Source organism: Muscardinus avellanarius (genome assembly GCF_963383645.1).
Source record: "Muscardinus avellanarius genome assembly, chromosome: 10".
Taxonomy (NCBI): Eukaryota; Metazoa; Chordata; class Mammalia; order Rodentia; family Gliridae; genus Muscardinus; species Muscardinus avellanarius.
The window spans coordinates 82,733,461-82,836,808 of NC_137796.1; the positions used below are offsets into that span (position 1 = coordinate 82,733,461).

General features: G+C 42.3%; 1 protein-coding gene across 6 annotated transcripts; it reads left to right on the forward strand.

Annotated features, from left to right (window-relative positions):
- Window positions 1-5,321: 5,321 nt before the first annotated feature.
- Window positions 5,322-92,832, forward strand: GTF2I (general transcription factor IIi; the record flags this gene model as incomplete). Of its 6 annotated transcripts, none has more annotated exons than XM_080702251.1 (33): window positions 5,322-5,420; window positions 12,829-12,967; window positions 18,673-18,807; window positions 24,970-25,153; window positions 25,310-25,338; window positions 31,547-31,601; window positions 32,026-32,069; window positions 39,752-39,829; window positions 46,990-47,049; window positions 48,972-49,028; window positions 51,594-51,656; window positions 58,844-58,954; window positions 60,520-60,585; window positions 64,135-64,318; window positions 66,152-66,210; window positions 67,198-67,269; window positions 69,603-69,786; window positions 71,234-71,292; window positions 74,845-74,916; window positions 75,984-76,167; window positions 78,119-78,177; window positions 78,573-78,647; window positions 81,506-81,607; window positions 82,763-82,828; window positions 83,292-83,475; window positions 84,853-84,908; window positions 85,476-85,556; window positions 86,700-86,783; window positions 87,467-87,650; window positions 89,330-89,358; window positions 91,263-91,304; window positions 92,230-92,271; window positions 92,774-92,832. In XM_080702251.1, 33 exons carry the CDS (start codon window positions 5,322-5,324, stop codon window positions 92,830-92,832), a joined length of 2,997 nt encoding a protein of 998 aa, XP_080558377.1. The 6 variants fall into 6 exon arrangements, with proteins under 6 accessions (XP_080558377.1, XP_080558378.1, XP_080558380.1 ...); XM_080702252.1 differs by having other exon boundaries at window positions 46,993-47,049; XM_080702254.1 differs by lacking the exon at window positions 51,594-51,656.
- Between the last annotated feature and the right edge of the window lie 10,516 nt (window positions 92,833-103,348).

Here is a 103,348-nt window from a genome sequence, read left to right on the forward strand (position 1 = left end):
TACTGGAATTACAGGCATATGCTATCACACCCGGCAAACTCACTTTTACTGTAGCTACCATGGTGGCTTTTGGGATAAAGAGGACCTAAATATATTTACTCAACATAATTTAATTTCTAGCAGTCTTTCCTGTAGAATTTGTGATGATGAAAATTGTCCATCTATCTAGGTACATATAGCTAAACAACACTTAAAATGTGGCTGGTGCTACTGTGGAACTGAACTTTTATTTAGTCTTAATTTGAATTTGACTACATGTAGCTGTTGTCTTGTATATTAGGTACACATCTCTAGACAGAAACTTTCTGTTTTTTTCCTGGATTATTATTATTATTATTATTATTAATAATTATTATTTTTTGGTGGTACTGGAGATTGAACTCAGGGGCATTCTACCTCTGATTCTACCAGGTACTTTTTTTTTTTATATTTTTGGTGGTACTGGGAGTGGAACCCAGAGGCTTTCTAGCTTTGGGCTATACTCCCAGACCTATTATTTTTATATTTTATTTGGAGACAGGGTCTCACTAAGTCGCTGAGAGCCTCACTAAGTAGCTGAGGCTGGCTTTGAACCTGTGAGATCCTCCTGTCTTAGCCTCCCAAGTGCAGGGATTACAAGCGTGCGCCACCACGCCCGGCTTTTATTTTTATTTTTTTATATTTTATTTTTTTTGGCGGGTCTGGGACATTTGACCCAGGGACATTTGACCTCTGAGCTACACCCCCTACCCAATTTTTTATTCTTTATTTTGAAACAGGGTCTCACTGAGTTGCGGAGGGCCTCACTAAGTAGCTGAGGCTGTCCGTGCGCCACCATGTCCGGCTCTAAGATCCATTTTTTAAAAGGTGGAGTCTCCCCTATTGACCAGGCTGGCCTTGAACTTGAAGCCTCGCTCTCCTGAGTAGTTGGGATTATAGACTGCAGTGTTGTACCACTCCACCTGCCTAGAATTCATCCTGTTAGTACTTAATATTTCATGAGGTACACAAACGGATTTTACTTTTTATTCCATAGAATTATTATTATTATTATTATTATTATTATTATTATTATTTTGGTGGTACTGGGTTCCTGGAAACCCTTCTACTTCCAGGCTACACTCCCAGACCTATTTTATACTTTTTTAAAATTTGGAAACAGGGTCTCTTAAGCCAGCACTGCTGGCTTCGAACCTGCGCCATCCTCCTGTCCCCGCCTCCCAAGCGCAGGGATTACAAGCGTGCGCCACCACGCCCGGCCCATAGAATTATTTTCAATGAAATTCAGAAGTAGAAATGCCTACATGTATTTCTTGTGAGTGAAAACCAGCATGTCTCATTTTTGTTGCTGTACATTTCTTGGCCTCTTGGGGGAGGGGATACTGGGGATTGAACCCAGGAGCACTTTACCACTGAGCTATATCCCTAGCCCTTTTATTCTAAAAAATTTGAGACATGGTTTTTCAACATTGTCCACTCTGGCCTAGAATTTGCCATCCTCCTTCCTCAGCCTCCAGATTTATAAGTGCACCACCATCCCTGGCTGGCTTCATTCTATCTTTGAGCTACATCCCCAGCCCTTTTTTAATTTTATTTTGAGACAGGTTCCTGCTAACTTGCCCAGGCTGGCCTTGAATTTGCTATCCTCCTGCCTCAGCCTCCTAAGGAGCTGGAATTAGAGGTTTGTGCCACCTAGGTTGGTAACCTAGAGGGTCAGAGGTGAAAATCTCCTTTATAAAATGATTGATTTAGCCGGGCGTGGTGGCGCTTGTAATCCCAGCATTCGGGAGGCTGAGACGGGAGGATCGTGGTTCGCAGACAGCCTCAGCTACTTAGTGAGGCCCTCCGCAACTCAGTGAGATCCCGTTTCAATATAAAGAATAAAAATCAGGCGGGGGTGTAGCTCGGAGGTCGAATGCCCTTGGGTTCCATCTCCAGACCCACAAAAAAAAAAAAAAAATTGATTTAGTATCTGTTTATAGAAGAGGTGGTTGAGTGCAGTCCCCGGGCGTGGGCAGCAGCTGTTGCGTAGCATTTGGGCTCTCTTGGCTTTGGCTCTGGGAGGAGCAGAGCACCATGTCTGGTGGTTTCTTTTTGGGGAAGGGAGAAAGAGAACAGTCACCAGGTGAAGGGTGTGGAGGATTCAGGAATAGAATCCTGAATCCTTCTCCACACTGGAGAATAGAAGGATCTCCAGCTGAAGACTGGCCAGGGAAGTACGTTGAGGACGGGCTAAGAACAGCCCAGTGAGATGCTCTGTTGTCTTCGCTTTGAGAAATCCCAATAATGAAATTGGACCGCTCATCATCTGTGGTACCCGTGGGCTCTGGCATGGCATTTCTCTCCCATTTCTTAACATACACCGATAAAATCAGGACAGGTTTACGGCAATTGAAGGTGGGACGTGGAAACGGCAGTTGGCAGAAAATTGCTGTTTTTGTGTTCACTTATAGTGGCTATATGACCTTGACAAATAAATGAATTTGTAAAATGAGAACATATCTCCTTTTACTTTTGCTGGGAAATTAAAAGGAAAAAAGTGAGGTTGGGAGGCTGAGACAGGAGGACTGCGCAGGTTCAAAGCCAGCCTCAGGTACGCTGTGGGGCCCTTTGCAACACAGTGAGACCCTGTTAACTATTAGCTTGTGTGATACTGCATTTTCTCTCTTTTTGGTTGGTACTGAGGATTGAGCCCAGGGACATTCTGCCTCCGAGCTACACCCCTCAGCCTTTTCAAAACATTTCTTCAAACAGGGTCTGACTAAGTTGCTGAGGCTGGCCTTGAACTTGAGATACTTCTGTCTCAGCCTCCTAAACGCCGGGATTACAAGTGTATACTACCACATCTAGCTTTATTACTTGTTAATGTCTAACTCTAGCTTGGCAGTTAATTTATTTGGTAATGGATGTTAAAATTAGATCAGTCTTTAGGGAAATACTGGGGTTTGGGTAAGGGCATTTAGATGTTTTTAGTAAGTTAATGTACATAAATAAGTATGTTTTTAGAATTCCCATTCTTGTTTCTTGTCTTTAATTTTTTAGCCATCCTTGCTTTTGTGTGTGTGTGGTCCTGGGGAAAGAACCCAGTGGCATTCGATCTCTGAGTTACACCCCCAGCCCTATTTTATTTTTATTTCCAAATAGTGGCTTCCTAGGTTGATGAGAATATCATTACTTATTAAGACTATCCTTAAACTTGAGATCCTCCTGTCTCAGCATCCTAAGTATTGAGATTATGGGCATGCACCACCATGCCTATTTGGTGGTACTGGGAATTGAACTCAGGGGTGTCTACCTTTGAGCTACACCTTCAACCCCATATTTATTTATTTTTATGGTACTGAGGATGGAATCCAGGGGCATTCTACCTCCGAGCAGCACCCCTAGCCCTATTTTTTATTTTTTATTTTGAAACAGGGTCTCACTAAGTTGCAGAGTACCTCACTAAGTAGTTGAGGCTGTCTGTGAACTGCAGTCCTCCTATCTCAGCCTCCCATATCCTGGAATTACAAGCATGCACCACCACGCCCAGTTTATTTTTTATTTTGAAACAGGGTCTCATTAAGTTGCAGAGGGCCTCACTAAGTAGCTGAGGTTGGCTGTGAACCCGGATCCTTCTGTTTCAGCCTCCCAAATACTGGGATTACAAGTATGCGCCACTACACCTGGCATTTCTTTTATTTTTTAATTTTTATTTATTTATATATATATTTTTTTGGTGGTACTGGGGTTCCTGGAAACCCTTCTACCTCCGGGCTACACTCTCAGACCTGTTTTTTTTATATTTTTTTATTTGGATACTGGGTCTCTTAAGCCAGCGAGGCTGGCTTCGAACCAGTGCGATCCTCCTGTCTCTGCCTCCCAAGCGCGGGGATTTCAAGTGTGCGCCACCACGCCCGGCCTTTCTTTTATTTTTTTGACATTGGGGATTGAACCCTGGGCATTCTACCACTGCACCTGGCTACTTTGTATATTATTTATAGGAAGTTAATTAAAAATTTTGCTTTAGATTTTGCTGTAGAGTGTGTTTATTATATTTTTGGTTTTTAACTTTACTTTGGTATAATCTACATATTGAAAAAATTAAATGGTCAGTTATTTTAAGTGTGCAGTTCACTGGCATTTTGTATATTCACAGGGTTGTGCTACTTTCACCACTGTCTTTCTCCAAAACTTTCTTCATCGTTCCTAACTGGAACCACCTGTTAACTAATAAACTCCCTTTGCTCCCTCTTCCAGCCCCTGGCTACCACCATTCTGTTTTCTGTCTCTGAACTTGAGTCTTCTGGGTGCTCTACGCGGATGGAATCGTACACTGTCCTTTAGTTTCTGGTTTATTTAACTTGGTATGATGCTGTCAGTAGCCATCTGTGTTGTGGCGTGCGGCAGAACCTTTGAAGGCTGTATTATAATAGCTCATTTCGTTCATCTCTCATGGGTGTCGGGATTGTCTGTACCTTTTGGCCATTGTGAATGGTGCTGCTGTGAACATAGGTGTACAAATATTTTTAAGAATCTGTGCTTTCAATTCTTTTGGGTGTATAGCCTGTTGTGAAGTTGCTCAATTTTATGATAAAAATTCTGTTTAATTTTTTAGGAACTGCTAATTTGTTTTCCACAGCAGCTGTGCACCATTTTACACTCAGCACAATGCATGAAGTTCTAATTCCTCTGCCAACAGTTAATATTTTCTCTTTGTTTTTATGGTGCCTGAAATTCAATTGGGGCTCTTTGCTGATACCAGAGTATTAGAAAATGGTCTCTAAAGAGAACGACGTGCTTTATTCTAGAGGAATCTTGGAGCTACTTGCTGTCCTGTAATGTGTCTACTTCTTAGGAGGAGAAGAACCCGTCACCTCGGCTCAGTACCTTCACCCATTCTCTTCTATGTCCAAATGTGCAGGAGAGAAGTAGGACTTGGTGCCTTTTCCTTTGTTAACTACAGTAGATGAGCCCACGGGCATTCTACCTCCAAGCTACACTCCCAAGCCCTACTTTTATTTTTTGAAACAGGGTCTCACTAAGTAGCTGAGGCTAGCCTTGAACCTGTGATCCACCTCAGCCTCCCAAGTACTGGGATTACAAGCGAGTGCCACCACCCCTGGCTCACTGGAAGAAGTTTAAGTGGTACTGAGCACCCTCTGGTTTAGTTTGGCTGTGATGCTGAGCTAATTTTAAGGAAATAACCCTAGATGGAAAGATAAGGGTTGGGCAAATTGAATATTGAAGGCAAGAAAAATTCAAATTAGGTAGTCTATGAGCCTATCCTCACAGCTCTAAACACGAGACGTGGACCCGGGTTTCTTCACTCACTTGCTCCTTGCTTCTCTTGCACAGGGAACATGGCTCAAGTTGCAATGTCCACCCTACCCGCGGAAGACGAGGAGTCCTCGGAGAGCAGGATGGTAGTGACCTTCCTCATGTCTGCTCTGGAGTCTATGGTGAGACGGTCTGTGGTTCTGCCACACATTCCTACTTGAACTGGATAGGATTAGGCCTGTGGAGAAGGTTGACTGGTTTTTATAAACCAATAAATGTATGACTTTTTTTTTTTTTTTTTTTTTTGCGGTACTGGGATGTAACCCAGGGGCATTCTACCTCCGAGCTACACCCCAGCCCTATTTTTAATTCTTTATTTTGAAACAGGGTCTCAATTGAGTTGCAAAGGGCCTCACTAAGTAGTAGCTGAGGCTGCCCTCAAACCACGATCCTCCTGTCTCAGCCTCCCAAATGCTGAGATTACAAGCATGCGCCACCACTCCCGGTATAGTCTTTCTTATTTTTGAAACAGGCAGGGTCTCACTGAGTTGCAAAGGGCCTTGCTAAGTAGCTGAGGCTGTCAGCAAACCGCTATCCTCAAGTCTCAGCTTCCTGAATGCTGGTAATACATGCATGCTCCACCACGCTCGGCTCTTTTATTCTTTGTTTTGAAACAGGGTCTTACTAAGTTTCAGAGGACCTCACTAAATAGCTGAGGCTGGCGACAAACTTGGATCCCCCTGTCTCAGCCTCCCAAGTACTGGGATTACAAGTGTGCACCTAAAGTGGGCATGGTGGCACATGCTTGTAATCCCAGTATTTGGGAGGCTGAGACAGGAGGGTTGTAGGTTTGGGGCAGCCTCAGCTACTTAGTGAGGTCCTACACAACCTACTGAGACAGTTTCAAAATAAAGAATAAAAAATAGGTATGGAAGCCGGGCGTGGTGGCGCATGCTTGTAATCCCAGCATTCGGGAGGCTGAGACCAGAGGATCGTGGTTCGTGGACAGCCTCAGCTACTTACTGAGGCCCTCTGCAACTCAGTGAGACCCAGTTTCGAAATAAAGAATAAGCCGGGCGTGGTGGCGCACGCTTGTAATCCCCGCGCTTGGGAGGCGGAGACAGGAGGATCGCGCAGGTTCGAAGCCAGCCGCGCGCGCTGGCTTAGGAGACCCTGTTTCCAAATAAAAATGTAAAAAATAGGTCTTGGAGTGTAGCCCGGAGGTAGAAGGGTTTCCAGAAACCCCAGTACCACCAAAAAAAAAAAAAAAAAAAAAAAAAAAAAAAAAAATAGGGCTGGGGGTGCAGCTTGGAGGTCGAATGCCTCTGAATTCAATCTTCAGTATTGGAAAAAAAAAGTATTTCCTCATGTTCTTTTTTTTTTGTGTGTGTGTGGTATTGGGGATGGAACCCAGGGGCATTCTACCTTAGAGCTACACATCCGGCCCTATTTTTTATTCTTTATTTTTTGAAACAGAATCTCACTGAGTTGAAAAGGGCCTCAGCTGAGGCTGTCTGTGAACCTGCGATCCTCCTGTCTCAGGCTCCCAAATGCTGAGATTACAGGCATGTGCCACCATGTCTGGCTCCTCATGTTCTTAATTTAATATTAATTACAGAGTTATTTATAGGTGTATAATGGGGGCTGACTGAGTAGCTGTGGTTTAGAGGTCTACCATGGCAGAGGCCCTGGGTTTAGTCCCTAGTCTGGGAGGGCAGGGAAAATGGAATAAAAATACCTGTTTGGAGCTGGGTATGGTGCACACCTATAATCCTAATACTTAGGAAGCTGAGACCAAGAAGATTACAGATTTGAGACCAACCTCAGCAATATAGTGAGATTCCTGGCAACCCAGCAAGAGCCTCTTTATTAAAAAAAAAAAAAAAAAAAAAAATGCCCCTGGGTTCAATCCCCAGGACCAAAAAAGAAAAGAAAAAAAAGTTTGGGCTTGGGGTATAGCTTAGTACAGAGTGCTTATTCAGCACATGTGAGGCCCATTTTAATTTCTTAAAATTTAGAAGCTGTAAGATTATTTATTCAAGATTTTAAGTGAGCCAGTGTGGTGACACCTGCCTGTAATCCCAGTTCTTGGGAGGCTGAGACATGAGGATCACAGATTCAAGGCCAACCTTGTAATTTAGTGAGACTCTGTTTCAAGGTTAAAAAAAAAAAATAGGGCTGTGGCATAGCTCACAGGTAGAATGCCTCTGGGTTTAATCCCGAGTACCACACACATACACAAGAAGGGAAAAAAGATTTAAATTACTGTTAGGTAGAAATAACTTCCACTTAGGAAATTAAAGAATGTTATTGTATAATTAAAAAATAAGATGTGGGCAGCCTCAGCTACTTAGTGAGGTTCTTTGAAACTCAGTGAGACCCCGTTTTAAAGTAAAGAATAAAAAGTGAGTCTGGGAATGTAGCTCGGAACCCTTGGGTTCCATCCCCAGTACCGCAGAAAAAAGGTGGGGGGGGCTATTTGGGAAAAAGAAAGTCTATGTGCCAGGCTAATTTCTAGTTGAATAAAATTAGGTAAGACAAATGAGAGCAGAGCATGGTGTACATGGCTCTAATCCCAGTATTTGGGACGGTCTCAGCAACATAGATTCAGCAATTTAGTGAGACCCTGTTTCAAAATAAGAAATAAAATGGGCTGGGGGTGTAGTTTGGAGGGAAAATACCCCAAGATTCAATTCCCAATACCCCTCCCTCCCAACAAAGACAAACCAGTTGTGGTCGCACACAGCTGTAATCCCAGTACTTGAGAGACTTAGATAGGAGGATCGCAGGTTTGAGGCCAGCCTCAGACATTTAGGAGGCCCTTAGCAACTTAGACTTTATTTTTTTTGGGTGTTTATTTATTTATTTTTTTTGGTGGTACTGGGGATGGACCCCAGGGGCCTTCTAGTAGACCTCCTCCGGGTACACTCCCAGACCTATTTTTATATTTTTTTATTTGGAAACAGGGTCTCTTAAGCCAGCTGAGGCTGGCTTCGAACCTGCGTGATCCTCCTGTCTCAGCCTCAAGCATGGCGAACGCCCAGCTAGACCTTGTTTTAAAAGTAAAATAGAGCTGGGCATGATAGCGCACGCTTGTAATCCCAGCATTTGGGAGGCCGAGATAGGAGGATCGGGGTTCATGGACAGCCTTAGCTACTTAGTGAGGCCCTTTGCAACTCAGGGAGACTATTTCAAAATAAAGAATAAAGCTGCCTGTGGGTGGCACATGCTTGTAATCCCAGCATTCGGGAGGCTGAGACCGGAGGATTGTGATTCGTGGACGGCCTCAGCTACTTAGTGAGGCCCTCCGCAACTTAGTGAGACCCTGTTTCAAAATAAAGAATAAAATTAGGGAAGGGGGTATAGCTCGGAGGTAAAAAATGCTCCTGGGTTCCATCCCAAGACCTGCAAAAAGAAAAGAAAAAAAAAAAAGGCATAAAGCTGGGCATGGTGGCACATGCTGGTAAACCCAGCATTCTGGAGGCTGAGACCAGAGATCATGGTTCACAGACAGCCTCAGCTACTTAGTGAGTCCCTCCGCAACTTAGTGAGACCCTGTTTCAAAATAAAGAATTAAAAAATAGGGCAGGCGGTGTAGCTCAGAAGTCAAATGCCCCTGGGTTCCATTCCCAGACCTGCAAAAAAAAAAAAAAAATTGGGCTTGGAAGCCGGGCGTGGTGGCGCACACTTGTATTCCCAGCATTTGGGAGGCTGAGACCTGAGGATTGCAGTTCAAGGACAGCCTTAGCTACTTAGTAAGGCCCTCCGCAAGTCAGTGAGACCCTGTTTCAAAATAAAGAATAAAAAATTGGGCAGGGGGTGTAGCTTGGAGGTCAAATGCCCTTGGGTTCCATCCCCAGACCTGCAAAACAAAAACAACAACAACCAAAAAATAGGGCTGGGAGCCAGGTGTGGTGGTGCACGCTTGTAATCCCAGCGCATGGGAGACTGAGAGGAGGACTGCACAGGTTTGAAGCTGGACTCAGCAATTTAGTGAGGCTTTCAGGAACTTGGTGAGGCTCTCAGCAATTTAGTGAGACCCTGTTTCCAAATAAAATAGAAAATAGGTCTGGGAGTATAGCCTGGAGGTAGAAAAGCTCCTGGTTCCACCCCCAGTACCACACACAAAAATATTAGGGTTGAGGGTATAGCTCAGAGGCAGAGTGCGCCTGGGTTCCATCCCCAATACCGCAAAAAAAAAAAAAAAAAGTAAAATAGGGCTGAGTATGAAGCTCAGAAGTAGAATGCCCCTTGGTCCAATCCCCAGTAAACACACACACACACACACACACACACACACACACACACACACACACAAAAAAAGTATGGTGGCACACACTTGTAATCCCAGTATTGGAGAGGGTGAGACAGGAGGATTGCAGGTTTACAGCCAGTTTCAGTTACTTAGTAAGGCCTTTCACAACTTAGTGAGACCCTGTTTCAAAATAAAGAATAAAAAAATCGGGGTTGGGGCCCTTGGAATTTGGTCCCCAGTACTGGAAAAAGGCTAAAAAAAATATAGAGTGCTGGGTATGGTGGTGCATTCTTGTAATTCCGGCATTCTGGGAGGCTGAGAAAAGAGGGTCACAGTTCTTGTACACCCTAACTACTTAGTGAGGCCCTCCACAATTTAGTAAGACCCTGTTTCAAAATAAAGAATAAAAAATAGGGCAGGGGTGTAGCTCGGAGGTCGAATGCCCCTGAGTTCTATCCCCAGACCTGCCCCCCCAAGTGTGTGTGTGTGTGTGTGTGTGTGTGTGTGTGTAATTATTTTTTAAATTCCCTGAACAGGCTAGGCATGGTGGTGTACGCTTGTAATCCCAGTACCTAGGAGGTTTAGACAGGAGGATCACAGGTTTGCAGCCAGCCAGCTTCTTGGGCCCTTTGCAACTTAGTGAGATCCTGTTTCAAAATAAAGAATAAAAAATAGGGCTAGGTGTTGTAGCTTGGAGGTAGAATAATGTCCCTGGGCTCAGTCCCCCATACCACAAAAACAAAAGACAAAATTCTCTGAACAGCTTTCTTTTTTCTCTGTTTAAGATTATTTAAGCGAGGCCGGGCGTGGTGGCACACGCTTGTAATCCCCGTGCTTGGGAGGCAGAGGATTGCGCAGGTTCAGAGCCAGCCGTGCGCGCTGGTTTAGGAGACCCTGTTTCCAAATAAAAAAGTATAAAAAATAGGTCTGGGAGTGTAGCCCGGAGGTAGAAGGGCTTCCTGAACCCCAGTACCACCAAAAAAAAAAAAAAAAAAAAAGATTATTTAGGCGATTCCATGGAACAGGAAGAAGATTCAGTAATGTTAAGCGGGCAAAGGAAGCCAGTCGTGGTGCCACACTTCTGTAAACCCAGTACTTGGGAGACTGAGACAAGAGAACCACAAGTTTGAAGCCAGCCTCAGCAACTTAGGGGGACTCCCAGCAACCTAGTGAGACTATTTAAAAATAAAAATAGCCAGGCATGGTGGTGCATGCTTTGAGTCCCAGTATTTGGGAGGCTGAGATAGGAGAATTGCAGGTTCCCAGCTGCTATCAGCAACTTGGTGAGGCCCTCTGCAACTTAGATCGACCCTGTTTCAAAATATGAGTAAAATAGGGCTAGGGTTGTATGTTGGAAGTGGAATAACTGGGGGTTCCACCTCCAGTAACATGGAAAATAAAAGGGCTGAAGTGTAGTTCAGAGACAGAATGCCCTCGGGTTCAATTCCTGGTACCCCTCCCAAGAAAAGAAAGAATTTATGATAATTTATAGAAAATTACACACACCTTTTTTTTTTTTTTTTTTTTTTTTTGGTGGTACTGGGGATGGAACCTTTTCTACCTCTGGGCTACACTCCCAGACTTATTTTATATTTTATTTGGAAACAGGGTCTCTTAGGCCGGCAAGGCTGGCTTCGAACTAGCACCATCCTCCTGTCTCAGCCTCCCAAACGCGGGGATTACAAGCGTGCGCCACCACACCCGGCACTACTCATTATTTCCAACACTTGGTCAGTGGAGTGTTGGTTATGGTACCAGAATAGGTTTTTTTTTTTTTTTTTTTTTTAAGGTTTCTGGGAAACATGCATGTTAATTTTCTAGGATATTGTGAACTCTATTAAAAAGCAAATTTCAGTAGGTTTTGAGAATCCTTACAGTATTTGCTTCCATTAGTTTTTATTCTTATTTCATGGCATTCTTTGAGAAAGTAATTTAATTTGTACATGAATATTTTGTTTTAGATTATTACTACAGTATTATTTAGGAGAAAGAATTGTAACAGTCCATTTATTTATTTATTTAGTTATTAAAATTTTTTTTTTGTTGGTACTGGGGTTCCTGGAAGCCCTTCTACCTCGGGGCTACACTCCCAGACCTATTTTTACATTTTCATTTTGGAAACAGGGTCTCCTAAGCCAGCGCGCGGCTGGCTTCGAACCTGCGCGATCCTCCTGTCTCTGCCTCCCAAGCGCGGGGATTACAAGCGTGCGCCACCACGCCCGGCTCGTAACAGTCCATTTAAAAAAAAAGGTTAATTAGCACTAAATACAATCATGTTGTGTCCATACCGTGGAGGATCATATGCTATATGAAGTTGTTTTGTTTGTTTTGTGATGGTTTGATGTCTCTGGTGGCCCTTAGTATCTGGGCTTAAGTGATCTTCCTGCCTTAGCTTTCCAAATAGCTGGGACCCTTGGTGCACCCTACTAGGACCTACATGTAAAGTTGTTTTTTTTTTTTTTTTTTTTTTTTTGCGGTACTGGGGATGGAACCCAGGGGTATTCTATCTCCAAGCTACAGCCCCACACCTATTTTTTAATTCTTTATTTTGAAGCAGGGTTTCACTTGAGTTGCAAAGGTCCTTACTAAGTAGTAGTTGAGGCTGTCCGCGAACCGCAATCCTCCTATTTCAGCCTCCCAAATGCTGGGATTACAAGGGTGTGCCACCAGGGCTGGCTATATGTAAAGTTTTAAAGAGTACCTAATCTTACAGGAGTCAACTTAGTAAACATCTGTAAATTATGTGCTCACCTAGATGTGATTTCAGTTGTGTGTACATGGCCAATACTTCTGGAGGTGAATTGTGTAGTGGGTGACTTGAGGTGGGCTTCAGACCTCCCTTTCAGGACTGATGGCACGAATTCCCCAGTTACTATTAGTCTTAGAGTCACCTGGCCAGGATCATCCCTACCCTTGGCTAGGGCACCCCAGCTCCTGAGCTGCTCCTGGGCAGTCTTGTCACTGCCCACTCCTGTGACCCTTGTGCCTCCCAGGGATTGGGATTGAGAGGGTTCCCCAGCAAGCCTGTGTATAAAACAGACTCTGTTTCTTGAGGAATTTGGCCTATAACATCACAAAATATTTCTGCTTTTCTTTCCTTAAAGTTATGTTTTCTTTTGTGTGAACCCAGTATAAAAACTACTTAAAATATAGACACATTAAAAATATAGACACATTAAAATGAGTCTTTTGTATATGATATTTAAAGACAGAAACTTTACCCGATTCTAGATTATATATTAAGAGTTTTAAGTGTTAGAATTTTATATCCATCTAGCAGAAACGGTGCTTTTACACAGCTATTTATAGTATAACATTTGCTATTTGTATTGTAGTGTAAAGAACTGGCCAAGTCCAAGGCAGAAGTGGCCTGCATCGCAGTGTATGAAACAGATGTGTTTGTCGTCGGAACCGAAAGAGGGCGTGCTTTTGTCAATACCAGAAAGGATTTTCAAAAAGATTTTGTAAAATATTGTAAGCAATGTCTTTTTATCTTTTGTATTTTGTAAATTTTAAACATAAACATTTATAGGTAAGAAGTTAATATTTTCTTTTAGAAGCAGAGTGAGGTTTATACTGAAAAAAAGACTTCAGTTATGTTTATGGAAACATTTCACAGTGTTCAAAACAAATGAAATAGTAATATGTAAAGGCAAATACTGAAGAGGTTAAGAAAAATGGTAACTACTTATTAGTCTCTGTTTCAGCTTGGCATTACTCTGGATTGGTGGAACACGTTGCAAAGAAGGTAGAGAGCTGGGTTTGGTGGCGCACGCTTGTAATCCCAGCATTTGGGAGGCTGAGACCAGAGGATCATGGTTCGTGGCCAACCTCAGCTACTTAGGCCCTTTGGAACTCAGTGAGACCCTGTTTCAAAATAAAGAATAAAAACTAGGAGTGGGGGTGTAGCTCGGAGGTAGAATGCTCCTGGGTTCCATCCCCAGTAACACACAAAAAAGGTGGAGAAATTTTGAATTGGTTAGTAATCTGGTTCAGATAAACAGTTTTTTCTATTCTGTTTTTTTCCCTCCCTCCTTCCCTTTCTTTCTTTCCTTCCTTCTTTCTTTGCTGGTGATCAAATCCAGGTCGTTACCACATGCATGACAAGCTCTACCACTGAGCCAAATTGCCATCCTAAAAGGGCTTATTTAGCTCTTTTCTGAAGGTCCATCTGCAGACAGCCTTCTTTACTAATTCTTGATAAATACTTTTGTTGAAAACAAGTCTTCTAAAGCTGGGAGTGTTGGCGCACGCTTTAATTTCAGCATTTGGGAGGCTGAGACCAGAGGATCACGGTTCGCGGACAGTCTCAGCTTCTAAGTGAGGTGATCTGCAACTTAGTGAGACCCTATTTCAAAATAAAGAATAGCCGGGAGTGGTGGCGCACGCTTGTAATCCCCGCGCTTGGGAGGCGGAGATAGGAGGATTGTGCAGGTTCGAAGCCAGCCGCACACGCTGGCTTAGGAGACCCTGTTTCCAAAATGAAAATGTAAAAATAGGTCTGGGAGTGTAGCCCCGAGGTAGAAGGGCTTCCAGGAACCCCAGTACCACCAAAAAAAAAAAAAAAAAAAAAAAAAAGAATAAAGCCAGCTGTGGTGGCACAGGCTTATAATCCCAGTACTTGGGAGGCTGAGACAGGAGGCTTGTGCAGGTTCTAAGCCAGCCTGAGCTACTTAGTGAGGCTCTCAGCAACTTAGTGAGACCCTGTTTCCAAATAAAATATAAAACAGGTCTGGGAATGTAGCCTGGAGGTAGAAGGCCCCTGGATTCCATTTCCACTACCCCACCACCACACAATTAAAAATAAAAACAAAATAAAGAAAAAATAGGGCAAGGGGTGTAACTCAGAGGTTGAATGCCCCTGGGTTCCATCCCCAGACCTGCCCCCCCCACAAAAAAAATAGGGCTGAGGATGTTGCCCAGGGGTAGCCCCCCCCCCCCGAGTTCCATCCCCAATTCCAAAAAAAAGAAAGAAGACAAGTCTTCTGTGCAGCTGAGTTGGAGTGTGGTGCAATTGAATAGGTCTCCCCAGGCGCTCTCAATGGAATTGCCTCGTCAGAGTCTTGAGTGAGTTTTGCAGTTTTCTGTTTAGGAGCATGAGTGAGCTTATTTGACATTAAAATAAGCACAGTAGTGAAATCTACTGATTTTTTTTAATGCTATAGCCTTTCACAGCATGGCGGGTTTTGTTTGTATTTGACCTAATACTATCTGTAGGTTTTGTGTTCATTCAGTGATACAGCATTTTATTAAGCATGGAAGGCAAAAAGCTGGGAGTCTTGCTAGGTACACAATACTTCTCTGAAATCGAACATTAAATTCTATTAAGTTAGATACAATTCATGATAAATAAAGCAGATGGTAAGTAGCAGACCATGATTGAATAAAAATACTTTTAACACTTTTGAATTCCCAATTATTAGTTCTTTTTAAAAGATATATCTAAGCCAAGTGTGGTAGTGCTCACTTGTAATCCTAGTACTTAAGAGGCTGAGACAGGAGGATCGAGGTTCGTGGCCAGCCTTAGCTACTTAGTGAGGCCCTCTGCAACTTAGTGAGACCCTGTCTCAAAGAATAAAAAGTAGGGCTGGGGGTGTAACCCAGAGGTAGAATGCCTCTGGGTTCAAATCCTAGAATTGGGAGAAAAAAGAGTTTAAAAGATATATCTAAGGCTGGAGGTGAAGTGCAGTGGTAGAGCATTTGCCTATGTATGGAGGCAAATAAGAGACCCTGAATCTGACTCCTAGCACTGAAAAAAGTCAGATGTATATCACACTATTGTGTTCTTTTTCTCTCCCAGCTATAATCCTTTAGGCTCTATGGTAGTAATTTATTTTTAATATTTTGTCAATATTTTTTACTTTTTTTTTTGTGGTACCAGGGATGGAACCCAGGAGGCATTCTACCTCCGGGCTGTACCCTAGTCCTATTTTTTAATTTTTATTTTGAAACAGGGTCTCACTGAGTTGCACAGGGCCTCACTAAGTAGCTGAGGCTGTCTGCGAACCCTCAATCCTCCTGTCTCAGCCTCCCAAATGCTGGGATTACAAGCGTGCCCCACCACACCTGGCTTTTTTAAATTTTTGGTGCTGGGGGTGGGATCCAGGAGCTTTTCTACCTCTGGGCCATATTCCCAGACCTATTTTATATTTTATTTGGATACATGGTCTCACTAAGTTGCTGAGAGCCTCACTAAGCAGCTGAGGCTGGCTTCGAACCTGTGTGATCCTCCCATCTCAGCCTCCCAAATGCTGGGATTACAAGCATGTGCCACCACGCCCGGCTTAGTTTTTACTTTTTGAGAAATCTTAAGGCCTTGTGTTAATGTATTTAAGTTTATAGTAATAAAGCTCTTCTGAATATGCATTATCTGCTGCTGTTAGTCTCATGAATACTGTAGTCCTACTGGCAGCTGTGCTTACATTCCCTTCCTTGTACTGCCTCGCTCCTGCAGTGTTCCAGATTTAGAACTAAGTGTTACAGAATTGTCCTTAGTTGCAAATTGCAGTCCCTACCTTTAGTATTCCTACTTTGTTCTTATTTGCAACAATTTAATGTCAAGGAGAATGGTCTTTGGATGTAGTTCTTACATACCTAATAAAGATGCTCCTCAATTTATGATGGAGTTGTGTGCTGATAAACTCCTTGAAAGTAACCATGACATGGAGCCTGTTACTCACCATCGCTTACAGTAGCCTTCCAGTAGCCTTCCGTAAAGGTACAGATCCTTACCTCAGTGCACGGTTGGCAGAGGCATCTAACACAAGGCCTGTTTTACACCAAGAGTGGACTATTCCATGTTACGTACTGAATACTGTACTGAAAATGAAAGTGTAGAGTGGCTTGGATAACTTTATGTCATTGTAAAAGCTGTAAATTTGTATATCAAACCATCCTAAGTCAGGGACCACCTTTTTTCCCATAGTTTTACATATAAGGAGCAAGAGTGGTCTTCTGAAACTTAATAGGACTATGAGTCAGTTTTAGACATTTTTCAGGATACCAGGTGTGTTGGCGCATGCTTGTAATCAGGACTTGGGAGGTTGAGATAGAACCACAGGTTTGCTGCTAGCCTCAGCTTTCCGCAACTTAGTGAGACCCTGTTTCAAAATAAAGAATAAAAATAGGGCTGGGGATATAGCGCAGAGGTAGAATGCCCTCGTATTTTATCTCCAGTACTGCAAAACAAAAACAAAACAGGAAAATTCTAAGCAATTTCCCAAGGTTTAGAAAAGCACTATAAAAAAGTCACACATAATTTAAAATTTTCTAGTTACAACACTAAGAGTAAAGAGAAGTAATTCATTCTGGTGCTTTTTAAATTTTTTTGCAGCGCTGGGCATCAGTGGGTCTTGCATATGCTAGGCAAGTGCTCTACCACTGAGCTACATCCCAGCCCTTTAGTGATAGATAATGTTTTAATGTGAGCTAGATAGGTAATATAAATGGTTTTTGTGTGGTATTGGGGATTGAACCCAGGGATGGTTGTACCTTCGAGCTGCACCCCAGCCATTTTTATTTTATTTTATTTTTTACAGTATTGGAAATGGAACCCGGGGGCATTCTACCTCTGAGCTACATCCCTAGCCCTATGTTTTTATTATTTATTTTGAAACAGGGTCTTACTGAGTTGTAAAGTTCCTCACTAAGTAGCTGAGGCTGTCCTCAGCTGGAATTGCAAGTGTGTGTCACCACTCCCAGCTTTTATTTTTGATGTGAAAACAGGATCTTACTAAATTGTGGTGAGTCTCATCAATTTGCTGAGGCTGGTTTTGAACCTGGGTTCCTCCTATCTCAGCCTCCCAAGTACTGGGATTACAGGCATGTGTCGCCATGCCTAGCGGTGAATTACATCTTAATTTTAACTGATCAGATTTTAAGTGCCAAATGTGTGTAGTGCTTATTGTGTCTGTACTTAGCAAATTTTGATTTTTTGTGTGTGATGATATTCTCATATTTAAATTCATAGCTAACAAATTGATCTTTTTGAAATTGCTAATAACTAATTTGTAGTATTTCTAGTTATAGCTAGAAATATATTTCAATACTGAAATATATTTTGGAATTGGTAGCCATTTCATGTTAGTTTCATTCAAGTTATTTGTGACTTTTAGGTATTTTTACTTTTTAACTTTTTTTGTGGTATTGCAGACTGAGTCAAGGGGTACTCCACTGCCTACCTACATCCCCAGACCTTTTTATTTTTTTTATTTTTACATGGGACATCACTAAGTTGTTCAGGTTGGCCGCAAACTTGTGGTCCTTTTATTTTCAGCCTCCTAAACTGCTGGGATTACAGGCATGCACCATCACACCACCATGCCTAATTTATCAGATTTTTTTAAGTCAGATTTTTATTTTTTATTTATTTACTTTTGATATGGGGATTGAACCCAGGGGCATTCTTCCTCCAAGCTGAAACCCTCCCCCCAGCCTATTTTATTTTTATTTGGAAACAGGGTCTTGCTAGGTTGATGAGATTCTTACTACTTGCTCAGGTTGTCCTCAAACCTGCTATCCAAGTACTGGGATTACAAGCATGGGCCATCATTCCTGGTTTAGATTTTTATTTTTTTTGTGGCACTACAGATTAAACCCAGGGTCATTCTACGTCTGAGCTACACCCCCAGCTCTATTTTTTATTCTTTATTTTGAAACAGGATCTCACTAAGTTGTGGAGGGCCTCATTTTAGAAGCTGAGGCTGGCGGAGAACCTGAGATCCTTTGGTCTCAGCCTCCCAAGTACCGGGAATACAAGCATGAACCATCACGTCCAGTTTAGATATAAAATTTTTTACTTTTTAAAATTTCCCTTTATCCTTTATTTTCTTCTCTTTCTTTCTTTGCTTTCTTTCTTCTTCTTTTTTTTTTTTTTGTGGTACTGGAGATTGAACGTAGGAGCATTCTATGAGCTACATCCCTATCCCTTTTTATTTTTTGTTTTGAAACAGGGTCTTTGCTTTGTTGTTGAGAGTTGCTGTGTTGCTGAGATTGTCCTCAAACCTATGATCCTTCTGTCTTAGCTGCTCAGGTACTGGGATTACAGAGTACCCCTCCATTCTTGGCCTTTTTATTAAAATAACAGATCATAAATGTTAGACTGCTGCAAAAATATTTTTACCTAAAGCCTAATTGTAAAACAATAGTTATGGACTTTGACATCATTAATTATTTTACAGGTGTTGAAGAAGAAGAAAAGGCGGCAGAGATGCATAAAATGAAATCTACAGCCCAGGCGAATCGGATGAGTGTGGACGCTGTGGAAATTGAAACACTCAGAAAAACAGTTGAGGATTATTTCTGCTTTTGCTATGGTAAAAGCAAGATACTTTAATTTTTGAAAAGCTACACTATATAGCTTTCTAAGTAGTTGATTATATAGTTAATAGTCATGTAACACATTTTTATAATTGAATAGATTAATTCTCAACAATGGCATTAAATTAGGAACATTCTTTACGTGTGTGTGTGTGTGTGTGTGTGTGTGTGTGTGTGTGTGTTGGGAATGGAACTCAGGACTTTGTGTATTCAAGGCAAATATTCTGTACCACTGCATTACATCTCCAGCCCTTCTTTCCTTTTTTTTTTTTTTTTTTTTTTGTGGTGCTGGGGATTGAACCTGAGCTGCATCTCTACCCCTATTTTTATTATTATTTACTTTTTTGTTACTGGGATTGAACCCAGGTCATTCTAACTCTGAGTCACACCCCATCCCTTTCATTTTTACTTTGAGTGAGTAAGGGTCTTGCTAAGTTGCTGAGGCTAGTCTTGAACCTATGATCCTCCAGTCTCAGCCTCCTAAGTATTGGAATTATAGGTGTATACCACCATGCCCAGCTAGAATGAACCATTTTAAAGATGAAGAAAGCCAGGTATGGTGGCACATGCTTATACTCTCTGTATTTGGGAGACTGAAAGAGGAAGATGGTGGGTTTGAGTCCTGCCACCACTGTGCCCAGCTTTTAGTTTTTATTTTTAAATAGTGTCTCACTAAATTGGGGAGGGCTTCACTAAGTTGCTGAGGCTGGTGGAGAACCTGAACCTGTGATCCTTCTATTGCAGCCTTCCAAGTACTGGGATGATAGGTGTGTGCCACCATCCCTGGCTTCTTTTTTTTTTCTCTTTCTTTTTCCTTTTCTTTTTTGGTATGTGTATGTGTTACTAGGGGTGGAACCAGGGGTTTCTACCTCGAGGCTACACTCCGAGACCTATTTTATACTTTATTTGGAAACAGGGTCTCACTAAATTGCTGAGAGCCTCACTAAGTAGCTGAGGCTGGCTTCGAACCTGTGTGATCCTCCTGTTTCAGCCTCCCAAGCGCGGGGATTACAAGTGTATGTCACCATGCCCGGCTTCTTTTTCATTTCATTCATTCATTCATTCATTCATTCATTCATTCATTCATTCGGTAGTACTGCGGATGGAACCCTTCTACCTCCGGGCTACACTCCCAGACCTATTTTTTAATATTTTATTTGGAGACAGGGTCTCTTAAGCCAGCAAGACTGGCTTCGAAACTGCACGATCCTCCTGTTTCTGCCTCCTAAGCGTAGGGTACACCACCACGCCCAGCCTATTCGTTTTCATTTTAAAGGAACCTAGAAACATGTAGCTATTAAGAGTTGTGAATTTAGCCAGGTGTGGTGGCGCACACTTTGAATTCCCGCACTTGGGAGGCAGAGACAGGAGGAGTGCGCAGGTTCGAAGTCAGCCGCACTAGCTTAAGAGACCCTCTTTCCAAATAAAAAGTATAAAATAGGTCTGGGAGTGTAGCCCAGAGGTAGAAGGGCTTCCAGGAACCCCAGTACCACCCCCCACCCCCCCAAAAAAAAAGTTGTGAATTTTTGGTACTAATGCTGATTTTCCCAATTCCTGCAAAACCCACTTTTTATTAATTCAGTCACATACAACAAACCTTTCTCTTTTTTTGGTACTGAGGATTGTACCCAGGGGCATCCTCTATAGACTTTTTATTTTGTAGTTTGAAACTGGATCTTGCTAAGTTGCACAGGGTTTCACTATGTTGCTAAGATGAGCCTTGAACCTGGGATCCTCCTGATTTAGCCTCCAACCATCTTCGATTTTAAGTGTGTGCCACTACTCCTGGTTTACAACAATTCTTTAATGAAAATAGTAAAAGGGGAAGGATATAGGTAAAATTAAATGGTGGGTTGGGGTTTCTGGCATCTATGGGACTTACAAGAGTATAACTACTTGTGGTTGAACATGTAATTAATAGGTTTACAATGAGAATATTAGCTTTTTAAAAGTTTATGATATTTCATTGTAATAGTTGGGTTTATAGTTGGGTTTGTCAGGTTTTCGTAGCCTGAGGCTTAATTCTATCACTTGAATATGTTAAAGCAAGACAGACCGTCTTTTTCTTTCCAGTACTGGTGATTGAACTCAGGGGCATTCTACCTCTGAGCTATATCCCCAGCCCTATTATTATTATTATTATTATTATTATTATTATTATTATCATCATATTTATTTATTTATTTATTTATTTATTTATTTTTACACTACTGGGGATGGAACCCAGGGGCATTCTACCTTTGAGCTACATCCCCTGCCCTATTTTTTATTCTTTATTTTGAAACAGGGTCTCACTGAGTTGCAGAGGGCCTCACTAAGTAGCTGAGGCTGTCTGTGAACTAGGATTCTCCTGTCTCAGCCTTCCTAATGCAGGTATTACAAGCATGTGCCACCATAGCCAGCTCCCTAGCCTTATTTTTATTCTTTATTTTGAAACAGGGCCTCAGTAAGTGGCTGAGAACCTGTGATCTTCCTTTCAGGCTCTCAAGTACTGGAATTACAAGTGTCTGCCCCCATGCCTGGCTTTTACTTTTTATTTTGAAACCGAGTCTCTTACTAAGTTGCGGAGAGCCTCACTAAGTAGCTAAGGCTGGCTTTGAACCTATGATCCTCCTGTCTCAGCCTCTCAAGTACTGGGATTATAGGAGAGCATACCATGCCCAGCTAGGACGAACCATCTAAAGGACATAGAAATCCAGGCTTGGCACATGCCTATTATCCCAGTTCTTAGGATACTGAAAGAGGAGCATCACAGGTTTGAGGTCTGCCATAGCAACTCTCTGAAGTTCTCAGCATCTTAGTGACCCTGTTTCAAAATAAAAATATAAAGTAGGGTTGCGGGTATAGTTTAGATGTAAAATGTCCTGGGATTCAATCTCCAGTGTCATATAAACACAAAAGACACAGAGTAGTGCAAGAAATTAGGACTAGTTTTAGAAAACTAGGACTAGTCCTGTGGTAATTAGGATTGAATCCAAGGGCATCCACAGCCCCATCCTCCCTTTGTGGTCCTGGGGATGGAACCCAGCGGCATTTTACCCCCAAACTACACCCCCAGCCCTATTTTTTTTTTGTGTGTGTGTATGGGTCTAGAGATGGAACCCAGGGGCATTCGACCCTCTGAGCTACACCCCCTGCCCTATTTTTTATTCTTTATTTTGAAACCGGGTCTCACTGAGTTGCAGAGGGCCTCACTAAGTAGCTGAGGCTATCCGTGCACCATGATCTTCCGGTCTCAGCCTCCCAAATGCTGGGATTATAAGCGTGTGCCACCACGCCTGGCTTCCCAGCCCTATTTTTATTTTTTACTTTACTTATTTATTTATTTATTTTGTGGTACTGGGGGTGGAACCCAGGGTTTTTCCACCTCCGGGCTATACTCCCAGACCTGTTTTATACTTTATTTGGAAACAGGGTCTCACTAAGTTGCTGAGAGCCTCACTAAGTAGCTGAGGCTGGCTTCGAACCTGTGTGATCCTCCTGTCTCAGCCTCCCAAGCGCAGGGATTATAAGCGTGCGCCACCATACTTGCTTTTTATTCTTTAATTTGAAACAGGGTTTCACTGAGTTGCAAAGGGCCTCACTAAGTAGCTGAGGCTGGTAACGAACTGTGATCCTATTGTCTCAGCCTCCCAAATGTTTAGGATTATAAGTGTGTGCCACCATGCCAAGCTAGCCCTTTTATTTTAATTAATTTAAAAATTTTTTTGTGGTACTGGGGATTGAACCCAGGGGCATTCTACCTCTAAGTATACTCCTAGCCCTATTTTATTTTTCTTTTGATACAGGATCTCACTAGTTTGATGAGAAGTCCTCGTACTTGCTGAGGCTGCTTCAAATTTGTGATTCTCATGTCTTAGCCTCCTAAATACTGGGATTACAGGCATGTGCCACCTTACCCGGCACTTTTAATTTTGAGACAAGGTCTCATTAAGTTTCTGAGGCTGGCCTTGAACTTGTGATCCTGGTGTCTCAGCCTTCCAAGTGCTGAGATTACAGATGTGTGCCACTATACCTAGCTCACTCTTTTTTATATAGTTTTTATTGTTATTATTATTTTTGTGGTATTAGCGATTTAACTCAGGGGCGTTGTACCTCCATGCTATACTCTCAACCCCTTTTTTGTGTATCGTACTGGGGATTGAATCCAGGGACAGTCTACCTCTTACCTCTATCCACAATTTTTTTAAAAATTTTTTATTGGTGCATAATATTCATACATCATATTGGGGTAAACAACTTGTGTGTACATACATGTACACATCACTGATTTAACCCCTACTCAATTCCCTCCCCATCCCTCCCTCCCTTGCTTGGCTTAGTGGTTAACTTCGATATGTTTAAGTAAATTGTGTGTTTTATAGATTTTCCTTCTTCCCCCCCCTCCTTTAGGTTGTCATGTTTGCTTCTCTATAGGATTTCCTTTTTCATCTAGAGTTCTTCCTATGACCTATTTCTCCTTAGCTTTCACATATTAGGGAAAGCATCTGTTTTCTTATTTTTTTGTGTGTGACTGACTAATCTCACTTAGCATAATGTCCTCCATTTCCCTGAAAATGATGTAATTGACTTTTTTTAATGGCTGAGTCAATGTGATTTTTTTTTTAATCTTTATTTTGAAACCGAGTCTCGCTAAGTTGTAGAGGCTCTCACAAGTTACTGAGGCTGGCTGCGAACCTGTGATCCTCCTGTCTCAGATTCCAAAATATTGGTATTAGAAGTGTACGCCACCTTGACCAGCTAGCTTTCAAGTCCTTTTTTGTTTTTTATTTTATTTACTTATTCATTTATTTTGAAGTACTGGGGATGGAACCAGGGACATTCTACCTCCAGCTACACCCCAGCCCTATATTTTATTCTTTATTTTGAAACAAGGTCTCACTGAGTTATGCCTCACTAGTAGCTGAGGCTGTCCTTGAACCACGATCCTCCTGTCTCATCCTCCCAAATGCTGGGATTACAAGTATGCACCACCATTTCTGGCTTATTCTTTATTTTGAATCAGGCTTTTGCTGAGTTGTAAAAGGCCTCACTAAGTAGCTGAGTCTGTCCTCCAACTTCGATCCTCCTGTCTCAGCTTCCCAAATGCAGGGATTACAAACAGTGCACCACCACACCAGCTTTAACTTTCTGTTTTGAAACAGTATATTATTAGGCTGCTGAGTGTCTCCCTGAATTGCTGAGGCTGTCCTTGGACCTGCGATCCTTCTATCTCAGCCTCCCAAGTATTGGGATTACAGGCACACGCTACTATGCCCCATGCTTTGTGTAGTTTTTTTTTTTTTTTTTTTTTTTTTTTTTTTGTGGTACTGGGGTTCCTGGAAGCCCTTCTCCCTCTGGGATACACTCCCAGACATATTTTATATTTTTTTAAATTTGGAAACAGGGTCTCTTAAGCCACTGGCTCTGAACCAGCGTGATCCTCCTGTCTCCGCCTCCCAAGTGCGGGGATTACAAGTGTGCGCCACCACGCCCGGCCTTTTTGTAGGTTTTAAAGTAAAATATTTCATGTAAGTACTTTACATTTGGACCTGTTTAAAGTCTTAAACTTGCTGGGGTTGGTAGTGTGTGCCTGTAATCCTGACACTTGAAAGGCTGAAACAGGAGGATTGAAGGTTCATGGCCAGCCTCAGCTACTTCGTGTGGTCCTCCACAGCTTAGTGAGACCTTGTTTCAAAAATTAAAAAAAAAATACGGGTGTGGTGGTGCACACTTGTAATCCCAGCGCTTGGGAGGCTGAGACAGGAGGATCGCACAGTTCGAAGCCAGCCTCAGCTACTTAGTGAGGCTCTCAGCAACTCTGAGACCCTGTTTCCAAATAAAATATAAAATAGGTCTGGGAGTATAGTCCGGAGGTAGGAACGCCCCTGGACTCCACCCCCAGTACCACACACACACACACAAAAACAACGGTTAGGTTTAAGGGTATAGTTTGGAGATAGAATGTTAACTGAGTTCAGCCCTGAGTACTGAAAAAAAAAAAGTTTTAAACTTTAGCCAACATTGGAATAGGACCCTATAGTATTCCAAAGTAGTTTTGAAATTAGATACTACAAAAGAGCTTGTGTGCTATTTATTATACTATGATAAGCTGATAATGGTTCAGTGTCTTAATTTTAACCATTTAACGAAATTTGTCCTCTTTCCAACTTCCTCAGGGAAAGCGTTAGGTAAATCCACAGTGGTACCTGTACCATATGAGAAGATGCTACGAGACCAGTCAGCTGTGGTAGTGCAAGGGCTTCCCGAGGGAGTTGCCTTTAAACACCCTGAAAATTATGATCTTGCAACCCTGAAATGGATTTTGGAGAACAAGGCTGGGATTTCATTTATCATTAAGAGGTGAAGTGCCTTCTCCTTTCTTGCCCATCAACAGTTTATTCATATTAAATTCGATATTCAGCTTGTTTCAATAAAATTTTTAAATTATTTAAAGAATACTTTATATTTGTGCTTAATAATTTATTCATACATAGTTTTTGTTTTGTTTTAATGCAGACCCTTCCTAGAGCCAAAGAAACATCTAGGTAAGTGATTGCTTTGTTTACATATTAGCTGACTTCATAAGCCATTTTTGCCAGATTTTAATTCATTTTGATGCTATTTATTTATTTATTTGGTGGTGCTGGGGATGCAACCTATGGGCATTCTACACCTCCGCCTTATTTTTAATTTTTTTATTTATTTTTGTGGTACTAGGGATAGAGCTCAGGGGGCATTCTACCTTGGAGCTACACCCCTAGCCCTATTTTTTATTTATTATTATTATTAATTATTATTATTATTATTATTATTATTATTAATTTATTTTTTTAGTGGTACTGGAGTTCGTGGAAGTCCTTCTACCTCCGGGCTACACTCCCAGACCTATTTTATACTTTTTATTTGGAAACAGGGTCTCTTAAGCTAGTGCGGCTGGCTTCAAACCTGTGCCATCCTCCTGTCTCTGCCTCCCAAGTGCGGGGATTACAAGCGTGTGCCACCATGCCCGGCTTTTCTTTATTTCTGAAACATGGTTTCACTAAGTTGCAAAGGGCTCACTCAGTAGCTGAGGCTGTCCATGAATCGTGATTCTCCTTTTTCAGCTTCCTGAATGCTGGGATTACAAGTGTGTGTACCACGTCTGGCTATTCTTTATTTTTGAAAGAGTCGCACTAAATGCAGAGGGCCTCACTATGTAGTTGAGGCTGGCAGCAAACCTGAAATACTCCTGTTTCAGCCTCCTGAATACAGTCTCCCTGTACAGGGATTACAAGTGTGTTCCACCATGCCTGGCTTCTTTTTTTATTTTTATTTTTTGAGACTGATGTAAGACATTTTGGAGTGGGGTGTTATGATGAATTCATGAAAGGTCCATGAGCTGAAAAAGTGGAGGCTTGTTTTTTTTTTTTTTTTTCCAGCTCAGCTTCTTTATGATGGACCCATGGTTTTATGTTGACAACGTATAAGATCATATACTAGGTCTGTTCTCCTTGCCCAGAATTGTGAGTAGGATTTAATATCTAATGTTCATTGAAAAGGCAAGGCATTTGCATAGGACGGGAGAGGAAGGGAACACAGTTGTCTGTAGTATTAAAGCTTTCTTGTGCTTCTCATCTACTGGAAAATAAATGACCATAAAATGATCATGAAAAGAACATGGCCTTCATAGGTCATACTGGTTCAGAGAATGCGTTATTGGAGTGTATTAGAAGCAGGATTCCTTTATAGTTCAGGAAAGACTTCACAAGGAAGAGGACATTAAGATCGGCCCTGGCTGGGCCTGATGGCACAGATCCCAGTACTTGGGAGGCTGAGACAGGAGGATTACAGGTTTTTTTTTTTTTTTTTTTTTTTTTTTTTTGGTGGTACTGGGGATGGAACCCAGGAGCATTGTACCTCTGAACAACACCCCCAGCCCTATATTTTTTAGTCTTTTTATTTTTGAAACAGGGTCTTACTGAGTTGCAAAGGGCTTTACTAAGTAGCTGAGGCTGTTCATGAACCACTATCCTTGGGTCTCAGCCTCCCAAATGCTGGGATTGCAAGCATGCGCCACCACACCCGGCTAAGATTGCAGTTTTAAGGCTAGCCTCAGCAACTTAGTGAGAACCTGTTTCAAAATAAAAAATAAATAGGACTTAGAGTTAGAACATCACTGTGTTGAATCACTAATACCATACACACAAAACATATGGGCCATGGAAGAAATGAGGAATTCAATAGGACTTCTTTTAGAGAAGGCTGAAAAGAAGAAAAAATATTAAAAAGAGTGCTATCTTTTGGAGCTAGGTTTATTTGAGACTTTTTGGCTCTAGGGATGGAACCCAAAGGCATTCTACCCATAGCTAATTTTATTTATTTGGAAACAGATTCAGTAGGTTGCTGAGAGCCTTACTAAGGGCCTCACTAAGTAGCTGAGGTGGTCTGTCCGCAAACTGCAATCTTCCTGTCTCAGTGTTCCAAATGCTGGGATTACAAGCAGGAGCCGCCACGCCCGGCTCTCTATTTGAGTCTTTTGAAAGTAAATAACCAAGCCTGTAATCCCAGTACTTGGGAGGCTGAGACAGGAGGCTCTCGCTGGTTCAAGGACAACCTCAACAATCTAGGAAGACTCTGAGCAACCTTGGGAGACCTTGTTTCAAGTCAAAAACATAAGAATTGGTACGGGTATAGCTTGGAGGTAGAATGTTCCTGGGTTTAATTCTCAGTACCACACAGAAAAATAAATAAATAACCAGTCTTTAGTATCAGTGGAAATCTCTTCATACTGTGAGAATGAAAGAAAAGAATTTTACACATGTTTTGTTTTCTTGTTTAATAGCCTTTAAAAAGTTTTTCATCATGTTGAAAAAATTATTTTTTTTTATGGTACTGGGGATTGAACCTAAGTATCAGGTAAACCTGGTTTTACCATTAGGCCATTCCCCCAGCCCTTTTAATTTTTTAGTTTGCAGCAGGGTCTTACTAAGTTACCAATACCAAGGCCAGCCTCAAACTTTCAATCCTCCTTCCTCAACCTGTGAATATCTGGAATTCCAGGTATGCTCTACCACATTTAGTTTAAAAAAATTAAGATTTTTTTCCAGCTTTATTGAGGTGTAATTGACATACTTTAAAATTCAACTTTGTATGTGCCTGTGGTGCTGGGGATTAAACCCAGGGGCATTCTATCTCTGAGCTATACCCCCAGCCCTATTTTATTTTTATTTGTAACAGGGTTTTACTAAGTTGCAGATGGCCTTGCTAAGTTGTTGAGGATGGCGGGGAACCTATGATCCTCATGTTGCAGGTCTCCACCCCCTCCCTACTAGGATTAGAAGAGTTCACCACCACACCCAGCTTTATTTCTGGTTTTGAAACAGGGTCCCACTAGGTTAGTAGTTACTAAGGCTTATCTGGGACCTGTAATCTTTCTGCCTTAGTCTCCCAAGTTCTTGGATTATAAACCTATACCACCACACCTAGCCTTTATATTTAACTTTTTGTGCCTGTGGTACTAAGGATTGAAGTTAGGGGTGCTCTATCTGTGATTTGTTTTTTATTCTGAAACAAGGTTTCACTAAGTTGCTGAGCGCTTCATTCTGATTTACAGCCTCAGTCCTATTTTATTTTTTATTTTGAAACAAAGTCTCAAAAAGATGCTGAGGGCCTCACTAACTTGCTGAGGCTGGCTACAAACTTGTTCCTCCTTTCTCACCCTCCTAAGTACTGGGATTAGAGGCATGTACCACCGTACCCAGCTGTTTACACTTAACCTTTAAGAACTTGCTGAGTTGTGGTGCCGGGATGGCAGCAGAGTCTCTAACTGCCCGTGCTGGCCTTGACCTTCTCATCCCGTCTTTCCCCCCCAGCTTCCCCAGTAGTAGGAGTGAGCCACTGGTTGGGCTTGATTGCATTTCCTTCACAACCATTGATGTTGAATTTTTTTTTATGTTCTTTTGGCCATTCATTTGTCTTCCTTGGATAACTGCTTTATTAGGTCTTTTCCCCACCTTTTAGTTAGTTTGTCTTTTTATTATCTAGTTGTATTATTTTTATTTTTTATTTCTTTATTTTTATTTTTTGGTGGTACTGGGGTTCCTGGAAGCCCTTCTACCTCCGGGCTACACTCCCAGACCTATTTTATATTTTTGAAACAGGGTCTCTTACGTCAGTGTGGCTGGCTTCGAACTTGCGCGATCTTCCTGTCTCCGCCTCCCAAGCGCGGAGGTTACAAGCGTGCGCCACCATGCCCGGCGTATTATTTTTATTGGCAGAGGGGCATTCTCTCTCCGAGCTATACCCCAGCCTTATTTTTTATTTTATTTTATTTTATTTTTATTTATTTATTTTTTTGGTGGTACTGGGTGTGGAACCCAGGGTTTTCTTTCTTTCTTTTTTTTTTTCTTTTTTTTTTTTTACCTCTGGGCTATACTCCCAGACCTTTATGATATTTTATTTGGAAACAGGGTCTCACTGAGTTGCTGAGAGCCTCACTAAGTAGCTGAGGCTGACTTCGAACCTGTGCAATCCTCCTGTGTCAGCCTCCCAAGCGCGGGGATTACAAGCGTGCGCCACCACGCCAGGTTTATTCTTTATTTTAAAACACGGTCTCACTGAGTTCCAAAGGACCTCACTAAGTAGCTGAGGCTGTCTTCGAACAGGGATCCTCCTGTCTCAGCCTCCCAAATGCTGGGAGTACAAGTGTGCGCCACCACGCCTGGCTCTGTATGTCCTTTTTTTTTCTTTTCTTTCTTTTTTTTTTTTTTTTTGTGGTACTGGGGTTCCTGGAAGCCCTTCTTCCTCCGGGCTACACTCCCAGACCTATTTTATATTTTTGAAACAGGGTCTCTTACGCCAGCACGGCTGGCTTCGAACCTGCGCGATCCTCCTGTCTCCGCCTCCCAAGCGCGGGGATTACAAGCATGCGCCACCACGCCCGGCTGTATGTCCTTTTTAATATTGAGAAAGAAAAGATTCATTTGTCATACTTAAGTATAAATGTGTTTATTTATTTCTATGATATGGGGGATTTAACCCAGGACCTTCCAGGTGTATACTAGGCAAGAATTCTAACGCTTGGAGCAACATCCTTGTCACTTAGTAGCTGAGGCTGGCTTCAAGCCTGTGTGATCCTCCTGTTTCAGCCTCCCTAGTACAGGGATTACAAGCGTGTGCCACCATGTCCAGATAAAATTCATTCTTTTTTGTAATCAGTATTATTTACTTGGAAATGTTTTAGCTTGGCTCAGTCTGTCATATCAACAGTTAATTTCCCTTTTTTTTAAATTTTTGGTGGTACTGGGGTTCCTGGAAACCCTTCTACATCCGGGCTACACTCCCAGACCTATTTTTATACTTTTTTATTTGGAAACAGGGTCTCTTAAACCAGTGCGGCTGGCTTCGAACCTGCGCGATCCTCCTGTCTCCGCCTCCCAAGTGCAGGGATTACAAGCATGCGCCACCACACCCGGCCGTGATTGACCTTTTTAAATTTTTTTTTTTTTTTAAATATTGAGACAGGGACTTGCTAAGTTGCCAGGGCTGGATGAAACTTGCAGTCCTCCTGCCTCAGCCTCCCAAGTGTTGGGATTACAGGGATGTGCCACTGCACATCCCTATACATCCATAACCTTGTTTATTTTTTATTTTTATTTATTTATTTATTTTGCAGGTCTGGGGGTGGAACCCAGGGGCATTTGACCTCCAAGCTATAACACTCTGCCCTATTTTTTATTCTTTATTTTGAAATAGGGTCTCACTAAGTTGTGGAGGGCCTCACTGAGTAGCTGAGGCTGCCCGCGAACCATGATCCTCCGGTCTCTGCCTCCCGAATGCTGGGATTACAAGCGTGTGCCACCACACCTGGCTATTATTTTTTTGTTTTAAGATAGGGTCTGGATGAGGTGCCCACCTGTCTGCCTTTTAATTTGCCAGTCTTGTTTGAGCCTCCCTGGGAGATGGGATTACAGGCATGTGCCACTGTGCCTGTCCAGATCTATTCCTTTTTTAAATTTCTTCAGATCTATTTTTTTTTTTTTTTTTTTTTTTTTTGGTGGTACTGGGGATGGAACCCTTCTCCCTTCTACATCCGGGCTACACTCCCAGACCTATTTTTAATATTTTATTTGGAAACAGGCTCTCTTAAGCCTGGCTTCGAACCTGCGAGATCCTCCTGTCTCTGTCTCCCAAGCATGGGGATTACAAGTGTGCGCCACCAAGCCCAGCCTGCCTGATCTACTCTTAATTACAATGTTTATCTACTTTTTGTTTATTTTTGTGGTACCAGGGATTGAGCCCAGGGGTCTTCTACCTCCAAGTTACATCCTCAGCCTTATTTTTTATTCTTTATTTGGAAACAGGGTCTTACTAAGTGAGGCTGGTCAAGAACTTGCGATCCTCCTGTCCCAGCCTCCCAAGTACTGCAATTACAAGTGTGCGCCACCGTGCCCAGCAGTACATCTTCATTTATACATTAGCAGAGTCTTAATTCTAGCTTACTTGAGAAATGGTATATTTCTATATTTGTCTCACTGACAATAATAAGAGCTTTTTTATGAAAAGAAGGATGCTAGTGGGTGTGGGGTTAGAAAGCTGTTAGATGACTGTCACTTTTTTTTTAATAGGGGAGAACAAAGTATACGCTTGTATGGTTAATGCAGTACTTATTAACGTAGCCTGTCCCAAAATTATTACTCTGTATTTACAGTCTCTTGAAATATTAGTCACATTTGAAGTGTTGAGAAAACCTAAATCTACTTTATTTCTTCGCAGGTGGTCGTGTGATGGTAACAGATGCTGAAAGGTCAATATTGTCTCCAGGCGGAAGGTAAAACACAACCATTTCATTTACACCATTAACCTGTACTACTTATTAGAATGTTAAGGAGGCCTTATTGCCACCGTCTCGTAGTATAATAAGCAGTTAAGTTATTTGGGGATCCTATGGAAATATACTTTTGTTTTGGGACTAGAGATAGAGAAGGCATTCTGTCTCTGAGTTCCACCCCAGCCCTTTTTATTCTAAAACAGGTTCTATTTAAGTTATGAGTCTGGCCTTGAACCTGCGATCCTCTTGTGTTAGCCTCCCAAGTACTGGGATTACAGTTGTGCTTTACTCTCTCTGGCTGGAAATGTTCTTTTAACTTAGATTTGAATGCTAGCATTTTCTAGGTGAAGCTGTGATTGGTCATACTGAGTTTTTTGAGTGTTTTTCACTCCTGCAAAGCTTGATCCAGGTTTTCTTCTTGCAGCTGTGGCCCCATCAAGGTGAAAACTGAGCCCACAGAAGATTCTGGTATGTACTAGTGCTTTTAGGCTTCTATTACAAAATAGAAGTGTTTATCTTCTTTTTATTTATTTATTTTGTGATAGTGGGGATTGACCTTAGGCACTCTACCTCTGAGCTATACCTCTTGCCTGATTTTATTTCCTTATTTGGAAATGGGATCTTGCTAAGTTCCTGAGGCTGGCCTCGAACCTGTGATCCTCCTGTCTCAGCCTCCAACTACTTCGATTACAAGGGTGCATTACCACGCACCCCCTGAAAGTTTTTTTTTGTGTGGGGGGGTGGTACTAGGGGTGGAACCCAGGGGCTTTTCTAACTCGGGCTATATTCCCAGACCTATTTTATACTTTATTTGGAAACAATGCCTCACTAAGTTGCTGAGAGCCTCACTAAGTAGCTGAGGCTGGCTTCGAACCTTTGCGATCCTCTTGTCTCAGACTCCCAAGCGCTAGGTTACAAGCATGTGCCACCAACCACACCAGGGTTGAAAGTTATATTTTAACTCTGTTGTTTGTTTATTTGTACTGAGGATTGGACCCAGGGGTGCTTTACTTTTGAGCTATACTCTCAACCCTGTTTATTTTTTATTTTGAAACAGGGTTTTACTAAGTTGCCAAGACTTGCCTGAAACCCTTGGTTGTTTCAAGACTCCCAAGTACTGGGATCAAGGCATGTGCAGTGCACCTAACTACTGTATTGTTGTAATGAGAAATGAGTTATTACAAATTTATTTCTACTGTGACAGTGTTTGTTAATGTTATTGTGTTAAACTGAAATCCCAGAAGGTTGTTTGCTAATAAGTGATAGCTAGCAGTTTGTTCCTCATACATGTTTATAGGTAAATTTATTGTGTGCACATAGTTATATAGTTATTAAAAAGCTCAAGTAGTTAAATAGCACTTTTTTTTTTTTTTTTTTTTTAGTACTGGGGATTGAGTCCAGGGATGTTCTACCCTCTGGTCTAGGCTCCCTGCCCTATTTTATTTTTCATTTGGAAAAAGGTCTTGCTAAGTTGCTGAGAGCTTCACTAAGTTACTGAGGCTAGCTTCGATCATGTAATCCTCCTGTCTCAGCTTCCCAAGTACTGGGTGTACATGTGCACCCCATGCCTGGCTAAACAGTGGTACTTTTATAAAAATCAATATAATACTCTTTACTATTTTTTTTTCCTTTGTACTCCTATTCACCTCCCGCCCTTTACTCACTCACTCCCCTCACCTTCTCCCTCCCTCCCTCCCTCCCTCCCTCCCTTCCTTCCTTCCTTCTTTCCTTTTTTTTCTTCTTTTTCATGTATTAGAGATTGAACCCCAGAGGCATTCTACCTTTTGGCTCTCCTCCAGCCTGATTTTATTTATTTTATTTTTATTTTTACTTTGCGGTACTGAAGATTGAACCCAGCTGCATGCATATTGTCTCTGAGCTACACTCCCAGCCCGATTTTCTTCTTCTTTTTTTTCCCGTTATAAACAGTAAGCTGTATTATCACAATATTAAATTTCAGGTACAGTTTAAATTCCTAACTTTAAAAAAAATATTTTTATTGGTGCATTGTAATCATACATCACATTGGAATACAAGACTTAAAAGGATATACAAGCACACATAATCCAGTTAGCCCTCATCCACTCCCCATCCCATTCCCTCCCCCTTCCTCGATCCCATGCTTGATTGGTGATTATCTTTGATACATTTGTTTATGAACCTCCTGAGTTTTAAAGAGGTTCCATCCTCTCCCATTCCATCCCCTCTGATTGGTCACCTTAATTGCTTTGCTATAGGGCCCTTTCTATAACTCGACCTCCTCCTGTTACCCCTTTCCTCCTAGTTTTTGATAATTAGGGGAAGCATCTGGTTTTTATTTTCTGTGATATTTCTCTGTGCATGCCCCATCCCAAGTTTTGATCCCACTCTTGATGGCCTCAGTAGTGGCCTGGCCACCTGGAGGACTCTGATCTGACCTCGCTGACTCCAGCACTGGCCTTGCCTCATGGGAGGCCCCGATTCTGGCCTCGCTGGCACCCGCACCAGCCTAACCCCTTGGCTGGCTCCGGTCCTGGCCTCAGAGGCCCCAGCACTGGCCTTACCTCAAGGCAGGTTCCGATCCCAGCCACGCTGATCCTGGCACCAGCCTTACCCCTCGGCAGGCTCCGATCCAGGCCTCGGAGCCCCCAGCACCAGCCTTGCCTCATGGCAGGTGACAATCCTGGCCTCGCTGGCCCCGTCACCGGCCTAACCCATTGGCAAGCTCCGATCCTGGCCTTGGGTGCTACAGCACTGGCCTTGCCTCATGGCAGGCTCCGATCCCGGCCTTGCTGGCCCCCGGCACCCTCCTATCCCCTCGGCAGTCTCCGATCTCGGCCTCAAAGACCTCAGTAGTGGCCTTGCCTAGCAGGCTCCGCTCCCAGCTTCACTGGCCCCGGCACCAGCCTAACTGCTCGGCAGGCTCCGATCCTGGCCTCGGAGGCCCTGGCACTGGCCTAACCCCTTGGTAGGCTCCAATCCTGGCCTTGGAGGCCCCAGCACTGGTCCTGCCTCACGGCAGGCTCCAATCCCGGCTTTGCAGTTTCTGTCACCGGCCTCACCCCTCGGCAGGCTCCTATCTGAGCACCCTCTTCACCCAGCAGGTTGTCCCACATTCTCGAGGGTGCGTGGTGGTAGCATTCTGCCTCTGGGGTTATTTCTTCAAAAGTTCCAGGTGTACTGCATCAGATCTCTGCCTCCCCTGAGTACTGGCCGCTGCCATTGCCACTGCCTCTACCATTCAAATCTTTTCTAAGCTCTTTTTCCACTCTGCATGTTGTCCAGTGTTCCTAAGCATGCACAATGGTAGCATTCAACCTTTGGGGTAATATCTCCAGAAGATAAGGTTGGTAGGATCAGATTTCTGCCTCTCCCGAATACAAGTCTCCACCGCCATTGTGGCGACTGCGTCCAACACCGCTTTTCTCCTAGGTCTCCGCTAAACGTGCTCCTCACAGGTGATGTCCAGGATTCTTAAGAATGTAGAGAAGAAGCAGTCCTCCTTCACGGGGAATTTTTCCAAAAGTTCCAGTTCATTTGGATAAGTTTTGTATGCATCTCCAGTATCCTGGCATCCGCTGCGGCCTTCTTGACCCCTATCCGATATATTTTTTCTTTTCTTTTTTCTTTTTTCTTTTTCTTTTCCTTTTTTTTTTTTTTAAATAAGAGAAGACAGTATGTGTGGTTTGAGGAGGTTGTGGGATCAGGCACTCGGTAGCACTGCGGCCTGGGCCCTGGTTCCTCTGGGGGTCTGGCGTGCCCCGCGTGACCCCCACCCGGGGCCCAGGGCCTTGCAACCCGGGCCCTGGTTTTTCTGGGGGTCCGGTGTGCCCCGTGCGACCCTGCTGGTGCCCAGGGCCTTGCGATCCGGGCCCCGGTTTTTCCGGGGGTCCGGTGTGCCCCGCGCAACCCCCGCCTGGGGCCCAGGGTCCTGTGGCCTGGGCCCCGGTTCTTCCGGGGGTCCGGCTTCCTGATTTTATTCTTTATTTTGAAACAGCGTCTCACTCAGCTGTAGCAGACCTCACTAAGTAGCTGTGGCTGGCCACAAACCGGGATCCTCCTGTCTCAGCTTCCTAAGCATTGGAATTAAAAGCATGCAACACCATGTCTGGCTTTAATTCTTATTTGGATACAGTGTCTCCTTAGGTTGATGAGAGTCACTACTTGCTGAGACTGTCCTCAAAATTGGGAAAATCCTGTCTCAGACTCCAGAGTACAGGGATTATAGGTGTGCGCCACCACGCTTGGCTTCTGATCCATTTTCTTGTCAAAACATTTTCAACTCTGAGCTGTTTTGGTTATGTATTTGCTTAATTTAAAATATGCTTACACTATTATCTCATATAGGCTCTTTTTGGATAGCTTTAATGTGGTATAATTTATATACCATGAAGTTCACTTGTTTTAAGCTAAAAATTTCAAGTATTAAGTTCGAGTTTAAGGTAGTGGGATTGTGTGTTTTGCTGTCAGTTACCTTCCTGTGGTGCTCCTGCGAGGAAAAGAAAGACACAGACGCAGAGCAGATTGAGAGGAGCCGGCCAGGGCATCTCTCTCTCAGGCGAAGGCCCTGCTGAATTCTGGCTACGGCCTTTATTCATTCTTCAGGGGGAGGTTGAGGTAGGAGTGCTACTGCATACGTGCAGAGCCTGGTGAACTGCAGCAAGGGCTATGGGTTAAATTTACCTGGGCAGGCCTCAGAACAATTGAAGATAGTCTTTGAGATAGTGGTCAGCAATAAAACCTCTGAGATGTGCAGAAGATCCTTGAGACAATATTTGACAAGCAGGATATTTGGGAAATGGTGCTGGCAAGAGACACAGGAGCGTTTACCTTGGAGGAACGGGCTGCCCTCAGTGAGTCCATCAGGGTAGTCACGGCTTTCCACACCCTTAGACCTTTCCAGGACAAGTGTCCACCTGATTCTGTCATCCTCCACATTTTGCATTTTGCTGCCTTAATTGTGTTTTTTGGGGGACAGAGGTTGGGCCCAGGGGTCCAGTGAGGTATCCCTAAATTGGTAAGTTTGGCCTCAAATCTATGACTCTCTTGTCTCAGCCTCCCACGTACTGGGATTACAGGCACATTCCACCACTCCTGGCTGCCTGGCCTCCTTCCTTAACTATGTATAATGTTTTTAAGCTCATGTTTGTTTGTGGGGATGGAACCCAGGGGCATTCTTCTTTCTTGCTCCACTCCCAGCCCTACTTTTTTAGTCTTTATTTTGAAACAGGGTCTCATCAAGTTGCAAAGTTCCTCACCAAGTAGCTGAGGCTACCTGCGAACCAGGATCCTTCTGTCTCAGCCTCCCAAGTACTGGGATTACAAGCGTGCGCCACCACGCCCAGCTTAAGCTCATGCTTTAAAACAAATTTTAGTTTCTCTAAGTAGTCTGTGCCTGAATTTCATTCCACTTTATGGATATACTACTTTATTAATGTATTATTTAATAGATGGTTTATTTGGGATAAAATGGACTTTTTTGTCTTATTGTAATTTTTAAAATTTTCTTGATACTGGGGGTTGAATCTATGGGTGTTTTACCAATGAGTTACATCCTTAGCCCATTTTCTTTTTTATTTCGAGGCAGAGTCTTGCTAAGTTGCCCAGGATGGCTTTGAATTTGCAATCCTCCTGCCTTAGTGTCCCTGTATCAGTGTGATTGCCAGCATGGGCCATCGCACCTGGTTCTTGTCTCTCTGACATAACACTGCGATGAGTGTCCATATTTGTGCCTTTGTATGGGAATATATTTTCACTTTTCTTGGGTGGATAAATAAGAGTGAATTGCTAGGAACAATTGCCCATCCATTTTTCAAGTGGATCCACAATTCTGTGTTTCTCCTTGCAGTGCAGGAAGGTTTATTTTCTGAGTCTCGGTAGTACTTTATTGGCTTGCTTTTGAAGTGCTGGGGTCAGACCCAGGCTTCTGTCGTGGGAGGTAAATGTTCTGCCACTGAGCTCTGTCCTCATTCCTCCTCCCTTCCTTTTTGTTGTGGTAGTGGGGGTTGGACCCAGAGGCGTTTAGCCATACTCCTGTGAGTATATAGCCCAAGCCCTATTTTATTGTTTTTATTTTGAAACAGAACCTCATTAAGTTTTTGTTTTATATTTACCTTTTCTCTTGAGTCTTGTAAGTATTTCCGGGTGTGTACATATAGATCTATCACTCTCTGTTTACAGTATCATGAATTTCACTAATGGAACTGCAGATTACTGATTTTTTTTACAATGTAGCAATGGTACACACTTGGTACTAGGGATTGGACCCAGAGACATTCTACCTCTAAGTTGCACCCCAGGAATTGAACCCAGAGACATTCTACGTCTAAGTTGCACCCCAGCCCTATTTTATTTTATATTTTTATTTTGAAATAGGGTCTCACTAGGTTGATGAGTGTCTCACTACTTTCTGATGCTGTCCTCGAACCTGTGATCCTCCTGTCTCAGCCTCCCAAGTACTGGGATAACAAACCAACTCCACCTGGCCTGATTATCCCCATTTCTTTAACCAGATTAAGCATTTTTTTCTTGTTTGTATTCTACTACCAAGCTGTATCCCCAGTCTGTTGGTTGTTGGTTTTTTTTTTTTTTTTTTTTTAAACGGGACTGGGGATTGAATCCAGCGGCATTCTACCTCCAATCTTCACCCCCAGCTCTAGTTTTTATTCCTTATTTTTGAAACAGGGTCTTACTAAGTAGCTGAGGCCGGCTGCAAAGTTGGCAGTCCCTCCTGTCTCAGCCTCCCAAGTACTGGGATTATAAGCATGCACCACCATGCCTGGCTTCCAACCTGGCTTTTGTTTCTTTCTTTTTTTGGTGGTACTGGGGTTTCTGGAAGCCCTTCTACCTCTGGGCTACACTCCCAGACCTATATTTATACTTTCTTTTTGGAAACAGGGTCTCTCAAACCAGCGCGGCTGGCTTCGAACCTCCGCTATCCTCCTGTCTCTGCCTCCCAAGCACGGGGATTACAAGGGTGCGCCACCACGACCGGCCTTGGCTTTTGTTTCTTGAATCACTTGGTTATTTAGTTTTTGGATTGGATTTGGTAGATTTTGCTATAGAACATTTTAATATTTTTATTATCAAATTATCCCAGTTATAGGCAATCTTTTATGCAGAAGGATATGCTTTATACTCATGTTAAAAGATTTATTAGAGGAGAAATTTAATCTATACATGTTAATATTGAAATAGTTTTTGTAATGTCTTTACTGGAATATTGCCATTAAAACTGATGGCTTCCATTGGGGGTGGTAGCACACGATTATAATCCCATTACTTGGGAGGCTAAGATAGAAGGATCACAGGTTAGAAGCCAACCTCAGCAATTTTGTGAGGCCCTGTTCTAAAATGAAGAATAAAATATGGCTGGGGTGTAGCACAGAGGTAGAATGCCCCTGGGTTCAATCCTCAGTACCACCACCAAAAGAAAAAGAAAAAAAGAGGAGGTGATTTTAAGTTATTTTTAGTGGTTTGTAAAAGTATTTTTAACATTAGGGCAAATGGAGTGTGACTAATTTCTTCAAAGACAAGCATTTGTGTCAAGAAATTAACAGGGTATAATCCCAGGATTTTTTTTCTTTTTTCATTTTGAGGTACTGGGGATTGAACCCAGGGGCATTCTACCTCTGAGTTACACTCCCACCCCTATTTTTTTTTCTTTATTTTAAAACAGGGTCTCATTGAGTTGCAGAGGGCCTCACTAAGTCGAAGCTGAGGTCGTCTGTGAACCCTGATCCTCCTGTTTCAGCATCTCAAATGCTGGGATTACAAGGGTGTGCCACCACACCCAGTTTAATTCCAAATTTTTTAATTTTTTTTTTTTTTTTTGGTGGTACTGGGGGTCCTGGAAACCCTTGTAACTCCGGGCTACATTCCCAGACCTATTTTTATATTTTTATTTGGAAACAGGGTCTCTTAAGCCAGTGAGGCTGGCTTCGAACCTGCGCGATCCTCCTGTCTCCGCCTCCCAAGCGTGGGGATTACAAGCTTGCGTCACCACACCCGGCTATCCCAGAATTTTAAGAGTTGTTAAACTTTGGCTCAGTTGGGGTTATATGTGGTCCCCTTCTCCCCGCAGTATACTAATCTGTTATCCTTTTGAAGTTGTTCTACACAATTTATCTGAATGCCCTAACATTCAATATTTAATTTTATTGGTTTTATAGGCATTTCTCTGGAAATGGCAGCTGTGACAGTAAAGGAAGAATCCGAAGACCCTGATTACTATCAATATAATATCCAAGGTAATATACTATTTAGTGAAATTTACTCTCTGATCGTTATTGGTGTGTAAGATTAAAATTTATCTTTTGATTTTCTTAAATGTTGTTTTATTGATTGGTTCTTGATTGGCATAGATACAATTCATCACAGAAATAAAACAAAGTTTAAAAATGGAGCAGTGAGCTGGGCGTGGCGGTGCACGCTTGCAATCCCAGCATTTGGGAGGCTGAGACAGGAGGATTGGGTTCTTGGACAGCCTCAGCTACTTAGTGAGGCCCCTGCAACTCAGTGAGACCCTGTTTCAAAATAAAGAATAAAGAAAAAGGGGTGGTGGTACCACTCGTAGTAGAATACCCCTGGATTCTATCCCCAGTACTACAAGAGAATAAAAGAATAAAAACTAGGACTTGGGGTAAGCCGGGCGTGGTGGCGCACGCTTGTAATCCCCGCGCTTGGGAGGCTGAGACAGGAGGATCGTGCAGGTTCGAAGCCAGCCTCAGCTGGCTCAAGAGACCCTGTTTCCAAATAAAATATAAAATAGGTCTGGGAGTGTGGCCCAGAGGTAGAAGGCCCCTGGGTTCCATCCCCAGTACCACCAAAACAAAACAAAATAAAACAAAAACAAAAAACAAAAAAAGCTAGGACTGGGGGTATAGCTCAGAGGTAGAGTGTCCCTGGAATCCATCCCCAGTAAACCCCCACCCCAGACAGACAGACAGACAGACAGACAGACAGACAGACAGACACACACGGAGCAATGAAATCTGTAGGCAAATATAATATAGTTAGATTGATCAAAAGTTTTGGGACAAGGGAGAAGGGAGGCTGAGACAGGAGGATGGTGGTTTTGCAGCCAGACTCAGCTACTTAGGTCCTTTTCAACTTAGTTGAAACCTTTTTTCAAAATAAAGAATTTTTTAAAAGTTGTGGTATGAATTAGAATTCATTCCAAGTGTTCTTTGCGAGATATATTAGGTTTTCCAAACCTTTTATAGCAACAAAAATTACTTGCCTTAAGTATTATTGTTTTGAAAATCTGTAAAATATGATAAATTTTAGCTTTTATATATCATTTGGCTCTATTTTCTTATTAGGAAGGTATTAAAGAATTTCATTGATGGATTCTAGTTTAGAAGAATGTTTTCTATATTTATAAGTCAACTTAATTTTTTAATCAGTACAAAATTAGAGTACATTAAATATTAAAAGTAAAATTTGGTTGATGTTTTCATGTATTTACTTATGTAACCATCTTTACAGTAGCCAGGATAATGAAATATTCATCATCCCCAAGAGTTTCATCATGTTCCATTTAATTCATTTTTTTTTCCCAACCTTGGGTAACCACTTATCAGTTTTTCATCATTTTAGTTGATGTTTACTAGAAATTTATGTAAATAAAATCATAAAGTATATGCTGTTTTCGTTTCTCATGGGATCAGTGTGACATATTTCATTCCATGTAATTGTTTAGAAATTCATCTAAGCCAGGTATGGTGGCACATGCTTATAATCCCAGTACTTGGAAGGCTGAGGTAGGATCACAGCTTCTAAGCCAGCCTCAGCAATTTAGTGAGGCTCTCAGCAATCTAGTGAGACCCTGTTTCCAAATAAATTAAAAATTGAGCAGGGGTGTAGTCTGGAGGTATAATGCCTCTGGGTTCAACCTCCAGTACCCAAAAAAAAAAAAAAGTTCATCTATAGTGTTGTGTGTTATCGGTAATTGATTCCAAACCAGATGCAGTGGCACGTACCTGTAATCCCAGTATTTTGGAGGCTGAGAGTAGAGGATGGCAGGTTTGAGGACTGCCTGAGCAATGTAGTGAGACTCTTAGCAACCTAGCGAAACCCTATTTTAAAACAGAAAGGGCTGCGGTTGTAGCTCTGAGGCAGAATATTTCTGAATTCAATCCCCAGTTGTTCCCTCTCCCTCCAAAACCCCCTTAAATTCCATTTTACTATTGAGTATTATACTGCTGTATACCTGTACAATTCATTCATCCCGTTGTCTATTGGTAGCCATTTGATACCTTTGTACATGTTTTTATGAGGGCCTATATCTTCATTTTCCTTGAGTATATACCTAGAAATAGAAAGCTGAGGCATATGGCAGATCTTTAACTTTTTCAGCAAATATACTCTTTCTCACAGTGTTTTGTGCTTTGTGCGTGTGTGCGTGTGTGTGTGTGTGTGTGTGTGTGTGCACGCACGTGCGCGCACGCTACTGGGGATTGAACCTAGGGGCATTCTACCTCCGAACTATACCTCCAACCCTGATTTATTTTTGTTTTGAAAGTATCTCGCTAAGTTGATGAGCATGTTACTACTACTTGCTAAGGCTGTCCTCCAACCTATGATCATCCTGTCTCAGCCTCCCAAGTACTAGTATTACAAGCATGCACTACACTTGGCTGTGTTTTGTACTTTTTTACATTTTAGTCAGTGGTATATGAGAGTTTTGGTTCTTTTTTTTTTTTTTTAACTTACTTGTCAATACTTATGTGGTTAGTGTTTTAAATTTTAACTACTTTGTGTATGTGTATGATTCTTCATTGTGGTTCTAATTTGCATTTGTCTAGTACTCAGATACATTCATTCCTCCCTCCCTCCCTTCTTCTTTCCCTCCCTCCCTCCCTTCCTGGTACTAGGCAGAATGAACCCAGGAGCATTCTCCTCCTGATCTATACCCCCAGCACAATTTTATTTTTTGCTTTGAAACCTAGTTTTGCTAGATTGCTGAGAGCCTTATTACCTTGTTGTTGCTGAGGCTGTCCTTGAACCTATGATCCTCCTGTCTCAACCTCCCAAGTACTGGGATTATGGGCGTATGACACCATGCCTGGCCTGGCTTCAGATATATTTTCTTTAAAATGACAAGTCCTACTGCCGGGCTTGGTGGCGCACACTTGTAATCCCCGCGCTTGGGAGGCTGAGACAGGAGGATCGCACAGGTTCGAAGCCAGCCTCAGCTACTTAGTGAGGCTTTCAGAAACTTAGTGAGACCCTGTTCCCAAATAAAGTATAAAAAATAGGGCTGGGAGTATAACCTGGAGGTTACAAGCCCCTGGGTTCCACCCCCAGTACCACCAAAAAATAAAAAATAAAAAAATAAAATGACAAGTCCTAGCCTGGCGTGGTGGTACATGCTTGTAATCCCAGCATTTAGAGGGCTGAGACAGGATCATCGGGGTTCGCGGACAACCTCAGCTAGTTAGTGTGGCCCTTGGCAACTCAGACCCTGTTTCCAAATAAAGAATAAAAAATACGGCTGAGGGCGTGGCTCAGAGGTTCCATCCCCAGAACAAAATAAAATAAAATAAAATAAAAGAGAAGCCTTAGCTTGTTGTTGTGGCACATGCTTATAATTCCAGTACTTGAGGAGGTGAGACATGAGGATTGCAAGTTTAAGGACAGCTCTTTCGCAACTTAGCAAGGCTTGCAATTTAGCGAGACCCTGTTTCAAAAAAAAAAAAAAAAATGGCAGAGGGTGGGACTTAGGTGTAGAACACCCTGGGTTCAATCCCCAGCACCACAAAAATAAACAAACAAATAAATAAAAGGATAAGTTGCAAAGAGCCCCACTAAGTAGCTGAAGCTGTCCACAAACCGTGATCCTCCTGTCTCAGCCTCCCAAATGCTGGGATTACAAGTGTACACCACCTCACCTGGCAATATGAAACCTTTTTTTCTTTCTTTTTTTTTTTTTTCCCCAGTACTGGGGATGGAACCCAGGAGTGTTCTATCTTCAAGCTACACCTCCAGCCCTGTTTTTTTTCCCTTTATTTTGAAGCAGTTTCTCACTAAGTTGCAGAAGGCCTCACTGAGTATCTGAGGATGGCTGCGAACCTCCGATCCTCCTGTCTCAGCCTCCCAAATACTGGGATTACAAGCGTGTACCACCATGCCCAGTTTATAGGAGTAATTTAATATCTTTTTTTGTGTGTGTGTGTGGGGGGGTACTGGGGATGAAACCCAGGGGCCTTCTACCTCTGAGCTACACTCCCAGACCGATTTTATTTAATTAATTTATTTATTTTTTGGTGGTACTGGGGTTCCTGGAAACCCTTCTACCTCCGGGCTACACTCCCAGACCTATTTTATATTTTTATTTGGAAACAGGGTCTCTTAAGCGAGTGAGGCTGGCTTCGAACCTGCGCAATTTTCTCTCTGCCTCCCAAGCGCGGGGATTACAAGCGCGTGCCACCACGCCTGGCTGTCTGATGTTATATTTTATTTGGAAACAGGGTCTCACTAAGTTGCTGAAAGCCTCACTAAGTAGCTAAGGCTGGTTTCGAACCTGCGCGATCCTCCTGTCTCAGCCTCCCAAGTGTGCGCCACCACGCCTGGCTTGTATTTGTGTATTTTTAAGATACCGTCTGGGTGGTTTTTTTTAATTATATTTGGAGAGCATTCTCTTTGTAATTGCAGTTGTTTTAACTCAAGTATATTTATGGCCCAGAATGTAGACTATGTAGATGAATGCTGCCACAGATGTGCATCCTGCTGTTTAGGAATGGTCAACTTTTCTGAAACATTGTTGAAGTTGGTTGATGAAGTGGTCCAGGTTGTCCATGTTCTTACTGATTTTTCTGTCCTTGCTTTATCAATTACTGTGAAGAGTTTTGGAGTTTCCACTTGTGTCTCTGGATTTGCTTATTTCTGAGTGGCTGATGGTTTGCTTTACGCATTTTGAAGGTAATCTATCAGTATTCCAGGCACTCCTCTTTGGCTTCCTCCCCATTTAACAATGTTCTGAACAGCTAGACTAGTTTGTCTGGGGTCAGCTTGTACTTTTCTTTCAGGTTCCTTTTTTTTTTTTTTTTTGGTGGTGGTACTGGGGTTCCTGGAAGCCCTTCTACCGCCAGGCTACACTCCCAGACCTATTTATTTATTTTTTATTTTTGGAAACAGGGTCTCTTACGCCAGTGCGGCTGGCTTCGAACCTGCGCGATCCTCCTGTCCCCGCCTCTCACGCGCGGGGATTACAAGTGTTCCTTTTTTACAAAGTAATCTTTGTGAGGCTTTGTTGTATGTACTTAAGGTCACTTACTCGCTTTGGGTATTGTGTTTCTCAAGTGCTTCTGTTAAAGTGAAATATTTAAAACCGAGAGTGAGGCGTGCTGGTGCGTGCCTAACCTCTCAATACTTGGGATGCTGAGTCAGGCACATTGCAGGTTCAAGGCCAAAGTATAGTAACTTCGTGAGACCCTGTTTGAAAATAAAAAGCTTTGGGGGTATAGCTCAGAGGTGAAATGTCCCTGGATTCAGGATCCAATCCCCAGTATCAAACACACACCACACACACCACACACACACACACCACACACACACACACACACACACACACACACACACACACACACACACCACAAAAGCCTATAAATATAGTGTAAGTCTGTCAAGGTTTATGGAATTATTTTGTCTAGTTCTCCCTCCCCCAAGAAATAATATGTAACTATCTACTTAAAACCCTTTGGATTCTCTCAAAAAAATTTTTTTTGTTCTTCTGTTAATCCAGTATTTAGGACACAGAGACAGGAGGATGACAGGTTCCAGGATAATATGGAAGCAATGAGACTCTCATCTACCTGGCGAGACCCTGGTTCAAAATAAAAATAAAAGCCAGCTGGGGTTAGCTCAGGTAGAATGCACCACAAATAGGAACCCTAGGACTTAAACAAGACCTCATTAAGAATGAGTGCTGAGAAGCTGGGCGCACAATTGTCATCCCAGTACGTGGGAGGCTGACACAGGAGGATCAGCTATGTAATGAGGCCCTCTGCACCTTAGTGAGACTCTGTTTCAAACTAAAGAATAAAAAACTGGCTTGGCGTGGTGGCGCACACTTGTAATCCCCGCACTTGGGAGGCAGAGACAGGAGGATCGCGCAGGAGCCTGGCTGGCTTAAGAGACCCTGTTTCCAAATATATATATATATATGGGTCTGGGAGTGAAGCCCGGAGATAGAAGGGTTTCCAGGAACCACAGTACCACCAAAAATAAATAAATAAAATAAATAAATAAATAAATATAAGAATAAAAAAAATAGAGCTGGGAGTGTATTTCAGAGGCAGAATTCTGCCCCTGGGTTCAATCTCCAGCACCACAAAAAAAAAAAAAAAAAAAAAAAAAAAAGACTGAGAGCTGTGTGTGGTGGCACACGCTTGCAATCCCAGTACTTGGGAGGCTGAGACAGGAAGATTGCAGGTTCTCGGGCCAGCCTCAGGTACTACTTAGTGAGACCCTCTTTCAAAAATAAAGGAATAGCCAGAGGAGATGTGGAGCACACTCTTGTAATCCTAGCACTTGGGAGTCTGAGACAGGTGGATTGCTCAGGTTCGAAGCCCATCTCAGCTACTTAGGCCCTCAGCAAATTAGTGAGACCCTGTTTCCAAATAAAATATAAAATAGGTCTGGGAGTGTAGCCTGGAGGTAGAAAGCCCCTGGGTTCCATCCCTAGTACTGCAAAAAATAAAAGGAATTTAAAAATAGGCCTGGGGGTGTAGCTTGGAGGTAGAATGCCCCCTGGGTTCCACCCCAGTACAGGGGTTGGGGGAACCTGGATCCTCCTGTCTCAGTCTCCCAAGTCCTGATTACATGTGTGCACCACCATGCCTGGCAGAAAGAACCTTTTTAACTTCCTAAAATGTGCCTCTGAAGCTGGGTATTGTGGTGTGTACTTGTAGCCCTAGTAATTGGGAGGCTGAGACGGGACTCAGCCAGGAAGGGGTGCTGAAGTAATGCCTGTTAGCTTGTCATGCTCCTTTCCATGGCGGTTTACGTTTACTATTTCAGATTGTGTAGGAGGCATTTATGAATATTAGGAAAGATAAATCAGGTGCTTGTTAAAAAAACAGATCCTCCTAAGATAAACCTGCATTTATAATCTGCATGAAATAAAAGTTCCAGATCACCGTGAACACCCTCCTGTGTAGCCACCGTTTGAGACCAGCCATCCCGGTTAGCCGTGTCTGTTCATTTTCAGTCGTCTTTTACTATTAGAATGTTTGCCATTCACTAAAAGCATGTAGATTGACTTCACTCATTTTTTTTTCTTTTTTTTACCTTTTTTGTTTGTGAAAAGGCCATCATTCCATATATATCACCCAGTTTGCTCACTAAAGTGACCCAAAATCTATTTTGGGGATTACTGTTGAAGTATTATCTTTGTATTCTGAAGCAGGCCCTTCTGAAACTGATGATGTTGATGAAAAACTTCCCCTTTCGAAGTCTTTGCAAGGTATAACCTTTTCACTTCCATTTTCCCATATCCTGTTCGTATTTAATGTCTCCTTATATTGGACAGACTGTGTTTTAATATTTATAACTATATTGTTTCTTTTCCAAATGGAAAAGGAAAAAAATGTATTGGCCTTTTTTTTAAACATAAATGAACTTCACAAGCAACAATTTTTCAAAATCAATTTTCCCTTTTGTGAATCTAGTAATGAATCTCGAAATGGGTACATGACACACTTTCATATTTAAGGTAAAGTACACATTTATACCTTATATCAGAATAGTCAGAAGTACGGTTGTTGTATAGTTAGTAATGTAAATGTTGATAAGGTCACGTTGCTGATTAGGCTTTGGGAGGATGTGAACTATCCGTGTAAATTCCTCGTCTTGTTATTTGATCATCTTTTTTGGAACTTTTGTATAGTGTTCCCAAATTCATGATCGGAGGCTGTTAATGTTGGCTGTCATTTCTGTCTATTTGGATTTGAGCACAGAATACTGACTTTCTTTAGAGTTACTTTTTAATATAAATGTTGTCATCAATTTCAGGTTTTAACTAAGCAAAAAGGACACGTAGAACTGTTTACCTGGACAGCGTCTAGTCTGTTCTTAGTCTTAACCTTTCTTTTTTAACTCTGCGTTTTTCTCTAGTATTCCTCATGCTTTCGATTTCTAATCTCTATATTTTCCTTTGACTTTTGAGTCAAAGAACTTAGAGCCCCAAAATCGCAAAAGTAGAGTAAAAAAGAAAGGGAAGGAGTGTATATAGAAAAGGTGTATTTTAAAGGGTAGTTAAAGGTTGATTCATGAATGTAGATTTGCCTGTAGTTTTGAGTTAAGGTGAGTTCACAATATAAAGTAGGTAGAAAAGAATTCTAAGACATTTATGACATACTAAAGCTAGACATTAAAAACCAGAAAATTTTGACCTTAGTATGATATTTGAATTATAATTTTTGAGACTGTAATCAGTGATTTTTAAAAATCAAGATCAAATATACTTATAACTTGGGCCTTAGGATTATTGTTATGAGTTTATTTATCAATAGATATGACAAATAAACTAAAGTCTATTTTCCTCCCCCTTTGTGATTATCCTTACTGATATGCAGTATGTTTTTATATATACTTGAAGGCAGTACTTTTTCCTCTTTCCCTTGTTAGTGGCTTAGACATTCTTAGACAAGAACAGAGGATACATATTTTGGGGCACCTTGGGCACTTCGCCCAAGCGACTCTGATGTCTGAGGTTCCTAGTTTCCTGTTTATGAATATGCCTTCTCTAGTAGGACGAGCCCGTTTATCTTGTGACTGCCTAACCTGATGCATTGCTTTATGTTCCAGTTTTTAGAAGCAGGCAGATTATATTACCCGAATTAAAATGCTTTTGAGACTAAAGGTAGTATCTTAAATTTTAACTTACGAGTTTCCTATAAATACAACTTTGATTAAATTGTGGGGATTGAGTTTCCGTAGCTTCCAGCGTATTGAAAATGGAAAGCTGGAAACAGTCCACAGCAAACTCTGAACTTGTTTTCCTAGACTTAAGTCTCTGAGCAAAGCAGTTTACTATGGTTGGGTTTGTTGTTGTTCTGAGTGGTTGACAGATGAGCATGGTACCTGAAATATGCTTTCTTAGATCCCAGCATCTATCAGTAATGAAAATGTGTAGTTACAGTAACTAATTTTTGTGAAATCCCCAAATCTACCTAGTTTTATTCTGTGTATTTTATCTTCAGAATTTTTAGCATCCAAATAAGTGTCAGATAATTTTCTGAATTACTAAATTGTTTGAATTAATCACCAAGAGTTTATCATTTTATAAATGCTTACTATGTATTAAATTGGATTGTTACCTAGTTTTTCTTCTTTCAGTGTAAGTTGTTTTATTGGTTTAGTATATATTATTTATTTTCTTTTTAGGAAGCCACCATTCTTCAGAAGGCAATGAAGGAACAGAAATGGAAGTGCCAGCAGAAGGTTAGGAAAAAAGGAATTGTTAATTTCATCATAGTTGCTTCATATTTGTTGTATTTTATAGATTTTATCATCCTTAAAACACCAGGAGTGGAAATAAAAGGATTTGGGTGGGTATTCTTTTCTTATTTAAGATATAATGTATCTCTTTTACTGTACTGAGTAATAGAACAGGTGGGGATGGAATCTCAGTGGTAAGTAAAGCTCTTTATGGTGTAGAACACTAGATTTGTTTACATTCTTTTGGGTTTCTTGTGCTATGTTACAAATTTCTGTTGGGGAAATAGCTTATGTATTTTAGAATTATTGGCTGTATTCATATTTATCCTAAAATGCACTGTGGAGCCGGGCGTGGTGGCGCATGCTTGTAATCCCAGTACTTGGGAGGCTGAAACAAGAGGATCACAGGTTTGCAGCCAGCCTCAGTCACTAAGTGAGGCCCTCTGCAACTTAGTGAGACCTTGTTTCAAAATAAAGAATTAAAAAAAATAAAGCTGGGGGTATAACTCAGAGGTAGAGTGCCCTGGAGTTCAATCCCAATACCAGGGGGCCGGGATGGGGGACAACCCCACCAAAAAAAATACTATTTAATGTTCCCAATCTCAGCTAGGTATGGTGGCATACGCTTGAAATCCTAGTACTTGGGAGGCTGAGATAGGAGGATCGCAGGTTTGTGGCCAGCCTCAGCTACTTTGTGAGGCCTTCCATAACTTAGTGAGACCCTGTTTCAAAATAAAGAATAAAAAATAGGGCTAAGAGTATATCTCAGAGGTAGAATGCCCCTAGTTTTAATCCCCAGTACCACAGTAAATAAATAAAGCTCCTGGTCTTTTAATAGGATAATATAAAGTTAATGGAGATTTCTTTTATACTAACTTTTCTATGAGCTACTTTGTCAATTTTCCAGCTATATGATTTTGATTTTTAGAATTAGTATTCAGTTGTGTTATAGCTCTTTTAGTTATAGAATCATGGGTTAAACTATTACCATGCAGAATGGCTTCCTACTTTTAAAAGGCTTAAGTAATTATACAAGAGGTTTTTAGATTACTCTCAGGAACAATGACTGATAAGATTACTACCTCTTGTTTTTGAATATTCTCTAATAAACTGGTAATGTGCCTTATTTTTCTCAGAAAGAGATCATCTATTCTGTAACTTTATATTTCTTATATTTACTGTTTTATTTTTTAAAACCATTAATTTGAGCTGGGCGTGGTGGCGCACGCTTATAATTTCTGTACTTGGGAGACTGAGACAGGAGGATCACAGGTTCATGGCCAGCCTCAGCTACTTAATGAGGCTGTCCACAACTCAGTGAGATCCTTTTTCAAAATAAAGAATGAAAAATATAGGGCTGGGGGTGTAGCTCGGAGGTAGGATGCCTCTGGTTCAATCCCCAGTGCTGCAAACAAAACAAAACAAAAAGTCAGTAGTTTGACCTTTTAACCGCTTTGAAGGAAAAAGCTTAAAAATTCTTGTATGTATGCTGATCTTTTCATAATTTAGTCACAGAACTAGGATTTCTAATTGGAATACATTTCTCTCAGAAATACTGTGATGGTAATTTTAAACATTTTTTGTCAAGATCTTTTTATACATAATTGTATTAGTGAATTTTTATGTTTTGCTCTAGGAGGTAATTTGATATTTACTCTGTGGCAAAGTCTTTAGTTTTGGATTGATGGTATTTGTAAAAACAAAATATCTATACAGAAGAGATATGCTATATGGGTTCACCAGGCAATACTAATTGTTACTTCAGTTTTACAATTCTGTCAGTAGATATTAAGCTTGGAAAGACTTTGTTTTTGAGGAAATTTTTAATTGTCATGTTCCAGTATTAACAGAGTTGAATTGAACCTGGGTTCTGGTCTTTATTCTTTTACTAACAAGTAAACATAATCTTTTTATGTTTAATCTCTCAACTTTGCAAAATGAAAATCAATTAATCTCTCAACCTTTGCAAAATGAAAAAGAACTAATGAAAATACTTTCTAGCTAAGCTTCTGACACTAACATTCCAGTGGACATTTGGGTAGTAACAAAAATGTTAGTGAAATACTTAATTTTTTAAAGTATCTTGCATATAAAGAGGATACAGCCATGTATGCAACATGTATGTTTTCGCCATTCTTTTAATATGAAGGTGTCCATTGCCAAAAAATTGCAATTTTACAGTATAAAGTGCCTCTAGAATTCTTGCAAGAAGAGAGATGATATCTAAAGTAGAAGGCATTTGTTTTTATCCTAGCATTTTTCTAGTTAAATCAGGAAAATCATGAATTTGTTGGAATCTCAGTCCTCTACCATTAAGGGTTTTTTGAGTCCATTATTGCAGGTAACATGGTATTATCTAACAATTTTCTAGTGTTTCTAGTTTTTGTTTCATCCCAATTCATAATCAAAAGGGTCAAATATTTTTTAATAAAAATGAAATGAATTAAAATGCCAGTTACATTTTATTGTAGGCTGCTTTTGAAGTATCAAATCAGTAAAAAACAAATGTTGGAACATGTGGACGATGCTTAATAATGAATGTCATTTTAGAATTTTATTTTTTTCAAGATTCTACTCAACATGTCCCTTCAGAAACAAGTGAGGACCCTGAAGTTGAGGTGACTATTGAAGGTTAGTTATCGAAAAGCCTGGATTCCAAAAGTTTACTTCTGGTCATAAAAATATGTGTCACATTCACATTGCTAAGTATGCATTTCATTCATTCTTAACGGAAACTTGTTAAAAGAATTGAAATCTATGTGTTTGTGTGACCAAAGTATCCCACTTCCCAGCGTGCACCCCAGTGCTATGGGAGTTTTAGACAGTTAGAGTTTAGACATGGGAATTAGTATTGGCCCACAAGTAGACCAACCTATAGTTTCTATCAGTGGGAATTGAAAAGAAAAAGGAAATTATGACCAGACTTGATACACACAAAAACAGATTCTGTGACCTATGGTGTTGGGATAGAAGAGACTTAGTTGGAGCTGGAGCTCCTAGTTCCTAACAGGCAGCACAGGAGAGTGATGCCAGGCAGGTGGATTGTAAGAGTGGGGCCTCACGGTGCTGGCCTCGAACCCCTGGCTTCAGGGACTCCCTCCTGCCTCAGCACTGCTCTGCCCATTTTTAAGCGATCCCCACCCCCCAAACAGTAGCTAGTGGTTAGCGTGTAGTTTGAAAGCTTGGAAACTCTTAGGAAGCAAAAGTTATGGAATATATTTTAAATTAATGTTTCTAGCTAAAGTTGTTTTGTACCTAGTTTTCAAAAGCAGAAGCACAGATGAGCCAGTCTGTAGTAAAGTTAACTGTATCATTTTTCATATTTGGCAGTTATTAAAGGTGGATTAGATATTTTTCTTTTTAAATAATGTCTCACACTATTTCTCTGTAAGCTATTTCCCCTTACTGCACTGTAAGCAATCATTTCTTACAATACTGTGCTACAGTATTGAAGCAATTATACTCTCTAAAATTCTTTTCACCCTACTCTGCTCTCATGTCTCCTGTGCTTGGGGATATGATGACATTATACGGTGTTTCTCACACAGTGACACATACATTGTTCAAGCACAAATATATATTTTAAAAGATACACAGGTAGCCAGGCGTGGTGGTGCACACTTGTGATCCCAGCATTCGGGAGCTGAGACAGGAAGATCACAGTTCCCGGCCGGCCTCAGCTACCCAGTGAGGGGCTTTGCAACTCAGTGAGACCATGTCTCAAAAGGAACACAAGCCGGGCGTGGTGGTGCGCGCATGTAATCCCAGCATTCAGGAGGCTGAGACCGGAGAATCACGGTTTGCGGACACCCTCAGCTACTTAGTGAGGCCCTCCGCAACTTAGTGAGAGCCAGTTTCAAAATAAAGAATAAAAAATAGGGCAAAGGATGTAGCTCGGAGGTCGAATGCCCCTGGGTTCCATCCCCAGGCCCACAATAAAAATAAATAAACAAAAAAAACCCCACAAAAAATAGGGCTGGGGGTGTGGCTTGGAGGTAGAGTGCCCCTGGGTTCTATCCCCAGTACCACAGAAAAAAAGAAAAGAAAAAAAAAAAAGATCCATAGGCGTTTTCCAACATGCATTATAATCCAAATTTTATCACACATCCCATAGACATCCCCATCCACTTATAACCACGCATTTTGGTATTTCATTGTTTTACCTAACTGCTGCAAAGACCTTCCTTGGTTTGAGAGCTCGGGGACATCTGTCTCACTAGTGTTACGTGCTTATTTGTAGTGTTTGGCTACTGCAGACTGCTCAGTGTGTTTGTCTTCATTGTTTCTAAATAATAAATTGATTAGCAGCTTCCATCTAATATGAAAAAAATCTCTTCTCATATTGTATACTAATCTCAGTTGACTAATATACAGATTTATTTTTCTACTAACAAAGTTTTACTAACCTAAAAGCCAATTGTTTGTAGTCTCCCATTAAATGATTGAAATTTTATTTCTTTTAGTTAAAGACCTCATTACTGTCATGGGAGAAAATTTAGGGCATGTAAATAACATAAAACTTAGAATTTTGTCCTTTCTACAGAGAATCTTAAAAAAGGTGATTATTAAAATTATAGAAATAAAACTTGACATGATTAATAACCAAGTTGATGTATTAGATCTTAAGGCAGATAGAGGCTGTGTTGAAATTTTAGAAAGTAAATACCTGCTTTGCTAATAAGACTTTTAACAAGCTGTCACAAAAATCAAGAAATAAATGACTTATGAATCTGAAGTATAGCTTTTCAGCTTGAGCTCTTTTCAGAGGGAGCGTCGAATCTCATAACCCAATTTGCCTTCTAAATTTGTGATCAGGTAGTAAAGTTAATTCTTCATAATCAGAAAGCCAATGAAATACTAAGCCTGAGTAAAGGTAGCATTTTTCATAGTACGTATGGATGGTTGACATACAAACTATGTGTCGATCATTAATTAAGCTGCTAAAAATTTTAGCCATGTATTAGCTATAATAAAAATTAAGTTTTTATATTACCAAAAAAAAGGTCAAATAAGAACTTATTGTGCACATGTGGTTAGTGTATACATTCTTTCTGGAAAGATTGCATGAAGATGGTAGAAGCATTCACTATAGATGGAAAATTAAACTTTGCTATATCTTCATAATATGAAAATATACAGACATTGAAATGCTAATTTTTTCTTAAAGAAATAATATCTTAAAAGATCCTTAGCTGGGCATGGTGGCACACACTTGTAATCCCAGCATTTGGGAGGCCAAGACAGGAAGATCACTGGTTCAAGGACAGCCTCAGCTACTATCTTTGTAACTCAAGTGAGACCTTGTTTCAAATTAAAGAATAAAAAAAAAAAAGTAGGACTGGGGGTGCAGCTTGAATGTAGAATGCCCCTGGGTTCCATCCCCAGTACCCCCCCCCCAAAAAAAATCATTATGGTATGTTTAGTGAAAATTTCAAAAAGAAATCTCTACCTTTCAAGAATAAAGCCAGCTTAAAAGGAAAAGTGTGCTTAGAGAACCATTTTGGTCTTCTTTAGGAAAATGTTCATGTTTGGAAGGAAGAAAGACAAGATATTCCTGCTTGTCAGGGCATGACCTTATTTATGATGAGGCTAATTGGTCTTGAAGCAGGCCCGTGTGTGTCTGAGCCGCTGCTGGGGCTGCGCTCCAAGTGCTGGTTTTCAGTTGTGCTGATCCACCTGAACTTGGAGCCCGGATACATTGATGAAGGTCACGTCGGTTTGGGAATCCTTGAAACTGTATAACTGGGCTAAATCCTCAATACAGAAGGAAAAAAAAAATATTTTAAAGGCTTTTAGTTTTGATTATGTAAACATTTTGAATTCTAACTTGTCATATGTCAAATGTGTGTCTTCTTACACAAAAATGACTGTTTATAAGGTTGAAGTGCTGTAGTCACTGAAATAACAGTGTTTTGGGCTAGGCCTCATTGCTCTGTCAAATCCCTGGAGCTTTATTTGGTATTTTATGCTATAGAGAAAAAGTAATTTTGATATTGTTGGAAAGAATCTTACGTCCAGTAGCACATTTCTCCATACCTTCTCAAAACCAATTACATTTTTTGCAGCAAAGTTATTGAAGCTGAGCGTGGTGGCACAGGCTTGTAATCTCAGTACTTGCGAGGCTGAGACAGGAAGATCATAGATTCATGGCCAGCCTCAGCTACTTAGTAAGGCCCTCTACAACTCAGACCCTGTTTTAAAAGGAAGATCATAGATTCATGGCCAGCCTCAGCTACTTAGTAAGGCCCTCTACAACTCAGACCCTGTTTTAAAATGAAGAATAATAATTAAAAAATAGGTATTAGAATGTAGCTTTGAGTTAGAATGACCCTGGGTTCAAACCCTAGTACTACAAAGAAAGAAAGAAAGAAAGAAAGAAAGAAAGAAAGAAAGAAAGAAAGAAAGAGAAGAAAGAGGGGGGGGGGGAGAAAGCCGGGCTTAGTGGTGCACACCTATAATCCCAGCATTTAGGAGGCTGAGACAGGAGGATCTCAGGTTCGAGACCAGCTTGAGCAACTTAGGCCCTTTGCACCGTAGTGAGGCCCTGTTTCAAAATAAAAGAATAGCCGGGCATAGTGGTGCGCGCTTGTAATCCCAACATCGGGAGGCTGAGACTGGAGGATCGCAGTAATAAAAATGGACAACAGAATAGGACTGCGGGTATAGCTCGGAGATAACACTGCTCCTGGGTTCCATCCCCAGTACCGCAAACATAAAAGAATAAAATAGAGCTAGGGAAATAGCTCATAAGTAGAGTGCCTCTGGGTTCCATCCCAAGTCCTGTCCCCCCAAAAGAAAGTTAATGGAGCTGAAACTGAGGGTGTCATGTCACCAATTTTTAGCATGGGCCGTTTAGTGCAGTATGTGGTATGCAAATAATTAGATCTGTCTCTGCTGACCAACTTCATTATTTGTCACAGGAAAGAAATTGTGATATCAACTATGTTTTCAGTATCTTACAGTCCTTGTTAAATTTGTTGTAAATAGCCAGGCATGGTGGCGCACGCTTGTAATCCCCGCGCTTGGGAGGCAGAGACAGGAGGATCGCGCAGGTTTGAAGCCAGCCATGCGCACTGGCTTAGGAGACCCTGTTTTCAAATAAAAATGAAAAAATAGGTCTGGGAGTGTAGCCCAGAGGTAGAAGGGCTTCCAGGAACCCCAGTACCACCCAAAAAAAAAAAAAATGTGTTGTAAATACTGTCCTTTGTCTTTATTTAAAATTGATTAAATTTCCTTCATGAAGTATATTTATACTATTACATCTTTTGTGTTCTCAAGTAAATTTGACTGACTGGAGAAGTAAAGTTAGTGCTGAAGAAAAGCTGCCTTGACCCTTCCCTCCAACCTCATTTTTCAGTTTAGATTATACTCATATTTAATATAGTGGGCATTTGCTTATTCTGTGTGTGTGTGTGTGTGTGTGTGTGTGTGTGTGTGTGTGTGTGTGTGTGTGTGAGATTGGGAATGGGAATTGAATCCAGGAGCAATCTACCTCTGAAAAACCACATAGCCCTGTTTTATTGCTTGGGCGGCCTTGAGCCAGATCCTCTAGACAGGAAAATCGCAGGTTCAAGGCTTCTTGTCTTCTTATGTGTTACAGTGTCATTGTTGTTGTTTCTCTGGTACTAGGAATGGAACCCAGGGGCATTCTACCTCCGAGCTACATCCCCAGCCCTATTTTTTATTCTTTATTTTGAAACAGGGTCTCCTGAGTTGCAAATGGCTTAAGTAGCTGAGGCTGTCCTTGAACTACAATCCTCCTGTCACAGCCTCCCAAATATTTTATTGGGATTACAAGCATGTGCTACCATGCCCAGCATATTTTCTTTTTAATACTTGACTTTTCATTATATATAACTTGATAGGTGGCAATTTATTGATTTACTTATTTATTATTCCAGTACTGGGGGTGTAACTCTGGCATTCTACCTCCATGCTATACCCCCAGCCCTATTGTTTATTCTTTATTTTGAAACAGGTTTTCACTAAGTTGTGGAGGACCTCACTGTGTAGCTGAGGCTGGCGATGAACCTGCCATCCTCCTGTCTCCGCCTCCCTAGTACTGGGATTACAAGTATGCAGCACACAACTGGCTTATAAATGGCAGTTTAGGTAATGAAACACAGGGATATTTAAACTAGCCTATAGAGAAAATACTTTCATTTTATGTTATATTTAATTAAATAATGGTGGCTCAGGCTTTTAATCCCAGTACTTGGCTGCCGAGACAGAGGATTGCAAGTTTTAGGTCAGCCTCAGCAACTTAGACCCTGTTTCATATATAAAAAATAAAAAGGAGCTGAGCGTTGTGGCACACGCTTGTAATCCGAGCACTTGGGAGGCTGAGACAGGAGGATCGTGGTTCTTGGCCTGCCTCAGCTACTTGTGAGGATCTCTCCAATTTAGTGAGACGCTGTTTAAAAATAAAGAATAAAAAATAGGGCTTGGGTATAGCTCAGAGGTGAATGCTCCTGGGTCACATTTCCAATACCCCCCCCACACACACACACACAGAAAATTAAATAAAATGGGCTTGGGTGGGGTACAGCTCAGAGGTAGAATGTCTCTGGCTTTAATCCTCAAGAATGCTCCTAGGTCACATCCCCAATAACCCCCCCCACACACACACACACACAAAGAAAATTAAATAAAATGGCCTTGGGTGGGGTATAGCTCAGAGGTAGAATGTCTCTGGCTTTAATCCTCAATACCAAAAATAAGTATTCTTTAAAAGGATGTTTTCAGTGATGCACATATGATGTTTTAGCAGAAATCTTTTTAGTAGTGTGTTACCTGATACTTTTAGGGACTAGACAACGATAGTGGTTGTTTTTATGCCAAGTGTCTTTAGTTCTGATCTTAGATATATTGATGGAAGATCATAGCTTGGGTGAGCTGCAGACTTATTTACAAAAAAATTAACATAGAAGTTTTACCAGTGACTTGAATAGTCTATGTTCTGTTCTGAAGTAACTGTTCATTTATATGAGTTATGCGTTGAGTGAGTCAGCATTTCATGAATAATGTAGCCCTACTTAAACCGAAATTTTTTCCATTCAAGCCTTTATTTCATCCTTTGTATATGTTTGTATAATTTCAGGTGGCTGTTTCTATTGAAACTTGTTTTTTATGTTATACTGGGGATTAAACCTAGATGTGCTCTACCACTGAGCGACATTCCCAACTCCTCCACCCCCACCCTTCTTGGATTGGTCTCCCTACCTAATTTGCTGAAGCTGGCCTCAAATCTATAGTTTTCTTGTCTCAGCCTCTGAAATACTGGGATGACAAATGTGTGCCATCATGCCCAACTTCTGTTCAAAACTTTTCTTAAAAATTTTAAGAATAGGCCGGGCGTGGTGGCGCACGCTTGTAATCCCCGCGCTTCGGAGGCGGAGACAGGAGGATCGCGCAGGTTCGAAGCCAGCCGCGCGCGCTGGCTCAGGAGACCCTGTTTCCAAATAAAAATGTAAAAATAGGTCTGGGAGTGTAGCCCGGAGGTAGAAGGGCTTCCAGGAACCCCAGTACCACCAAAAAAAAAAAAAAAAAAAAAATTTAAGAATAGAATTCTAGACCACTATTTGAACATTATTTGAAGAAGAAAAGATTCCACCAACATCTCAGATGAAGCAAACTAGAAGAAAGAAGCAAGACAAAGGAAAAGAAACAGCATGCCTTGAGCACGTGCGAGAGGTGGGAGAGGAAAGCTGCTGAAGATGACACTGTAGTAATAGTGTGCCTTTCGGGCGCTGAGAGTTAGGGTGCGGCTGTCACTCATTTCGCCTGTTCCTACAGTAATGATAATTTTCTTTCTTAAGATGATGATTATTCTCCACCTACCAAGAGACCAAAGAGCAATGAGCCTCCACAGCCACCAGTCACAGAACCTGCAAATGCTGGAAAGCGGAAAGTGAGGGAGTTCAATTTCGGTAAGTTCTGTTGAACACGGGACCTTTTCCTTCTGGTCTGCTGTGTTACAGGATTTTGGGGGGAGTCGGGGAGGAGTTACTGTGGGCTTCCTTTCTCTAGGCAACACTGCGAGCCCAATCACTTTGAGTGATAAGAGCTTCACTGCCAGCCCTCTGAGCTCCATTGGGAGGAAGCCCCATCTCCTAGGAGCCCCATCTGTTTATTTTTAAACAAGGTTGCTAAATTTCTGAGGCTGGCCTTGAACCTGTGAGCCTCCTATCTCAGTCTCCCAGATACCGACATTATGTTACAGATAAAAGCTACAGGTTTCTTGACAGGGACGAGTGCTTTAAAATGTATAGATATATTGTTACCTAATATGTGCAGAACCAGCTTGTTATACATACTGTTTACACATGGTTTAGTTTATTAGAGCCTAAAGCATTTTATTTTCTGCTTTTTCAGTTACAGAGAGTTGTTTATTTAAGAACTATTTCACATCTTGATTTTCATTTTTGCTTTGTGTGACTGTCAACTACTAGTCTACCAAACTCTAGTTGATTGTTTATCCTCTTAAGGCTCTAAGTAAAATATTAGTGGCAAATTATATTTGTGACCCGTATTTTGAATGAAGAGGACATTTAGCTTGTATATGTTTTGAAAATGATATCTTTTAAGGCCGCCGTGGTGGTGCGCGCTTGTAATCCAGTACTTGGGAGGCTGGGACAGGAGGATCACACAGATTTGAAGTAGTGATATGCTATTTCCAAATAAAATATAAAATAGGTCAGGGGTGTAGCCCCAGAAGTAGAAGGCCCCTGGGTTCCATTTGCCCCACCCCCACCCCCCCACCAAAAAAAACAAACAAGAAAATGGCATCTTCTAGTGTGTATGGCATTGGAAATGGAGCCCAGGGCTTTGCACATATGCATGTCCAATCAAGTTCTCAGCCACTGAGCCACATTCCCGTTCCTGAAAATAATATTTTTTTAATATTTATTTTTAAATAGTGTCTTGCTATAATCCTCCTGTCTCAGTCTTTCGAATCCTGGGATTACAAGCATAGACCACCACTCTTCCTATCCCCCCTTGAAAATAGTATCTTAATATTTTCAGTAATTGCTCACAACTACTGAGCATAAATCAAAATTATGTATATGTATGTTTGCAAATGTTTATATTCTTAAGGATCCTATTATAAGTTACAATAATATATCTATAAAATCCTTTTTTCCATGTAATGAAAACACCTTTTCTAAATGACCCTTGGGCATGACTCCTTTTTTGCCACTGTTTTGCAATCTTGAGTCTTTTCTACCCTCCTGTTTTTGGGAAATTAAAAGGCTTTAAAAAAGAGGCAGTCATTGTGTAGCGATTTGAAAATAAACTTTTATGGCACTCCTTTTATTCTCTCCTTGAGCTACATAATATGAAAAATCCCTTATGAAAGCAGTATAATTATATGGACTGAGATGTGCTAATTCAGTGTGTAATGTTAAAAACAAGTCATTAGATACTGGTATCTGTGCAGTTTGCTCCTGCATAAGGATTTATTATTGAGAATTTACCTTCTCTCATTTTTCAGAGAAATGGAATGCTCGAATTACTGATCTACGTAAACAAGTTGAAGAGTTATTTGAAAGAAAATATGGTATGTCTAAACTGAAGGATTCCTTTAACCCCTATTTTCCTAAGCATTCATGGCAGTTACATGACAAGTTCAGATCTGCCAAGAAATTGTGCCTTACTTACACAACTCTATAAGGTCAATTATAGTTTCTATAAAATAAAAACTTTTTTGTTTTTAGATTACTACAAAGCTAAAGAAAAGCTCTATTTCTCTAATTATCAATTAGCATTTAGTTGTTAACAGTAATTATCAGCATTGCATATTTGGAAATTTATTTACACATATTGTTGCAAAGTCTTGGCTTTTGGAGAGTGAAGATTTTGTGTGTGTGTGTGTGTGTGTTTGTTGTGTTAAAGGGCCTTGCTGGGTTGCTGAGGCTGTCTTCCAACTAGTGAGCCTCCTGTCTCAGCCTCCCAAATACCAGGATTACAAAAGTATGCCACCATGCACAGTAAAAATTATGTTTTAAGTAATAGCTTCTCTCTTGCCTCTCTCCCCCCCCCCCCCGGTGGTACTAGAGATTAAACCCAGGGGGCATTCTACCTCTGAACTAGACGCCCAGTTCTTTTTTTTTTTTTTTTTTTTTTTTTAATGCCAAGCAGGGTGGCACACACTTGTAATCTCAGCATTCAGGAGGCTGAGACAGAGGATGCAGTTCGCAGAAAGCCACAGCTACTTAGTGTGAGGCCTTTTGTAACTCAGTGAGACCCTGTTTCAAAATAAAGAATAAAAAATAGGGCTGGGGGTGTGGCTCGGAGGTAAGATGCCCTGGGTTCCATCCCCAGTACCTCAAAATGAAACTTTTTTTTTTTCTGTTTTGAAACATGGTCTTGCAGGTTGCTTAGTCTTACTATATTGCTGAGGCTGTCCCATCTGTAATCCTATCTCAGCCTCATAAGTACTGAAATTTCTGGCATGTATAATCATATCCAGCTAAGTAATAGTTTCTCTTAATCTACTATGTTACAACCATTATTTATTGAGATGCCATGATATTTTCTACTCTTGATGTATAACTGAGGTTAAGTTAGATTTCAAATTCTTCACCCTTTTATTTTCCCATTCTGTTTAGTTGTCTTCCTGTAATGATTAAAGAAAAGCAACTGGTATATATCAAATGTTTATTTAAAAATAGCAATAATCATTGAAAAAAATCTCATTTTATTCTTTTTATTTGAGTGACTATTTTCAGTTGACTGGCAAACTGTAAAATTTCATATTTTTCTTTTTCTCTGTTTTTCTTTTTGTGGTACTGGGGGTGGAACCCAGGGGCTTTTCTACCTCTGGGCTCTACTCCCAGACCTATTTTATACTTTATTTAGAAACAGGGTCTCACTAAGTTGCTGAGAGCCTCACTAAGTAGCTGAGGCTGGCTTCGAACCTGTGCAATCGTACTGTCTCAGCCTCCCAAACGCTGGGATTACAAGCATGAGCCACCACGCCTGGCAGTTCATATTTTTCTCACTTAAGTTTTTTTTCTTTTGAGATGTGGGTCTTCATTTATTACCTAAAGTTCTCTTAGTGTTACTCTTAATGTTTTGATAATTTAAGCCTTTTTTGCCGCCTCCTCCTATTATTATTATTATTATTATTATTATTATTATTATTATTATTATTTTGCAGTACTGGGGATTGAACACAGGGATATTCTACCTCTGAGCTACACTCCTGCCCTATTCTTTCTGTTTTTTTGTTTGTTTGTTTGTTTATTTATGTTTGCTGTATTGGGGCTGGAACCCAGGGGCATCCAAGCTACACCCCCAGCCCTATTTTTTATTCTTTATTTTGAAACAGGGTCTGAGTTGCAAAGGGCCTCCTTTAAGTAGCTGAGGCTGTCCGCAAACCATGATCCTCCTGTTTCAGCCTCCCAAATGCTAGGATTACAAGCGTGTGCCACCACGCCTAGTTTGTCTGTACTTTTATTTTTTAATTTTTTATTTATTTATATTTTTTTTGTGGTACTGGAGTTCCTGAAAGCCCTTCTACCTCCAGGCTACACTCCCAGACCTACTTTATTTTTATTTTTGGAAACAGGGTCTCTTAAACCAGCACGGCTGGCTTCGAACCTGCGCAATCTTCCTGTCTCAGCCTCCCATGCGTGGGATCACAAGCGTGCGCCACCATGCCTGGCTTATCTGTCCTTTTAATTGGTTCATTTATTAGCCAAAAAAAAAAAAAAAAACCCAAACACAACACATTCTGCATGGAAGTTCTGTTGCTTAGTGATAAACCCATATAATCTCTGGGGTTAGTTTGCCTTGGCACATCATGTCTCTTTGATTTTGTTTTATTTGTTTGTTTGTTTTCTGTATTGGGGCTTGAACCCGGGGCATTCTACTTCCAAGCTACATCCCCCAACCCTATTTTTTATTCTTTATTTTGAAATGGGTTCTCACTGAGTTGCAGAGGGCCTCATTAAGTAGCTGAGGCTGGCCTTGAACCTCGATCCTCCTGTCTCAGCTCAAAGGCTGGAATTGCAAGCCTGAGCCCCCACAGCCCGGCTTCATGTTCCTCCTTCTCTGAGCCTTCTCTGAAATGGTCAGAACTGAGTATCTGCTCTGAAGATCTGATGAGATAGTAACATGTATCATTGATACCTAGCACATAAACACATTAGTGTTTGCTGTTTATATATTTTTTAATTCTAATTTTAGAATTGTTATGAGTAAAAAAAAAAAAACCAGTTTACTCTTATTAACAGTTGTATCAATTTCTGCTCTCATAAAGTGAAACAAAAGCTATGTTTTTGAACTTTTGTGGTGAATTTGACTTAGTTGATTATTTTACATACAATGAAATGAATATATACCACCTTGTATGTTATTATAACAATAGTATTCTTATAATGTTGAAGCAATTTTATTGGTAACTTCTTTAGGGAGAGATTTTCATCATGTTTGTGATATCGAAACAAAGGGCTTAAAACGGAACTAGGCAATATGTTAATACGTTGTGTTTGATGCTTTAATACAAATATTAATGTTTAGCAAGTAGACTTTTACACAAAATACCCCCACCCCCATCCCCGCCAAAAAAAAAAAGAAGCTCTCTCATTAGGGAGAGCAATTGGTAGATTCGATTGTTTCTGTTACCCAGGCTTTGGACATTCAGTAGCTATTGCATTATTTAACTGTTGGGTAAATATATATTAGCAGAAATTTTGCAGTTCAGGAAAACCTTGCCCTTTGGTAATTTAAAGGCAATCTTTTTGTAAATGCACTAATGTATTCATATTTAAAAAGTGCTACAAGTCTTCCACTTTATATACAATATATATTAGCTGATGTATCTTCTCCCTTCATAATGATTCAGATTTTAGTAGAAAGTCTGGTTTCTGTCTTTATTACTTTAGCCAATGGGTTATTTTACTGAAAATCTAGATAAGCTGAATACTGACCTCCTTGGTTTGCTTTTAAAACTCATGTATCACTTTTCTTCAGTTATAAAAGGCATAAAGATTGAATTATAAGTGGAAAGAGCAATACATAGTTGGTTAGTAGTCTTTTCTACAAAGCCTGTTTTAGCTACTTGTCTCCTAATAATGATTCCTTTCTCCTTTTGTCCTTAAAGCTCAAGCTATAAAAGCCAAAGGCCCGGTGACGATCCCATACCCTCTTTTCCAGTCTCATGTTGAAGATCTTTATGTAGAAGGACTTCCTGAAGGAATTCCTTTCAGAAGGCCATCTACTTACGGAATTCCCCGCCTTGAGAGGATATTGCTTGCGAAGGAAAGGATTCGTTTTGTGATTAAGAAGTAAGATTTGTGGACTCTTCATCGGTTTCTTGTTGCTCCAATTGGGTTATCTTTTATTATTTATTTATTTATTTATTTATTTATTTATTTATTTATTTTTGGTGGTACTTGGGTTCCTGGAAACCCTTCTACCTCCAGGCTAAACTCGCAGACACCTTATTTTGTATATTTTTATTTGGAAACAGGGTCTCTTAAGCCAGCGCGGCTGGCTTCGAACCTGCGCGATCCTCCTGTCTCTGCCTCCCAAACGTGGGGATTACAAACGTGCACCACCACGCCCGGCTTATTTTTTATTTTGAAAGAGTCTCACTGAGTTCCAAAGGGCTCACTAAGTAGCTTAGCTGTCTGCAAACCGCAATCCTCCTGTCTCAGCCTTTCCAAATGGTGGGATTACAAGCGTGTGTTACCATGCCCAGCTCCTAAACTATGTATTTATTGTTGGCAAACATTTATTAATCACTTAGGGCTATATTCAAAAATTTCAGTTATGAAATACGCATTTTATGTTCCAAAGTTGGCCTTTGACAGCACTAGAGATTTAACCCAGGGGCATTCTTTCTACTTCTGAGCTATATTCCCAGCCCTTGCCATTTTTTACTCTCAAACAGGGTCTCTCTAGGTTGCTGAGATTCTCACTAAGCTGCCAAAGTTCCTTTGGTCTCAAAGTTGACGTGTGTGTGTGTGAAGGGGGAGGGAGAGGTAGGTACGTAGATAAACACACACATACATACTAGGGATTGAATCCAGAGGCATTCTACTTCCTAGCACATCCCCAGCCCTTTTATTTTGCTTTGAAAGAGGGTCTTGGTGGCTTCCTGACAATCTCACTAAATTGCCGAGGCCGGTCTTAAACCTGTGATCCTCATATTTCAGCCTCTTAAGTTTGGGGATTGCTGCCATGGGCCACCATGCCTGGCTTCAAAAATGGCTTTTGAGCCGGGTGTGGTGGCACACGCTTGTAATCCCAGCATTCGGGAGGATGAGACCTGAGGATCGCGGTTCACGGACAGCCTCAGCTACTTAGTGAGGCCCTCTGCAACTCAGAACCAGTTTCAAAATAAAGAAGAAAAATAGGGCAGGGGGTGTAGCTCGGAGGTCGAATGCCCCTGGGTTCCACCCCCAGACCCGCCCCCCCCCCCAAAAAAAAAATTGGCTTTTGAAATATAAATATATGAAGCTTGGCATGGTGGTACACCCAGAGTTTGGGAGGCTGAGACATTGTACAGGTTTGAAGCGTAGTGAGACACTGTTTCCAAATAAAGTATAAAAATAAGTCTGAGAGTATAGCCCAGAGGTAGAAAAGCCTCTGGGTTCCACCCCCAGTACCACACACAGACACACAAAAGACAATATAAATATCTAAGCTGGTGTGGTGGCACACACTTGTAATTCCAGTACTTGGGAAGCTGAGACAGGAGGGTTGCACAGGTTCGAAGCAGCCTGTGCTTCTTTTATCTAAGCCACCCAAGTACTGGAATTACAAGCATGTACCACCAGTGTCTTTTCTTCCTAAAACCACCCTTGGAGCCGGGTGTAGAGGCGCATGCTTGTAATCCCAGCATTCAGGAGGCTAAGGGAGGAGCGCAGTTTGTGGATAGCCTCAGCTGCTTAGTGAGGCCCTTCGCAACTCAGTGAAACCCTATTTCAAAAATAAAGTCTAAAAAGTAGGAGTAGGAGTGTAGCTCGGAGGTAGAATGCCCCTGGCTTCCATTCCCACTACTGCAAACAAAAACAAAAACCAGCCTTGGTGACTAAATATTAAATTTATACTAGTGGTTACTACTTTGCTAAGTACTGCCTGGTGAATGTTTAGTACTTATTCTCGTCTTTCAGACATGAGCTCCTGAATTCAACACGGGAAGATTTGCAGCTCGATAAGCCAGCTTCCGGAGGTAGGTCTCCAGTCTGGTCAAATCGGAACAGTAATTTATTACCAATACTGCGCAACATTGATCTCCTTTTAGACTACCTTATAATTGAAATACTGTCTTTGCCACTTACTATATGTCATTATAAGAGAATACGTATTTTCAGTTTTCTGCCTAATTTTCTCTAGAGAATAAGCACATTTTATAGTGAATAATTCATAAGTAAATGTAAATATGTAAATACTATATTTCTGAAGCTAGGCATGGTGGTGCACGCTTGTAATCCCAGCATTTGGGAGGCTACAGGAGGATCGTGGTTTGCAGACAGCCTCAGTTACTTAGTGAGGCCTTTTGCAACTCAGAGAGATCCTGTTTCAAAATAAAGAATAAAAAATAGGACTGGGGGTGTAGCTCAGAGGTAGAACGCCCCTGGGTTCCATCCCCATTATTGCAAAAAAAAAAAAATTCTGTATTTTTAGTAGACATGTTTTACATTTGATAAGCAAAATTTATTATCTAGCACAATATTTGAACAGCTTATTATTTAAGTATATACCAATCAATTGGAAAATTGTTCATCAAATATGTATTATACCCAGGACAGAGAAAGATTCTCTTTCTAGAGCATTCGGCCATGAGTATCATCATTTCTAGCTAGCTGTGTCTTGAAGGACACACACTGTCATCTGTTTTCGTGCTTGCACTGCTCTGAGTGGAGTGGAGTGGTGACACAGAGTGAAAATTGTCCTGAGATCTGATTCCATAGAGATAACTGCCATGAGACTTGCCAGTGCAACTATGCCCTGGATTTTCATTGCAGACATCACCTCCTAGTTGTTTCTTGAGTAAACCCAGTTTTTATTTCCTTGCTTTAATTTTGTTTTTTGATTTTTGTTCATTGTTGGCAAGGTTTTAATAAATGCGTTCTGAAATTTTAGAAATAATAAAAATATATAGTAATCTAATTAAAGCCATTAAATTGGGAAAATTTGTATATTACTATTCTTACAGTAAAGGAAGAGTGGTATGCCAGAATCACTAAATTAAGAAAATTGGTAGATCAGCTTTTCTGCAAAAAATTTGGTAAGTCTAATTTTTCCTATAACTAAATTATTGTACAAAATAATATTTCTTAAATTTGTTTTTAATTCTAGGAAAGTAAATAAGATGATTATGACTCAACTTGCTTTGGGAACTGGGCATTGATCCCAGGGTCTCACGATTCCTGGGCAAGCCCTGTACCACTGAGCCACATCCCCAGCGCTGAGCAGTTGTTTCATACAGCATTAGTTGGAAGTTTAGGTACTTGACAATTTAGAAACCTTTTTTCTCTTTGGGCCTTTGTACCATGTTAGCGTGTCACTCTGAAGTCCAGAGGCCCTTCAGTAGCAGGCCACCTGTTTACTGGCCATCTGAAAAGGCCACAGTGACCCATGTTTTCTTTTATCTCACTTCTTACATACTTACTACACTCTTAAAATACTTGGGCTTATCATGACAACATCTCTTGTTACTCAGAATCACTCCCTCATTCCTATCCTGCTTATCAGCAAAACTGTACCTAGGTTCCTGTCTGCTTCCTTCTTGCCCTCCCTGGAGCATGTTAGGAAAGTGCCCAGCCCTGCGGCTCATATCCATCCCATCCTGCCCTTGTTCTGATATCCTCTCATTCCCCAGCCCATTTGCTCACTATGTAGTGGCAGCCATGACCACATACCTGTACCTTTATTTTTCTGAGGTCATACCCTCAATGGGATGGTTGTGTCAGGGCTTTTTGTTTGTGGAATGTTCGTACTACGTTTCATTGTAAGGTTTCCTGCAATTGAGAGGTCTTCACCAATCCAAAAGACATCCTGGATCTCACTGTGCTTTGATTTTTTGTTGTTGTTGTGCTTTTTTTGTGGTACTGGAGATGGAACACAGTGGCATTCTACCTCTGAGCTACACCACTCCCGGCCCTATTTTTTATTCTTTATTTTGAAACGGTCTCACTGAGTTGCAGAGGGCCTAAGTAGGATCCTCTTGTCTCAGCCTTCCAAATACTGGGATTATAAGTATGTGCTGCCACACCTGGCTTCCCAGCTCTATATTTTATTATTTATTTTGACATAGGATCTCACTACATTGCAGAGGGCCTCACTTAATAGCTGAGGCTGTCCTCAAACCTAGGATCCTCCAGTCTCCGCCTCCCAAATACTGGGCTTACAAGCATGTGCCACCAGGCTTGGCTTTACCATGCCCAGATTTCTAAAGTATTTTCAGATGTGTGTATGTGTGTGTGTGTGTGTGTGTGTGTAGTACTGCGGATTGAACCCAGGGGCATTTTACCTCTGAGCTACACCTCCAGACCTTTTTTTTTTTTTTTAAGTAGGGTCTTGCTAGGTTGCTGAGTCTCATTACTTGCTTAAGCTGTTCTTGAACATGCAATCTTACCTTCTCAGCTTCCCAAGTACTGGGATGACAGGTATGTGCCACCATGCCAACGTTACCAATTTTAAGAAAAGGATTTCTGGCTGGGTGTAGTGGCACACGCTTATAATCCTAGCATTTGGGAGGCCGAGACAGGAGGATCGTGGTTAGCAGACAGACTCATCTACTTAGTGAAGCCTTTTGCAACTTAGTGAGACGCTGTTTCAGAATAAAAAATAGGGCTGGGGATGTAGCTCTGTGGTAGAATGCCCCTGGGTTCTATCCATAGTACCCCACCATAAAAGAATTTTTCGGTACAGCGGTTTATGCCATATTTCCAGCACATGAACTCCTGAACTCTTAACATCTTGAAATGCTGAGGCAGGAGAATCATAAGTTTGAACCCAGCCTGGGCAATTTTGTAAGAACCTATGACAAGGTAAAATTTGGTGCATGGTGATGTACTCCTGTAACTCTAGTGTTTGGTAGGCTGCGACAGGTGGATCATAGGGTAAAAGCCAGGCCAGCCTGACAATTCAGCCAGACCCTGTCCTAAAGCAGAAAGGGCCGGAGGCTCTGGCCTTATGGTGTCGTGCCCTTGGTGTCGGTGCCCCTACTATCCCCCCACACACATTTTAAGCCAGGTGTGGTGGTGCATGCCTGTGATCTCAGTACTTAGAAGACCGAGACAAGGGGATCATAGATTGCAGGTTTGGAGCGAGCCTCAGCAATGTGATGAGATCGTCTGCAACTTAGTGAGAGACCCTGTTTCAAAATAAAGAATAGGGCTATGGGTATAACTCAGAGATAGAATGCCTTGAATTCTATCCCCATACCACCAAGTAAAAAGGGTTTAGGATGCAACTCAGCAGTAGAGACTTCGCCTAGTGTGTACAAGGCCCTGTGTTCAGTCCCTAGTAATACCAAAAAAAAAAATTATATGCACCTTACTTTGGACTCTGTATAAATATGAATTTAATATGACTTTGCTTTTCCCCCACCCCCAGCGGAGGCCTTGGGGAGCACTGAGGCCAAGGCTGTACCATACCAAAAATTTGAGGCACATCCGAACGATCTCTATGTGGAAGGACTGCCAGAAAACATTCCTTTTAGAAGTCCCTCATGGTACGGAATACCAAGACTGGAGAAGATCATTCAAGTGGGCAATCGAATTAAATTTGTTATTAAAAGGTAAGAGAATCATCTGCAGAAACAGATTTAACGTGTTTCATAATATAAGCTTATTTAATGAAAATTGGGAAAATGGGCTTCTTTTGTCACTTTAAATATTAGAGCATCTAGCTAGACGTGGTGGCGCACGCTTGTAATCCCCACGCTTGGGAGGCTGAGACAGGACTACACAGGTTCGAAGCCAGCCTCAGCTACTTAGCAAGGCTCTCAGCAACTTAGTGAAACCCTGTTTCCAAATAAAGTGTAAAAATAGGTCTGGGAGTATATCCCTGAGGAAGAATATATATATATAATTTATAAAAATATATATATGTATTAGAGCTGCTTCTCCATATTTAAAACTAAGGCATTCCATTTAGATTCATTTATTGAGCAAATATTTAATGCAAGCTGTAGATATACAAAATCAGGTCCATTAGGATCCTTATCTTTGAAAGACTTAATAAAAAGATAAAAGCAGTGAAGTGTTGAGTTTTTTCAAGGGAAAAGATTTGGGCAGCACATGCAAGTTGGCTGCAGAACAGAGGAAAGGTTTTAAAAAGAAAGAAGGTAATATAAATGGCACATGGAGGTACTTGCCTGTGTATGTGACAAGATGTTCTGTGTGGAGTGCATGAAGCCACTCAGGCGTCAGGATTCAGACTCGGCTGAGTGGCCCAAAGCCTTGGTACAAAGCGGTGGCAGTCATTCAGAGGTTGGGAAGATCCCTCTTGAAGCCAGATGGATTTGCATTTTATAAAGATCCATTTAATTCCCACGCAGCAGAGTAGGTAGCTCAGGTGTGAAGAGGAACAGAGGCTTACTTTTGCTCACAGAAGGAATGTTGAGGTTAGACTCTTGGTTGCTGATGGGTGGTGGTTTGTTGGAAGTAAGAGTTGAAAGGATAAGAAGTGTTTAAGATGAGTGACCTAGCTATTTCTAAATGTTCTATGGTACGGTCCATTAAGATTTAACAATAGGTTGGATTGGTTTAGAGGAAAGCAGCAATTATACACATTTAAGTATAAAATATCAGCCGGGCGTGGTGGCACATGCTTGTAATCCCAGCATTCGGGAGGCTGAGACCTGGAGGATCGCGGTTTGTGGACAGCCTCAGCTACTTAGTGAGGCCCTCTGCAACTCAGTGAGACCCAGTTTCAAAATAAAGAATAAAATATAGGGCAGGGGGTGTAGCGTGTAGCTCGCAGGTCAAATTCCCCTGGGTTCCACCCCCAGACCCGCAAAAAAAAAAAAGTATAAAATATCTTTGAAGACATCTATATAATTCCACCTGAATCTGTGAAAATTGCTTTCCAAAATAAACTGTAGTCACTAAAATTGTTTTATTTCACTGCAAGAGAAACTTACTTTTTCATATTTAATAATAATTGGCAGTGTTCAGCTCTTTGGAAAGGCCTGCAAACCATTCCTAAATGTTTTATTGCTAATATGAACTGTGTTTCTACAGACCAGAACTTCTGACTCACAGTACAACTGAAGTTACTCAGCCAAGAACGAATACACCAGGTAAGACCATTGAGAGGGCCTTTCTTTTCTTTTTATTTAAATCTTATCTTCTTTTTTTTTTTTTTTTTTTTTTTTTCTTGTGGTACTGGGGGTGGAACCCAGGGTGGAACCCAGGGACTTTCTACCTCTGGGCTATACTCCCAGACATATATATATATATTTTTTTTTTCTACCTCTGGGCTATACTCCCAGATATATATATATTTTTTTTTTATTTTTTATTTTTTATTTTTTTTTAATTTGGAAACAGGGTCTCACTAAGTTGCTGAGAGCCTCCCTAAGTAGCTGAGGCTGGCTTCAAACCTGTGTAATCCTCCTGTCAGCCTCCCATACTGGGATTACACGTGTGCACCACCATGCCCGGCTTTATTTAAATCTTGTATAGTGCTGAGAATGGTGGAATGTGCCTATAATCCCAGTTCTTGGGAGGCTGAGATAAAGAGATTGCAGATTCTAGGCAAATCTCAGCACCTTAGCACCCTGTTTCAAAATAAAAGGGCTGAGGGTGTTTCTCTCAGGTAGAATGCCCCTGGGTGATTCATTCATTCTTCAGTATTTAAAAAAAAAATGGCCAGGCATGGTGGCGCACACTTGTAATCCCGGCACTTGGGAGGCTGAGACAGAAGGATCGCACGGGTTCAAAGCCAGCCTCAGCTACTTAGTGAGGCTCTCAGCAACTCAGTGAGACCCTGCTTCCAAAAAAATATAAAATAGATCTGGGAGTGTAGCCCAGAGGTAGAAAGTTCCTGGGTTCCATTCCTGGTACCACCAAAAAAATAAAAATTAAAAAAAAAAAAAAAACTGAGTGTGGTGGTACACACTTGTAATCCCAGCATGCAGGAGGCTGAGACTGGAGGATCGCAGTTCACAGACAGCCTCAGCTAATTAGTGAGACCCTTTGCAACTTAGTGAGGCCCTGTTTCAAAATAAAGAATAAAAAATAGGGCAGGGGGCCAGGCATGGTGGCACACGCTTGTAATCCCAACGCTTGGGAGGCTGAGACAGAAGGATCACACAGATTCGAAGCCAGCCTCAGCTACTGAGTGAGGTTCTCAGCAACTTAGTGAGATCCTGTTTCCAAATAAAAATATAAAGTAGAAAAGCCCCTGGGGTCCACCCCCAGTACCACACACAAAAAAAGAAAAAGAAATAGGCAGGGAGTGTAGCTCTGAGGTGGAATGCCCCTGGGTTCAATCCCCAGACCAAATAAATAAATTAAATAGATAAATAAATAAATGAGCAAGCAAATAATAAATAATTAATAAATAATAAAATCTTTTATAGCCATGGAGCCATCTTTCCTACCCCCGTCCCCAAATAATCTTTTGTGTATCCTCAGAGGCACTTATTGATTTATTAATATTAATGTAGGCAGTTTGTGGACAACTCAGTTTTTTGAGTTTATATTGTTATCCAGTAAAATATATGAATGTCATAAGTACAAGCTGCATATGGAAATCTCTATTTCCTGGTAGCCAATTTGTGTCTTTCAACCTATAATCATTATACATGATTTTATAACAAAATGTGTATTCTTTATTTGACTTGTTTTTGGAACCTAGAATTGAGCCCAAGGGCATTCTACCTCCGAGCTGCACCCCAGCCCAAATTTTTTATTCTTTATTTTGAAACAGGATCTGAGTAAGTACCTGAGGCTGGCTGCAAACCTGCAAACCTTAGCCTCCCAAGTGCCAGGATTTCAAGGGTGCACCACCACATCTGGCTTCTGTCTGACCGTTTGGTGTTGCGGCGTACGTCAGTTCCAGAGGGCCACATTTCACCTGCTCACTTGCCCTGGGAGCTAGTAGATTTCCATGGCAGACCCAAGACATTCACACATTTATTCACATGAGCACTGGGTTTTTTGTTTGTTTTTTTGTGGTACTGGGGATTGAACCCCAGGGGCATTCTACCTCCTAGCTACACCATCTCCAGTATCATATTCCCCCCTAAATTTTTGGTTTGAAACAGAAGGTAAGGTACTGAAAGTCTCACTGTTTGCTGAGGCTGTCCTCAAACTTGCAATCCTCCTGCCTCAGCTCATAATTACTGGGATTACAGGTGTGCAGTCGCATGCCTGGCTGAGAGCAGTTCTTGAAATGACACTCTAATTTCAGCCTGCACGCTGATGTCATAGCCCAGTAGAATAGAATTAAAGAGTTCCAGTCAAATGAATGGTTTTAATTTATTTGAATTTTCTTTTGTTTGTTTGTTTGTTTTGTTTTTGTTTTTTTGGTGGTACTGGGGTTCCTGGAAGCCCTTCTACCTCTGGGCTATGCTCCCAGACCTATTTTATACTTTTTTATTTGGAAACAGGGTCTCTTATGCCAGCGCGGCTGGCTTCCAACCTGCGCAATCCTCCTGTCTCCCCTCCCAAGTGAGGGGATGACAAGCGTGCACTGCCACACCCGGCTTACTTGAACTTTCTTGAAGTGTACCTGTGTTTACTATCTTTGTTTGCCATTACCTTATGTGAGAAAAAGTTATTACATTTGTAGGTCTTCTACCATTTCAGGAATATCTGTGGCCAAGAACCTACAAACAGCCATATTATGTAATATGTGAAATTTGATGTTTCCAGGAAAAGAATGTTTGGAAGAGGGAATAAATTTGAAATGTACATTAGGCATTTCTAAATTTGTGTAGTTAATCATTCTTATAATATCTAGGTAAACTAGTATATATGTTGGGTCATGGATATGTCCTAAAACACTGATCCTTCAGACCTCAGGTTACCTGGAGCAATTAGTGAAGGTTAGCTAGTATGCCAAAGATAGATAGATAGATAGATTTTTTTTTTTTTTTTTCCTGTGTGTGGGTCTGGGGTTCGAACCCAGGGACATTCGACCTCTGAGCTATACCCTCTGCCCTATTTTGTATTTTTATTTTGGAACAGGGTCTCACTAAGTTGCAAAAGTCCTAAGTATCTGAGGCTGTCTGCAAACGTCCATCCTCCAGTCTCAGCCTCCTGAATGCTGGGATTACAAGCATGTGCCACCATGCCTGGCTGAGTTTTTGTTTTCAAATAAAACCGAAGCTGAGTGTGGTGGCGCATGCCTATAAATCCAGCATTCGGGAGGCTGAGACAGGAGGATCTTGGGTCATGGCCAGCCTCAGCTACTTAGTGAGGCCTCTATAACTCAGTGCAACCCTGTTTCAAAATAAAGGATATAATAGGGCTGGGTGTAGCTTGAGGTAGAATGCCTCTGGGTTCCATCCCCAGTACTACAAAAAAAAAAAAAAAAAAAGCTGGGCATGGTGGTGCACACTTAAAATCCTCATGCTTGGGAGGCAGAGACAGGAAGATTGCGCAGGTTCAAAGCCAGCATCACTGGCTTAAGAGACCGTGTTTCCAAATTTAAAAAAATATAAAAATAGGTCTGGGAGTGTAGCCCAGAGGTAGAAGGGCTCCACCAAAAAATAAATAAATAAATAAATAAATAAATAAGAGTGTGAATGAAGAGCCATCTACATTTTGATCCCTAAATTTAACCTGGTTTGTGTCAGTACCAATAAACAACATCATAAAATACATTTATTTTTGCTTTCTAGTTAAAGAAGATTGGAATGTCAGAATTACCAAGCTCCGGAAGCAAGTGGAAGAGATTTTTAATTTGAAATTCGGTAAATAAAATGCATTGGTTATTTTTTGTTTAAAAACAAAGAACATGCTGGGCATGGTGGCACACACTTGTAATCCGAGCTTGGGAGGCGGAGACAGGAGGATCACGCAGGTTCAAAGCCAGCCGTGCTGGCTTAAGAGACCCTGTTTCCAAATACAAAGTATAAAGTGGCCTGGAAATGTAGCCGGAGGTAGGAGGGTTTCCAGGAACCCCAGTACCACCAAACAAAACCCAAAAAACATGTTCTAAATATATTGCAGAAGTTTAGAACCTAAAGAAAGATCCCCAAACTGGGTTTTAGTTTATTTCTGTTGGTAAACTTGCTATTTCAACCAAGCAATTTTTTTTTTTTATTTCTCTTGGCTTCCGTTTTCTTATATGTCACAGTGGGAGAGAAAGGGAGGAGCTGGGATAAACCTCAGGTCCACTGTCTGCATTCTAACCTGGCTAACACCTGTGTGGCAAATAGGTTTCATCGTTTGTTTCAACTTAGATTTATTGACAGCGGTTTCCTGGTGCGCTGTCCTGAGAAGGATTCTGAGGAAGCTCAGCAGGAGTGTTTAGTTGTTTGGGTGTGTCTGTCATGGAAAAGGACATAAGCAGTGGAAAGTGCTAGCAGTATTCTCAGGGCATTCCTGTCCCTTATCTTAATGTCTGGTGTTGACATTTGTTCTGTGTCCTCCACCAGGAGTCTTGCATCCTGTCTCTAATCACTCACATGTGGCCTGCATGCCTCGTGTCTTTAGGTAGCACAGAGGCTGGGTTGGGGCCACTGAGGTGTGAAGTGGCCTCACTTAGTTCATTTCTTCCCAGAGCACAGAGATCCTTTTGGCTAACAGCACACTGTACTTTTGACTTACAGCTTTAAGATGTTCCTCTTTAAAGTACTTATTTTCTAGGCTTATTCTTTAGATTTGTACAAGATACCAAACAAATTGTCTTCAGTATTAAGTGGATATTGGTAGATTATAGGAATCTCGTACATAATATATTTGGGGATCCAGACGCAAGCAAAAGAATGTAAAATTTAATGTTCTCTAAGTTTGTTCTCTTCCTCTTTATATATAGCTCAAGCTCTTGGACTCACTGAGGCAGTGAAAGTACCATATCCTGTGTTTGAATCAAATCCTGAGTTCCTTTATGTAGAAGGGTTGCCAGAAGGAATTCCCTTTCGAAGCCCCACTTGGTTTGGAATTCCACGACTTGAAAGGATTGTTCGTGGGAGTAATAAAATCAAGTTTGTTGTTAAAAAGTAAGTTCTATTTGCCACCTTATTCGTTTCTGGAATTTAATAAAATTATATTTCTAGTTAAAATTTTTTTTCTAGATATAAGTGACCAGGTATGCTACTTCATGGAAAAGTCTAATTCTGAGCAGTAATCTAGGCATTGTCCATGCCCCTAAATCCTTTCACCATCAGAATAGTAACAGCAGAGCCGGGCGTGGTGGCGCACGCCTGTAATCCGAGCATTTGGGAGGCTGAGACAGGAGGATCGCTGTTCACAGACAGCCTCAGCTACTTAGTGAGGCCCTCTGCAACTCAGTGAGACCCTGTTTTATTTTTTATTTATTTATTTATTTATTTATTTATTTATTTATTTATTTATTTATTTATTTTGGTGGTACTGGGGTTCCTGGAAGCCCTTCTACCTCCGGGCTACACTCCCAGACCTACTTTTACATTTTTATTTGGAAACAGGGTCTCCTAAGCCAGCACGCGTGCCTGGCTTTGAACCTGCGCAACCCTCCTGTCTCCGCCTCCCAAGCGCGTGGATTACAAGCGTGCGCCACCACGCCTGGCAGAGACCCTGTTTTAAAATAAAGAATAAAAAATAGGGCTGGGAGTATGGCATAGAGGTAGAATGCCCCTGGGTTCCATTCCAAGTACCGGGGGAAAAAAAAAAAAGAATAGTAACAGCAGAATAGTAATAGCTGCCTTACAATGTTGTTTAGGTACAGTGTGATGTCACTTAGCATTCCTGAATGCTCGAGTGCAAGTCTTATTTATTTATTTATTTATTTATTTATTTATTTATCTATGTACTTACTTATTTAGGTACTGGGGATTGAACCTGGGGGCATTCTACCTCGAAGCTACATTTCTTTTTTTTTTAATTAATTAATTAATTTATTTATTTATTTTTTTGGTGGTACTGGGGTTCCTGGAAGCCCTTCTACCTCCGGGCTACACTCCCAGACCTATTTTATTTAGATATATTTTTGAAACAGGGTCTCCTACACCAGCGCGGCTGGCTTCGAACCTGCGCGATCCTCCTGTCTCCGCCTCCCAAGCGCAGGGATTACAAGCGTGCGCCACCACGCCCGGCTCGAAGCTGCATTTCTAACTCTTTGTAGTTACGAAACAGGATCTTGCTGAGGTGCCGTGGCTGATCTGGATCCTGTCTTAGCCTTCCTAGTGCTGAGATGCAGCTCCAAGTACAAGCATGCACCACACTCACTCACTGCGCACCACACTCACTCACTGCACACCACACTCACTGAGTGCGCACGTTTTAAATGCTGCTGCTTTTTCAATTTTGTAGCAGTGGCTGTTGAGCAAGCTAGGTAAACACTACCACTGAACTAGGACCTGTTCTCACTGTTTTTTTGTTTTTTGTTTTTTGTTTTTTTTTTTAAATAGAGTTTTGCTAAGCAACTCAGGCTGGCCTTAAACTGTTCTTCTACCTAAGTCTCCCTAGGATTTGGGATTATAGACTTGCCCCATCACATTTAGTTTAGATGCTAATTTTTTTGTTGTTGTTTGTGTGTGTGTGTGTGTGTGTGTGTGACAGACAGACAGTCACTGGTGATGTAACCCAAGAGCATTCTACCTCCAAGTGACACCCCATCCCTATTTTTTATCCTTTAATTCAAAACAGTGTCTCACTGAGTTACAAGGACCTCACTATAAGAGCTGAGGCTGGCTGAGAGCCTCCATCCTCCTGTCTCAGCAGGGATTACTGTGGGCCACCACACCTGGCTAGATACTGCTTTTTATATCCTCTGTTGTTCTTGGTCCATCTTTTAAATTATTAAATATCAGTTACTGAATTTCTCGTTTAACTTTTGCAGAATTTCAGCAGTTGAAGAATCTATAAACTAGTGTTTATCCTCCTATTTCAGAAATGCTAATCATGATCATTTGCACTAAGTGTGTAGACGACCATTGTACTGACTACTGTAAAACACTGTTTTCTTTCTAGACCTGAACTAGTTGTTTCCTACTTGCCTCCTGGAATGGCTAGTAAAATAAACACTAAAGGTGAGAGATTATGTGTTTTATTATCATATTTAGTGCATTAGAACATTTTTTATCAACATGACTTGTGTCATACTGAATCATTGGCCATTACCTTTGTGAGGTTTTTTGTTTGTTTCATTGCTCTTAAGCTATTTTATTTAATTGGCCTCTTTTTTCTTTCCCTTTTTCCCCCCTTAACATCATCAAAAATTTCATGTCGCAATCCTCCTCCATTCATGTTTCCACAGCTTTGTTGAGAGTCATATGGAAGATTACACTACCAGTTTAATTCTTCAGGTTTCTTTGAAAAGAGCCAAACTGTATGAATTTTAATACTCTGCTTTTATAAAGCATCCCCTTCTGTACTTTTTAATTTTTTTACATAATACCAAAGGAATCATGTGCTTGCTTTACAGCATTGCAGTCCCCCAAAAGACCACGGAGTCCTGGGAGTAATTCAAAGGTTCCTGAGATAGAAGTTACTGTGGAAGGTAGGTGTATTTTTATTGAGTCTTCAGCTCACTAGTTATATCGGCTCAATACTTCTAAGTTTTCACAAAACTCGTTTTATGTGTTAATATCTATCTGTAATGAAGTTAAATTCTGAATGTTTCTAATTTAACTTTTAACAGGACTGTATATCCCATTATGAATTTTTGTTCACAGATGACAAGAATTAGAAATGTATTTTAATCCTTTACTATCCTCCTCCTGGAACAGATCTGAGGAAAACTCCCTTGCACACAAGGCTCGTTTTTTCCTGAAGGAGCTCACTAAATTTCAAGTATATTTGGTGTTTAAGACTTTTTATTTTTTATTTTTTTTGGTGGTACTAGGGGTGGAACCCAGGGGCTTTTCTACCTCCAGGCTATACTCCCAGACCTATTTTACACTTTATTTGGAAACAGGGTCTCACTAAGTTGCTGAGAGCCTCGCTCAGTAGCTGAGGCTGGCTTTGAACCTGCGCGATCCTCCTGTCTCAGCCTCCCAAGCGCGGGGATTACAAGCGTGTGCCACCACACCCGGCTAAGACACACTTCTGAATCAGACACACCTGGGCTTATGTCATAGCCGTTTGCCCAGTGTGAACAGTGACACGGCATCAAGGGAAAGTTAAGTCTGAGATGATGGGAGCTCCATGCAGAAGCTGATGTTACATTTGACCTTGCTGGAAGAGAGGAGTTTGACCAGGCAGGGCCAGGAAGGCCTTTCTTGAGAGAGGTATAGTGGGACAGAAGTGCAGATGGCATGGAGTATAGAGTTTTCGGGTTTATTGTTTTGTTTTGTTTTTCAGTACTGGGGATTGAACCCAGGGGTGTTCTACCTCTGAGCTACACCGTAGCCAGCCTAGTTTTTATTCTTTATTTTGAAACAAGGTCTCACTAATTGATGGAAACAATCCCATTTCTAGGGTGCACCAAAAATGTACAACTGACCTAAAGTAGACAGAACTTTATGATAGCTTTATAATGTCTAGCCAGTGCTATCAATACCTTGAATTTAGCTTACGTTAGTTAAAATAGCATAAATATTTTAGTTTTATTTTTTATTTTATATTCATTAATTTTGTGTACTGGGAATGGAACCCATGGACATTTACCTCAGAGCTACATCCCAGCCCTATATTTTATTCTTTATTTTGAAAGAGGGTATCACTGAGTTGCAGAGGGCCTCACTAAGCAGCTGAGGCTGCCTGCAAACCGCAATCCTCCTGTCTTATCCTGCCAAATGCTGGAATTACAAGCGTGCGCCACCATGCCCCACTTAGTTTTATTTTTTGTGGTATTGGGAATTGAATCTAGGGACATTCTGCCTCTGAGCTTTGCCCTCATTCCTTTTTCATTTTTTCTTTCCTTCCTTCTTTCTTTCATTTCTTTTCTTTTCTTTTCTTTCTTGTGGTACTTAGGGTGGAACCCAGGGGCTTTCTACCTCCAGGTTATACTCCCAGACCTATTTTTATATTTTTATTTGGAAACAGAGTCTCACTAATTTTGCTGAGAGCCTAAGTAGCTAAGGCTGGCTTTGAACCTGTGCAATACTCCTGTCTCAGCCTCCCAAGAGCGTTCGCCACCACGCTTGACTCATTTTTTCTTTTGAAGCAGGGTTTTGCTAAGTTGCTGAGGTTGTCCTCAAACCAGTGATACTGTCTCAACCTCCCAAGTACTGGGATTACAGTTGTTTGCCACACAGGATTAGTTGTTAGATTTTTGTTGTTTGTTCATTTTTTGTTTTTTTGTTTCAGTACTAAGGATGCAATCCAGGAACATTCCACCTCCCAGCTATACCCCCCAGCCCTATTTTTTAATTGTTATTTTGAAACAGGGTCTCACTAAGTTGCAGAGAGCCTCACTAATTAGCTGAGGATGGCTGTAAATCGTGATCCTCCTGTCTCAGCGTCTCAAATGCTGGTATTACAAGTGTGTACCACCACGCCTGGCTTAGGTATTGGTATTTTAATCATTTGCTTCTGTTACCATAGAACCCAGAGGTGCTCTTTCAGTGTGCCATATCCCCAGCCTTTTTTATTTTTCTTTTTGAGACAGAGTCTTAAGTTGCCCCCAGGCTGGTCTCAAACTTAAAATTCTTTTTTTCTCCTCTTCCCCAGTAGCTGGGATAATTGACATGTGCCATTGTACCAGCTCTGTTCTATAGATTTATGTACATGGAATCATAGTGTGTCTTCTTTTTTTTTATGATTGGCTTCTTTTGCTTATTATGTTTGTAGTTTTTCTTTTTGTTTTCCTTTTGCAGTACTGACATTGAAAACAACTGGTAACCTGTAGCATTATTTCTAAGTTTTACTCAGAATTCAAGAAGGGAGTTGTCAGACCCGGAGAATGAAAAGGGATGCTTCATAGTGGAAATCTCAGTGGTACCTTAAGCTGTGCTTACTTATTTCAGGGGTTAAAGTAAAACATAAGCAAACATACGTGACCAAAAGATAAGATGGCTTCCCAAGGGCATGATGAGGCACTGAGTCAGAAATGTCTCAGATCAGTCAAAAAGCTGATCGTCGGAGGCGGAGACTGGAAGATCATGGTTCGGGGACAGCCCCAGCTACTTAGCGAGGCCCTTTGCAACTCAGACCCTGGGGGTGTTGCTTGTAGGTACAGTGTCTCCTGGGTTCTATCCCTAGCACCGCAAAAAGAAAAAAGAAAAAGCTGATTGTCTTTTGAGGAGGAAATAGAAACATAGGTGAAAGTAGGAGGCATGCATGTTTTCATTGGAAGCAAACTTCATTTTCCAGCATAAGCTGGATTTCCAGAGTGGACCCTAGAGAAACCACAAGCAGTACTTATGCAAAATTAAATCTATGCCAATTATAACTTTTCTTTTTACTTTTCTTCAGGCTCTAATAACAACAATCCTCAAACCTCCGCTGTTCGAACTCCTACCCAGACTAATGGTTCTAATGTTCCCTTCAAGCCTCGAGGGAGAGAGTTTTCCTTTGGTAAATATGTCTTAACTGTTCTTCGTCACACTAAATAAAAGGTACTAGTTGAGCGTGGTGAAGCACACCTGTAATTCCAGTACATGGGAAAGGCCTGAGGGTTTAGCTCAGAGGGAGAATGCTTTTGGGTTCAAAAACAATGAAACAAAATAAAAGAAATTAATGTACTAGTTTCTAGGTGATATGATTTTTTTTAAATAGTACTGGAAATTGAACCTCAGGTTGTTCTACCTTGAGACCACATCCCCAGCCCTATGTTTGTTTATTTGTTTATTTTTTGAAATAGGTTCTTGCTAAGGAACTTAGGATCTCACTAAGTTGCTGAGGCTGTCCTTGAGCCTGGGATCCCCTGTCTCAGCCTCTCAAGTACTGGGATTCCCAGCTTGTGCTGCTTATACCGAGCGAGGTGAATCATCTTTTACGACAGAGTACACAGCCGGCTCTGAGTCGAACACCTCAGCTACTTAGTGAGGCCCTCTCAACTCAGTGAGACCCTGTTTCAAAATAAAGAGTAAAAAATAGGGCTGGGGCTGTTGCTCAGAGGTCGAATGCCCCTGGGTTCCATCTCCAGAACTGCAAAAAATAAATAAATAAATAAATAAATAAATAACAGTTATAACACAGGGAGATCAGTGTTCAACTCAGAGCAGGTTGTGTACTCTGGTCATAAAAGATGATTATGTATTTGTATATTTTATATATATATTTGTATATATTATATATATTTTTTGTGTATATATACATATTTTTGTATATATATATTTGTTAAGCTGGGCATGGCACTGCAAACCTGTGATTCCAGTACTAGAGAGGGTAAGGCAAGAAGATAGCAGGTTCAAGGACGGCCTCCACAGTAGTGGGACTCATCAATCTACCGAGACCCTGTTTATAATAATAATAATAATAATAATAATAATAATAATAATAGTAATAATTGGGCTGGGGTGACTTGGGTGTAGGGCGTCTCTGGGTTCGACCCTTGTACCACAGATAGTCAGTATTGGAGTGGTTGCTAAGCTTTGCCCATATTAAAAGTTGTACATATTTTTATTTTGTACTTGTTAAAGCTGTACAATAACATAAAGAAATTCCTGCCTGGGTATATACTGTTTGTAAGGATTACAAAAGTTTAACTGTGTTGTCTTTTATGTGCAGAGGCCTGGAATGCCAAAATCACAGACCTAAAACAGAAAGTTGAAAATCTCTTCAATGAAAAATGCGGTAGGTTGATTTTTAAACAGTATTATAGGCTTTCTGTAAACAGAAGAAAGGGAGCAGAATAAAACAGTATTAAGATCATTGGAAATAATGTATGTTTTTCAGATTTCAATTTATGTTTTATTGAGCACCAAAAAACAAATGACATTTTTTAAAATTAAAATGAGCCAGGCGTGGTGACTCAGTAATTCCCGCACTTGGGAGGCAGAGACAGGAGGATGGCGCAGGGTCTTAAGAGACCCTGTTTCCAAATTTTAAAAAAGTATAAAAAAAGGTCTGGGAGTATAGCCCGGAGGTAGAAAGGTTTCCAGGAACCCCAGTACCACCAAAAAATAAATAAATAAAATGAATGTGATTTTAAAATAAATATAGTTTTAGTAATTATGAAATGTTTAAAGTATGTTTTAAAAAGTTTCTATAGGAGAAATAAAAGATGTTTTGTGTTGTATGTGCGTGTGTTTTACAGGTGAGGCTCTTGGCCTTAAACAAGCTGTGAAGGTGCCATTTGCATTATTTGAATCCTTCCCAGAGGACTTTTATGTGGAAGGTTTACCTGAGGGGGTGCCGTTCCGAAGACCATCTACGTTTGGCATTCCAAGACTGGAGAAAATACTCCGAAACAAGGCCAAAATTAAATTCATCATTAAGAAGTGAGGAGGGGGAGGAGGGAGCGGGGGGGGGGCAGGTGAGTGGCGTGTGCCTGTGCGCCTGCGTGCCTCTGCCTCTCGTGCCCCGTCAACATGTGACAGCGAAGCACCAGTGGGGGGTGAGGAGATTAGGTGCAGCACAGTGGCCACGAGTGGACTGCTGGCAACGGGGAGATGCGCACGATTGTGCCCGGCTCCTACTGTGGAGACCAAGTGTCTCTTCTGGCCTTACTTCATATGGTTTTAAGTTTTTGTTGTTTTTGATTTTTGCTGTACCGGGATGGAACCCATGGGCATTCTACCTCTGAACTACACCCCCAGCCTTAGTTTTTGTTCTTTATTTTGAAACAGGGTCTTACTGTATTGCAAAGGGCCTCACTAAGTAGCTGATGCTGTCCATGAACTGCGCTCCTCCAGTCTCGGCCTCCTGAATGCTGAGATTACACCACCACGCCCGGCTTAAGTTTTTCTTAATTAGTTTAAAGAGGCCAAAGAGCGCTCTAGCATATAGGAGAGATAGCTTCATGTTACAAAAGTCCTCATGGTGATATTTTTTACCGATGTCGCTGGAACCTTAGCAATGGTCAGTTTTCTAAAGGACTTTTATTTCTTCGGCTTACAGAATATTTAATTTTTTTCCTTATATTTGTTTGGACCTCTGTGGAACAATTGTAATTATTGATACATTTTTCCTTGAAAGTTATTTGGAACCAGCGGTAGAATTTTACTAGTTGTGAGGCATGTGTTGGATCCACTCAGGGTTCTGTCACATAGTAAGCATTGACACTGCCACCTAAAATGACCTAATATTCTCGTACTCTAGGCCAGGTCTGCAGAGGTCTGGCAGTAGCTAAGGCCTCTGCTTCACAGAGTGAGGTTCCCAGGCTCAAGTTTTCATGGCTTGTCTCATGTTCCCAGACTGCATAGTTGGGGCGCTTCCTCTTTCCTTTCTCAAGTCTGACACTAGTTCTTTTCAGTATATAATCTGACCATGAAAAGAAGGTGCGAATGCAATTTACAGTAATGCTAAAGGAGGTCAAAGAGAAGCAAGTGTGACCCATTTACTTCTGTTCTCCCATTAAGAATTGAATGTGAGCCAACCAGGGTGGCACACGCCTATAATCCCAGCACTTGGGAGGCTGAGACAGGAGGATCACAGGTTCAAGGCCAGCCTCAACAATATAGCGAGGCTCTGGTTCAAAATAAAAAATTAAAAAGGGCTGGGCTATAGCTCAGAGGAGTTCAATCCCTAGTACCTAAAACAAAATAAAAAAAGAATATGTGCTTACAGAGTTAAGGTTTTTAAATCTTTTGCTTGTTTACTCTTCAGTGATGAGTTGTATACTGTAGGTTAACACACCTTTTCCTTCTAATTTATAGGCCAGAAATGTTTGAGACGGCAATCAAGGAGAGCACCTCCTCCAAGAGCCCTCCCAGTGAGTGTCCCGCTGCTCCTCGGTGGGGTCTCGGCACACACTTCAGGAACACTCCCAGGGCAGCCAGGACGCCCTTCCTCATTAGCCTTTGGTTATTTTCAAGATTGAGTTCTTTAGTAATTGAGTAGCTCTGTGTGCAGCGCTGTACTACAAAAGCAGTGAAAAAAAATTTTCAGGAAGTGCTTTTTGTTTTGTATTGGAAAAGAAACTACTGTTGAACCCAGGGGCATTCTGCCTCCGAGCTTACATCCCCACCGCCTGTTCTTTATTTTGAAACAGGGCCTCACTAAGTAGCTGAGGCTGGCCATGAACCTGTGATCTTCCTGTCTCAGCCTCCTAAGTACTGGGATTACAAGTGTGTGCCACCATGCCTGGCTTTGAGGAAGTTTTATATCTTACTGGGATCTTATTGAAATATAAAATATACCGTAAAAAGAGTATCCCAAAAAGCTGGGTACAGCGCTGTCTCACATAAACTGGATGGCAAGCACACCAATTCAGATTATGAGAGTAAATTTTCTGTATATACATTTTCTATAGTGTCTAATCTTAAATTTCTATTTTAAGGGAAAATAAATTCATCACCCAGTGTTAATACTACTGCATCAGGTGTGGAAGATCTTAACATCATTCAAGTGACGATTCCAGGTATGATCTCTCTGTCTTCAACATGGCTTGTGGGGATCTCTGCTGGTTGGTTTTTTGGTTGGTTTTGCGGTACTGGGAATTGAACCCAGGGGCAGTCTCCCTCCGAGCTATACCCCCAGCCCTATTTTTCATTCTTTTTATTTTGTAACAGGCTCTAAGTTTCGGAGGGTCTCACTAAGCTAGTAGCTGAGGCTGGCTGCGAACCAGATCATTCTGTCTCAGCCTCCCAAGTACTAGGATTACAAGTGTGCGCCGTCATGCTTGGCCAGTTTTTTTAATTTTGGTTTTTTGGGATTTTTCTGGTATTGGAACTTGAACTCAGAGGCGTTTTACCTTAGAGCTATACCTTCCCCAATTTTTATTTTTCTTATTTGGAAACAGGATCTTCCTAGGTTGGTAAGAGTCTCACTACTTGCTAAAGCTTCCTCGAACCTGTGATCCTCTTATCTTAGCCTCCCAAGTCCTGGGATTGCAGGCGTGTGCCGCTGCGCTCCGCTCTCTTCACTTTTTTCAGTCTTTACCAGCACTAATTTACTGCAGTTTGTTCTGGTCCTTCAGGAACATCTCATTGACTGCACATTGCCCTGAATTCCTCCAGGCCCCTGCACAAGTTACTAGCCAGATACTGTGCTCTGTTGGCATGTCTCTAGGCAGTTATTGCACTTCGTACAAACTTGCTAATGCCCAATCTATCCTTTCTAAATCTATAAAATAGCATGAAAATCCTTATAATTGGAATGTTCGTAACACTTTCAGTTCATGTTGTAACTTGAAACTCTTTCAAACTTGAGTAGTAAAATGCTTAAAAGATGCCGCCCCAGCCGGGCGTGGTGGCACGCGCTTGTAATCTCTGCATTCGGGAGAGTGAGACAGGAGGATCACGGTTCGCGGACAGCCTCAGCTACTCAGTGAGGCCCTCTGCAACTCAGTGAGACCCTGTTTCAAAATAAAGCATAAAAAATAGGGCAGGGGGTGTAGCTCGGAGGTCGAATGCCCCTGGGTTCCATCCCCAGACCCACACACACACACACAAAAAGCCACCCCCCCCCGCCCCCAAAAATAACATAGAGCTCCTCCTACAAATTTACTTGAAATGAAAAGGTGCTTCATTAAGTTTTGGATTTTTTTCTTAACTGCTTTTAGATGATGATAATGAAAGACTGTCAAAAGTTGAAAAAGCTCGACAGCTAAGAGAACAGGTGAATGACCTCTTCAGTCGGAAATTTGGTAAGTTTTGCATTTGCAAAGTGGTTTGCAGTAAGCGAGGGGTTTTCATGCCTAGTCCTTGTCCCTTCGTGTGTGTGTGTGTGTGTGTGTGTGTGTGTGTGTGCGCGCGCGCGCGCGCGCATGCGCGCTTATCTGTTACTGAGGATTGGCCCTAGGGGTATTCTACCTTTGAGCTACATCCCCAGCCCTATTTTTTTATTCTTTATTTTGAAACAGGGTCTCACTAAGTTGCAGAGAGCTAAGGCTCACCTAGAACCCACGATCCTCCTGTCTCAGACTCCTAAGTACTGGGATTACAGGTGTGTGTCACCATGCCCAGCTCTTCCGCCCCCTCCCCCCTTTAGTTTATTTGACATGTATAAAGTCCTTAGTTAACAGATACTGGTACTAGTCAGTTGTGGAGGCACATGCCTATAATTCCAGTACTTGGGAGGCTGAAACAGGAGGATCATAAGTTCAAAACCAGCCTCCTCAATTTAGCAAGGCCCTCTGCAACTGAGTAAAACCCTGTTTCAAAATAAAAAATAAAATAGGACTGGGGGGTATAGCTCAGGTAGAATGCCCTTGAGTTCAATCCAGAATAACACACACACAAATAAAAAGCAAAAACTGGTCTTGTTCTTTTAAGTACTTTCTAAGGTGATAGGTTATTCTGTGCTTCAATGCTATTTGTCTCATTGTAGGTGAAGCTATTGGGATGGGTTTCCCTGTGAAAGTTCCCTACAGGAAAATCACAATCAACCCTGGATGTGTGGTGGTCGATGGCATGCCTCCTGGGGTGTCCTTCAAAGCCCCTAGTTACCTGGAGATCAGCTCCATGAGAAGGATCTTAGATTCTGCTGAGTTTATCAAATTCACAGTCATTAGGTAAGTGAAAGTTTCCTGCTTAGTCATAAGAACAAATATGAGCCGGGCGTGGTGGCTCAGGCTTGTAATCCCAGCATTTGGGAGGCTGACACTGGAGGATCGTGGTTCGAGGACACCCTCGGCTACTTAGTGGGGCCCTCTGCAATTTAGACCCGGTTTTAAAATAAAGAATACAAAATAGGGCAGGGGTGTAGCTCGGAGGTTGAATGCCCCTGGGTTCCATCCCCAGACCCACACACAAAAAAAAGAACAAATACAGAGGTTATGAAGCTATATTCTCTTCTAAAATGCCGTTCTGTAGGGTAATAGAATCAAGATTCTTGCTTACTTATAAGATTAGATTCACTCCTGAGTTGTTTGGTTTTTTTTCCTGTTTCTTTTCTGGTAGATCCAGGGATTAAATGAGGCATATCCAGTTTCTATTCTCAAGTACTTTTCAGGGCATACTCACACATGTTGGACAAGCGCTCTGCCCCAGGCCCCTGAACAGACTTTAATTCTTCAGTTTTTAGCCAAAGAGAGATGGTAAAACATGGCCTGTGGACCAAACCTAGTTTGCCCAGTACTTTTTTTTTTTTTTTTTTTTTAGAAACATGGTCTTGCTGAGGGCGGCCTCACCTCAAGCCTGTGATCCTCCTGCCTCCACTTCATGAGTGCCACTCATTTTTACATAGTCTTACTGACTCACAGTTACAGCTGACTGTGTCTTCCTTGTGGCTGCTTCCTCAGACCACTGGTAAATGTGATAGTTGGGACAGTGTTAGTAAAGCCTACAAAGCCTACACTATTTACTGTCACTTTACAGAAAGATGTGCCTCTGTCTCCTGGGATATCATCGTGACGTCACGTCACACTGGGGTTCAGTCCCAAGTCAGCCATTTGGTAGCAAGCATGCTTCTGTTTTGTTGTCTGTAAAATGAGGAGATTGGAGCCAGGCGTGGTGGCCCGCACTTGTAGTCCCAGCATTTGGAAGACTGAGCCAGGATTGCGGTTTGGGGCCAGCCTCAGCTCCTTAGGCCCTTAGCAACTCAGTGAGACCCTCATTTATCATTAAATCGACCCAGTCAGTTCCATAAAAAGTTCCCAAATCTCTAGTTTCTTGAGGATTGGCACTCAGAAATCATAATTTGTCTCACTTAACCAATGATCTTTTCCAGAGATTAAACAAAAAGCCTTCTTCATCTAACTAGAATTACTCTATGCCATTCAGCTTGTCTGTGCTTTCAACTTTACTCTACCTTTAATGTAATGTTTTTTCTTTGTGTGTGTGTGTGTGTGTGTGTGTGTGTGTGTGTGTGTGTGTGTTGCTGGGGGTGGAACCCAGAGGCTTTCTACGTTTGGGCTACACTCCCAGACCTATTTTGTATTTTCTTTGGAAACAGGGTCTCACTAAGTTGCCGAGAGCCTCACTAAGTAGCTGAGGCTGGCTTCGAACCTGTGCGATCCTCCTGTCTCAGCCTCCCAAGCACGGCGATTACAAGCGTACACTACCACGCCAGGCTAATGTAACATTTTCTAACAGTGGTTCCATTTTGGTCATAAATGCATATATATCTTTAGATTATAAAGTAGTGAATTGTATTTTTTTTCTAGAACATGACATGAGTTAAGAATTAGTTGAATAAACATATATTCTTATAGAATAAAATTAAACTAATATAATTTGTTTTTTTCTTTAGACCGTTTCCAGGACTTGTGATTAATAATCGTGAGTATTTTAAGAGTTTTTTGTGTTTTCGTGGGATCTGAGGGTTATGGGTGGATGGTGGATGTGTGTGGGCACAGTACCATATAAAGTACCAGACACTTTGTAGGTGTAAAGTTGGACGAGTGTCTTCACCTTTTTTATCCTCAGTCTGCTCCATCATAAATGGCAGTAACAGTACCCAATTTGGCGGGGGGGGGGGGTGTTCAGAGCATTTTAAATGTCTTTTTTGCGGTACTGGGGATTGAACCAAGCGGCATTCTACCTCCAAGCTATACCCCCAAGCTGTGTGTGTGTGTGTGTGTGTGTGTGTGTGTGTGTGTGTGTGTGTGTGTGTGTGTGTGCACGCGCACGCGCATGTAGTACTGGGGTGGAACTCAGGGGCTTTTCTATCTCCAAGCTATACTCCCACACTTATTTTTTATACTTGATTTGGAAACAGGGTCTCATTAAGTTGCCGACACCCTCACTAAGTAGCTGAGACTGGCTTCAAACCTGAGCAATCCTCCTGTCTCAGCCTCCCAAGTACTGGGATTTCAAGCATGCACCACCACTCCCGACTCTATTTTTTATTTTTATTTTGAAACAGGTTCTCACTAAGTTATGGAGAGTCTCACTAAGTAGGTGAGGCTGGCCACAAATCCAGATCCTCCTATCTCAGCTTCCCAAGGACTGGGATTACAAGTGTGCACTACCACCACTACCACCCCCCAAATAGTGATTGAATCCAGGGGCATCTACCTCTGATGCCCTTAGCACTAGTTTTTTCATTCCTCATTTTGAAACAGGGGCCCTCACTTAAGTAGCTGAGGCTGGTTGTGAACCTCCAATCTTCCTGTCTCGGCCTCCCAAGTACTGGGATTACAGGTACGCACCACTACACCCAGCTAAGATTGTATTTTGAAACACAGACTCACTTATGAAAGGCCTTACAAGTTGCTGAGGCTGGCTGGAAACTTGAGATCTTCCTGTCTCGGTCTCCCACATACTAGGATTATAAGTGTATGCCATCATACCCAATCTCAGTCCATCTGTATGATATATAATTTAGTTTCCAAAGAACATTATATTTTAATCCTATTTGTCCTTGAAGTTTCTGCTTAAAATGCTTGATTTTAGCTGGCACAGTGGCGCACACCTATAATCCCAATACATGGGAGGCTGAGACGGGTGGATTGCAGGTTCAAGGACAGCCTCAGCAAGTAGTGAGACTCTCATCAACTCATCAACCTGGTAAGATCTTGTCTCCAAGTAAAAATAAAATAGGGCTAGGGCTGTAGATTGGAGGTAGAATGCCTCTGGGTTTAATCCCCAGTATCCCACCCCCCTCCAAAAATAAAACTTTATTTTATTCTCATCTTTATACAGTGGTCTTTAATACTTTTTTTTTTTTTTTTTTGTACTGGGGATTTACCCAGGGGCATTCTGCCTCTAAGCTCCACCCTCAGCCCTATTTTTTTATTCTTTATTTTGAAGCAGGGTCTCACTAAGTTGCAGAGGGTCTCACTAAGTAGCTAAGGCTGGCTTTGAACCTGTGCAGTCCTCCTGTCTCAGCCTCCTAAGCACTGGGATTATAAGCGTGCACCACCACTCCTAGCCTTTAATACAATTTGGTGGTGCCTGTAATCCCAGTACTTGGTAGGCTGAGAGAGGGAATTTGCAGGCTCGAACACAGCCTCAGTAAGTAGTGACCCTGTTTCAAAACTAAAAAAAAAAAGGGGCTCAGAGGCAAAAAATGCCCCTGTGTTCAATCCTCAGTACCAAAATGAAAGAAATTAGTGAGTTGGATATATTCTTTCTCATCATAAGGAAAATAGTAACCTGTTTGACAGAAGTTAGAGCATCAGAATATTCAACTATACCAACATGTCATAAAATTGTTATCTAACTATCATTTTTATTTTCAGAACTGGTTGATCAGACTGAGTCAGAAAGCCCAGTGATACAAGGTAAAAGAAGCGGAGTGAAGCAGTTATTTTATGTATGATAGACTGGATGCCATATAGTTTTGGTGGTTCGCCTGCTTTCATTTGCCTCCTCTTAGGAATCCATTAAGTCACATGTTATAGAACACACACACACACACACACACACACACACACACACACACAGTTGCCATTGTCTTGGGTTTTTTGGCATCTTTGTTTGAAAGCCTGTAGAATATACATACACCTGAGATATGGGTCCTCACTGAGAACTGTGGACCACAGACCATTTGAATCCACTCTCCTAGTTCAAGTTTAATGTTAGGAATCTCAAAATAAGCCGGGCGTGGTGGCGCACGCTTGTAATCCCCGCGCTTGGGAGGCGGAGACAGGAGGATCGTGGAGGTTCGAAGCCAGCCGGGCTGGCTTAAGAGACCCTGTTTCCAAATTTTAAAAATGTATAAAAATAGGCCTGGGAGTGTAGCCTGGAGGTAGAAGGGTTTCCAGGAACCCCAGTACCATCAAAAAAAAAAAAAAAAAAAAAAAAAAAAGATTGGAAATGGGATTCTAGTCTGAGATTTGTTAAAAGTAAGGGTGTCCACAGAAGGATGAGGAAGAAATTCTTGGTTTCCTGTATAAGTTTGTTGTTTCGGGGTGAGAGGTTGAAGGGCATTCTCCCTCCCAGCTACACCTCAGCCCTATTTTTTTTTTTTTTTTAAGGGTTTCAGTATGTTGCAGAGGTCTCACTGAGTAGCTGAGGTTGGCCACAAACTTGCTATCCTCCTGTCTCAGCCTCCCAAGTACTAGTATTACAAGTGTGCACCACCCCATCTGGCTTCTAGGTTCTTTAAATTACTTACTGCATACCTGTAATCTCAGTACTTGGGAGGCTAATTATTTAAAGCAACTTTTGCATGCTTAAAATAAGTCTTCATGTGTTTCTCTTTAGAGTCAGCTGAGCCAAGCCAGTTGGAAGTTCCAGCAACAGAAGGTAAAAGTGTTGTGAAAATCTGAAGTTACTTAAGATTTTTATTAGGATCAAAGATTAATAATTGTGGTTTTTGTTGTGTTTTCAGAACTGTCTAGTTATTTGACTCTTGTTTCTGAGTCAGTTGGATTTGTATGTTATGCCATTGTGTCCCACGGCTAACTCTTGGCTGCTTTTGCGTCATTTTCTCCAGATAATTTTAAATGATTTCAAAACAATTGAAAGATTACTTTATAGCTTTGATCGTACTTAATGGCAGTCACTAGGTATATAGAGGTAATAGCATTTTTGTTTGTTTGGAAATGCAGATAACACAGGGATGTGGGTATGGTTCAGTGGTAGAGTGCTTCCCGGCATCTTTACCGTCCTCCGCCCTGCAAAGATGTAAAGAAAACAAAACACAAGTAAACAAAACTTGATGTTTAAGTCATGTTTTGGTATGGATAGATGTATAATCGAGCAAGTTTGCATTACTAGTGCGATTAATTAGTATTTTTCCTGATAGAAATTAAAGAGACGGATGGAAGCTCTCAGATCAAGCAAGAACCAGACCCCACGTGGTAGACCTCTTCCCTCCTAGGGTAAATCAGCTTTTGTATCCCAGTTGCCATGTTGTGCTCATCTAAAACCACCTGTGTGTTCATAAGCTGACAAGATTTGTTTTGCTTCAGCTGTAGGGCAGGGATCTCTGCCCAGCTCCACCTTCAGGGAATGCAGGGCCATGTGTGGAAGGCTTTCTGGATAATTTGAGGTAGAAGCTTCCAGCAGAGGTTTTCCTTACATCACGTCTCTTGGTCAAAGATGTAAAAACACTTGTTTTTTTTTTTTTTTTTTTTTTTTGTTTTGTTTTATGCTACTAGGGGTAGAAACCAGGGGCCTTCTACCTCCGGGCTACACCCCCATCCCTATTTTTTTTATCTTTTATTTGTAAACAGGGTCTCACTGAGTTGCTGAGGCTGACTTTGAATCCTGAGATTATCCTGTCTCAGCCTCCCAAGTACTGGGATTACAGGCATGCGCCACCATCCTGCCTCACTTACGCTTTAAAACAAAAATGTTTTGTATCAAATCTATAGGCTAAGCCTTGCCCCTCCCCATTGAAATTTTCTGAGAGTCAGTTTCATTAGACTGTGACTTTTCTCCCTTAGTAATAATGGTATTTGCAGTCTGGCTTAGCTGCAGATCCATCCTTCATCTTGCTTCTTGAGTTATAAATTTGATTGTATTATTCAAGATTTCTTAAACTTGATCAGGTTTTTTAAATTAGAGCTAGCACTAGACCAAGAGTTAGAAAGTGTGATTGTGTATACTCTCGCCCTCCCCAAGCCTCACCTGTTAATGCCGCGTGCCACTCAAGGCGTGCAGATTGACGGGTTGGCTCTGATCCGTACACACGTCCTGCCTTCGCAGTGGGCTTTTTAATCCAGAGACTTTGGCTGTAATTTGCCTTATGCTGTCAATTCATGGACTTGTGGTTCCATATCATCTCATGAGTGAATTTCAGTCCAAGTAAATTGCTAGCAAAAATTGCAATTTTATGTTCTTCTATGTGTAAATGTTAAATTTCTGTAATCAGATTAATCTATTTGTTTTCTCTCCTGTTTTAGCTTAAAGTATCAGTGGTTGAGAAGAGCTTTTCGGACCTGTTACTGCCCCAAGCTGTGTAATATACTTGTATAACAGAAATACCTTCTATACAAACCTTTTTTTCTACTTTTAGATAGAAATGTCTACTTTTTCAGCAGTTCTGTGAATTGAATTAAAAGGCAGAGTGACTGTAGATTTGGAATGGCTGGTTTACTTTGGAATGTATTATAAGGATTTTACAGCAATGCTGGGAAGACGACAGGGAAAATGACAGGGATGAATCTCACCAGATTTTTTACGTGTCCAGCAGAGCCTTCAGCTACGGTGTGTATTTTCCAATCGAATGAAGATATCTCCTACTGGAACATCTCAGCTTCTGCAGCGAAGAAAATTCCTGTGATAGTCAGTTCTTTAGTTTTTTCTATTTGAAAAATCATTTAAATGATTCTTTGTTCACAACTCTCCTTAATGACTGAGTGAACAGCTAGTATCTGTATATTTGACTAAACCTTTTCCTAAGCTGTCTTCTATCATGGTTCCTATGTTTTTTATCATAATTAAAAGAAAAACCACCTGGATCACCTAACAGTCAGTTGAGAGGTCAGTATCTCAGCGTGTGGATTGTAGACGACGTACCAAGAACCTCTTCCACTTTTACTTTTCGTCCACAAAAAAATGCATGGTGTGCCACGGAGGTGAAGGTCAGGTATGAGTACTGGGGCAAGCGAGATGGCACTGACGCCTTACGATCATGGAACCTGGTGTGGCGTGGGATTCCTCGGAACGCTCTTCCAGCTTGGGTCAGGTCCAGGGGCTGCCATTGCCTTTGTTGTTTTTAATTCTGCTTTTAACACTGAGGCATCAGTATGGGGAGCAGGGGTCAGTGAGCTAATTCTGCGCCCTTGATATTCTACACCATTTGTAGGAGAATCTTACATGTGTGGAGATTTCACAGACAAAAAGAATTGTAAAATACCAGCTATAAAAAGCTAGAGTATGTGATGGCATAGAGTTTTCATTAGCTTTATCATGATATTCACAATGGAGAATTATATTACATGGTAGCAAAAATAGGCATTTTTATGTGTTGCTTATATTTTACCTCAAATTAAATTGTAGATATAGGGTAATAAATAAAATCCATCCATGCCTTTCACACACTAATTCATTTCTTTCTAAGGTGTCTTCGTGAGTTTCTGGGGGAACCAGTGGGTTGGGAGGGTGGCAGGTGGAATGGAGACAAGGGTTAGATGGCCCTGTGAGAGTCCACAGAGCCTCGTGGACAGACACCCTCCTTCCCAGGTTTCTGAAACCTCTTTTCATCCAGTCTGAGCAGCGACTGGAGCTCCCATCTGCCCTGTGCCAGCTGTGAGAGTGGAGAATAGCCCAAGTAGATTTGTGTGGTTTAAGTTTGATCTTTTTGTTGTGGTGGTGGTGGTGGTGATTTTTTTTTTCTTTTTTTTCTTTGTGGTACTGGGGTTCCTGGAAGCCCTTCTACCTCCGGGCTACACTCTCAGAACTATTTTATATTTTTTTTATTTGGAAACAGGGTCTCTTAAGCCAGCAAGTCTGGCTCCAAAACAGCGCGATCCTCCTGTGTCTGCCTCCGAAGTGTAGGGATTACAAGCGTGTGCCACCATGCCTGGCCCAGCTTGTTTCTTTTTTTATTACTGGAGATTGAACCCAAAGGCCTTCTAGTGTGTGTGTGTGTGTGTGTGTGTGTGTGTGTGTGTGTGTGTGTGTGTGTTTTACTGAGGATTGAGTTCAGAGGTATTCTACATCTGAGCTACACTCCTAGCCCTACTTTATATTTGTTTTTGAAATAGGGTCTCACTACTTGTTGAGGTTGGTTTCCAACCTGCAATCCTCCAGTCTCAGCCTCCCAAGTATAAGGGTGCACCACCACTCCCAGCTTCGTGTGTGTGTGTGTGTGTGTGTGTGTGTGTGTTCCTGGGGGTGGAACCCAAGGGCTTTCTACCTCCGGGCTACACTCCCAGACCTATTTTTCTTTTATATATTTTATTTGGAAACAGAGTGTCACTAAGTTGCTAAGAGCCTCACTAAGTATAGCTGAGGCTGGCTTCGAACCTGTGCAATCCTCTTGTCTCGGCCTCCCAAGTGGGGGGATTACAAATCGTGCACCACCATGCCCGGATATTCTTTATTTTAAAAGAGTGTCATTGAGTTCCAAAGGGCCTAAGTAGCTGAGGCTATCCTTGAACCGCGATCCTCTTGTCTCAACCTCCCAAAGGCTGAGATTACAAGTGTGCGTTACCATGCCTGGCTGTATTTTGAAACAGGGTCTCACTAAGTTGTGGGGGCTTCACTAAGTTTCTGAGGCTGGTTTCCAACTTGTGGTCCTCCTTTTTCATCCTCCCAAGTGCTGGGATTACACACATGTGACACCACGCCTGGCCCAGGATCTTAGATTTGAGGCCAGCTTCAGCAGTTTAGTAAGACAGTGTCTAAAAATAAAATAGGGCTAAAGATGTATCTTGGAGGTTGAACATCCCTGGGTTTATAGTTCCTAGTACTAATAAAAAATAAAAAAAATAGACCTGGAAAAAATACATCAGCCCTTCCCACCTAGAAAATGCATGTCAAGTCAAGGTTTCTGCTGTTCTCTCTGGAGCTAGCCTCCTGTGCCTGCTCGGAGTGTGCTCAGGATGTAGAGCTGCGTGTATTACCTGCCAGCTCCAATTGACTCTCATGGCTCCTTTGAAATGTCATAAAAACTGGCACAACCACATTTTCTGATATTTCTCAAGGAAACCCATTTTCCTGCCCTGTATAAGGATTCTCTGTAGCTGGGCATGGTCGTGTCTGCTTGTAATCCCAGTACTTGGAAAGATGAGTCGGGAGAATCGCAGGTTTGAAGGCAGCCTCAGAAAATAGACTCTTATTAACCTAGGAAGACCCTGTTTCAAAAATTAAAATAGGGGTGGGAAGCCAGGTGTGGTGGTGAACACTTGTAATCCTAGTACTTAATAGGCTGAAACGGGAGGATCGCAGGTTCATGGACAGCCTCAGCTACTTAGTGTGAGGCCTTCTGCAACTTAGTGAGACCCTGTTTCAAAATGAAGAATAAGAAACAGGGCTGGGGGAGTAGCTAAGAGATAATGCCCCTGGGTGGATACACACACACACATATATATATACACAGGTATGCAAGCTAGAAAGGATTCATCTTAAATATTCACCAGAATTGTCTCTCTCGAGGCAAACCCACAGGCTCTGGCCACTGTACCTCCCTCATGGTAATGTGTTAAAGGCTTAAGGGTTGTTGTCCTGTCCCCCTCCTCACGTCCTGGTTCCTTCCAGATGTGCTGAAGAGGGGAAAAAAGCCCTGGCCTTGGGGCCTGTGTGCTGCTATGCCCCCCGGGGTCAGGCGCCCAGCAACTCTAGCTTTCTCCTTGACTGCCCTCTGTGCTGTGTAGCGAAGCTTCCCTTTAAGCAGGGAGAGACTGCCTTACCAGACTGCCTTGCCAGCAGTGGTGGTTCTATTATTGTAACAAAACATTGGAGCCAATTTAAAAGGAGGTTTACTCTGGTGGGGGTTTCTAGAAGCTTCGGTCCCCACTCAGGTAGACGCTTGCCGTCGGGCACACAAGGCAGCGCATCATGATGGCCGAGAAGCGACGCAGACAGGCTGACAGCCTTGGGTCCCCATGAAGGCACCGCCCAGTGATCTGGCTTCCCTCCCTTAGGCCCCAACACCTCCCAGAGCCCATTGGGGCTGGGCCCCAAATGACAATAATGCGGGCCTCTGGGACACTCACCTGAACACAGCGCGCAGCGGTTAGCCCCGGCCAGGGCCTGGGGCTTGTGTAGAAATGGGTGGCAGTGAAGGTGCAGCTTGCCCAATCAGCCTGCCAAGTACAAGAAGAGGCCCTGGCTTCCTATGTTAACAAACAGGCAGCGTGTTTAGAGAAGTTAAAATCTCCATTCAAGCCGGGCGTGGTGGCGCACGCTTGTAATCCCCGCGCTTGGGAGGCGGAGACGAGGATTGCGCTGGTTCGGAGCCAGCCTCGCTGGCTTAAGAGACCCTGTTTCCAAATTTAAAAAAAATGTAAAATAGGCCTGGGAGTGTAGCCTGGAGGTAGAAGGGTTTCCAGGAACCCCAGTACCACCAAAAAAAAAAAAAAAGTTCAAATCTCTTCAGCAGACCCAGTGGTCTTACCATTAGGAAGAGTTCTTGAGCCTGCCCTTGGTGACTTACCCATTAGTGGGCAGGTAACTGTCACTGGATGGGCATCTTTCACTGCTTAATACTTTGTAAAAGGAAGTCCCAGTGTCCGGATTGATGTGACAAGTTTTGAAACATGTTCTAGGGATGCCTCAGTTTCCCTGGGGGACGATAAAGGGGACAGGTTTTAGGAATGGAGGTGACCAGTAGGTGGCCTTTTTTAGTGTGGTGATGGCTCCCTGCACATCAGACCTGAGATGGCCACGGCGAGGGCCCTTCTCAAATGCCTGCCCTCAGGTTCGGCCTGCCGCAGCCTTTGGGAGCGTTGCCTCCTGGCTGCTTGTTTGCCCAGCTTAGAGGCTGGGAAGCAGCTTGCATTGGCCATCAGGGTCACAGTCCCTGAGGGTTTGGTCCCTTGGTGGATAAGGCCAAGGACCGGCCTGTCCATTGTGTGGTGAGTACCAGTCACTTCCCCTCCAGCCCCGGCACGCATGCCTCGTTTCTGAAGACGGTCAGGGAAAGAGCGATGAAATCTGTGACACGTGACTCCTGAAGGTGCATCCTGCCGCCTCTTCCCAGAATCAAGAGCGCTCACTGACCCCTAGACTGCACGGAAGTGACCCGCGTCAAGGCCAGGCCTTGGTGCCCGGGTGTGAGGTCAAGGTTTGGGAGCTGCAACCTTGGGGCAGAAGACCAACCTCCCAGAAACACTTGGCACAGGCTATCAAAAGGTGTAGACAAACCCTGTTTTTCCCCTCAAGTAGCCGGCTGCGTGCACCCGCTGCCTGCCCTGTGCGCAGAACTGGAGTCACGGAAGCGGCCAGTGCTCCCCTGGTGATGGTCCCAAGGTTTAGTCCGCACAGCTCAGAGCATCCTGGTATGTGCTGGAGCTGCCTCGGAGGGCAAGTGACCTGTGAGCAGGTGGCCTGGCAACACTCCTTATGGCAGAGTTGTTAGTACCTAACGGCAGAGTTGTTAGATTACAAAACAGGCTCGGAGGAGCTTGCCAAGGAGCAGGCTAGGAATGGAGGAGTCGGTACAAAGCAGGTGTGTGTCAGGCTCTGGGTTACGTTACCGCAGCTCAGCCTGGGCCCCTGGGTCTTGGTACCAACTCCACTGAGCACCAGGGTCTTGGAGCCCTCCCTCCTGTGGCCACGTGCTGGAAGAGAAGCCATGCAGACAGCTCATCCTAGGTCTGATTTTGCTCACAAAGGAAAGTTTGGGGGTCCCAGCCTAGTGGCCCTGTCGCCTGCTGATCAGAGGGTTCATGGTTCTTCCTGCCACTCTGGACCCTTTGTAGGCTGGGGCAAGCCTACGGGAGGGTCTTAGGCCTCAGAAGAACTGCCTCACACAAGGGCTGCTTTATTCCAATCTTGGGAAGTCTAGGTCCCCTTCCCCCGGCAGGTCTCAGGGCAGTGCATGACTCCAGGCTCCTCCACACATCACTGACCAACCCAGCCGTGGGGATTTCCAGGTTAAAGGAATGGCCAGCTCAGCCCGTGTGTGTGTGTGTGTGTGTGTGTGTGTGTGTGTGTGTGTGTGTGTGTGTGTAAGACAGTGACCTGACGGGAGGACAGGAAGCACCGTCCCCTCTGCCCTCACCTGCTCATCATTTCTTGTTCAAGGACAGGGCAGGGAGCCCAGGTCCAGACCCTGCGTCAAATCCTAGCCCTGTGCTTACCAGCTGCAGCCACCTCTTTACCTCCCAGTGAAGTGGGGAGATAATGGTCCTTCCGCCCCCGAGCCCCATTGTGAGGCCAATGTGGCAGGAAGTATAAAGCACGTACACCAGCACCTGCCGTGGCATCGGGAGCTCTGCTCTTCTGTCCAGAGGACAGTTGCCAGGATGTCTATGAGCATCACGCTGCGTCTGTGGTGCTGGGGATTGAACCCAGGGTTATTTTGAAACAGGGTCTCACCGGGTTACTGACAGACTCACTGAACTCTGGCCTTGAACCTGCCACCTTCCACCTCAGCCTCTCAAGTACAGGGATTGTGGTCATACATCAACATGCCTGGCTCCTCATCACCCAAAAACTTTTGAGCCAGGTGTGGTGTGCTCGCTTGTAATCCCAGCATTCGCGAGGCTGAGACAGGAGGATTGTGGTTCTCAGACAGCCTCAGCTACTTAGGCCCTTTGTGACTCAGTGAGACCCTGTTTCAAAATAAAAAAATAAAAAGTAGGGCTGGAGGTGTAGTTCAGAGGTAGAATGCCCCTGGGTTCCATCCCCAGTACTGCAGAAATAAATTCCATGTTATCCTTCCAAATATGAACCTTTAGAGGTTCTATGCCAGTTCTTAGTATGGCCTGCCTTTTTTTACCCATTTAACACAAGGAGCCAGGTGTGGTGGCACACACTTAAAATCTCTGTACTTGGGAGGCTGAGACAGGAGGACACAGTCACAGTTTCAAACCAACCTCGGCTACTTATGCCCTCCACAACTTAGATCCTGTTTCAAAATAAAGAATAAAAAAATAGGGTTGGGGCTGTTGCTGAGAGGTACAATGCCCTTGGGTTCCATCCCCAGTACCACAAAACAAACAAGAAACACAGGGGCCCCGTGGGAGCAGGGCTGGGTCTCAGGAGGCCTCAGGAGCAAGGGAGGCGGCCTGGACAGGGGCCACTGGGCTGGGCCTGCTGTCTGCAGAGCAGAGCGGCCTGGTCACGCCGTTGGGCAAGAGTGGAAGGGAGGGGAAGGAAGTGCCGAGGCCTGCTCCGCTGGCTGCGGTCCCAGCAGGAGCCCCTGCAGCCCTGGTCTATGGTTAAGGCCACATTGTCTGCAACAGAGACCAGACACAGGCTGAGCGCCTGCCAGGAAGGGACCCTGAAAAACAACTGCAACCAGCAAAACCGGGCTGGGGGCATCCACGGGGGCAGGCTGGTGAAGCGTGGTCGCCAGCGTGGGATCCACGGGGGCAGGCTGGTGAAGTGTGGTCGCCAGCGTGGGATCCACGCAGAACCTGCTGTTTGTGTCACTTTTTGTTTTGTTTTCAGTACTGGGGACTGAATCCAGGGGCATTCTACCTCTGAGTTACACCCCCAGCCTTTTCTGTTTAGTGTGACAGGGTCTCGCTAACTTGCCCAAAATGGCCTCAAATTTATGATCCTTCTAAACCTCCAAGCAACTGGGATTAAATATGTATGCACCACAGCGTCCGTTTTTTTTGGGGGGGAGGGAGGTTTAGCTGGGTTTTTTTTTTTTTTTTTTTTTTTAGTACTGAGGATTAAACCCAGGGGTATTCTCTCTCTGAGCCACTCCTCTAGCCCCCCCCCTTTTTGTTTTGAGACAGGGTCTTGCTAAATTGCAGAGGCTAGCCTCAAACCTGTGAACCTTCTGTCTCAGCCTCCCAAGTAGAGGAATTACAGGAATGCCTCACCACACCCAGCTGTCTGCAGCCTTTTATTGTAGTAAAACATCCCCATAGAAGAGGACAGCATACAAAGCCTTCATCCCGGTTTTCAGAAAAGTGAGCCCCTTATGGAACAATCCCTCTCCTCAAGAAGGGGCACCCTGGCCCCGGGCGTGGTGCCGCACGCTTGTAATCCCAGCATTCGGGAGACTGTGACCGGAGGATGGCAGTTCTCAGACAGCCTCAGCTACTGAGTGAGGCCCTTTGCAACTCAGTGAGACCCTGTTTCAAAAATAAAAAGGCTAAAAAATAAGGCAGGGGGTATAGTTATAATGCACGTGGACTCCATCCCCAGTACCTCAACAATAAATAAATAAATACATAAATAAATAAAGGGCACCCTGTCCAGGCCTCACTACCTCGTCACCGCCCTGTCCCTCCCAGAGGCCGCCCTGGCCTCCAGCATCGCGGCGGGCCTACATGGTTTCCAAGCTTGGGCTAAATGTCATCCCACGCTGCGTGCTTTGCGTCTCCTCCTCCCGTCCACGCTGCTTCTGGAAGGTTTGGCCACGTTCCGTGTGGCCGCGCCTGGCCACGGCTGAGTGGTGCCCTGTTCAGCCGGCCTAGTTCCTGTGGGAAGGCCCTGGACACACAAACGGAATGACCACAGGAAAGGCAGGGAGGCCGGTCCCCTCGGGGTGGGGCCAGGGACTCACAAGAGAGAGCCTTTTTATTTATCTTTAGTGTGTGTGTGTGTGTGTGTGTGTGTGTGTGTGTGTGCGCGCGCCCGCGCGCGCACGGCGTTCTGGGCATTGAACCCAGGACACACCTCCAGACCTTTTATTTTTCATTTTTTTATTTTGGTATTGGGGATTTAACCCGGAGGCATTTTGCCTCCGAGCTACACTCACAGCCCCTTTTAATTTAATTTGAAACGGAGTCTCTCTGAATTGCTGGGATCCTGTTTCAGTCCCCAAGTCCCGGATTACAGGCATGTACCACCTCACCTGGCATGATGTTTCCTCCGTGTGTATGGGGGGGGTAGGAATTGTACCAGGGGTGTTCTACTTCTGAGCTACACGTCCAGCCCTATTTTCTCATTTTGCTTTGAAATAGGGTCTCACTAAGTTGCTGAGACTGGTCTTGAACCTGAGATCCTTTTGTCTCAGCCTCCAAAGTAGGGATTACAGGTGTGCGCCATCATGGCCAGCACACCCTATGCTTCTTACATAATAAAACCAGGCCTGGATCTTGACCCAGTCACGTTGGTGATGAAACAGCCTGTCTACCCTCCCCCCGTGCCGGCCCCAGCCTTGCTCTCCAGGACCCAGGAGGGACCCAAGGCCCTCGGTGCCCCTCAGGGCTGGCCGCCTTCACCTTAGATCACGGCCTTTCAACCTTAGGTCCAGGCATGTGCATCCCAAATTGGCCCTGATTTTTCCTGATTGGGTGACAATATCCCCTGGGACCAGCAGCCAGCCTGCCTGGGTCTGTGACCTGGGAGGACCTCTAACCCCGGCCCCCAGGGATGGGCTGGGAGTCATACTTATGCCCCCACCTGCTGCTGCCCCCTCCCTCTGTGCTTCCTGACAGAGTTGCTTCCTGACTTAACAGTTGGAAACTGAGCTCTGAGGGACAATTTGCCGGGCAGGATTTGAACTCAGATCCCACTCATCGCCTGAGCCATATCTATCCCCGGGGCTGCGTGCCTCACACTTGTGCACACACTCTAGGAAGATGTTCATAAATTCATTCACTCGGTCAGCCAATGACACAGTCCCAATCCAGGTATTCACGGAGGGCTCGTTGGGTACCAGGAATCAGAGCTAATGGGATGGGACCGCGCGCCTTTGACAAGCAGGCCGAGTCTGTGCTCCGACTGCACACTTTGGTAAGAAGAAAAACCCTGTACGGAAATAAAATTGATAAACCGGTTTCTGTGGAGCACACCTGTA